Here is a 141,664-nt window from a genome sequence, read left to right on the forward strand (position 1 = left end):
GCAGTGGTCAAGTGATCTATTTCCCCTGGTGGGGAAGGTTACGTGCTGGTAAAGGTTGGGCACTGCACGCTTGAGGTTAGCGCTGTTGAAATCCCCAACCACGATAAGTGCAGCGTCCCGGTGTTGTGCCTGAAGCTGTGTGAGAGCCTCATGAAGTTCCCACAGTGCAGTGTCCATGTTGGCCTGAGGTGGGATGTACACGGTGTTGATGATGACCAAAGTGAACTCCCGGGGAAGGTAGAAAGGACGAAACTTGAAGGCGAGCAGCTCCAGGTTGGGTGAGCAGGAGCGGGCGAGAGTAACAACACTGGCATTGTTGCACCAGCTGTTGTTTACCATCACACACTCCACCGCCTCTCAACTTCCCCGAATCTGCCGTCCTGTCCATGCGGTGAACCGAGAAGAACTTGGCCGGCTGGATGGCGTGATTTGGTACCGCTGGGTTCAGCCACGACTCGGTGAAGCAGAGGAGGTTGCAGTCTCGAATGTCCCTCTGGAACTTTATCCTGGTCGTCGAGCTTGCTGTCCAGAGACTGGACATTGGCTAGCAGGATGCTAGGTAAGGCAGCTCGGTGTGCCTGAGCCGTCAGCCTGTTCCTGATGCTGGCTCGCTTCCCTCGAGGCCTTTTCCTCATGTCACGTCCTTTGTTCTCCCTCAGGATCCCCGTCGGCCATCTTGTGTCCGGGGTTAGAGACGGCTTGAGGTGAGTGCTATGTAGATTAAGAGAAATAAGAGCATCTCTGCTGTAAGAGATTTGTGTCGTGGTGTAAGAAGGGCTGTGGAGAAATCAGGGGTAGCAGAAAGAGCGAAAAGAGCAAAGAAGATAGTGAAAAGAGCGAAAAAAGTGCCAGGTGTGGACGGAGCAGTCGTGACGGCAGCCGACCTCACCGGCACCATCTTGTATATTCCTTTATTCCAGTCCTTGTTTTTGTTCTCCCTGTTCATATGTTCACCTGTGCTTGATTGTCTTGGTTATTTAAGCCCTGTGCTTGGTTTCGCATGTTGTTGGTTATTGTGGTAAGTTACATTCCTTCTGTCAGGTCGTTGGCATTGCTTTTCTGTTTACTCTGGTCATGTATTATTTTACCCTCAGTGTTACCCCTTTGCCTCTGTTTGTTTTGCCGTTTGTGTTTGTATTTCCCTCATTTAATAAACTGCCTCCTGCATTTGCATTCTACCTTTTGCCTCATTCCTACTGGAATTGTAACAAAATCACTGACCGTCAAACGAGAATGCAGCGGGAGGACCTCTCCAAGTCATGTCGTCCGCATCAGCCCAGCCATCCCTACACAATGGTTTACTCCCTAAAGGGGACATGGATTGCCCTGCTCTTTATGCTTAGAGAGGGGAAACCTTTGGCTCTACCCACGCTTATGGCAACACGCAATGAGTGTAATGGGGAGGGTAAGTCTATAGGAGCATGCATCATGCAATACCGTATATACCTTCAGCACCTGGCCTGACCTAATCCCCCAGAGTTTGTGAAAGTATTGTTTCTGAAAACAATTCTCCAGGGTAAAGCACTCGAGTGGGCTCAGGAGGTGGCTCAGGAGGCAAGAACAGTGGAGGGTTTTTTCCAGTTGCTCACCACACGATTTGCTCCACCAAAACGGCCTGTTTTGGCTACCACCCTCCCAGACACCCTGTTGGTTCCTGTCTCTGGTGTGAAGGAAACTACCCAGTCAGTCCCCGCCTCCGGCGCGAGAGATGCCGTCCAAACAGATCCTGTTCCCAGCACGCGAGACGCCGCCCATCCTGATCCAGTTCCAGTCCCCGGCGCGAGAGACACCGCCTGTTCTGTTCCTGGGGCTGAGTACTAGTGAGCGTCAGCGCCACTGTCCGGGATGAAACACCCAAGATCCAGGAGTACACCAAGAAGCTGGCCCCAATTGATGAATTGCATTGCAAGGACCTCAGACAGCAGAAATCCAAGGAGGATGAGAATGGGGAGGATCAGGAACCATCATGGGAAGATAAACCCTGGCATGGTATGTACTACCGGTAAATAGTGAAAGTGGCTGATATTGAGAGAACTTACCAATGACTGTAAAAGGCTGAATTGAAAAGGCTGGATTGAAATATAGCATGGCAGCACAGGAACATGCTCTGAATACAAGATCAATATAGGCTCTACCACGCCAGGCAGGATGCCAGATGTAGGCTGTGCAAAGATGACCCTGAGAAAATCCAGCACATAACAGAGGGATGCAAGATGCTAGCAGGCAGAGCATACATGGAAAGATATTACACTATAACCAAGTGGCACAGTATAAAGAAACATTTGCGGCCAGATACGAGCTGGAAGTTCCGAGGTCAAAGTGGAACACACCTCCGAGGTGGTGGAGAATGACCTACCCATGGTCCTATTTGACTTCCAGCCAGACATAGAAATGATGGACAAAAAACAGAAGAAGGCCATAGTGAATAGATGCAGCAATCCAAGTGATTGCTACATCAGGACCAAGGAACTTGAAGCTTGAAATATACTAAGGGCTGAGAGAAGAGCTGGAAAAGGTGTGAGAGGCAACAGTGGTTCCTGTGGTAATATGACCACTAGGGGCTGTGACTCCCAAACTGTGAGAGTGGCTCCAGCAGATCCCAGGGACAATGGAACAACATCCCAGATCTCTGTCCAGAAGATTGCAGTCCAGGGAACAGCTAAGATTTTACGCAAGACGCTCAAGCTCCCAGACCTCTGGCAAGGTCCCAATTTCTCCTGGCATGATGCAGTAAGCCTACTGCATTTAGCTTTTATGTTATTAATATATGGTACTTGTAAAAGTCCATGAAATAGATAGACCAAAGTTCAGCACAAAGTATTCACTCCACAGTGTACAATGTAAAAAATTGCTTATATAAACCATGTGCTGAAAATGACTCCTAATTCACTTTAACAAAGAACAGGCTGTTTTACTTTAGACCAAGCATCTCATGGTGTCTAAACTGCGTGTATGTGTTTTTGGCTGCAATCAATAATAAAGCACAGTAGTTCTGGCTGGTGAATCACAGGTCAGCATGTTAAAATGATAAAATGAATGCAGGTCACTTCATACCTTTCACATTACAGCAGGCTGCTAAAAAGCTTCTCACAGAAAACCAGCTATTAAAAAGGACATAGGACATAAAATGACTTCTCTAACCTGACCGGTTTACGCTCTTGCTCTCGCTCGCTCTCTCTCTCTCCCTCTCTCTCTCACACACACACATACACATTTTGTTTGGGGGGGGAGTGCTGATCACAACTACATCATGGTAGAAGGTGTCAGACTGACAAAACAGGGAAAACATGGAAAAATGGAAAAATAAAAATGTGTTATTCCTGCTTATCAGTTATTTTTGCTTGAAATAACAGCTCTTTGAGTCAGAATGTGAGTGTGTTTGATTGTGCCAGAGGTCTCATGGTGGAATGCGCTGTGTGTTACCACAGTAGCAAAGCCAGACAATGATCAAACGTCAATCTGGGTTTCTCAAGTGTGACTTGTACAGTAATAAGAGGCAATTTATTCTTACATTTTTATGAAAGGAATGTGCCATTTTGCTGGAAGATGTAATGTAATGGCTAGCAGAGCAGACGCTCAGACTCTCCGGTAAAGACTAAAGCAAAAGGTGTTAAGAAGAACAAACACAGGCAAAAGACAAACACAATGGGTAAAGGAACGCAAGGTAATAGGGAAGGGTAGCCGGACACAAATATATGGAAAAGTATAAGGCTTCACACCAAGCACAACTGTTAATAATAGAGAATCAGACATTAACAAGAACAGCGGTACAGGTGCAGGTAAACGGAGGGCACAGTAGCAGCAATTCACAGCCAAGTCACCAACCTGGAGGAAACCGTCCTGGCATTCAAACTGGTGGCCCAGGTGCAGGCTTGTGTCTCTTTTAAGTGGGAGTATATTTGACAGATGGGGAATTTCATCATCTACTTTTTGAAAGGAATGAGATCTTTTCAGAAATGCAGGACATTGCACCACAGATATAGAATTGAAGAATTTGTTTTTTTAATAGCAGAGCAATACCTGGTACAGAATATAAACCCAAAGCCATGAGCTTGCTTGTCTCAACTTAACTGACAGATCACAATCATATATACCATAAAGACCATAAAGGATGTATTTAAACCTCTACCACAATGGACAGGAATGTTCTCAAAATTTAAAGAAGTCAAATGTATGGGCATCCAGCCTGCAGAGTGTGACGTTCAAAGTCCTTCCATAGTTTTGAATGGGACTCACTCAAACATCTCCTTCTCTCTTTCCTGTTGCTTTGCAATATATGTATTATTTATGCCCAAATTTAGAGAAATGCCACAAACTGGAAGGTTTTGACAATTGTAGCAACAATTATTTTGGGATTATGTTTGATAACCTTAGCTCACCATTGGTGTACAGCCTCTCCTCACTGTGTATTACAGCAGATGTGCCAGTGTTGGCACTCTGTCATGTTTGGCAAGCCTATGAAACGCAATGTCACTTTTAATAATGTTTCACAGCCTGTTTTGAAAGTATTTTTGTTTTTTCCACCAGTTTTTTTTTTTTTTTTTTTTTTACCATTTAGTGACTCTTTTAGTTTTTAAAACATTTTCTATACCATACCAGTGTGTTTTATTGTGCTCCAATAGTCACTAAGATCTAAGCACCTTTTTACTTCTTGCCATCTTAGGCTTGGAGACTTTTCAAGTCTACCATTATGTCCTGTAATGTTACACTTACACACAGATGAGCAAGCAGGGCAAGGGAAGGGGAACAAGGTCCTGGGGGCCTATTTGGTCCAGTACGCCTAATGTTATTTAATATCTAAAGTATACCATTAAGGTCCAGTATATTTTTGCATTTGGGGACTTTTTGTAAAAGACTTTTGAATGTGGCTCTAGAGATTTGCAGTGGGCTAGGATTTGGCAACAAAGATTCGGCAATGCTGTGCTGTGTCTAGGTCTTTGCTGTGGGATCCTGCACCAGCCGTAGCTGATAAAATAAAAAATGTGCATCTTTTTTCTTACCTCTGGCTCAAAAGCCACCTTTTAGGTTCCAAATATCTTCTTTAGTGGAAGTACGTGGTAACCTTTACCAGTATGTTATCCGCTGAACATGTGCACTGTTCTTTCATCTTGTTGTGTTTGCTGTCCATACTGCTGTGACTACCACCCTTAACTCACCCGATGGAAACATGTCACGGAATGTCAGATGTCTTAAAACAGCAAGAGACAAAAAAGTGTGTCTCCTTTGCAAAGAAAAAATCCACAGGACCTCCATTCCTCCACAGGCCTTCACACACCCCTTCACAGTGGAATGCTGGGGAGAATTGCAGTAATGATCAGTTACAAAACAATAAAAGATGGGGCTCATAAACGTGTGTGTATTGGTGGCATATTGAGTTACAATTTTCTTCTTTTCTTCTGTATGCTTACAGTAATAAAAATAATAAAATCTATGCATGCACACACACAAACATAATTTACATGATGGAAAGTGATCATACAGGAAACATACCTGTTTGTGGAGGAATGTTTTGATATTAATAATGCTGTCTGACACCATGAGCCAAACCTCAGGACATCAGCCAATCTCAGTTAAGATGGAGCTCCAGATGGCTGCGATAGATGACTTGACACAAAATGCTTTCTGTGTCAGAGTATGACAGTAACCACACTCCCCAGTGGCAAAACAATTTTCTGCCACTAATAAAATGCACGTGCACACTCACACACACACACACACACACACACACACACACACACACACACACACACACACACACACACACACACACACACACACACACACACACATGCTTCTTTATCTGAAAGAACGAACAGGAGGAGCAGCAGCTACCACATATGAATGCTGAACACGATGTCTATGAAAGCTCTGACAAAACACACACATCTATGGTCACTCCCAGAGGTATTCATTTCACTCATTCACTCACTCCATCCATCCATCCATCCATCCTTCTCTCCCTCTGCTCAGGAACAAACAGTATATCAGCAGAATAACATCTTGTGTAATTCACATCTGATCCATGGACCAAAAATGTATCAGTAATTGTGGAGGAATTAAAGTACCCTGGATTGCCATTACACTTTTCAAAATTAATATCATACAATAATCACACAGAATCTTAAAGCACTGTTTGGCTTTGTTGATTTCACACTATACCAACAGGTAAGCAAAATCTGTACATGACCATAATCATTTAGAAACACTGCCTGGCTAAAAAAATGGTCACACACTCTAATATTTCGTTGGACGCCTTTAGCTTTGATTACAGCACGCATTCCCTGTGCCATCGTTTTCACAAGCTTCTGCAATGTCACAACATTTATCTCTGTCCAGAGTTGCATTAATTTTTCCCCAAGATCTTGTATTGATGAAGGGAGATTTGGACCACTGCGCAAAGTCTTCTCTAGCACATCCCAAAGATTCTCAATGGGGTTCAGGTCTGGACTCTGTGGTAGCCAATCCAGGTGTAAAAATGATGTCTCATGCTCCCTGAACCACTCTTTCACAATTTGAGTCCGAAGAATCCTCGCATTGTCATTTTGGAATATGCCTGAGCCATCAGGGAAGAAAAAATCCATTGATGGAATAACCTGGTCATTCAGTATATTTAGGTAGTCAGCTGACCTCTTTCTTTGGGCACATAAGGTTGCTGAACCTAGACCTGACCAACTGCAGCAACCCCAGATCATAGCACTGCCCCCACAGGCTTGTATGGTAGGCACTAGGCATGATGGGTGCATCACTTCAGCCGCCTCTCTTCTTACTCTGATGCACCCATCACTCTGGAACCGGATAAATCTGAACTCATCAGACCACATGACCCTCACTGACAAGTGGTTTTCTTAAGGCTACACATCTGTTTAGCCCCAATCCCTTGAGTTCCCTTCGCACTGTGCATGTGTAAATGCTCTTACTTTCACTATTAAACATATCCCTAAGTTCTACTGTTGTTTTTCTATGATTTGATTTCAACACGTTTAAGTGCTCGCCAATCACAATCATTCAAGATTTTTTCCCACCACATTCCTTCCTCGAAGATGATGTTTCCCCACTGTCCTTCCACTTTTTAATAATACGTTGGACAGTTTTTAACCCGATTTTAGTAGTTTCAGCAATCTCCTTAGATGTTTTCTCTGCTTGATGCATGCCAATAATTTGACCCTTCTGAAACAGATTAACATCTTTTCCATGATCACAGGATGTGTCTTTCAACATAGTTGTTTAACAAGTGAGAAGCTACTCACTGCATCAATTAGGGTTAAAACTTGGTGCCAGCTGAAACAATCACCCAGGCAGTACTTATCCAATGGGAGGCATCCAGCTTCAGAGCTGACAGTTTCCCTTACCCCAGTTGGGTCATTATGGTTTCCATGCACACTAAAAACAGGAATGGAGATGTTCAGGTTTTCATCCTGGTAGTTCACCCATGGAAACCTGAGATGAGGGAATAAAAAGAGGTCAAGATGTTCTGCACAGCCATGAATTTGTGCACGTGTGTGTGTGTTTACAACATCAGCTCTGGATGAGGGCACGAGACACATTGTCCACTTACGAAAAGCTGAAAGCAGCAGAAAAAATGTCAGTTGGGAATCAGGAGCAAGACTTCATTTCACAGCAATAACTTAGAAACTAAAGGTTTCTTTATTTTAAGCTATGGAAAGTATATTAAGCTAATTACACTTCACTTACAGTTAAAGTATATAGATACATGCATACATAAATCTAGAAAATTGTACAGTTTAACACTGTTAGTCTCAGTGAGCAGGGACTTTATAACATGTCATGCAATAAAGCAGGTGGTTGACAATATAAAGAAAATCATGTGTCTCATAAGCTTGCTATAAGGCCAAATAAAAAAGAAAAATATTAGTAAGCAGATGACGGAGGTAGAATGAATTATAATAGACTGTATAATAGTCATGTCATTCTGTCTTATGTACATATAATACACGCTGGATCTAAATGTTTTTTGTCAATGAACAAAATGAATGAGTTTTTGAAAACTGCCCGTCACACACTGACAGCAAAAATGTCCAGCGCCAATGTTTTTTTTCCCCCCCATTTTTGTTAAATAGGCTATTCAAACTTCAGTTTTGTCAGTTTGCAGCTGTCAAGCTATCTAGAGCTATTTTGAAAGTAAAAATGATTCAGTTAGCTAACCTTCATCTAATACTCACTGACAAAACAGAACTTTCTCTTCTGCATACAGCTCACTCTGACAAGCTCAAAAAGCTGACCAGCACTCAAACTACACTGCACAATGTGATCGCCAGTCAGCCTTGAAAATGGCCAACAAACCAAACCACGAGGGATACGACTAGGGTGGTCAAATTCATAACTCCTTAAAGAAGGACATACCAGGTTTGAGTATATAAAAATATACAATAAGAAACCATAAGTTGTATATTAGAACTGATCAAATGGAGCTAGAAATCTGTAATATATTAGTGTTTTGCTCACCAAAATTGGCACCTACTTGTAATATTCTGGTATGGTATGTACAGAAGACATTATAAGGAAAGGATGCACTGACAACCGAGATCTTTAGTACAACCATAAAATACCAAGCGTCTTATGCTTTAAATGTGCACACTGCCCAATGACGGGAGTTTTAACGAACCACCCGTGATAAAACTCTGTGACAGACTGCCAGTGGCCTAAACACAGGGAGAACCAATGGTAAGAACATGGATATTTTTATGACTGGACGGAGCCAACATGGAGAAACACACTGTGGAACGTTCCAAGTATCACTGGCGAGACTTAATACATTTGCATTTATGTCAATTAGCTGATGCTTTTATCCGAAGCAACTTACAATTATGACTTACAATTATACAATCACAATTAGGACTTACAATTATGAGTACAATTTGAGCGATTGAGGGTTAAGGGCCTTGTCTTAACAGTGGCAACTTGGCGGCAGTGGGGCTTGAACTGGCAACCTTTACTAGTAGAGTACCGTAACCACTGAGCCCTCTACATAATACAACTTAATACAACTGTTACACTGCCAGACTTGCTCAGCTCGAGCTGCATGACACACTCAATCCAAACATGAAAATGAAAAGGAACGGAAGACAGGTGACAACGTCTTTTATGCCACTTGTCACGCAACTTTGTGGACATAAGTCTCGATCCACGCCAGGGAATGGAACCAAATGCCAAGCTGCCCCCTGGTGGTCAGGAGGCATGCAATACAACCATGCAGAGCCACAGTTCCTAATATAGGCATGTCACCTGATGACACCTGACTTAAATTACATTTAGAATTAATGGTCCACTGAATTAGACAGTATGCATTTTCAATGCTCAACACTATCTACAAGTAAATATTATTTTGCTATTATTGCGTTAATGCTGTTATATTCTACTCCATTTCTTCAATGGCAGAAGATGTTGTACCATCAGAAACATGGTAGGTTTTTTTATCATTTATTTGTGGAAAAAAATATTTCTGGATTAGTGTATTCTTACTTTCCATGTGGGCTGATACCTGTAAAACTCCCCGGTCTTAAGAGGCACTGTAGCAAGAGCATTATTGCACTTATAAATCATTTCCAACTATTTCTATTTAAATCCTGTTTTTCCATATCTATGGTAAAATATACCAAAATCAGGATGAATTCATTTTAAAATCACAGGATGACCTCTGCCCTTTTTTGAAAACTGTTTTTATAATCAAGTGATCATTCATTAAACTAACCACCACTAAGATCCAATGCACATTTCACCTTCAGTGCAACAGGGATCAAAAACAAAGGCACAGATAAACGTGTGACACACGCTCACTTGCTGTTGCAGAAGTTGACGGCCTGGTCACTAAGGACCTCGAAGAGGATGGGCTTGTCCCCCATGCAGTACTGCCGCATGGCCTCCATGCAGTTGTGCATGGCTTTGCGTGAGGGCTTGTTGTCATGGAAAAGATCACCACCCAGCAACACGAAATCCACCTGGCAAAGAGGAAAGTGTTTGGGCGAGAAAGACTGAGTTTTGCACCGAATGCCTGTCTCTCACAATGCTCTCTATCTTGATGGTATCCTTAGATTTTAGCATGTTTGCACTAGCATAGGGACAACATACAAGATGAATAAAAATGCAGTTCCATATGTGTCTGTGGACAAATACATCTGCTAAATGTATTGAAATCTATAAATGTAAATGTATTAATTACTGTGTAATAATTCCTGATGCACTAATACTGCCATCAAGCATTTGATGCCATTTGGTACCTATAGCTCTTACCTTGTCACAGCCTATTGTTCAGCCTAGTTTGATGTCAGTGAGTAGTGTGTAGTGACAACAACTCAAACTATAAGGCTAGGGACCCGCTGACCTGACAATCAGCCTCTGGAGGGTGTCAGGCCATTAGAGGGCGTAGGTGACTGACCGTTACCCATACTCAGTGCGCAAGTTCAGCATTTTGTCTCTAGTTGGCCCTCGTCAGAACTATTTTGGCAGATTATGTATTTTTCTAATTGGCTATTCAATCTAAATTTGACTAAAAATGAGAATGTAGACATAAACTGCATAAGGGTTTTCTGTTGCACAGTGGCTTAATCTACCAAGGCAGTGTGTTAATCTAACATTAAATTTGGCTAAACAAAAAGTAGTTTTATTGTGCTAACTATATAGAGAACAGGTGTAACATCTGTCATTACCTTGATGCTAATGTATGCAATTTGATAGAAGGAAGGAACTCAATATACTCATTAAAAGAAGCCTGCACCTTCAGGAAGCAGCGGTTTTCTTTTGAGTTATTTTCTTTTGTAAAGTCACAGAACGTACATACATGTCGCTCATCAGCTGTAGAATGTTTGGTATGTTTGAGTGTAAATACACACAAGGAATGAAGGATGCCAGTGAGCTGACTGAAGGTGATCACCAGTCACACACAGTTGGCGTTAGTTCTTCAATAAAGGTTTCGTGTGTTCCTAACCTAGGCCTAACACTGCTGCTGTTCCCTCTAGAGGCCAGTGGTAATTAATAAATTAACTGTTTTACCATTAATCTAAATGGTGTTTACTGCAAAGTTCCCAAACTAAACACAAGTCATGAGAGTCTGGGGTCTTACAATTTATAAGGCACTTTGAACAACACTTTAAATTACTTAATGAATGACTTTAAAATGAGTTTACTCCTGGAAAAACACATCATTCAGATAATAATGGAAATAATTCTTAAATGTGCACGCAAGTAGGCAAGCACCCTAAACAGATACAAACCATAATGATAACACACTGAAGAACTGTTGAGTGTGTATGTATGTATGTATGTATGTATGTATGTATGTATGTATACACATATCTCACCTCATTTTGCTTTGCACATTTCATGATCTCCTCAAATGTCACAAACGTGTCGTTGCCTCTGACAGCATCCAGGTAACCCAAATGGATGTCGGTAGCAATGAGTATCTTAAATGTATCTTAAATTGCATTGACAGGAAACAGTGATATAACGAATTTTGGCGTTTGGAAATACCATTTATTTATATATTAGGAAACAAGGCCTCTTATGTTACAGTAAAGCTAAATAGGCAAAGACAGACAACATAACGTTGACAAAAAGGTTAACTGCACGTCAATAAAAGCTATTAAGCAAACAAAGGATTGCAAATTTAAATATTGTACACTGAAATGTTTGCAAATAAGAAAATAACATTTTTAAAATACTTTGGGGAAAGATCCGAAAAGGTTTCGGTTTAAAAGATGAAGTCATAATCTTTCACTTTAAAAACAATTTTGCATAAAGGGGTGGCAAACATTCGTCGCTGTTAATTAAATCGTTAAATCGATAACAAAAACGTGCACCTACACTGTATTTCCGGAAGAGGTCAAATTGAGCGGACGTCAGCTAACCGGTCTGAAAATGTTAAATTTGCAAGCAGCAAAAGAACCTAGGTAGAGAAATCAAAACTGGTCAGTGCATATCAAAAACTGTGCTACAACGATTTAAAACTATGGCCATAACTAAAACTTCAAAGCCGTATCTAAATACACACGAGACTAGCTAGGTTTATGTGAAATTGGACAGCAAGGACAGCTATCTAGCGAGCTAGGTTAGCATAGCGAAGTTAGACACTGACGAGTGTCGTATAGCCAGAGTTTCAGAATTATCAAGTCTGCTGAAGGTTCAAGCATCTGTCTTAACATAATGTTGAATGGATATTTGGAAAGTGATCCGGTAACATTATGCCATGTTCAATCAAGTAGTTGTAAAGAAGCCGGGACGTTTGCTAGCTATTATATGCAGAGATTTACAAGAAGCCCATGAAAACGACATGCAGTGATATACAAGACAAACAACAGACTGTGTGCACTTCATGCGTCAACATTTACATATCAAGACATTCATTCTTAATGTTTTCCTGAAAAGCGGCTGTGGTAGCTCAGTGGTTAAGGTACTTAATTAGTAATCATAAGGTCGTAAGTTTAAGGCCCACAGCTGCCAAGTTATTGGGTCTTTTTAGGCAGCTAGTAGAGATAATGTGGACTGTTTCATGTACCTGCATCTCCAGGTAATCAAGTATAATCATGTGTATCTCTCTTCAAACTCAAACACCTACCATCTGGACCACTCAAACTAGTGGAAAATACATCTTTCTTAACTGTTAACCCAAGAGGTATACTTGAGTATACTCTATACAGCATAAAACTGCATAGTTTATATATATATATATATATATATATATATATATATAGATAGATAGATAGATAGATAGATAGATAGATAGATAGATAGATAGATAGATAGCTAGCCACTTTTTTCAAAGAAAGATTTGTCATTTCTATTAATAAAAAGCCATTGAGGTTCTTACCTCACCCCCTTGATGACCAGCCAGCCATGCTGCAGCGAATCAGGTTGACGTTAGCAACATACTTTTCCCACAATGTGAGTTGAAAACAGCTGCACCATGGCAGGCCTGAGTCTCTGCTGCAGCATCATGGTGTAATGGCCAGGCCCATCACCCCCTCTGAGTGCTTCGGGATGCTCCAAGCACTTGATACGACAGAGAGAGAAAAGAGAGCGAGTGAGAGGCCAACTATAATAAGCATTAAAACTTAGTAGAACTGCAATGCCCTAATGGGGGGGGATCAGTTTTCAGTAGAAAAAGACTGAAACTGCCTGTAAATAAAAATATATTTTCAATGTTTTTTTATGTAAACATTTTCGATTTTCAACTCTTTAGATCCCCATCTTTTCCTGTATCTATGAGTGCAATTGTTTACTGAGCTAGTGAGCACTAGGTGTATCTATGTCAGCTATGTCTGGTGCTTTAAGTCATTTACCTGCCACTTTTTCATTACTCACAGTACAGCACCCATGTGAACACTCTCTACTGCCAAGAGCCAAGTGAAAACTCTCCAAGTGAATAGCCAAGTGAACCCTCTCCATTTGAACAGACAAGCAAACACCCTCTTCTACCTTGGTAAAAACATATTTTTGTAAGAAAATATATTCAATGTGTTATGAATTGTTCGCCATTAAAGAAACAGTTTAGTATTAATGTTGATTGATGTATTATTGGCAGTACTAATGAAGTAATGGAGTAATAGTGAAAACATAAGTCATTTTCCTGTCTTTCATTGGTCAGTAATCAAATGTGCATGTGTTTAAGTGTTGAGTTGTTGAATATTTGGAAGCATTGGCTATGCAGAGAAGATGATTTTGTTAATGTCTCTTGCTCACTCCTTCACTCTCACTCCTTCCTTCTGCTAGTCTTAGTTCTTAGTTCCAGCACATTTAAAATGTTGCAATTTTATATATTTAACATTATTTATGTTATAATTTATTGATTATAATATAATTAGTCATGGATGTATAGTGTCATGGAGGAAGTAAAAGAGATCAGAGTCTGTATTTCAGCCTCTTCTTCAAATCCTCTCTCTTTCTCTCAACACCACTTTGTAGCTATTACATGCTCCATCTCTCTCGTTGTGATTCATGTGTCTCTATGTATAGGAAGGCTAAGTCAGTAGCTGCAACGTACTTAATGAGAGACAGAAAGAGAGACTTTTATAGGAAGTTTAATGTAATTCTTTAGCATGAGTGCAATTTGTACTGGCAGTCTGAAAAACAGTAAATCTATCCCCGAAGACAATCCTCCTCACCCCCAATCTGAAAGAACCCTTCACATCCTTGACTTCTGGAGATACAAACATGTACAAAACACTCCATGGTTGGGGCAGCTGTCCAAGATAGTGGATGCTGTACTGTGATGAACTAGTAGGCTCCATGGAGTTATTGCTTTACTTTTAAACTGCAATAATAAATAAATGAAAATTTCTCATTTCCTAGAGACAGAAAATCCTACAGGCCTGTAGCGCCCCCTACTGAAAAGTCTTGGAACATAGGCTACTGCTCAAGGAAACTGAAACATTTATTTAGGTTAATGTCTCAATAACTAAATAAAATACAAGTGACTGTTAAGAGACTGCAGCGCTACAATGACTAAAAAGAATACTGAATTTTATAATCTTCATAATATTCCAGCCATTAAAATTGCCAGTATTTGTTTATTTGCTTGTTTGCATGTTTGTGTGTGTATCTGTTGTATTTGCACTGTAAAAATGAAAATAAATAATAAAAACTGTTTCTCAATTAGTAGTCAGTCTTCAACTCTTTGTATTATAAATTTAAATTCTGTCCTCATGGTGCTGGAGCCAGACTATGGAGAAAGAAACAATGAAATCTGTTCATGTATTTCTGCTGAATGTAGACCTTCCTAAAGCAACCCACCGACCTTCATGTCGTAAAAGCACTTTACCCAGAGCTCAGTTCATTTTTAGCCTCTGTACCTTTTCCTGTTTTCATAATTCAGCCTGCTCTACTTTTTCCCCTTTCACCATTGACGATTTGACTTTAGATCAACAACAGTTTATTTGTCAACATCATGTCAACACAAATGCCCCCTGTCTGCCTGGGGCTATAAACTAAAATGCAGCCAATCAAATGCACATGGAGGCAGAAGTGCCAAAATAATTGGCTAGCTGCTCCCTAACAAATTATGAAGTCAAGACAGTACTGGGGTTCAGCTCTGCTCCAGATAACCATTGACCTGACTCCTAAGAGCATAACCTTAGCAACAGCAAGTTGCTATGTCACAAATGTCACATAAATAACTTGAATAAATGTCTTTAAATGTTCAGCCCTAACTGTTCTCATTGCTTATTAATAAGAGTGGTAATTATGTGGGGAAAAGCTATGCGTACAAGTACAAGCTGGAATTGACATTTAGCCTAGTTTGTATGGAGCAGAACAAAAATTGATCTATTTTGTTGGTGCATTTTCTGTGTTTGTATTATACAAGATAGTCTAATAAATACCACAGCACATTTATGAGTGTCATAGGCTACTGTATGATGCATCAAGCATCTTTTTTATTGTAAGTGATTGCTGTTCATTTATATGTATATGCGAACACACACACACACACACACACACACGTGTGTGTGTGTGTGTGTGCTGAGTACAGGCTGGAAGCTCCCCCAAAGGTGGTGAAGAATGACTGAGCTAGGATCCTGTGGGACTGTGGGGCTTCCAGATACAGATTGAAAAAAAATGGTAATGGCTAACCAACTGGACATAGTAGTGATGGATAAACAGCAGAAGAGGGCCATAGTGATAAATGTAGCAATCCCAAGCATTAGCAACATCTGGAACAAGGAACATGAAAAGGTCAAGAAAGGGCTGAGAGAAGAGCTAGACAAGATGTTGAGAGTGAAAGCAACAGTGGTTCCCATTGTAATTGGAGCATTAGCGGCTGTGACCCCCAGAGTGGGAGAATGACTCCAGCAGATCCCAGAAACAGCATCTAAGATCCTGGGAACTGCTAAGATATGCAGGACTCTCAAGCTTCCAGGCCCCTGGTAGAGGACCTGAGCTTGAAGGAAAAATTACTGCCTGAAGGAGGGTGAGTGGGTAATTTTTATATATATATATATATATATATATATATATATATATATATATATATATATATATATATATATATATATATATATATATATATGCACTTCTGCTTTGAGCTCAGATACTTATTCACAGGTATGAAGAAACTAAATTACAAGAATTGTTCTTTTAAATTATTGTAAAGAGAAATATTACCTCTGCTGCGATATAGTTCGGTGCAATATAGGTCAGAGTAGAATTCTACAAAACAATGGCTGCAGTTGTAAAAATAATATAAAATACTTAGAAATACTAATACTAATAGAAAATAGAAAATAAAAACTGAATAAACAAAATGTACTAATTTAAATAGTTATAAATTAAAAATAATTAAATTATTAACCTAAAAACAGAATGTAATTATCTGCAAATCACTTAACCCCTATATTTAATTGACAATTTTAAACAAAAACTTAAAATGTAGAGACTGAGCTTTTTTATTCTTTTTTTAAAAATATATGCCCATATGCCAACAACACATTTGAAAAAGCTGGAATTGTGTAAAAAAAAAAAACCGCACAAAAAAAAAAACCTATTGAAACATTTCACAACTAATTAGGTTAATTGGCAACAGGTCAATAACATTAAAAATGAGCATCCAAAAGAGGCGGAGTCTTTCAGAATGAAAGATAGGGAGGGGCTCACCACCGCAACAAATTTCAGAACAATGTTCTTCAATGTAACATTGCAAAGAGTTTAGGGATTTCATTATCTATGATCCATAATATCATTAAAAGATTTGGACAAACCGGAGAAATCTATATGTGCAAGGGACAAGGACAAAAACCAGTATTGGATGGCCATGAGCTTTAGATCCTCAGGCAGCACTGTGTTAAAAAAATAGACATGATTCTGTGTTGGCAATCACTGCATGGTCTCAGGAATGGTTCTGAAAACCATTGTGTATGAACACAGTTCATCAAAACTATACCATACAAAGAGGTATCCACATATAAACAACATCCAGAAAGGCAGCTACTTTCTTTGGGCCAAAGTTCTTAAGATTAACTGAGGCAAAGTGGAAAGGTCCAGGCTAATTCCTGTTGTCTGATGACTCAAAATATTGGAAACCATGGACGCCGTGGCTTCCACACTGAAGCGGATAAAGACCATCTGGCTTATCAGTGCACAGTTCAAAAGCTAGCATCTGTGATGGTGCAGGGGGCGCTTTAGTACACAGGGCATGGGTTACCTGCACATCTGGCACTGAATGATACTTTGGAGCATTTTTTGGCGCAACATATGCTGCCATCCAGGCATTACCTTTATCAGGGAAGGCTTTGCTTATTTTAGCAAGGCAATGCCAGACAACCTTCTGCATGCAGTACAACAGCATGGCTCCACAGTAAAAGATTCCGGGTGTTAAACTGGCCTGCTTGCAGTCCAGACCTGTCACCAATTGAAAACATTTGGTGCATTATGAAACAAAAAAAATCGACAAAGGAGATCCAAAACTATTTAGCAGCTGAAAGCCTATATCAAACAAGAATGGGAAAGTGTTCACTTTCAAATTAACAGCAGGTTTCTTCAGTTCCTAAAAGCTTACAAAGTTTTAAAAGAAGATGAAACAGCAGCAGACTTAACCTGTCATAACTATTCTGATACATGTTGCTGGCATCAAATTCAAAATTGGTATATATATTTTTTAAAAAGGAATAACATTTCTCAGTTTTAACATTTCGTTTAATATTTGTACTGATTTCAAATATAGGGGTTAAATTATTTGACACGATTGCATTTTTGTCAAGCCCCCCGGTCAGTACACACCCATCACAACATAGCCACTTACCCAGTCCCTATCACCAATGTATTATTTAAACCCTTTGTCGTATTTAACCCCCACAGGTACCTGAGTCCAGTGCTTCCATTGGGGGTCCCTATCCTGCTGTTAGTGTCTTTGCCCATCGTGTGCCTTCCCAGCATGCTAATAGTATTACTGCTTGTTGTTTTTTGATTTTTTTTTCATTTATTCCTTTTGCTTCTACTCAAAGCTGCTTTGTTTTCTGTGCTTCTTTAATAAAAATCCTGAGTGTCATCACTCATGCCTCACTGCTGACTATGTCAATATTCTATTTTTATTTAGTTTACACAGCATCCAAACTTTTTGGGAAATGGGCTTGAAGGATAATCATGAGTCACATATACCCATTAAAATTATGATTTATTATATTCCAACATTTCTGATGGGCATGATATGCCTAAAGATTTGGATGAACAGCTCCTCCACTGGCTTCTGTGTGGTTCTATTACAGATATGATCAATCAGCTCAGTGCATGCAGTTCCCACCTGCTGGAGGGACATACCTGAGTGTTCCAGGAGGACAGCCCTGCTCAGCCTTCTGCATGGACAACTCCTAACCATGGCTCCACAGAGAACATCTGTCCCAGACAGACAAATGGAGGAGAGGACAATCAGTGTGAGAGATCCTGGAAACTTTGAAGCAAGGCTAGGGAAAATTAAAGAGGCAGAATCTTACAAGCAGGTGGATTTAGGCCATAGAGACAATGATGGACCTAATGTAAAGGACTCCTCAAAAACTGCAGCCTTCAAGAAACAATTCTCTTTCTGATTATTATAAAACACCTATAGAATGTAGGAGGAAGAAGTTTCAAAAAGATGCAAGGAAAAATAAGCATCAAATAAAAGAGAGACACTGAGAATAACAATAAGACAAAGAGAAAGTGGGAGGAAAATGAACAGAACATCTCAAAAACATTCATCGACAAAACCATGGCGATGAGCCAGTTCAGGTCAACACATAAACAAAGTATTAGAGCAAATGATGCACACAATCCAGGTCTTCCACAAACTTGGCCTCAAACCTGCCCAAGTTGCAAAAATCCACAGACATCAAAATCACATAGAACCACATAGAACATATCAAAATCACATAGAATCACATAGAACATATCAAAATCACATAGAATCACATAGAACATATCAAAATCACATAGAACCCTTCAAAAAAAAGGAAAAAGAAAAAGAAAGAGAGCTTCAAACCAGCAGAACGGTCGCTGAGCCACAGAGGCTTGGCGCGACTACACTGCTCCAGCCCATCTGTTCTAGGCTGGCCGAACACTGCCAAGAATCAGAGCTCTGCAAAGAAAGCTAAGGGTTTGCACGAAAAAAATACATCCAAAAACGGATGAGACTCTGAAACACGAGAAACATCCATATGCGGGTCCCCGTAATTTATATAATTCCATACAATTTAATAGCAAAAGGCAATACAAAGGGCAAAAAAAAGCAAAGAGTAAAATTTCAAATGCAGAGCAGGGTCAAAAACAAGAGAAGATAGAGAGCAAAATGGCAACAGTACAAAAGGGCTAGGCATGGATCACAGATGTAAAACACAGGCTACGTTCAGTACACAAGAGACTCAGCAGAGCAAGAAACGTCTTGGTAATTCTGACTACTGAGTTGGCAATACTTCACACAGATTAGCATAACTGGTGGTTTAAGCAGGGAGACTCAACGGATAATGTTAAACAGGTAAGTACAACGTAACTATGGAGACAACACTAGTATTCGGGTGAGGCTCTGGTGGTCAGAAAGGGTAACGCTGACACCCTCGTTTTAGAAAATGACCCTATCCACAGACACACTGGATGTCCATTTCAGCAACTCGATTCTCTGAGGGCACCATCTCTGTTCGAGCCATGCAGGGAAAGGACAGAGAGGCCACAATGACCTCCACCACACTACAGTAAGAGGATGCCAGCAGGGTCCCTCATAAGAACCTTGACCACAGTGCATGCCGTAGAGATGATCTTTGATGAGCTTCCTGAAGCATATGTCTTAAGCCTAAGGAAACAGTAGCAGAAGTTGCTCAGTGTCCCATGCAACGTTGCTATCACTGAGTCTACTTTGATTTTATGCATAATCCATATAAAGTTGTTTGGTGCTTCATCTGTTCAGGCAAAAAGCAAACAGCTGAGTATTATCCAATCATCTTATCATTATGTGATCTCTTTCTTTTGGTTTTTATGAACTGTTTTTTAGGCATTGCACATTTTCCAATCACACTGGATATTGATTTCCACAAGTAGCCTACGAATGTCATGTTCCTCATTGCACGCATTGTTAGGTTATTACTTGCATTCATTCACTCATTATCCCACTCTTGCACATTGTACAAACCACACTCAAAACCTGTCGGCCTATTGATGTAAATAAATATTCGCTTTTATTGATGACATTGCATGTATAGTGTTTATTTTCCTCCTTGTCTCTTTGTAAAATATCACTGATCAACACGTACCAGTTATTTAATCTAGACGTATGCATTTAGGCTATAATTTATTCAATATCATTCTATCTTGAGCATATTTATATTAGCAAACCGAAAGAAGACATGTGTAGTTCACGAAAAACGACTACCAGAGGTATTGGATACGACTCGCTCAGAATGACCCAAGCAAAGATAGCTAGGTTATAAGAGGAGATTTACTCAGTTCTGCATATTTTAGGCAGTATAAAATTGACGTTGTCGGAACTCAATTCAAATATATTTTAATTAAAACATAGGACTAGAAGCTGAAAATGTCCTTTAAACATTTTAAAAACATTAACACATTGCTCATTGGTTTGCCTAAATAACTGTTTCTAAACAATGGAAATGATAGTAAATGTTCTAAGAATATCGAACACTAACATATCGAACGGTACGCATAAACGCATTAATCGTAGAACTTCTGACGTCATATAGTGCGCGACCACACGCGCGCGCCCCAAAGAGTTGGCGGCACCATTTTGGTAACAAAATATTAGCTAGCTGGCTAGTTAGCCTTTGTAGGCGCGTGAAGAAAGTTGCATTTGATTGACCGTCATGTGTCTTGCTCACGATGTATTGATAATATAGCGCGTAAACATACAGATACAGGCGATGGTCATATAAAACTGGTCGAATGTAGCTAGCGGGCTACATGTAATCAGTGCTGGGTAACAATACCAGGAACAGGCCTAGGAAGAAGGAGTCGCCGGCACTGGACAAGGCAACGAGCTAAGCGCTTCGGTTATCGGTGTTTGTTTTTACCATTGCCTGCTGTAGCTAAGTGATATTCGTCATACTCGTTCGTGTTCAGCAGATTCTTTGTAAAGTTGACTAGCCGTTCGTTCGACGCACAAATGGACGGTGGAGATGAATTCTTTTCAGGGAACCACTCAGGTAATATCAGATAACCTTGAATCTGTCGTTTAGCGTCACTCTTTAGCTATTCGGCGTTGTCCTTTTACGTTTTTAGCTCGAAAATGACAGGGCTGAAGGAAAGAGTCTGATTTGAAGGTGATCATGTACGATCATGTTTCTTAACCGTGGACGACACCTGTAATCACTTATTTATAAAGCTTAGGTTAACAACGACGATCCATTTTTTAGATTAGACCGCCAACATGGATTTTTCTAATACTATTCAGCGTTAGCTAGCTAACCATCTAACCCAGTTAGCTGTCTGTCTGCTTCCTGCCACAGACAGGTTGTTTTTCTTACAGTTCAATTGCGCATCATGCTAATCGTCTTTATTTGTTACTTTCACTTCAGTTGAGCAGTTAATAAACTGCTTTTTTCTTTCATTTCCTGTCTGGTAAGAAACGTATTTAGCAACAGGTATGACATTTTGTTTTTATACTGTCGTCTTGAAAAGTATTTTTAGCTGTGCTATGTCATATTTTGTGGCGGAAACTATTCAGCAGACATATCAACTTCAGCATGCTAATTGTGCCTCAAGGATTTAGTAGTGATCCATCTTTGTCACGCTGGTTAACGCACAATGAGAATGTTAGGTTAGCTGTAAGAAGTCTTCAGCATGTGGGCTGTGTTTTACTGGTACTTACATGAGCTTGGATTTGCGCACCTACTGGTGTTTTTGTAGATGACGGCAGTGGCACACCGGTGCAGGACGAAAATGCTGTGGGGTCCGACCTGGAGGAAGAGGAGATGAGGGGGGAGTCGCGCCAGTCCGAGGTTAGAAAGTCTTCTGACCATGACCTTTGATCCCTTAACGTTTGTTTTCTCCAGGGTCCACTGGTCAAATTCCAGACAACTGTAAGTCTTGTTTGTTTGTTGTGAAGGATGAAGGCAGTGACCGGGAGAGTGTGGCCGGCAGTCTGGTGCCCCCTGGTGGTGGTAGCGGTTCAGAACATGAGGATGGCAGAGGAAGACAGGTCAGCGACTCAGAGCCAGAAGCACCCCACCACGCTGACAGTGAAGACGATGGTGAAGACTCCCCAACGAAATGCAGGGGGAGCCCATCAGAGAGAGAGGAGCAGCCAACAGCACGTGCTAGCGAATCAGATTGTGAGGACCCACGCAGGGGAGAGAGCCCTCGCTCGGACTCGAACTCGGACAGCGAATCTGATGGGGAGAAGTCTAGACAGAGGACTCGGGGAGAGTCAGAGGGAGAGGATGGAGATGAGGGAAGGAAAGATGGAGAGGCCGGAGAGTGCGATGCCAAAGCTGCAGTGCACTCCGACAGTGAGGAAGAGGAGAGGAAGCCAAAAGAGGAAGCGGACAGTGAGCAGGATGAAATGCACACTCAGCGTACTATCGCAGACAGCGACGATGAGGAAAAGCCAGGTACGTTAACCTGGTGTGCACAGTGAGAAATGTTCACGCCAGTGTTTCTCAGCACAGGTGTATTGGAAGCTAGGTAAGAGCATAAATGTAGACTGTAGGATCATGCCTGCTGAGCTGAATTTTAGCAATATCTGAATCTTAAATAGTTTTAGAGGTTGTCCTGATTGTACCTTGTACTGAAACAAACTATTTTGGTTTTAAAGAACTGCATAAATCTGTGCTGTTTGCACCGATGCTGAATTATGCTTCTTGGTAGCTCAGGAGCTTAACTCTAAGATGTAGCAAATCTCTTCCTTCAGTGAAGAGGAAGGCGGCCATTCTCTCTGACAGCGAGGATGAGGGGGAAATGAAAGGTACAGTGCTCTCGTTTATCACTTTCAACCCCACCTTATCAGTCGTGTGACAAGGGTCTGACACAGGTGACCTCTCCACAGCCACAAAGAGACGAAGGGCTGTGTCGGATGATGACGAGTCAGCCAGTGAGGAAGGCTCGGAGGCGCCGGATAAGACCGTGGCCGCCAAGCTCCGAGAGCTGGGATCGGACAGTGAGGAGGAAGAGGAGAGCAGGATGGAGACAGACGCTGGGAAAAAGGACGAGAAGACACTATTTGGCAGCGACAGCGACTCAGAAAACAACGAGGAAGAGTGAGTGTACCTGCCCCCTCTGCTTTTTCTCCATCTCTCCTCACTCCATAATTTCTACATTCTTTCTTTCACCACCCATGTATGAATAGTTTTAGCTTTTATTGTGCTGACTGCTGTTGACTGTTGTTGAACTTGATGGCTATGTTGCATGTGCATGTCTTTGTAACGAATGCCATCTGTGCCCCATAGGAAAATGATTGCGGATATCTTTGGGGAGTCAGGAGATGAGGAGGAGTTTACGGTAAAGCACTCCAGTCTGTCCCATAACTTACCTGTTGCCTGTTTTGTTGAGCATATCTGACTGTGTGTGTTTTTGTGCATGAGCAGGGTTTTAATCAGGAGGAGCTGGAGGGAGAGAATCAGCAATCTCACGCTGCAGGTCAAAAAGTGACAGCTGATGACTCTGATTCTGATGATATTGAGAGGGGAGGAAGAGAGTAAGTAACCATCTCTCACTAGTACACCCTAGCAAATTAATTATGCCTAATCTGCAGCTTTAAACTGTTTGTTTACTGCATAACACACTATGAACGGGGTCAGTGTAAAAACAAAACAAAACAATGTGGTAAAAGAGCGATTTCCAAAGCACAAAAACAAGAATAATGATAAACTTGTCTTACCCTTCAAATTTTTGCTTAAAATACAGCTCTGCTGTAACTGCTTAAATGTGAACGCATGTCACCAACCCTCATAAGATAATAAAAATATTTTTCTTTGCTCATTATATAGTTATGCTTAGCTATATTGCAAATGCCCACTTACAATAATAGGAATGTGCTATCTAGCCAATTTAACTGCAATGTTTGTTTTGCTTTAATTATGACGTCACCGTTAGCTGTTGCTCAACCTTGGAAATCTGCGTACGTGTTCATTTTTTCCTTTAAAATTATTGCACATCTGTGCTAACTGCTACTGTACACACAGCTGCTAAACTTTTGTCTTACAAATGACTACATGCCTGTTAACCTACTTGTATGTGCAAACCAGCAATTTTGTAACTTTAGCACACCTGTGTTAACACTGTGTACACCAATGCATCTATTCTAATGCTGTTCGCCGACATACCTGTGCTAACGTTGTGTTCATCTACACACCGGTACTAACCATTGCCAACAATCCTGCACAAATGTGACTTAGTCATTCGTACACCATTTCACAAGTGTACTTTTCTATGATATTAATGTGTGTTTGTATGTGTTTGTATGTGTGTGTATGTGTGTGTGTATCTAGCATGATGTTCATGTCTGATTTTGATATGATGCTGGCACGGAGGAAAGCTCAGAGTGGCAAGCGGAGACGCCACCGCGATGGAGGAACATTCATCAGTGATGCGGACGATGTAGTCAGCGCCATGATCACCAAGATGACTGAAGCTGCAGAGGTGTGCACGTGTGTTTTGTTTAAAGGCCAACTAGTAGAATCTGTGTAAAGGGTCCTGCCACGTCAGTTCTCTAGGGAGGTGTATACATTCCTATTTTACAGTGAGCTTGGGTTTCTTGAAAGGTGCTATATAAATATAACTTCATTCATTTGTTGTTTGACCATGTGAAACCCTGCAGATGCCAGTTGCTGCTTTAGTGTAACCAATTCTTTAGCTTGGGCACCTGGTTTGTGTTTGGCAGTGCTGAAACCTCTCTTCTGGCAACTGGCCTTCAGCACCCAATATAACGGAGAATATTGTTGTACTGTTCATTTTAATTAAATAGCAGATTGGCCTGGACTAGTTTGACCTTTCCTGGATGCATTTGTTTTACTAAATAAGTGCTCTCCGTGAACACGGTGCTGCAGGCAGACTGTCGTATACTTTGTCTGACGAGTTCATTGTGCTTCTTTTAGTTTGCCAATGTTATGTGGAAGAAAGTGATGTGGAGGTATTCTGAAATGTGCCTTTCTCTCTACACTCTGTCCTCAATACTAAGGAATATCCCCCTTGTGGATAATTTCTTGCCTTTAGTGAGAATGTAAATTCGATCAGATGTTTGGAGAGATGATGAAATATTTGTGTGTGTGTTCATATTCATGCTTGCAGGAGGATCGGACTCTAAACAGTCAGAAGAAGCCAGCTCTGAAAAAGTTGATGCTTTTGCCCACAGTTGTGATGCATTTAAAAAAGTAAGAAGCCCTTCAGTCCTCTCTATCTATTGAAGGGTGAACTGTGGCATTGCGTAAGTAAGTCTGTCCGCACCTTGATTTGGGGTTGTGTGTGTGTGTGTGTGTGTGTGTGTGTGTGTGTGTGTGTGTGTGTGTGTGTGTGTGTGTGTGTGTGTGTGTGTGTGTGTGTGTGTGTGTGTGTGTGTGTGTGTGGGGGGCGGGGTGTGTGTGTTCGCACGCTCATTCTTCAGGCAGGATCTGAAGGAGACGTTTATAGACAGTGGTGTGATGACTGCGATTAAGGAATGGATCAGTCCTCTACCAGACAAGAGTCTCCCTGCACTGAAGATCAGGGAGGAGCTGCTCAAGATCCTGCAGGAAGTGAGGCTTCCATCTCCACATATCACCCCACACTGATTTAGTCACAACATTAAACCCACTGACAGGTGACAGGAATAACATTTGATTATTATAACGGCACCTGTCAAGGGGTTGGATGCATTTGGCAGCAAGTGAACACTCAGTTCCTAAAGGTGCTGTGTTGGAAGCAGGAAAATGGGCAAGTGTGAGGATCTGAGCGACTTTGACAAGCGCCAGACTGTGATGGATAGACCACTAAGTCAGAGCAAAAAAATCTCCAAAATGTCAGGTCTTGTGGGGTGTTACCAGTATGGAGTGGTTAATACCTATCAAAGCAGTCCAAGGAAGGACAACCAGTGAACTAGAGACGCCGTCCTTGGCGCTCAGGGTGCGCTGATGTATATGGAGGTGTGAAGGCTAGCCAATCAAAGTGGTCAAACTGGTCAGAGAGCCTATGCTGACCTCTATTCACTGCCTAAAGTGTATACAGTGGGCATCTGAGCATCAAAACTGGACCATGGAGCAGTGGGAAAAGGTGGCTTGGTCTTTTGAATCACATTTTCTTTTACATCACGGGGTAGTGTATGCAGTGCTTAATAGCGGAAGAGATGGCACCAGGATGCACTCTATGAAGAAAGCCAGCAGAAGCAGTGTGATACTCTGGGTAATGTTCTGCTGAGGAATCTTGGTTCCTGGCATGCAGTGGGGGTAGTTATTTCTGTTGGAATGTATACAGTGGGGGTAGTTCTGTCTTGTGGAATACCTACAGTGGGGGTAGTTATTTCTGGCAGAGTGTCATTAGTAGGCTCCTGCTGCTGACTCACTGTAGACTTGGCAAAGCCCTTACTGCTAATGTTTTACTGGACACGCATGACTAAGAGACCGGATCCACCTGCTCAGTTTTCACATGTTCTGCTATAAATGGGACAGTGGCGAATTGGGGAAAAATTCTTTGTTTCAGTATAGCTTTTCTGTGTGTCTACGTCCGTGCATTCTGCAGTTGCCCAGTGTCAGCCAAGAGACTCTGAAGATGAGTGGAATTGGTCGAGCTGTCATGTACCTCTACAAACACCCCAAAGAGTCACGTCCAAACAAAGACCTCGCTCTCAAACTTATCAGTACGTATATACTCCCAACTTCCCATCAAAATTCTATGTATACACACAGACACCCACTTCAGTGCCAAGCATAGAGGACACGTTCACCCAACAAATGTAAGGGTTTGTTTTTACTCTGTTGTTAAGACACAGAACTTTGTGCCAGTTACTGGTCTGAGAAAAACTATGCCCGTTATATGGTTCAGAATAGTGTGGCATGACAACCCACTCCAGAATGTAGCTTGCATTTGTACTCTTCAGCAAACATTTCTATGAATACTGTTTGCTTAACAATTTAGCAAATACTTAATAATGCAGGGTAGGCACGAGCATGTCCAGGAAGTAGTTCTGACACAGTGGAGGAATACAGTCGTTCACTGAAATGCAAAGAAGGGGAAAAAAACATAAACATATTACACACGTCAACATTTTATTTTAGCATGTAATGCAAATGTGGGGGGGTGCAGGTTATTTTAACTGAGTTTTTAATTTACTTTTCTCATAAATACTTGGTGGTCAAAGATGAACTCCCTGTTTAATACATGCACTCAAACACACCTTGCTCATAAAGTTGGTGACAAATACACACATACACACTTGTCTGTGCTTGTGAGTAGCAGTATAAAGTGGATCATTGTTATAGCCATTTCTAATGAATTTGTGTGTTTGTGTAGATGAGTGGTCGCGGCCCATCTTTGGCTTGTCATCTAATTATAAAGGCATGACGAGAGAGGAGAGACAACAGAGAGACCTTGATCAGCAGATTGCCCCCCGCAGACGGCTCAGGTACAGATGCACTCATACAAACACATACGGATCTTGGACAACCAGGTACAGAGGCGCTCATACACAAACAAAGATCCTACACAAGAAGCCTTACTCACACATCGGTATATGGGGTTTTCATACTAATTTTCATGGACATAAACACAGAGCCAAGGGTGAACTATGCTGTGGGTATTGATATATAAATCTTCTGCCTTCATATATCATATTTCATGCTTTCAGTTTTTTCTCCATAGATCTACTCGAGTTTTTCTTTCACAGCTTTTTTAAACCACTCTGTTCTTTTCTCATTCCCTCCCCCTATTGTTACTTCCTCTCTCATCACACACATATACGTTCACACACACACAAAAGTGAGCCTCAGAAGGTAGAGAGGGCAGAGGAAACTGATGTCTTTGGCCCCCACCTCAGGTTTTGTGCGTGTCTGTGTGCGTGCCTGTGGGAGACTGCGCATGACTGCCCTGAATGCTCTGCATCGCAGTGCTTTGTCAGGTTTAATCTGTGTGTGTTTGTGTGTGATTAGAGGGGAAGGTTGTGAGCATTAAGTGTCATGAATATTTGCATGCATCTTTAACTGTAGTTACATTATTACGCACGTGCTAGTTTTCACTACACCACCTGATGTTTTCGTAAAAGTTAGTTGTATTTTCATTTCTGAAGAGGTTTTAGATTAAATTCATCAAAAAAATTCAGTAGGTAGACCAGGTGAATCAGACTGATTGATTTCTCCTGTGGTACTTTAGAATACAGTGACTAGTCTGCACAAGACCTTTTCGGAATAACAGACATCATCCGGGCACTGCTATCTTCCTCACTGTTCATGACAGTCATGGTTATGTGAAAGTATGGCAACCTCTGATATACTCCAGAACCTTTTCAGTGGTTCCTCTTCTTTGACTTGGTATCCTAATCTCCTTCCTCCTTCCTGCATCCACTCAACTGTTACTGCTGTTTCACTGTTCTTCCCACATGTATGTGTAGTGCATCATTCTATACAATAACTGGTTTTCCTTGGATCAAAGTTTTAAAGTAGTAATCATTTTTGTGAATATTAAAACAATCATTATGTGTATTTTCACTATGGTCACATAAAAAAGTCACCAGTGAGTTGACCGTAACAATGTGGTACATGCAGCAAAATCCCAGGAAAATCGTTAGTGGGGTGAACATCGATTTTAAAGCGTTTTGCTCTGAAAATATGTGTGCAATTTTGGAAAGTTTGTCAGTTTGAGTGCCAGTGTGTGGGAGTTCCTGTAGCGGTCAAATCCAACTGTGTACCAAGCACATGTCACACTAAGAACGCAATATGCTTCTGCTGTGGTGGAACACCCGCGGCATGTCTGTGTCTAGTCTGCTGAGCACACTAATCGCATACTAAGTGCTGTCATTTAGGTCTGGCTCTTAGCAGTATGCCTGTGTGTGTGGTCTTTACAGTTCAGGAGGACAGACACCTCGAAGAGATCTGGAGAAGGTGCTGACGGGAGAAGAGAAGTGAGTATTTCACACGCATCCACCCGGTGTATAAGTGTGTTCAGTTATATGCATAGGTATGATGATCAATGTCCTTTGTCATGTCTCTCTCAGAGCATTGAGGCCGGGTGACCCCGGGTTTTGCGCCAGGGCACGGGTGCCCATGCCCTCCAATAAGGACTACGTCGTGCGACCCAAATGGAACGTAGAGACAGACTCCAATCGGGTTAGTGGGAGTGGCTAGATTTTGAGGGGTTATGAATGGGATCTGATGGGAGGGGTTATGAATTGATAATGTGTACTGAAGAGAGTTTGCCAAGGGTGTTTTTAATTTTTTTTCTCCTATTCAGTTTAATTACATTGTATAAGCATAAAAAGGTTTCTGGGTGAAGGTGACTTGTATATTGTATAGGACAGCTGATGGAGGCCCTTTTGTACGATGTTGAGAATGTTGTTTCCTTTTGTGATAGTTTTGAGTTCTCGTTTATTGTAAGACTTTTAGATTTTAGTTTTTGTAGGTGACTGCACCATATGTTTTAGATTTTCAGCAGGTTCTAAGCAAGAAGGTGCCACTGGTTTGTTTAAAATTTCATGGATTCTGTCTTGCTTGCAAGTCAGCTACATGTACATATGAATAGTACACTAGTACATTAAGGTTTTAAGAGCTTGGACACAGTTGGTTGAGCTTTTGACAGTTTTGCTAGAGAAGCTTTTAAACAACTTAATTTTAAGAGGGAACTGCCTGCTTTTGATTAGTAGGAATAGTTATCATAGGAGGGGATTTAAGCCCCTGAAGTCTAACATTGCCATCAACCAAAAAAGGATATTGCAATGTTATAGTAATTACACTAGAGCTACTATATTCAGAGAAGTCTATAATAATTACAACAACAAAGAATAACTCTGGACCCCAGAGGGTTAAAAGAGGCATCAGTCGACTGGAGAAGCACAAGCGGCGCTTTGCCGAGCAGAGGAAACAGCGCCGCCCACAGGGAGCTGTGAAAATCAGCGTGGAGGGGAACCGCATGCCCCTGTAGTTGATGTTGGCAGCCTGCGGTGGTCAGTAAGTGGCAGTGTTCTGCATGCTGCACGGTGTGCAGTATGGTAGAGGAAGAGCTTGTCTCTCTTTCACCCCCCCCCCCCCACACTAGCATAACACAGGGCTTTGGAGTGGGCATGGAGGCCAACAGTAGTGCACCTTTCAGGTTTAAAACACCTAGGACAGTTCACAAGCATAGAGTCCAGTCTTTTATGAGCTTATCCTGTCAGGGAAATCACTAAACAATTCAGTGCTTACACCCAGTTTATTGCAAAGTCATCCAGTTTTTTTTTCTTTAAAATTTTGCACATTTTGGAAATATTAAATATGTTTGCAAGGCTTGTGTGTATGGTTTATGGGAATGGTGATGAGGCTTGTACTGGGTGCCAGCTATGTCCAGTGGACAAGATGATCCAGTGAGCATCAGTGGCCACCAAGCACGACACTGCTTCCTCATTTAAGCAACTTCTATTAAAGTTGTGCGTATCCGTGCGCTTATGTGCATGTGTGTAACTGTGCGAGTGCACGTCTGTGCAGGGGCATGCCTGTGCATGTGACTTAGTATCTGTGCACTCATGCACATGCATGTGTGTATGCATGTCTGCGCGTGAATTCGTATCTGTGTAGTCATGCATGTGCATGTGTGTATACATGTTTGTGCACGTGACTTATCTGTGCCAGTCTGCCAGCGAGTGTCTGTGTGTGCAAGCGGGTGTCTGTGCTCATGTACACGCATGTGTGCGCACACCGGTTCAGGTTTTTAGGAAGAGCAGACCGAAGCGTCTAAGGTCGGCTTCAGGCTGGACGGTAGTGGTTTACTGTAACACAAAATACGTGACCGAATAGTTCCCTGCTGTATTTTTCACCCGCTCTACTCTCCTCCTCCTCAGGGTCCTATGAGGAAGAGCATATCGCGTGTAGATAAACAGATGCGACGCTTTGCTGACATCAGGCGCCTGACGAAGACGGGTCACGCTGTGAAGATCAGTGTCGAGGGCAACCGCATGCCCCTCTGATCCCCTTATGCCCTTCGTGTCTTGTTTATGCTTTTGTTAATTTTATTATTTTTTTCTATGATCCCGTAAGTCTGGATGTATATTATTGTTGTATGGTTGCTGAATTGGGCTTCATGGCAGAAGGAGCTGAAGGACTGTAATATAGCTAACATCTTAAATGGATGCAGGTGGATAATGTGTGTATGTCGATCTGCGTGGAGAATGACAGTGGCCTGCCTTGTGCTGTAACTTTGATAATAAACTGATTCCACATCATCTGTTGTTTTCCCCTCTTGGGTTTTGTGAAGGAAACAAAGGAAGAAAACAGAGTGAAGGAAACAGAATATTAGCATTCATGGTGTATTTTGCTGAGACTTGGTGTGCAAAGAATGTGCAGGTGACGTAAACTGACAGCACTGCCACCTGCTGGGCATTAAGTGCATCTTCTAATCACTTTCTGGAGATTTAGCCTCCTAATCTGCCCTCAAATTCAATCTGAAACTCCTGTGGCTGTAATTTTAAAATGCATCTGAATTCCTTGATCTGAAAATGTCCTAGAGGCGGGTGGTAGTTAACTTCTGCAAGGTGGGCACTCCTGCATTAGTGAATGAACAGAATACCAAGCCCTCATCTGATGCAACTCCAGTACAATCAGAGATAGGGTGAATCCAACTACAACAATTGTCTTATGTTCTCAGATTGCAATGATGTCTAATGCTAATTTAAAGAAGGGGGAGGGGGGCGAACTAGGGTTAGACATGACTACAGACTTCATGAACAATTTCAACAAGTTTTAGTGTTTTTCCTATTCTGACACACAGGGTCTTGCAAAAGTATTCATACCCCTTGAACTTTTTCACATTTCTTCATGTTACTCCTACAAACTTAAATGTATTTTATTGGGATTTTGTGATAAATGAACACAAAGTAGCAAGTCTGTGAACTGAAAAGGAAATGATATATGTTTTTCAAATTTTTTAATAAATAAAAATCTGGAAAGTGTGGCATGTATTTGTATGCATATTATTTGTATTTAGCCCCCTGTACTCTGATACCCCTAAATAGCATCCATTGTGACTTATTGCCTTCAAAGGTCACCAAATTAGGAAATAGAGTCCACCTGTGTGTAATTTATTCTCAGTATAACTACAACTGTTTTGTGAAATCCTCAGAGGTTTGTTAGAGAACATTAGTGATCAAACAGCATCATGAAAACCAAGGAACACACCAGACAGGTCAAGGATAAAACTGCGGAGAAATGTAAAGCAGTTTTAGGCTATAAAAAAAAAAATCCCAAGCTAGGAGTATCCCATAGAGCACTGTTCAATCCATCATCTGAAAATTGAAGGAGTATAGCACAACTGCAAACCTACCAAGACATGGCCGTCCACCTAAACTGATAGCCCAGGCAAGGAGAGCACTACTTAGAGAAGCAGCCAACAGGCCCATGGTCACTCTGGAGGAGCTGCAGTGATCCACAGCTCAGATGGGACAATCTGTCCACAGGACAACTATTAGCCGTGTACTCCACAAATCTGGCCTTTATGGAAGAGTGGCAAGAAGAAAGGCATTTTTAAAAGCAAGCCGTAAGAAGTCTCGTTTTCAGTTTGCCACAAGCCATGTAGGGGAGACAGTAAACGTGGAAGAAGGTGCTCTGGTCAAATGAGACCAAAGTTTAACTTTTTGGCCTAAATGCAAAATACTATGTGTGGTGGAAAACTAACACTGAACATCACCCTGAACACACCATCCCCACCTTTAAACGTGGTGGTAGCATCATTCTTTGGGGATGCTTTTCTTCAGCAGGGACATGGAAGCTGGTCAGAGTTGATGGGAAGATGGATGGAGCTAAATACAGGGTAATCCTGGTGGAAAACCTGTTAGAGGCTGCAAAAGACTTGAGACTGGGGTAGAGATTTACCTTCCAGCAGGACAATGACCCTAAACATACAGCCAGAGCTACAATGGAATGGTTTAGACCAAAGCACATTCATGTGTTAGAATGGCCCAGTCAAGTCCAGACCTAAATCCCATTGAGAATCTGTGGCAAGACTTGAAAATTGCTGTTCAGACACTCTTCATCCAATCTGACTGAGTTTGAGCCATTTTGCAAAGAAAAATGGGCAAATATTTCAGCCTGTAGATGTGTAAAACTGGTAGAGACATACCCCAAACGACTTGCAGCTGTAATTACAGCGAAAGGTGGTCCCACAAAGTATTGAGTCAGGGGGGCTGAATACAAATGCACTTTCCAGATTTTTATTTATTAAAAATTTTGAAAACCATGTATCATTTTCTTTTCACTTCACAATTACTTGCAATTTCACTTTACAATTACTTTGTGTTCATTTATCACATAAAATCCCAATAATACATTTAAGCTTGTAGGTGTAACATGAAAAAATGTGGAAAAGTTCAAGGGGTATGAATACTTTTTCAAGGCCCTGTGCCTGGCTCACCTCCACGAATGCAGTTAGCTCTGTTATAGTACAGGACCAAGACTGGGAATCATTGAGCTATAGCAGTGAAATGAGCTGTGAGAAATTCAAACCAATGTTACTATTGGAGTAGTAACAAATTTTGCTTTAAAGCTTTTCAGGTATATAATGTGTATGTCATAGTTAATACTGTGTAATAATGCACGGCCAGAGCACGCATTTAACCTTTCTGAGTGAGGCATGCTCCCAATAGCCTCACTGCCATACCACTTCTGACAGCATTTGTAACAAAGGCCCAGTTCTGACCACCACACCAAAGAGCCAGTGCTCTGGCATAGCAGCCAGAGCACCCATTTATCCTTCCTAACCGACGGTCTCCATCGCACCTCATAATTTGTCGGCCTTGTAGCAGACACGTCAGTAATATTTCACCGCCACTTGAGGGTGCAGCAACATAGATTATTCCATACATTGACCGCTCCAAGCAATGCAAAAGCGCTCGCGTCTGTGTTGACTGCCATTATAATATGGAATACAGTCGTTACGCTTGTCTGCGTTGATATAGATGTATAGACATAATGTAGTTAGAGCTTGGTTAACCATTTCAATACATTTATTTTACACTTTCTGTTTAAAACTATTTATTTGAATTCACTTTAACCAATTAATATTTTCGATTTATTATTACATGTATGCTAAAATGACAAATCCCTTAAAACACTGAATTGTAAATCTTTTCTAATTCTAATTTCGGTTTGGCAGTTTCGCCATTTTAAGCTTGTCGCCATACCCACTTTTGCATTTTTTGCCACTTAAGATATAATGGGATACTAACAGCAGAAATAAAAAGTCCCAGAGCAAGGAGCGTGCGCAGAACGAGAGAGAGAGAGAGAGAGAGAGAGAGAGAGAGAGAGAGAGAGAGAGAGAGAGAGAGAGAGAGAGAGGACATATAGTTGAGGCAGGTGCTTTTTGCTAATCTCCGAAGGCAGGTCGTTTGCATTTTTGCGCAGAAGAGTCTTTCACCACCACGATGAGAGCGGGCGACTCGGAATCTTCGGCCGTGCTGGTCTCTGTCCTGCTGTGTATATGCGGAGTGGTTTCAATGGGACAGAATGACACGGAACCTGTTGTTTTGGAGGGAAAATGCCTGGTCGTGTGTGATTCGAACCCATCCGCAGAGGGAGGAGTGACTTCGTCGTTTGGAATATCTGTGCGAGCGGCTGGTGCAAAAGTGGCATTCTCTGCCGTCAGGGGAACCAACCACGAACCATCTGAGATGAGTAATAAGTCCATGACCATCTATTTTGATCAGGTCAAACTTCATTTCTATTGTTTGCAAACTTTAGTAGAACTTCACCTTTCTTTGCGCATTTACGCATATGACTCAGGTAGCTTGAATTACTGCTTCTAGCAAACAAAAGGAGTCTGTTGAATGGTCAATTTTTTTCCAGCACTGTTCAGACGCTGAGATATGTTGAAACAATGGATGATGCACATTACTGCTTTCTTAAAGAGATGATTTTCCTCTTGCAGGTACTCGTGAACATCGGCAACCATTTCGATCTAAAGGCGAGCGTATTCCAAGCTCCCAGACGCGGCATTTATAGCTTCAGCTTTCATGTCGTAAAGGTTTACAACCGACAGACAATTCAGGTGAGACATTTGACGAACCAGATGCTTTCACCTTTCTTTAAGATGTGTTCAAGGCTGTAATTCATCGGATCGATTCCGATGAATCGTATCAAATCCGTTTTCACTTACCTATTTTTCATGAACATTAGGTAAATCTGATGCACAATGAGTACCCAATAATATCGGCGTTCGCTGGCGATCAGGACGTCACGCGCGAGGCAGCAAGTAACGGAGTTCTACTTCACCTGGAGCGCGAGGACAGACTCTATTTGAAACTGGAGAGAGGGAATCTTATGGGCGGCTGGAAGTACTCCACATTTTCTGGCTTTCTCGTTTTCCCGCTTTGACTTCCAAACATTACAGAGCACCCCTGTTGATGAATGACGAGCATGGCGTACCATCTGTTGTGAAAAGAAACCGTTACCTGCGGACAAATTCCAAAGGAATTTTTATTGTTTTAACAAGATTATAACTAGTACAGCTGTGTAACGTTTCTCTGCCACTGGATTCGGGAGCGAACCAAACTTTATCGAACAAGGAACCCAAACTGTGTGCGTAAAGTGTTGTATAACGACTGTGTTTAAATAACAACTGCAATGTAGGCATAGGTTATTGTTTCAAATACTTTTTTGTATGCAAAGCATATTTTGCACGGATTGTGAGTTGTTCAGTGCTTGACCTTGACTCTTCCTATAGCCAATACTGGTCCACATAAATTTGTGTTCAGGAACACAATGTAGCATAAAGCATTTCTTTTCATTGCTGTTGCTCTGCCTATTGCAATATCCTACATTTTAAATCACTTGAATGTATATACCAGTATCTTGCCATAAACACAATGAATGTAATCATTTGTTCTTTTGTTAAATTCAACATAAACAAAATTCGTGAGAGTCTTGGCCTATATTTTGTAAAATAAAAACGAATACGTTTAAACACGAAAACATCACTTAAAATGATCTTATTCTGTTATTTTTATTTGGAAAATAAACTTCCGTTGATCAACTCTCTTTCAGTGGTCAGTTACATCCAATAACAAAAGGTGAGAAGAACGGGTGCTGGGTTCTGAAGCGTTCTTGGCGTGTAACGGGAAATGCACATACCCCGGGAGACGCTTGGGTTTAAGCATCTTGCCCGAGGCGCTACAGAACCCACCATCCCCGCCCAGCCTGAAATTGAGTCACTGTATTAAAGGTATTTGCTCAAATCCTTATCCCAGTGAGCCTTAAACGACATTTTAACGTTCTGACAAAATGTATTTAAGGCTCAGATATCCTAAAATGCCTGTTTGGGGGGTGTTTTTTAAATTCCTGTAATATGGTCTATTTATATTTTCATGTGGACTATTATTTGGCATTTTATTGAACTTACAGAACACTATTTAAGGCAATATGAAATGTTCCTAGAGGGCAGCTTACAAAGTATGAATATTACAGATGATCAAAATATATAAAAGTTATATCTAGTTTTACAATCATCATTGTGAACATTTTAGAGGTTAGTCACACCACTGTAACAAAGGCTGAAGGCCTTTAACCTAGAAAGTCTAATACAAATGGCCCAAATGTAACAAAGGCTGAGGGCAGCCACCCTACTCAGGACAGGAGGTAAACACCTTCCTAAGTAATCGTCTCCATCACAACCACCTCTACGTTTGGCTCTTCTGCTGAAGAAGCATACCTAAAGCCAAACCACCTTGTGCCTATATAGAGGACACCTAACAAATGACATCCATACTCAGAGGATTAATTTCAGCTGCCACCTCCTGACCAGGCTGCATACATTATTGGACACACTGAATTAGGTGGGTTAGTTATTACTTCTGTAGACATCTCCTCAGGGTTGTGAAAAGTTTGAGGAAGTAAACTGAGTCTCCACTCAGTTTCCACTCTGAAACAGGGGTGAGAGAGAGAGAGATGAGATGAAAGTGTTCACCACCCACTGAGATGAAGATTGGCATAGCACAGGAAGAACTGGACACTGTGTGGGTCTCCCTAAAGCAGGGGAACAAAACCCTGCTCCTGGAGATCTCCTCAAATACATCGCATCCCCTACCACCTACCACCGACCTACTACCTTGCAGAGTTTAGCTCCAGTGCTAATGATAGTGGATGATTCTATACATTTCCTGACCACCTAGCAGTTAGATTATCTAACTCTCTCAAAGAAGAATAATATGAGCTCAAGGTCTGCTTTACAATAATGTGGATTACATTAACTAATTGGGATGTCACTTCTGGACCAGATGAAGAAGGGCTCATGCGTCTTCTTAAAAACACAACAGGTTGAGCACTTAGGAACCCCTTTCATTTATAAACAACAATCTACAACAATCTTTGGACTTGGATTTGAATTCCAGGGTGCACTTCTGCACTGGTAAGTGGAGCTTTCACCAGCTTCACCAGCATAGGATTTTTTTCAAATACATGTTAATCTTAACCCTAGGTTATCATTTACCAAGGCTGTGAGCTTCTGAGACTTTGAGCCTCTGATTATTTGTAGCTTAATGTTTTTACTGAAGGACAGCTGAATGTCTGCATGAACATGAAGAGAATTATTACCATGGGCACAATTAAAAACTGCCAGAACAGCACTCTTCAAACGAGAGTGGTGGATTCGAAGAGCTGCAGGGTTGGTGTGGGTGTTTAACATCAAAACTGCACAGCAGTATAAATACTCCTTTCAAAAACAACACTCAAAAGGACAATTTTTTTTTCTGTCTTACAACATAAGATTATTTAGCTTGATGTGATTTACCTTTATTTGGAGCTCATTTTGAAAAAACTCAGCTTCTCTCTTTTGTTACTGGTACACAGACAGGCCTGGTAATATGCAAGCAAACTAGTTAAGTTAGAGGCATTTCTTTCTTCAGTCTGGGTGCCAGATGTAGGGTCTGCTGCCTATCTTGCTGTCTGGCTCTGCTCTGGAGGTAAACGTGGCCCAAAGCCCAAAAGATGTAAAAATTCCTCTCCTGACCTTTCTTTTCCTAGAATATGATGAAGAGTGAGCACATAACTCAACAAGACACATTGCTGCTCACTCAATATGACTCACTTTGGGGTGGGGGGGAAAGATGCCTATCTGAGTTTTTTGTCCTTGTTAGAAACAAAGAGTTCACTTAGAATTATCAAGCTATTATCTAATTATAACAAAAAAAAAAAAACAGACAGTAATTTATCGTGTTAATACAGGATACTAACACCAGTATAAATCAATTTTGCGGTATGTTTTTTCTCTTTTTTGTGGTATGAGGGGTACTAACCCAACAGTCATGAACACTCATTACAGCACAGCCTTTTTTTTGTCAGTATGATATACAAAACAACAGTCCTGTGGAAGAACACTGTTCAAAAAGCCATGCAGTGGGAGAAGCAGAGCAGTGACAGATTTACTGCACATCTTTGCCTTGTGACGATGCAATGTCTCTTTAGACGTTATTATAATTCCACAGGCATAGTTCTTTTCGTATGCGTGGGCTGTTATTGCACCTTAGAGTGCAGGTGCATCAAACTGAGATATTTCACAAACATGTTTGAAGTTCTGTATGGTACCAACATGCAGGTTCAGTATGAAGTAAGTGTACATGTACCATTCGAAAATTATTTTGAACAAACTCCTTTTCTGGTAAATGCTGTATTCCATATGAACATCATCTTAATCTTGTTGAAAACATGACATTCACATTCATGCCAATGTTCAAATCTTCAAAATCGATTTATACATATATGTAAAAGTTCAAAGATAAATCACAATAGTCACATAAAATGTATTTATATAGCACTTTTTACAACATTTAGCTGATGCTTTTCATTTACAGCATTTAGCTGTTTTTGTCCAAAGTGACTTACATTTATGACTGAATACAACTTGAGTAATTGAGTTTAAGATCCTTTCTGAAGGACCCACCAGTGGCAACCTGGTGGTGGTTGGACTTGAATTGGCAACCTTCCAATTACAAGTCAAGTACCTTAACCACTGAGCTACCACTGCCCCAACAGATGTTACAACAGATGTTGTCACAAAGCAGCTTTACAAATGTCCAAGTCCAAGCCAGGTAAAATCTCATCCACATGAACATTGGCAAGCGAAATTCAAAGATGTTAGTACTCTCGCTGATAACACTGCTTGAGCCCAATTCATTGAACAAATGACAGAAGCACTCAGCCTCAGCCGTGTGGACAGCAGCAGGGTTCTGAGTCATGAGCATGGCTCCTGTTTGAGGCTGGACATGGGCTGGACCAGTCCTAGTAGCTCCCCTAAATACATGCTGCATTCTCTCCTTTTTTAACTTCCACCTTGCTTTGTCTCCTCTTTGTCGTGTCTTAATGAGCACCTTAATGATCAGTGGCGTAGCACAGTCCTGCGTCCCCAGCAGAGGGAACAGCAGCCAATACTGAGGTAGCAGAAACAGGGGAAAGTGAAAATCTCAAAAACAGCGGTAGGGAAAAGACCTGCTGTGCTAATGAATGTTCCTGAGCTTTGAGAGCTCACTCTCTAGACACACAGACCAGATTCCAGGTTCCAAATCATGATGCCAAACAGGGACTCTGGAAATTAGTCATGGATCACACTTAAAATGTGTTCAGAATCCTGACTTTTTATCATTCTGTTTTATCAAGAGCCAACACCAGGTGAAAACATTTAATTGAGATCCTGTCTCGCTCCCTGACTCATTCTGTCTTTCTCTTTCTCTTCCTCATTACCTCCCTTCCTCCCTGCCCTCCACCCCCGCACTCTCTCTCTTCATACTGATGCCTCTCTTGCTGTGCAAGTAGCCGGCTTGTGCATGTGTCAGGACCTGCCCAACCTCAGTCCCGGCTGCGTTCAGATGGTTGATAGCTGTAGCTGCTCTCCTCTCCAGTGTGCTTGCCATGCAGGGCCCTTTGATGTCTGTCCCCCATGCTGGGACCATGCCGGGTCAGCAGAACTGGCCCGATCTGTGATCCATCCACACATGGCACACAGCACTCCAAATATGGCCCAAGCCCTGTAGACTCACGTCGAGTTGCCCTTTACAGTAGAACAGGACAGCTTTCTCTCTAGACAATCTCATGGTCTGCTACTGGCCAGGGCGTTTAGCTCCCACAGGATGTGGGTCAATCCCACTGCTTCCTGTTGAGCTGTGAACAACGCATCAGTGCAGGGGTTTGGTATAAGAACCTTAAAAAAACAACAACAGCTGTTCTCTTTGCTTTACTTAAGAGATTATTACAAAATGATCAGCAGGTCTGCATCTTCACAGTAAAAGCCATGTAATCATCATCACAGAGATGTAAAGTGGCCCTAGCACTAAGGCGCTGAGGTGTGAGTGCTGACAGAAGACAGAGGGGGCACAACAGAGCAGCACAACAGAGCAGCCACCCAGGACAGGGAATGGTGCAGTGCTTACACTAGGATTATAATTAAGTCATAATTAGTTGCTTGGTTCATCTGTGTCTCTCATGCACCTGGATTCATCTCATCAATCTCTGTTAGTCACAAAACACAGGTTAATTCACCGAAGGAGCCACAATGCTCTAGAGCTTGTGCCTCTAAAGTGCTAGTTTCCCATTTCTCACACTGATATTTATTGGCACGCATTACGAATTGATCCTGGAACTCAAAATGTGAGCTGTCCTGTATGCAGGGCTATGAAGTTATCTTAATGTACTGTATAATGTGAAAGCCAATTGTGCGATGCTGCGGGTGATGCCAAACTTGCACTCTGCATGCTCTCAGAATTCCTTCAAGAGCAGGAGACCAAGACAGCCAGAAGTCTGTGCCCATTCACTACCATCTCTTATTAGAAGCCGTGCACATTGTTCTCTGCACCGCTCCCCAACAGATTAATGAGTGCAGCTTCTGCTCCTCCCTTTTTTGTCTCGTAATGTAATTACGGTTTATGGCCCTTTAAACGGGGTGTTTAAATTCAGCGGTACCATTTGCATACTGGCTCACTGACAGACGATTGTTTTTGTCAAAAAAAAAAAAATTTCTTGGCAGGAACATATTGACTTGACTACTTTACATCCACTCCATCTAGAGCAATTTTACAGACCCCATCTGTCGTGATGTTCAGAGCACTTAATTGTGTATACACAGTACGCTATCATAAAATTTATGTCCAATTTGTAAGAAAAGTCCTTGCTCCACATTTAATGGCATTGCACATTTAAAACACCTTTTTTACAGTGAATTCAAAAAAGCTAGGTGATACAGCATGATACTGTGAGCACAAAGAGAAAAGATCAAAGAGCAGCATTGCAGATCAGTTAGAGAAAGAGAGGTTTGAATTGTAATAAAACAAGCAATCTTAGATTGTCAGTGAACACTGCATATCAGTACTCTGATACTTCAGTAATTTAACTTGGCTGCTTGAGATTTGTGTATCTTTTTGAGACTCTATTGACAGTCCTTTTGATTGGTTGTTTGTTTTTAAATCAGTTACTCTAGCAACCAGTCCGAGTTTTTTCCTTCACATGTATTTCCATTGTGCCTTGTTCTCCCAGCACTCTCATCAGTGACTCCCCTCAGAGAGAGCTCATCTACTAAGCTGTAGACCCTCATGCCAACAGCTCTGAGGATCTCTCACTAAAGGATGACTGTGGTGTAAATAATAAATAAGCGCATCTGCTGGTTCCTGCTTCTTAGCCTTTGCCTCCTTCTCATTAAGTCAGTGAGCCAGAGTTCGGAGGCTTCTTCTCGCTGCCGCTCATTGTCAAGTGTGCAGCACACTCCCAGCTCACAGAAATGATGCTTGCAACGGAGTCTCACAGATGCAGTGCTGAGGAAACATAGCCTAATCAATAATGTATGGCAGCCTGTTCCATGGACGAGCCCAAAGGTTCAAATGCAGAAGAAAACCATGAAATCGTTCTAAAGCACACATGTGATATCTGCCTTGGCTGGGTGCTTGTCTTCCTCTAGTAGAGGATCCACAGGGGATGCATGAAATTAATGAGACCACACATTTATTCTTGCCCGCAAGTGAGAATCTCAAACACCTTCAAAAGTGGAAGCATCTAATGAATGTCTTTTTCATGAAGATGGACTTCAAACTTTTAGTAATCATAACCAGTCATTATGAAGGCTCCTTACATAATAGCAGTAAATATTTTTATACCATTTATGTTGAAGTCCTAATATATTCCTGTACAAGACTTTAATTATCATACACAGCTGTAATTATTGTACTTTTCACACTACACCAGGGATATATATCAACAGCTTTTAATACTTTCATACTTGAATTACATTCTGTATACACCAGAATGGTTACCTAGTTACCAGGCTCGATCATTAGTGTTCATTATTGAGCACTTTCCCCTGGAGTATCCCAGCGTATTAATGGTAGTACTGCTAGTCTTTTCCAGAGGCACTGTGCACCATCAATGTTGCAATGAGGAGGGCTCACATTTTAATTTCATCAACTCCACAGGCAATGCCTTAAAATACAAACTTCAGAGGAAAGACCTGGGCAATGATAGATTGTACATAAAACAACTACTCAGGATACAGTACACATTCCTATTAATTTCTTCTTTTAAGGCACCATACCAGTCACAAACCAGTGTTGTGTAGATGTATTTAAATGTACAAGCAAGGACATTTTAGTTCTTGCATTCACTTATTTAATTTACACGAAATACTACATTTACACTAAAAATGAAAAAAAAAAGAGATATAAATAAAATAAAAATACTTGAAAACTAACTGCATTGGCCACACTTGCTTTGGTCTTAATTATCACCAGGGTAACTGAAAGCCTCTGGGGAATAAAAACCTGCCCAACTGTTTGCTCTTCTTGGAAATTGTGCCTATTAATTTTAAGCCTTAATATCAAAGGATGCCCTGCAATTTGCAAAGCAATGCGAAGGGTAGACCTTCCTTTTCTTTGCAAATTAAAATATAGTACATCTTTTCTTTTAAATTGACAAGACCCTTACTATATACAACATGCTTAGATGGAAAGAAAGAAAAGACAAAAATGTTTCAGAGGAATCTTGGGAGTTATGCTTACAAATTTTAATAACTATTTCTTACTTATTCTTTATAAAGAAACCACATAAAGAGCATGTGCCTTAACGTGCTAACAGCTAAAGGTATGCTTGATTGTCTTGGGAAGTAGAGGGCTCTTCAAGCAGAGCATGAAGTTGCAACTCTTTTAATTGCTAGCATGTTGTTGTTAGTGTAATCTGGGCAATTTCACCTGATGACTGAAATGTCAATTAATTAGGCATGTTCCCTTAAATGAAGTCTTGCTGGCTCAACCACAGTCCAGCCTAGTATGCAAGCATGCACCCTCCTGGAAAGAGCTTGTGTTTGGCTAATTTGACATTCCCAGCGCCAACAGAGCACCTCACCCTGAAAGAAAATGAGCCACTGAAAGTCATGCTTTATATCAGCATTTTCCTTTTTGCTCATTGTCTCATGAAAAAAAGAAAGGTACAAAAATTGATAGTAAAGTGTGACAAGTTAAAAATAACCCCTGCATGCTAGTGGAAACTGTACGGTATCCTCCCAGAAAACTCCAGCTGAATGTCAATGAAACGTAACGTGGAGCCACATCTGGAACGGCCCAGCTGAACTCTTTGAGGTAATCTCTGAGAGCGATGAATCTTCAAGCGGGCGAGGCATGGCGCCTTGCGGTGCTGGCTGCATAAGTCTCCCTTTAATGTGGAGGCATGTGGCGGGCTCAGAAACAGGTCTTCAGGGGCTCCAGGCAGATGGCACGCTTCTCGCATAAAGACAGCGGCAATATGACAGAAAGTGCATCTCCGTGGGCCTCTCCGTAAGACACGCAGCGAGAGCCCGAGTCAACTGAGCAAGCCCATGTGCAATTGCTTACCTCTTGCACACTAGAAAGAGGAAGTGGAGTTCAAACTGCTGGCAATGGCGGGTGGGGGGGGGTGCAGTGTGCTCATAGAAAGGTCTAATAAGACAGGCCAACACCCATTTCTCTCCTTGGCTTAGTTGGGATCACGTCACCATCGTCTTTAGCACAGGCACCAATATCAAAAGAAAAAGAGATCCAAACAGTAATAGCTGGAGAAGCAGCACACAAGCCAGCATAAGACGAACGTGTGCACGTTCCATAAAACTGTAGCTGCGTTTAATATTTAAAGTCAGAAGTATAATGCAGAAAATAGCCTGTTTCTCTCCACCCCTTTCCCCAGGCTAGATTGAGGTATAATGAATATTAATAGGCAGTATTCAGTGTGAACTGCCTTGCGCATTTTCAACATCAAGGGAGGTAGATTTGAGTCTGGGAAGACAGGGGCACCTTATACCTTTACTTGAAGGCCAGAAAAATAAATGGCTCATTTTTAAAAAGAGGAGAGCAGTACTTCATCTGGCACTTTCGTCTCCTCTCCAAATTTTTCAGATGTTGCTTGTAGATGGCACAACACATTTGGCTGTATGTAACGTTGCTTCTTCTCTAGTAGATACTGCCAAGAAATTTCATTTATTTCATTATTTTTCACCTTATTGACCCCAATAAGTTAAACTAAGGCTTATTTTAAAGAAGAGTTTGTCAAAAAACACATAAAATGGAAGTTAAACCACATAGCTTGACCATTTAATTTGTATAACGCCAACTGATCCCTATACGTTTAATTCCTTAATAGCAACATTAGCATTTTTGAGTAGTACTGCCATAAGATTTGAATACAAACTTTTTACAAAGTGAGAACCGACACTTATGTTCCAATTTGCCCTTAAAACTGCAGAAGTACATACCCATCCATGCAACATGAGAAAAAAACTGACTTTTAATGAGCCAGTAAATCAAATACCCTTGCACACATACATCTCACATTTATCTAAACTCTAAGCATCTGCTTTGATTACAGAGCGGGCTTTTTTTATCAGACAAGGAGCAAGACTGTAGAGAACACATTGCAGACATGAGCTTCCACAGAAACCAATTAAAGCAGGCACAGAGGGAGGTAAGTCAGATCCTGATGATGATTCGTCATGTGTAATAAACTGCTCTCCAGTGTCACTGCAGTCTGCTGGGAGGATGTGAAAGCTTACAGCCAACATGCCCAAAATCCTCCTCTGGACCAGCAGCTGCCCACGACCATACTGGATATAAACATAGACTGTATAACTATTCTGACAACTTATTATTTTATGTACGAGTTCAGTAACTGGAGACTTTCAGAACAGGTCATCGCATACATTCTACTTTTATTTTTGACATTTTCAAACATAACACTAAAACAAATTTCAGAATAGGTTTTTATTAACATTTTAGAGTAAGTATAAAAAGAAACATTTAGTTCAAAATGTGCAATAAATCCATACACAGCTTTCCCTTTAAAGATTCAAAATATGCTAGAATGTCCATCAAACTCCCAATGAAAATTTGAAAAAGGTTGCAAAATGAAGGGCATTTTCGCTGCAGCCACACCACGTGGGTGGAATAAAGAGCACAACAAAATCAACTCCCATCTGAAAAACAAACATTCACACCTACACATCCTCCATGACAGCAAATCCAACATTTTTGACCAACTTCTTCGTTTATTAATAAACTAGGCCGATATTCAGCCCTGAAGATTTATTAATGAACTAGAAGGGCAGAATAAAACAGAAGGCCATACATTAAAACAGAAAATAAAAGTACCAACAAAAGAAATCCCAAGAACACTTCAGATGTGGGCATCATTAAATCAATCTTCATTCATAAACACACCACTTATTTTGTCATATGCTCAACATAGCAATTAATTTACCATCTTGAAAACATGTGCATGGAAAAGGATTGCAGCCTAACAAGGATGAGATCGCATCATTCATTCTTGTCAAAACCCTCCATAACATAGCATTATGAGCCATTCTGCCATAATGCAATATGTGGCAGCACAAATTAGTCATTCTGAAACACAGGAAATGTTCCTCCCATCTTTCAAAATACACTTCAAAAATCTTCCACACCACACCTCAAACCCTAATTCATCCACATTACTCAATGCAACCTAATCACAAATAAGTAAATCAGAGAAGCAATTTAGAACCATGCCCCCTCCCAGTAAGCCTGTCAAGAAACGGAGCTCTTACTCAAGGCTACTATATATCCATGTACACAGACAGAAACAGCAATTTAGCAATAACAGTGCTCTTATTCCGAAAGTTCTGAAAGAGGTCAAATTCCATCAAAGGGACTTGTTGCAAGTTTGCTGTAGTGGGCAAACATTTAAAAGGCAAACAATGGTGATGGCCACAAATACTATGACACTGAAAGAAGGAAAGAAACACGACCCAGGACATCAACACACACCCAGACAAGGGACGCACAAGCAGCAATGTGCACCTAGCTAAAGAGAAGTGCCTGCTGGCTTTTTAGTAAGGCTGCATAATAAATGGAATATCAGGCTAACTGTTACTGATATTTAAGCCTTTGCGATCAACTAAATGCAAAGTGCCACAAACAATGCATTTGATTTATTCATAGGCGTACTGTAACAAACCTAATGTCATGTGGGTTTAAGCAGTACAACTATGCACAAGTGTTTTAACAAACCACAGAAATGATTCTGTGTTCTAATGAAACACAAGGTCTTCCCACAGAGTAATGCAGACCTTTGCAATAAAACGAAATCCCTGTTAAATCGCAGTCACAAAATGAAGTAACATGATCACAATCATTTTTGTATAAGCTCTGCAAGCATTCTGGCCGTTAATGTCAAAATAAGACAAGAGACACTGTGCTATAAGAACCAAGACATTGCTGTAAGTGGACTTAAATGTAAACAAAGAACCCTGGAGTCAAGGCTATAAAGAATTCTAGGCCTGATAACACAAACAAAAATTAAGGTAAATAAAAAAGGGATCATGTTTAAAAAACATTGAGAACCACATGTATTGTTCTTGTTTTACAATATGGTGCCTCATAACTCATAAGTCAATTTTGTTCCAACAACCCCCCCACTGAAAACAAAAAAGAGAAAGAGAGAAATAACAGTACCATTAAAAATTATGTACCATTAATTTTGTTTATGCCACCATTAATTTCTTGCACATTTCTAGCAATGATCAAAATTAATCCAGAGCATTATACCTGGAAAGGAATGTAAACAATGGGGACATTTAAATTGTCAAGGATTTCTTTACTTATAAGAAAATAATAAGAAAATAAAGTGGATAAATCCAAAATATAAATTCTGTAACAATAAAAATCAGTTTAAAAGAACTTTACTCTATTCTGTTCTTGGATTCATGTGTGCTATAGAATTTAATGCTAAACAAATAACCAGAAATAAACATTTAAAAAAGTGGAGATAGTAAACTGAAATATGAACAGCTAATATAGCTTATTAGTGTAACTGCCTAAATTCCTATAGTGCAATATGTATCCTGATGAGACCATGGGTAGTTTAATGAACAGTGCCACTTTAAAACCCCCCCCACCCCCCGAAAATATACAAACAAAAAAACCAAACAAAACCAAAACAAGTGATTGCATTTTAAAAAGCCAACACTCATCCCTCAACAAATAAACTGCCATCAATAAGGCAAAAATACCACTGTGCACTGCACACCAAAGACTGGGAATGCCCTAAATACTTGGAGTTTTTTTGTTTTTTTTGCTAATCTCACAATTGGTATAGACAATTAAAATAACATTGTTCTTTAGATTGCTTTGATTCTGAAATTTAAGCAAAAATACTACATAATTCCAAATAAGCATGCAGAAGGTACTCCAATCACACACTCTGATCACTCAAGCCATATTCCTAGCACTTGATCTGCTCAACTGCTGAGCTAGTCTAACACTAAACATCACCCTTCTCTTCTGACAAAAAAATGTAAAACATGTAGTTTAATGACATCGTATGAGCCCAGAAATGTAACACCTTGTGTGTCAACATACCAAAAGTGCAAGAAGAAATAATATTCCATACAGTTGGCTTCCAATAGGTTCAATAGTGTTTTTCTTGCAAGTAATCTTTCATTTTGTTTGGTAAAGGCAATTTCTGGATCAGGTCGATACGTGTGTACTGACGAATAACGAAACGACACAAGTACTGCAGTGATCGCACTTGCATAAATCGTGACACAGGATTGGTCAGTCTAACAGGATAGGTGGCGGAGCCAGGCAGGCGTGACCTAGAGTAGCAGAACGCTCCGTTTTCTGAATCTCTGATAGAGTTATCAATAAGATCCACGATCGACGTGTGGCCTTCCACGTCCGGCTGCTCATAAAAGCTGAAGCTGCCGTTGGAGTGCTCTATCCGCGTGTGGAGTGTCTTTCCCTGCGAGCGAAAGCTCAAGCTTAGGAGATAGCGCTCGTCAGAGCTGTCGCGGACCAAGAAGGAACCATCCGGAAGGTTGACCAGCTTCTCCTCAGCTTCCCACCGTGTGATGGGGCCCCAGTACCAGCCCTGCTTAGCTAGTTTCTTGAGCTCAACTGTGAGACTGGTGACCACCATTGGCCCACTATTCTGCACCGCATCATAGACTCGCCGCACTCCTGGTGCAGAGCTGGGGTCAAAGCTAAGATGGTGTATGACCGACTCTGCAACCTGAGTGTGCGTTCCATTAAACTCAGAAAGGTTCCTGGGGAGGCGACCCCCAGGCAGTGGTGTTAGCAAAGGGGAAAGAGGGGCATCGAGTCTGGAACCATGCAGCAGGGCATTTGCAGTGGTCAGCAGAATCCTGTTGACCGATGGTTCCATGAAGATGTCCGGTGATAGAAGATCATGATCAACAGGTACCTCATCCACAGGAAGGGAACATCCATCAGTCTGTGGCACCACATCCATGGGTGAAGTGCCATCCAAGCAGAAAGAGCGAGGGCCCTCCTCGGGGTAAATTCTGTCATCTAAAGGCATTGTGTACTGTATGTAATCCTGAGCTGAGAGACCAATGACTACAGGCACATGATCATCCATTTCAAGATGCAAATCGTCAACGTGAGGGTCAGGACCTTTCAACGAACTGCTGGTCTCCTCAAACAGGTTATCTTGCTGGAGTTCAAGTAAGTCCTTCCGAATGCCATTGAGAGCTGGGCTGGAGCCTGATGAATTGATCAGTGGCTTCACGTTGCCGCCAATTTTGATGCATGTCTCCTCTGAGTTTGTTGGTCTCAGGGGCCATGGAGTGGGGCTGTAATGATGACTCCGCAGAGAGCGGGAAGAATGCTGGGATTTCAGGTCATTGAAAGTGATGGGTGCAGAGGACGAGGAAAAAGTGTCATCTTCTAAGGAGCAAACAGATGGAGAACTCCCTTTGACTTTTGGCTTCTGTTTTGTCGACAGTCTCCTTTTTAGAGTACCCATGAGGCTCTCACTTTTGGGTCGGCTTTTGGATCCTTTTACTTCTTCACCGTCCAAGTCACATCCAATAAGCTCCTTGCTGTAGCAGCCTCCATAAAGAGACTCTTCCCCAGGGAAATGAGCAGACAGGTCTGGCTGTGATACAGCACACTCATTCTCTTCTTTCCCTTTTATGTTTAAGGACTTTCTAATTGTCTTAAAAGTAATTTTCTTCATCCTGAATATTCCCTCCAATATGCTGGAAGAGGATGACTCACAATGAATGTTCCAGGAAAGAGGAAGGTGACTGTGAACAGTCGCACATAGCTACTCATATCCAGTCAACTGCAACTGCCATCTCTAGACAAGAAAGAAAAAAATGGGTTCCACAACTACTATGAAACATTTACTGCATACTCAACACTTACTACATAAAATATACTTTCATTCAATATTTCTACCTTAAAGCTAAATAAGCCACGCTAATCTAACTATAGTGAAAAAAATTACATCGCTAGACCGATTTCTTATAAAGATTAATTTTCCTTTACAATCGTTAACGTGGTTGATGTATAAAGCGCAAAGCATTATTCAAAAGATAACCCTGAAGGCCTTATAAGCTACAGTAGTAGCTTCCTAGCTTCTAGGTTGGTTTGCCAACTAGCTAGCTAGTCAAGTCAGACTACACAGTACGAACATTTTGCTAGCTAGAATGTTAGCTAACTTGGTAATAAAATACTGTACAAAGAAACGTAAACAACACATTACCTGTCGTTCCCCCAATACTGTCAACTGACGGGAATTCTCATAGTGTTTTCCAAAGGGGCTATCAAATCATGTTAACGTGACTCTAAGCTATCTCAAATGTTATGACGTTGGCTAACATTTAGCTAGTTTGCTAGCCAGCTAAGTTAGCTAGCGTAGCTCGCGAGCACTCCCCACCTTATTCGGTCAGCTCTGACAGGCTTATCAGTTAGCTAGGTAGCTTTGTAGCAGCTTATACTTCTAAAACCCTACGCATATATATTTCGTTGGTAAACGGCCAGTACATATATACCATATTATGACTGCGATTCGACGACAAATTAATATTTCAGCTCTTCGCTGAAAAGCATTCGGAAATCGTTAAGCATGAAAACTTTTTATGACTAGCTAACGTCTTCAGTGTCATTTGTCCTTTTTTCTGCCCCTTTGTTTGCTGTTGCATCATGGGACTGTAAGATGGGCCTTGACATCACTACGGTAGCCGAGAGGTCACTGGTGGCAAAAAAGTTTTCAAGTGTGAGGAATTAGGATATGCGGTAGGCCTAGCGATTAAAAAACAAAAGCATGTAGACCTGAAAACAGCAGTCAACAGATATCAGATGAAGAAATGCCACAATGTCTGCAATCAATAAATGACTAAAATATTGTGGCGTTCTTTCTAAAAGAACAGTGTAATACACGTAATACACACACACACACACACACACACACACACACACACACACACACACACATACATACATACATACATACATACATACATATATATATATATATATATATATATATATATATATTCACACAGTCATGGCAAACACTTTAAAACACTTTAGGCAGCTGATACGCGTTGAAGTTGATACTGTTGATATTCTGGAGCAAATGGAAGCGCACCTTCATTAGCCCTTTTAAAAACTTCCATTAGGCTGTCGCCGGTCTGTGGCAGTCATTACCGTGATTTAAACAGTGTTATCTATATTACTGTACTGAGAAAGAGAGTAGAAGTGCCAACTAACTTTGTGAAAACTCTTGTCATTTTTGTCGCAGACTTCGCGGGACGCTAGCACATATTTAGCGCTGTCCGCACCTGGTGGTGCTGAAAGACAGCGACGCCATCCGGCAAAAAGGAAGGCCCAGTGAGCTAGCAGGAAAGCTGCGACTCGGTCCCATAGGACGCAAACAATAAAAAGGAGCCAGGCACTTCCTCGCAGTGTTAACGCAATTAAAAGAAAGAAAGAGAGAAAAAAAAAACACCTCGGACGTGTTTTTGAAATGGATCTAAAGGCACCCTGAAGCAAAGTCAGGCGAAGACCTCACTTTTTTTTCCCAGTAAAATCAAAACATTCCTTAGATTTTACCTCTACACATATTTACAGCGGCATCATCACTGTTGGTAATTAGTCTTACCTCTGAGACAACAAAAACGACACTTCTACTCCGCTTTAGGTAATTTCTGAAAGAATGCAAAACCACTTAATCGACAGTGCTATTCTGTCATTTCCTTTCTCGTTTAAGTTAAACCCAAAGTGTGATTTACCTAACAACCCAGAGCTACTAAAAAAAACAAATATGCAGTGTTGTTTTTGCACAGGTTTTGAGATGATTAAACAGTGCTTTAATTAGTGTCAAGATAACTTCAAAAATGGAGGCTGCTTTGTGTTGGCCAGGCTAATTGATGTCACGCACTCTGCTTTATTGTTTTTTTTTCCTCCAACTAGTTTAGCTGACAGTTGTGGACTGTTGTGGTTAGATCTGTTGAAGGCTGCAGTGAGAAGACTATGGGAAGGCATAATTACCCTACCATATTAGGGCAAGTGCCATTGCTGCAGGCGATGCAAACCACAGGTTTACAACTTTGAAACTGGCTGCCCTGAGCTAAAAGTGCTGCTGAAAAGTGCAGACAAAAAAAAATGCAGACCCACTACTGGGATTTGTGTTTGATTCCCAGCTGTGTTACATGCAGTTCATAGCTGTGGTCTCACTGGAATGGAAAAGCAGTTGGATCTCCCTGTCTTCCAACACTGCACAAGCAGTTTACCTAAAGCCACACAGGCAAAAGGATCAATTGAAATTAAACATAAACAAACCTAATATTGTTAAACAAATAGCTAAATAAGACATCAGATTTTTTTTAATGTCTTTCGTTATGAAACTCAAATGTGACCGCGAGAGTGTCATTTAAGAGGAAATAGATGAAAGTTTTGATGACAGCTCATCTTAAAGTCCCCTGACTGGCCTCAATGTCATCTGATGTGCTAATGCTCTACCCACAGTGCAGCCAGACGACCCACAGGCACGTGAATCATTGACATGCTTGTGAGAGTCAAAGGTCACAATTAGCAGTCATGACAGGTCATCCTTTAGTGGGGGCGATTAACAGGTGCAGACACGGGGGTTGAGAAGCAGCAGGACAATATGGCTGATTGGGGGCAATGGAGCCCAGCATGGGAGCGCATGTGATGACTTGCCCTACCAGCCACTCTCTCGTTCTCTGCTGATGTCGTACCCGAGTGCCAAAGTAAGGTGAGTGATGGATCACAAATCAATGCTGATTGTCGACATGAACCTTTATTCTTTTCTCCGAGGGAGATGGCTGACCAAGGTCTCCTTTAGTGACTAAGCCCTGCAGATTTATTAGCATAAGCAACTTTGGAGGGGGCAAAAATCATCCACCATGAGAAAGAAGTCCAAGAAAAACATCTTTGCAAAAGATGTGGTTTAAGGCAAAAGCACTAGAGTGCCTAGGGACCTTTGCACTGCGTTTAAGTGTTTTTAATAAAGCTTAAGCATTAAATGATACACATCACTAATAAACAGTCATTAATATTTGTGAGAGAAGGTGGAAGAAAAGAGAGGGATTAAAAATATCACAGAGATATAGGCATTTATCCCCATGTACCAAAGTGCAATTAACCCACAGAATGTAACAGAGCTTGCATCATCCTGCAGTAGTGTGGAGGTGTTGGGGTGTAGCTAGAATTAAGGTGTTATACCCATAAATCAGATAGCTAGAGGTATATGTCAAACAAGAAATGTATAAAAATAATGTAGTGACTGTTTCTGCCTATACAATCACTAAGAGACACATATGCCTTGTATTCTTTAGATGTGTTAAACAATAAAAAAAAAACAATATAATGAATGATCTGTTGTAAACCACCAAAAATCTTTAATTTCTTCACCAATTAACTTTAGAGGCAGATAAATATCCTGTGTTAAAAAATATGTATTAATTTGGCTCAAGTTAATATTATACTGTCTTATGGAGCCTATTGCAATCAATTCATACATAAAATGGATGATCTGCCCCAAGCAAATATTACTAATCAATGAAAATAAGTGTCAGATTTGTTCTGTTTACCAGAATTTATATAATCTGTAATTAAATATAGGGAGGTGAGGAAAGAATGATAGTTCACCTTTTACTAAGAGCATTTTATTTCTATAGTATGAACTGCGTCATATGTAAATCTGATGCAGACAACAGTACATGATCTGAGTTTTCCAAGAAAAATTACGGTGGCTTTTGAAATCAACCGGCCTGTCGCAGAGGCAACAGAACTATCATCATATGAAAAATGGTATCATTTCCAAGGTCCCTAAAAGCAGAATAAATGTATTTTTTTCTCCCCTGTGATCAATATGCTGTAGAGATGCCTCTCATCCTTTATTTCAATCCTGCATTGGTCCCTGTCCAATGGAAAATGTTAACAACCCCTGCCTACCACAAACCCCTTTTGTATTGTCTGCTTCTGGGATGCTTCTAGCTACAGAATGTCACACACCACTCCTACAGTTGGTCAGAGTAAACAGTTTTTCACTCTCTAATCTCAAATCTAATCAGAGTCATGCGTCTGTGGTGGAAAGTAACTACCATTAGCAGGAATGGATGGAGTATGCTTTGCTGGCTTCCTTTATCGTTCTCAGGGTCTATTTGTTGTTTTGCCCCCGTGTGTATCTGCTTCCTCCTTTGTGGCATGTCTACCCCAGGGCCTGGCCACTCCTAATAGCAAGGCATCTTGGGTAGGTGGGCTGCTACTATCAAGAGGTGTGAGAGAATCTGCAAGGATTAAATATTAAAGCAATACCGGAAAACCTGCAGCATGGAAGCTAAGTGTTGATGTATTCTTTTAAAACTGATATAGCCTTCATCCTTCAAAAAGAGGGTTTTTTATCATAAAAACACAGCAGTGAGTACACTACTGTTTTATCAAAAAGATAAGAATGTGAAAGGTTGTAAGATACAGCTCAAGGAGCCAAAGACAGTCTAGCATCAAATTACATTCATATTTCAATCATTGGGTGACAACAGTCCTCATGGACATAAACAAGGTAATAAACAGCTTAGTTCTCTATTTATGATATAGTAAATAATAAAAATAACTGTACTATTTTATCATATATCAATATTTTAAGCACTAGTTTTCTATTCTGTGGAGAACAAAATGAAATGTAGCACAAACCCAGTGCTCCCATATAGCATTGAGAGACACTAATCATACCTTTAAATAAGCATAGCCTCTTCTTAGTCCAGTATTGTAGTGCTGTCAAGATGACAAACACATTGAATTAGTGAGCACATTTTCAGGGCACAACTAACTTAAAGTCGATGTGTAGAGGAAGTGTGTTCGGGTCAGAGCTGCTGCCACTGGCGTTGGTTCAGCTGCTGTCAGAAAGGAAAACATGTCAATCAGTGGGAAGGGCCTCAAGCCAAAGTCTTTGCCTGGGAAGTATGGAGGGTGGGTGGGGATGGGGGTCTGCTATACTGGCATCCTGGAGCAGTTTGAGAGAGGCCCCTGCTTGACTTGACTACTGGCAAAGCATGTGGAATTAATCTGCCTAAGTTTAGCAGAGAGTGCAGGACGATATGTGGTATGCATGACTGTAGTTTTAAAAGAGAGGCAGGCCTGGCAAGACAGAAGCCTCGAGGTTTTGTATATGTGTGCTGGTAGGACTTAAAGAGATATACCTCATGTGACATACTGAGACTGCATAAATAAAGTATAAAAACAGGATAAAAACAGTCACTGTCTCCTCTTGAGAACAGGAAAAGAAGAAAAAACCCAAATCCATATGACTTTTTTACACACACACACACACACACACACACACACACACACACACACACACACACACACACACACACACACACACACACACACAAGTGAAGCATTTGGGAACACACCAGGGAAAGCAAATGCATCAAAAAGGCATGCAAAAATATCACCAGGTTCAGTCTCTGTGCAGAATATTTTCTGGAGTCGTGTGAACAGTGCATGGGGAGATGTGAGGTGGCGCACCTCATGCAGGAGGGCAAGCAGGTCCAGCGAGCTCCGTTTGTCAGTTTATTTTTCCTAATGCTCAGCTGCACTTCGCTGCCTCCCTCAGGTTTGCACACACAGTTGTGCTGCATTTGCGCTTTCTTTGATAATCAGGAAGAAAGCTTTCTGAATTGTGCCAAACTTCCCTGTAGTGAGGAAATTTTTGGCTTCTTCCAGGCAGGTCTGTTTTGGCTGTATCCCTTGTGTCCTGAGTAAAGGGCCCCTTGTTGTCTAGGACTTGATGAAACTACATTTGAAAACAGAAAACTGGGACAAATAAAACATAATGTTTACTCAAGCATATAGCAGGCCTAAAGAAAAAATGCATCCACTTGCTTTTTCCATTGTGTTTATAATAAAAATGATTAAATGAGATGTTGGCTTCTCAGTTTGGTTGTACAATATGAAACTACAGCACAGGGAATATTTATTTAGAAGAACACACTCTTACAAATTTCAAAATGAGCTTTCTTGCAGTCACATTTCTCAAAAATGCTTTGAGTTTAATAATGCAGCATTCTTGGTGCACAGAGCATTAACAAATTAATGATCTGGGCCCCGTTTCTCAAAAGCATCAGAGCATTAAAATGATCTTAAATGTGAGCATGTGTTCAGTGTAATACTCGCTCTCCCATTTAAAGATCATCTTTTTGTTATGATGCTTTTTGAAAACCCAGCCCAGATCATGGGAAATGCTACTTGTTTATAAATATCTTACAGCACTCCTGTGATGTGCATGTCTTGTAGAGCAAGAGCTTTGCCAGAGATATAAAAAATGGCCCTTAGAGCAGTGGACTTAACATGTGAGATCCCTGGTGATGACCAGCCATGTGAAAAGGGATATCACAACATATCCCAGGCTATTGAAAACACCTGCTTCACTTTCTGTTTGCCACAATTAGGGAAGAGCTACAGATGGCCTAGCAGTCACCTGAGATGACTCTGCCAAGCACCCATTGCCATGTTGCAAACAAACAATAGCTGCACCATTTAGCACTTTTGTTCATGGCAGGAGAGTCCACCATCAATCCTGTATGGTCAGCACAGTTTTGGTCATTTTGCTACTAAAACACATCTGAGTTATCTTCAGGGTTAATTACCCAGGTGTCCTGGGAGCTAGGTTAGAGCAAAAATGTGGACTGTTTGATGCGCCCCGAGGACTGGGTTGAAAAACACTGTTACGGGATCGAAAATCACCAAACTGTTCTGGACTCTGTTGTTGTATCTAATTAGTGTGCACTATTAGTATTCATTGTTGATTAGGGAGACCTAGCAAGTAATAATTCCACCATACTAAAAATGCAAATTAACCTTTACATTTAGACATACTATTTAGCATAATATTCATATTCAGGATGCTGAATGATTAGTGGTTGAAAATATATTGCAATGTAATGACGCTGAGCTATTGTATCTTCAAGGATGTTGTGACGCTGTACAGCCAGTCGCCTTTTTACAATATTTCTGTATTAATTAAAGCCCTGGATAGGTTGCGTTCTGCACAAGTCTCCTGAAGGGGGCAGTGTGGCTCATAACTGACAGTATTGGAAACGATGTAAAACTAAGTTCATCTAAACGCTCACAGACGTTCTTTTATTGAGTTCCAGACAGAATTATGGAGGGAGGATCGATAAAACCTAAGTGCACAAGATAAGAAGTTGTATTCAGAACTTAAACATATTGTAGCGTTGGAGCGGAAAAGGAGTCAGAAGGCGTTTCTGCTTGAAGAAAAGCTATTTAAAGCATAAGCAAAACCTTTAACTAGACTCACACGCGACATGGACAAGCAGCGAATAATAGGGTAGGATAATTTAAAAGCAGACTCGAAACGAAGACGACTATTAACACACTAATTAATCACAATACTACAACTCAACTAATTTTATTACATATGTAAATCAATCACATTTAAACTAAATAAATATGTGGAGAGGTGCACGGCGTTATGTGGGTCCTACGGCCGCGGCAACGGCGCAATTTAATGCATTTCTGTATGTAGTGACTGAACCCAACACACCCACACACCACAGAGCTACGAGTTTTACAGCTATATCAGCTCCCCCATTTCGCAGCTACTTTATTTAATCTGACAAGTTTAATGCACGCCAGGTGAGCATGAGGAGCGAACGACGAGCAGCTGCCGTTGGTCTCGCTCTTTTCTTCTACGGCTTGGCCACGCTCCTCGGGTGCCGTCCACCTCCGACCGCTCGAGACAAAGCCACTCTTTTATACCCATCACGCTTTCCACAGCGGCTTGTGTGTGAATATAGCGGGGGGAAGGCGAAATCAAACACCTTTTCCAAACATAAAAAAGGTCAGATGACGTGAGCTGGGAAGGCCAGTCCCCCCGCGCGGCTCTGTCATAAAGTTGCGCGGCGTATAAGTAGTTGCTCGCGCTGTTTACGCGCTACGCAAGGAACCCACTACCCAAATATGAAGACTTGGATTAAATTTGAACACATTACAGTAGTGTATTTGTGTGCGCACTGCAGAGGCAGCACTAATTCAAATTCACAAGGAGTAATATAGTCACATTGAGTAGTAAATGACGAGTTTGTGTTTATCTGTGTGGAGGTTGACTCATATGTAATGACTTCACTGCTTGATACATATAAGTGAACTGCATGCATAACTGTGCAAAACAATGTGTTTATGTATTGTAGTATGCTGAAATAAAGAGAACTGGGGAAATCAAACTGGCATTAATGTGGTGTATAAATTAGATGGGATTTTTGATAAATGCCTAAACATGGTAACAGGAAGCAGTGGACTTCATATGAATGCACATACAAGTGTCCTGCTGGAAAATCCTGTTACAGAATATAATGCTCCAAGATTTCCCCTATTTTAAATATTTGAAAGTCACCCAAATGACTAAATGGCTGCAGGAATAGATACAGCATCATGTGGTCTGTATATGCAAAGGGTTGTGGCCCCTTTAATCTTTAATGTCATTACACCTCCTTTAGCAACTTTATTGGGGCACCCAGTTTCCTCTGGTCTTCTACTCATGCATAAGCCTGGATCTAGTGAAGGGCAGTCTGCCAAGTCATGAATATTTCTCTCACTATACTGCTGTGATTTGCATATGCCAGGATCTGATCACTGCTTGAACTGTGTGGAGAGGATGCTGGTTTAAGAGGCAGCGCACAAAGCTGCGTCGGTTTCTTTCATGCCAACCTGCAACTTCCAATTTTTCTTTTTTTTTTGCCATTTGCCATAGAATGGTGTGCATTCTTAATAAGGCAAATTATATGATTTAATCACCTTTATAAATATGAAACTGAAAATAGTCAGCCGGTGGTGTGTACCCTGCTGGGGTCACAGACAGGTGGGCACCAGGGGTCTGTGCCAGCTTTCCCAATGCCTTTTTTAGCCGTGACGGAAAATTTTGCCCAGGTTCTTTGGGGCCGTGGAGTGGGCGTTATTGGAGCTGTGAGGGGAGTTCAGAGCTGAGATGTGTGGGGTTGTGTAGGGCTGTTTGAGGATCTCAACGATGTGTCCAGAGCTCTACAGCTGAATTTGCACATTTGCAATGTTACTGCATAGGCACCAATGCTGTACATGGATACTGTGAATGGATACAGCCAGTGGGAAGGGAAGGGAGAGAGAAGTAGCAGAGAGCACGAGAGAAATCAAGAGTCAGAGAGAGTGAGAAGGTGTGGAAAAGAGAGGGTGTAAGTGAGAGTGAGAATCCTTTCAGGTGATAAATATTTCCCAAATATTGTTGCCTCAGGTGATAACTTCGTACTTTCCAGATATTTCAAGAAGTATAATGCCTTCGCAAAGTGAAATATGCGTATAATGAAAATGACCCAACTGTCACACCACTTTTGACATCACCTAAAACTGAAACTTCCTCCTTTAAAAAGTCTCATAATATCTAATCTCAGTTTAACAAAGCTTCATTTGGGCTGTTCTACTCATGGGAGCCCTTGTACAGGAGCTCATTTTCATGAACACACTCCTAGGGGCATAGCTTGGGAAGGAAAACATCTTCAAATAGACACACTATTTGTGTGGCGCACAGGTCAGAGTGGACGTGTATGTGTAAGACCGATGGTAGAAAATAACCCATTATCATTATGGAAGCCAGAAATGCAAAGAAAAGCCCCACCGTGCAGCTCAAACCTCCGCCTGTAAGCACGTCAGGATCATACTCATTAAAACCTCCATGCGGTAACGAGAGAAAATAAAGCCCCAGCCGCCTTTGCGCCTGCCTATGTGAAGGCAGTTATTTCTGACCCACATATATATGATATACCTCCAGGCACTGCCCCTGGGACAGGGCCAGAAAGACTTCATATGAATGCACACACAAAGTGGTTTATAGGTATTTCCAGCTGTAGGCAGGAGGCAGATGATGACCAAGATCCTGTAAATTTCAAACATATGTTGGTCAGTGTGTAATCAGAAACTCGTAATTTCTGGGGCGCAACATGCAAAGATCAACAATCCAGAGGAAACTCAGAATAACATCACATCACAATAGATTATCCCAGGACAGAGATGGAATAGTATGCAACTGTAGGAAAAAGAAACTTATTTCAAAGCCTCAATCCATCTAAAATGTGGTATTATACTGCATACAGTGACACTCATTATTTAAAAATGTATTGAATTCCTCCCACAGCATTTGTAGTTCACTGTAATTCATTTGCATGACTGATTTTGCAAAGCGACTTTTTAGGAGTGTGTTTGGCAGATTAACAACAAACAGGCAAAGCGTGAAAGCAACACATGCATGTGAAACTTTCACAGTGTCGCTCGTGCACCTAAACCAGTGCATCCCATATCACCTCCAAGTTGCTGTGAAGCTCTTCGGGACTGTGGGGGGCTTCATTGTTGTGGTCCTGCTGCGATGTGGTTTGAAAACACAGCATGTGTGGAGGGATACCTCTGCACAGTGTCTGCCTCCAAGCACGAGGCCTAGACATTGTCCTCGGCCAGCAGCAGACCACACCAGCCTGTGAATTTTCACAGAGCTATGATGCATGCCTCTTCTCTAGGCAGACCAGCGACCCCCCCCCCCCCCCAACTCACCCTACCTGTGCAGTCCTGGAACCTTCCTCAGTATCACACAAGCAACTGCAGTGAGGTATGACATGGAAGCTCCAGAGCTCTGCTTCTATGACAACAACAGGTAAGCAAACACTCATAAACATTTATATGTTTCTCTGTATATGAAGCTGAATAATACTGGTGGATGGAAGAGCAAATTTAACTGGATTTCCTTTTTTAATCCTTTGCACTCAGACGGCCACTTCAGCAGGTCCCTCAAATATGCATGCACACACAAACACCTACATATGTACACACGCATGCATCATGGAAGAAATTATTATCTTAATTTAATGATTGCCTTCTCAACCTTGGGAGCCTTCAAAAGTCTGCTTAAATAGTAACTAATGAAATAATAAGAAAAAAGCACAGCATTAAGGTCCATGTTGTTAAAAAGTGAAAAATGTACTAAAAAAACTACTAGAAAACAGATACATCTAGACATTTAATGTTTTTACCAATCAAAAAAGTGTGCTATGTTATATTAACATTAGAATCAGATCAGCTCAGAGTGGAGCCCACTGTGGCAGACAGAAATTAGAGGTCAGAGGCCCACTACTGACACACATACCAGGCAAGCAGGAAATGCTGCCCAGATCAAAGGAGTGGAATAATCCCCCCCCCCCCCCCCCCCACACACACACACACACAATGTCGGCCTTTGTCTGTGGGGCCTGCACAGCACCAGCAGGGACCGGATATATTTTTTCTTGCATGAGGTGTGATCAGCTTTCATTCTCTTGCAGATCAGAGCATTTCAGGCCCTGCAATGAAACGAACAGCCAGAAGTCACAGGATGGATGGTTCTGCAGCAGTGTATATTATTCAGGGCTCGATCATAAAGGTGTCAGCTCATTCATTCAGTACAATTTGCATCATATACAGTGTGTGTGTGTGTGTGAGTGTGTGTGTGCGTGAGTTTGTGTGTGTGTGTGTGAGTGTGTGCGCGTGCGTAATTGTGTGTGTGTGAGTGTGCGTGTGTGTGTGTGTGTGTGTGTGTGTGTGTGCGTGCATGTGTGCGTGCGTGCGTGTGTGTGTACATGTATGTATAAAATAGTAACTATTCTCCTTTCAAGTTTTATTTCTCAGAAACAGGTAAAATGACAACCAGCGGCCATCCAACTAAGTGATAGCATACCTTTATTCAGTATGGTAGAATAATAAATACATGCAGAAGAATGTCTCACTGCCATCCTGCTCTCACGCTCCTCTCATGGGAAATTGCATGCATTCTTTCAGAGCGCTAACCACTTTCCTGGCCTGCCAGGTAACTACATGGACAGCCTGAAGGCACGCTGTATTAAGCACAGTCAGCAGCATTACAACACAGACACTGTTCTTATAAAAATACAAAAATAGAAACTTCATAAACATTGTAATGATGTGATCTCTTTCAAAAGCTCTTGGGTATTTAAAATATTGTTTGTGCATGCACAATTAAAATATATTTTTTGTACTCATGACGACAATATAATCAGAATCTTTATGTGTTTGAATTCCCTGTACAGACTGCCCTGCCCGTGACCACCCCCCTAAAAGATGAATAACTGTTGTCAGCAAAACTAGCTAAATCATTTACAACATGGAGTTATACATAAAATATACACAAGAAGACTCGCAGAAATACGACAGCTAAATTTTGAAACCCACTAATACTCCTCTGGGCCTGGCAGGGTCAGTGTCTTTCTTTTTCCTGTTGAGGAGGTTTCTTGGTGGCCATTGACACAGCTCCATGTCAGCCAATGCCGCAATTGCTGGCTGTTGTGAATCAAAGTGTCCTGTTCTGGGTTGCGTGTCCTTGAAGTGGGGCCTCAGATGATGGCGAACACTCGGAATGCACCTCCAGTGGGATTCTGTAGGCTGTGGGAAGGGGAAAATCTCAATCTGGCATCATCAGGTCAGACAGGCTCATATCATTTACATGCTTTATGAATCGTGTAACCATCCCACAGACCACTGCTGGGGTGGTCCTGCCTAATACAGCCATTAAACTGAATAATCGGCCTGTTTGGACCATCGGACGGGGGGTTATTAGTTAATTATCTCATCTGATTTAATGCCCAACTCAAGCCAGCAAAAAGAAGACATCATGACTGGCACATTGAGCTGGTGAGACAACTGCACTCTGTTGCGGTCTCTTCTGTTTAGCTCCAGCCCTGCTGGGCATGCCACAGCAGTGGGTTTTCAATGCCTGACTGTTCCTGATGCTACCCAAACAACTAGTGCTCAGGGCCTTGGAGGGCTGTTTGAGTGTCTGTGTCAGAGCAGGGGACGCCTGAACTGAGATGAGGCAGAGAAGTCACCATACTGTCCTGGAGCTGCACTGGTCTATTAAGTATATACTGAGTTGAATTGAATTGAATTGAAACTATACAATACAATACGATACGATATGATATGAGGTCTCCTTACCCCTCAGTGGTGACACCATTCTGAGAGGAGCCGCTGTGCTGCTTCCTCCTGTCCACAGGCATCACGTCCAGGTATCCCCCCAGCTCGTTCTGAATCACACCAGCATGAATTGCTGCCCGACAGATACTAGACCTCTGATCAAAAGCGGAGAGAAAGGAGAACGCACTGCTTGAATACTGAGCAAGTTTTTAAAATGTATGAAGTTTTTGCAGATACAGGTCACGTCTAACAGAAGATTAAAAGAGCTTTTCATTGGAGAACCTCAAAAAGCAGCACAATTTACTGTAATGTAGACTTGAACCAGGTTTAATCCTGAAGTAAGTGTCTACAGTTGAGAGAGTATAAGCAAACAGAACACTTACGTCTGCGTAGTGACGTGACCCAAACACGTGGGAGTGACTGTCGTACAGGCAATTACGAGGACAAAACATCCTAGAGAAAAAAACACTAGTTAAATTATAGAAAATATGTCATTAATTATAGGCATAAATGATAATCTGGAGCAGTTCAATAACCTTGGACAATGTCTGACAGGCTTTTTGAAAGGACAGTACTGTGCCACAGTGGTGTCACACGTGATTGCTTTTACTGCAAAGGAAAAGATATGGTCCATAATCAGCTCCAAGAAACAATAAATATAGTGCATAAATAAGCCTCTATATATGCCTCTATAGTTGGTCATGTTAGCACTTAACCATTTCTTTAAGCGTGAGCAGCTGTTTTATAGCCTATACTCACCTGGCACGTTCGATACTGTGAAGGCATTTGCGCTTTGGTTTTTCCTGCAGGGGAAACGAAGGGAAAATAAACGTGCGAGCCGTGCTGCATTCCTCAAAGTCAGCACGACCTGGAGTGCGACAGGGCTCAGCCGCTGTAACTTACGCCAGTGTCTGAACTCCGTTTTTGTAGGACTTGGCGAAGCGCGGGCGTCTGCCAACCCTCGTGATGTCCAGCCAGCCTCCGTCATTGTCTATAATCCTGGCATGTAATCCTGCTCCACAAATGCTGGATTGCTGGAAAAACAGCACCGTGGCACCAATATATAATTAAAAAAACTCTTGTGGCAATTTATCTATTTTACAAAGAACAAATATCTATATAATGACTATATAATGTAGTCATGTATACTCCGGAACAGGCAGAGGCTCCCACAGGGACACAGCACTCCAAGTTCAGTGTCTTTAGATAATCTACTTATGTTTTTTGTGTTGTGGTCTTCCAGGACTGGAATTCAACTCTCCTGCTCTTTTTCTATTTAGTCCTAACTAAAATTGTATGTACGCCATGATGGTAGTAGTATTAATATTTTAGTAATAATCATGTGGTATGTATTACCTACCATATCATAATGTCCTGTTCCAATTACCTTTCCATAGTTGTTTAAACATCCTGGTGGGCATTCATATCTGTAAATAAAAAATATTCAGTGGCTAATAAAACAAAAGATGATGTCATATAATCAGGATATAGTCAACATTATTGACCTATTTACCTAAGCCTATAATTTACCTATTGCAGGTTGTTCCTTTACACTGATCTCGTAACTTTGTATCACATTCCACTTGCTGAGCTGCAAAAAGGACAAAAGTACAGTAAATCAGATTGCATAACTGAGCTATTCAGCGGGGCTGGTGGACTGCTTCGTCCATGCACCTGACACGGAGCTAGTCAATATAGAAATGGCCTTTGTTAAAATTCCCAATAAAGTGTTAACAGCTACATTCAGTAGCTTTTAATTAAAAATGATGAGCCTGTCATAGAACCAAAGCCCTGAGCTTTTATGACAGGAAATGTTTCAAGAAATTAAAAATTTGTTGTAGAAACACTCAAAAAAGGGATGTCTTCCAAAGAGGATGAACCTATCTGTCTGTTTGCATACCTAAATTCGAGCAATTTATAGTGAGTTCATATGAAAAACCCAGAGGTTGTGAAACATGAACAACGCAGCTGGCAGTCCTCTCTTAGCATGGCTAAGCTCTACATGCTGAGGGGGGCCCTCACAAAGAAAGAAGCCATTTCTAACCAACTGCCTCCCACAGTTAAACACATGCTGAGTGAACTAGTGAAATAAGAGTCACCAGGATCCTGCCATAGGTCACTGACATCATCCAGCAGAGCCTCATTGTGTATTGCTGTCACACACACAAGTCCTACACCTCCTGTATCTACATCATGCTGAGGTTGAATAAACGAGTGCTTCCCAATTGCGTCCATGTTTTTTTTTTTGTTTTTTTTTGTATTCTAGCTCCAGGTACGCCTGTAGCAAGTATTTAGTTCTTAATGTGCGTCAGAAGCTGAGATAGAGAAATATATGTGTGTTATCTTGGGGTCCCCATGGACTAAACAGGGTAACACTGGAATACAAAGAGACTGGACCAATCCTGTTGGGTATGGCCGTTAATGGGTTGTGTTTTATAATCCAAGCCTCATCTTAGATATCAAAAAGGGATTGTAGAGACAAGCAGAAAGCCTCTTACACATTTGTGCAGTGCTAATGACTTCATTCCTCTCCAGGCTGTGACTTGGAGCTGGTGTTGACTCTGCAGGGGGGGAGTCTTGGCTCCGAGCTGGCTCCGCTTCAGGCTCTATGTAGTTGTTCTCCTCCGGCTCTGGAGCGTAATACCTGTAACTGCCATCCTCTGAAAAAAAGGCATTCATCAGCTCTCACTGGGGTTAAAGGGATTAAATTTGGGGTTAAATTGGTGCAAATCTGACCATGATGCGTGTCTGTGTCAAACAAGCCAGCCAATGTTTCTCCATCCCATTTAATGTGAACTGAAATACCTTTGTAGCAGAGGTTGTCTTTGCAGCCACCCCCATAGCTGGCTGGACAGGCAGAACAGGGTCGTCCGTGTTTATACGGAGCATGGCCATACCAGTTCCCCCTGCCAAAGCAGTACACAGCACATGGCCATCATTACAACCGCACTTGCAGAAATTGCAGTGATGCACAATTCTGAAAAGCGACTAGACAACTGAGTGTTATCCTGCCTCTGACACCTACGATTCCACTCCTTGTGATTCAGCTTATTTTCCTACCCCTTCGTGAGCCCAATTAAGCGTGTTGGAGAAGGGAGGCCGCTGAAGCATGCCCTGCTCTCCACAGCTGCGGTTAGTGAGTCCCGAGAAAGTAAAACCCACAGTGAGTTTACTTACGGTGGAGAGTAATTGCAGACTAGATAGACAGCCTTGGTCCATATCATTCCCCATACATTCATGTTGTAACAGATGTTGATGGCACACCCGATTCTATTGCTGGTGGCCCAGACTAGCTGAAAGCAGAGAATAATACAGAGAGTAGATTTTCAAAACTCATGCAGAACAATAGGCAAGTAGCATTTTTGATTGATTTCTCTGTATAACAGTTTCAACAGTTTTTTGCACATTTTATAGCAGCAAGATTATTTTTTGAATTCTTTAACTACTGTATTACAATAGCTGTTAAGCTTTTTGGAAATATTGTTCAGGTCAATTATATTTAGTGTTGAAGCATTTTACATTATAATTTTGTCACATGGAATTGCTGTACTGTGATTAAAACACCTGTGTGTATAGTAAATTAATCATGCTTGTATGTGTTTTTGTCCGTGTGCATTTGCATGCGTGTATGTATGTATGTATGTGTGCACATGCGTGCATGTAATTATTTGTCTGTGTGTGTGCGTGTGTTTAATTGTATAAGTGCATGTACCTGTGTATAGTGAGTGCATACGGGCCCTGAACACCTGTAGGGACAGTATGGGTCACACTCCTGGGGATAGGGGTAGCTGAAGTCTCGAACCTCGTCGTACCATGCCTGGACATGAAACGTTGGTGGCCTGTCTCTGAACAGAATGAAACAATATCTATCACCACCTTGTACGGAAGCGGCCCATAAATAAACAAACAAAAAAAAAACAGGTGAAAAGTGGTACTTGAACACATAGCAGCAACTCTCCTTGATGAAGCATGTCTATACTGCAGTCCATACAACTCACAAGCATTAAACTCTTAAACATCTGGGGAATACCCCACTCCAATAATGCTGATGTAGATGATGGATAATGAAGCTAGTGGGTGTTGATTAGCATACTGCTACTTGGATCAAGCCATTTTACCCCAACTTTTGTCCCCATCATTTACCCCCTCGGCATCCTCAATAATCTGTTCCTATAAGGCAGTGGATTGCAGTCCTAGTCTTGTGAACCCACGGCTCTGCAGAGTTTGGCCTTTATCCCACTTTTACACTAAATGCAACTCAGCAGCTCCTTCCCAGGTTAAATCAGATGTGTTGCAGGAATTAAAATGTGAACTGAGTAGTTAGGAAAGTGGATGCCAAAACCTTTCCTTTAACATAAGGCATGTTAGCTCTGTAAGCCTTTCGGTTCACTGAGAGCAGATGCCCAAGAGCATCTGGCCAGCAAGCCCCTGGTCCCCTGCTGCGCGGCACTCCGGCAGCTTACTGCCCCCTCACCTGCCCCAGTGTGCCCCCAAGTTCTGCCCGATCTGGGTGAGCAGGTGAGGGGGGCCATGTTGCCACAGACAGGTCTGAGCCCAGTCCTCAGCACTCCGTTCCAGGTCTGTATCCCACACCTGACATAACACACACACACACACATTCATGAATGTACATGCATACAAACACATACACACATAAAAAAACACAAAAGCATGCATACTGAAACACATAAGCACACCTACACAAGCAGGCACAAATGTGCACACACACACAATAAAAGGGTGTTTTTTGAATTAGCACCTGTTTTGGAGGCTGGAAAACAATGTCGCTACACTGACCTCAAAGGTTTCAAAAGTACACTGAAGGCTGCAGTTTGTGACATATTTTACGGTGGGAGTATCACCAACATTTGTTTACTTCATACTGCAGTACCTTTTGTGTTGGACTTTACTGTATGTAATAAACCATGAAACATGCCAGAACACTTTTCAAAGACAAAAAGTCCTTGTACAGTGGCCAACATTTTTACCAGCATTTTTGCTGAATTGTTTCAATTTCTTCAGTCTTGTTTTCTACGTCAGATCATGCCTGTTTGGTCACTATAACTCTCCGATAGAAATCAGAACGTGGCTCAGTGGCACTTTAAAACTATAATGTGTTTGTGCATCACTAGGCTTGGACAAAGAGCTCAGTAAAGGCTGCTCGGAGGAGCTCTAAAGCCCTACCTGACCTGCTGTTGATTAGTGTATAGACTTTAACTACAGTGTACTATCAAACCTCTGGGTCCTGTGCTTAATTCAGATTAAGTGTAATTGAGAATTATTAACATGCACTTAAAGCTGCCCATAGCTGCTAATATGTTCCATCTGTGGGTGCATGGTATACCCTTCTAGCACAAAACAAACTCCCCCAGTGCTAATTTGTGTCCAGTGGGGCTGAATGTAAATGAATGCTGTATATATTGACTCAACACTAATGTGTATCTCTTAAAAGACCATTTTTATCCCTGATTCTGATATAGTTTGAATAATTTCAGTTACATTGAACAAGTCTAGCTCACATAACCAAGTAACAATGTCAAAGGTCAAGAACTGTTTAGGCATAATAGTCAAGTGTTTAGTTGAGCAAAAATAGGTGAAAGCATTTGCTGAAGAATGAAACAAATTGGAATGTAACAAATGTATCAAACATGTAGTACACTACCTGTAAAAGGTTATAAAATTATGGCAAATTTGGTGGGTGGCCTGTCATCACCACAAGGCATCACCAACATGCTGTTTTTTAAACATGAAGTAAAACACTGTGATCCATATGTGCTACAACACTGCCCAAGCACTCAAGGCATGCATAGCACAATGCCCCCACTGTATCTTTTGAGACCTGCTTTTTGTTCATGAGACCTGTTTTTTCACAGTATTTACTTGCCGCAAAACACCTCATTAGCAGTTCTGCCAGGCTTTTGGGTGCTCTCCAGCTTAAATGCAAATCCTCCGTGACCCGCTCGGCTTCCACTTCGGAGCAATTACCCAGAGCTCTCATGGGGGGCAGGAGCTATTGTCCCCTTCTCTTTAGGGGGCCCACACACAGGCACATGCCTTCCACCTTGGCAGTGTCACACAGGGTTCCAGAGAAGGACAGATTAAACACGGAATGCTTATGAGACCCAGCAGACCACAGATGGCGTTGCCTTTAAAAGTCATTCCTCTGAACAGGCAAGGGTGGGCCTTCTTCATTATGACAAAGTAGCTCTGTTCCTGGTTTCCATGCTGTGCTGCTGTGCTGTTGTATGCCCTTATTGGAGTGACCCTAAGTAGTGTACTAACACTAGGGGATTAATAGGGGAAATGCAGTTCTAAATAGTTGTACACGCTAGATCTGATAGATGCAAATGAGTTTTTGCTGAGATTCCATACAGTGGACAGTCATTTGTCCCATAACAAATAATGAACGAATTGGTTCACCAATGTATTGTTGTTTCGAAGCAATTGTAAGCATTAAACTTAAAACAGTTAACTGTTAACAGTTAAGTTAAATTAAAACTAAGCTAAGTAGAATGAACTTAAAATAGTTTTAAGCCATTGCAGTGTAGTTTTAGAGTATGAAGAGGAGTCTCATTTTTGCTGTGATGCAATTGTTTTCTAAAGAAGCATATACTTTCTCCCCCATGTGTGAAGGCTAGTACTTACATCTTTTTACGTGCCACCTAAGCTACACAGACCATGGTCACATGCACATCTGTGACAGCAAAACAGTATTTTCAGTAGCAGGTGAAAAACAGCGGTTTATAGAAAAGCCCCTTGTCAAAGCCATGGTTTCATAGGTGTGCTACCACCTGTGTGATGTTTCTTAACCTCTCATTAAATGCACTTCAATCAAGCTTCAACACTCATGTAAACACTCATTTAAAACCTTTAAGATCCTATATAGCCATCTCTTTAAAACAAAGGGTAGCTTGGTTGCATTTAGTGTTTTGCAAGCCTTTCTTGTGTGCTTTTGAGTAGGTGATATAATTGTCAAATACTTCTATGCAGTAATCTGGATTTACAGACAAACTGAGTTTTGGTCACCAATTTTGGTGACTGCATACAGCGTTTTGACTTTCCCAGCTGGGTAATGCAAAAAATGTCTTTCAGCGCTGACCATCACTACCATTACAATACTGTACAAATTTGATTTTATTCAAAAAAATCCCAAAGCAATGTAATACAGAAAATTCCGAGAACTCGCGTATGATATTTGGTGTGGGGCCCCAGCGCTCTGGATAGGGGCCAGTGACAACAGGCGAGGGGGGGGGGGGGGGGGGTTCTGCTTTCCAGCTGGGCTAAACTGTTTGCAGTAGACCACAAACTTGTCTGTAGTTCAGTTTTTTTCACCTCCGCTATCTTAGTGTGAAACTCAAAACTCAAGCAGTGATTTAAACAGGTGTAGGCTGTATGGGGACGCTGAGGAATGATTAATCCAATATTGCTGTCATTGACCAATACCAAATTGTTTTAGATAACAACAGAATGAACAATACTCACATATGTTTAACATTACTCCCGAATATGGTTGTATAAAAACATAATAATTGATTAAATAATATAGTATTAAATCAGACTAGGGAAATTCTGATAATCACAGAATTGTTCATAGAGCTGTTATTTGGATGATCTCTGCACTCTCACCATGTACTCCATGTTGGAGGCTGGGGGATATACTTGGCCCCTCAACTTGTTGTGAAGGTCGAGGATGAGCTGCATATCGCTGTGGGAAATCGCCCTCTTGCCCCTCGGCCTGCCTTCCCACCACGAGTCTTCCTTATCCATGTACCGTTCCAGCATAGCCTCCAAGTGCGTGGCGTTAGGGATCACCATGGCGACCGCAGTTTGGACAGCTAGTAGCAACGCCGTGCTGCTGAGCCAGCATGGAGTCGTGCGCTTCATGTCGAGCGATGTATCCCAAAGCGTCAGTGAAACCCTGCGCCAAATTTCTTCTTAGCCCGAGAAAGCATAATAATAATAATAATAATAATAATAATAATAATAATAACAGGTATCGACTTTAGCTTTACACGAGGCTTTGTATGCAACCAAGTTCAGGCTTTCTCTGGATCTGATTTCATGCGATTTACACATTTCCAAATCTCGCCGAAAACTGGTGAAAGGCAGCAGTTTGCGACGTTGGTCGCACAATTGCAATATTTCATGAGTTTGTGCCTTGGGTAAAAAAGATAAACTATAACCTCAAACTAAAAGCAAGAGTGGGCTAAACACTTTAGAATGAATTCTAATACGTCATACAACAGTTTCACTAAACTTAAAATAAGTTATACAACAACTGCACTAATCTTAAATACACTTGGTGGATATATTATAGTTATAGTGGCCAAACTGAAGATCTCGCATATCTGCACCTCAGTAAACGCACTGGTGTTTCCCTTTAGCTCTCCGATTACAACTAATACTTCAGTAATATAATGTAAATTCATCTGATATGACCTCATTCAACTACAACTGACCTTCTGTGTCCGGTCGGCAAATTCCGTTACCTTTTCTGCGTCCGGTAGGTGGCTTGCAAACCGAGCAGATCTCAGCACCGTGATTCACTTTTATCTAATTGTGCTCCTCTATTTGATTGTGTTATTCCTCAAAGGGCAAATATTGTAAGAATATTTGCCCTTGAACTCTGGTCATCCGTACACGGCGTAAGCGAACACATATGCAGGAAAATAATGTGGAGGTGCCGCGCTCGTCTTTATAGCCTATCCTAAATTTGGGATCAGTTAGGCGTGACTTTAAGCCACTCCCCAAGCCGAAAACCACACAGACCTGTTCGGGTTTACATCGAACACGTTTTGGACTTGACCGTCTTCTCTGCAAGTAATGACCAAGAACTCTGTTTTATTGCTTTCGCCACTAAACCAGCCCCACAGCGGTTTCAATAAGTATTATGTGTATTCGGCTGTTAAAACTCTACACAGTGTTGCGTTCATTAGGAGCTCAGGTGGGCAAAGTCCTTATATTGCCTGGACCTGTCATGTGCAAACGTCCCGTGTCTGTTTTCTGTGTGATAACATTGAGATTTAATATGACTGAAAACCTCTTCAGCACCTCTTCAATCTGTTGCTAGTGCTGTGCATCTGTAACAGCTGTAACCAGTGACTCTCTGTGAGGGGAATTCGCAAAAACTCCATCACACTGTTCTAATTCACGATTCAACCACCCGGGTGCCCTTGCGTCATGAACAATAAAGATAAAGATGGGCAACTGTCAAACGTCACACGCATACATTATATTTTATAACCTTTTATCAATAGCGACTTGCACTTTTATCCGTATGTGTGCTCCCTTGAAAACAAACCCATAACCTCGGCGTTGCGAGCACCTTGCGCTACCAGATTTACCAGGGGAGCTAGAAAAAGCTCTCAAATGAGCCACTCAAATAACCAAGAAAATAGCCAATGTCAACTGGTCTTGAGAGTGAGAGAGACATGTTCAATACAACTCGGAGCCCTCGCGGTATGAGTAATAGCGACAGTAGTACCCACAGTAGTAAATACTGTTACATGCTGAACTCTGAAATATCTCGTCTGGAATAAATAAATAAAATGTATTTCAAATTGATATTCTAGCACTAAAATCCCTATTGCAGAATTAACACCCACAGTGTACATTTGTGTCTAGCTGAATTTAAACAAACATGTAGGTGTTAATTCCACAGTCGGAGTTTCGCCCTTTACTGATTAGTAATTGAGACACCAGATGGCAGTGTTGGAAGTTTTACAAACCACAGCACGGCGCCCACCAGAAGCCACCGAAGACAATGGCATGACCTGCGCTGTGCTGTTTCATTCACACAAAGCATCTTCTCCTTTTACAGTCAGAGAAGATTCAATGGCACATTAAATGGCGCTTTAATGGCATATAATTATTTAGATCTCTCACATTTGTAACAGTAGCGAGAAAAGACGTGCATAGTTCAGGCAGTCACTTAAAAATGTCTGATCGTCAAGTTTGGTACTTCTTCAATGATCGCTAAATTACATTCTCTTGTATGATGGATTTTCCAGATCTTCAGTGCAGATACATGATTGATTTTCTACTGCAGCAAGAGCTAATGTATGCAACATTTTGACCCATATTTTACTGCAAAAGCTGAACTAATATACATTTGTTATTTGAAGGGGGTTATTTTTCAATTTCCGATACCTTCAGATACAGTGCCAGCACCGGAGGTCCATAAAGTTAAACAAATAAAAGGAACGCAAGCTCTTGCCAGAACAAACAGATGGTTGATTTGCTGTTTCTCAAAGTTCGGCTCAGTCAACATAGGGAAGTGCTGAAGTCTTATTCACCCAATCAGTCTTCCTCAGAGGACATTTATCCTATGTGAACCTTTATGAGCCATACACAGTTCATCTGAGAACTATAAGGCCTTTAGTGAGCCCAGCTGGACTGAGGTGGATAGCATACTCACAGTAACAATAACACACTCACATTCATACTCGCAGCACAAACATAAAGATGGAGTCCTATTAACATTACATTCTTAATTACACAAGCGCGCTCTCTATATAATACAGAACCACATTATTTATGTTTTCAGTACAAAATATGAACAATTTACTTTGGGCCAAATAATATAATAAAACAAACAAATTAAGCATAAACCAGACAACTTTCGTTGTGAGCTTTTCGGTGGGGTTACATAAGAAAACTTCACGCACTTCAAGTCACACTGCCACTGCAACAGCCTTACAAAGCGGCGTAGTGGAGTTCCTGTCCAGGAGATGGCGCTGTACTTCGTACTTCGCGAGACAACAGGCTACTATTGTTCTTTCTAATGAATTTGTAATAATGACATTTCCATGTTTCAGCAGAGCATGCTATCAGTCTACTGAGGTCCATTATAAATTGTATTTAGCAAATGTTTTAAAGTAACATGGTACAAAAATATCTTAGTTGTGATAAAAGTAATTACTTTTAACATTAAGAAAATTAAATAAAACTGTTAAAATTACTGATAAAAAGAACTTACTATTAGTTAAGATATCTCATCCGAATTACCATACATAAAAAATTATAGAGTACACTAAATACCAAAAGCCTAAAACATCCAAAATGCTTAGCTTCTAAGTGTTTTAAATAGCATACAATAACTGAAGGGTGTAATGGGTCCAAAAGTTTTCCTCAGGGGTTTTCAACTCAAAGTTTTTTTCACTCTCTAGCACACCTGTACTGACTGTTGAAGGCTTTTAGCTGATGTGCTGGATCAGGTGAACTGGAGAAAGTAAGATGTCAGACTCTGCAGCGTAGTTGGGCTGGGAGCAGGAAACTCCTGATCTAGCCCCTGCTTCTGGAACTCTACTACCTCTTATACAGATGCTTTAAAATACTAAATGCATACACATACCAACAGCACATTAAAGCCAGCTATAACCTTCAAAAAGCACCATGTCCCATGTGAATTAACTACAATGCTTATAATGTCTCAGCATGGATTCTCATGTGTGTGGGACATACAACTGGAAGACAGTGAAAGGTATTGACTGCAGAACCTCAAACGTCTGCATGGTTTGGCTAATCCAAAATGGACATGCACTCACACACACACACACACACACACACACACACACAGGCCAGTACTATGAAATAATTGAGTGTAGCTATTGGTATATGACCATGAAACAGTAATAGGATGCACTCACCATACACTTTATTAGAAATGTTTATTTACTAGAAACACATTTTAGGTGTATAACTAGTGATGACAGCACATCTGCTTCCAAACACAATTTGTTAGTTATCCTGTAGCTTTTCATCAATAGTCAGTTTCTGACTATGACACATATAATGATATTGACACATTGAAAAACATCTGTGCCTGATACAGGCATGTCAGCAAGACCTCCCCACTGTGTTCAGAACGGTCTCCCACCTAAAGAATACCCAGTCAGCAGTAGTCCTGTGGCAAGAAAACCACTGTGATAAATAGGTAGAGGCTGGCTGTGCCAACAGATATGTCTGTACTTGTATACCAATAAAATGCACCTATAAGAACAGTGTACCAAATGTGGTGCACACTCAATATCAGAGCAAGGTAAGTGTGTCTAATAAAGTAGCTGGTGAGTGTAAAAAATGCTTAGCTTTGACCAACATATAGCATGAGTTATCTCTTAGCACCCTGACAGTTATAACAGTGATTAGTTTTTATCAACCAATAAAGAAAGGCATAGTCAAACCATAAATGTACATTAAGTAGGGAACAATATAAGATTATTACAGGCCTTAACTGTGTATCAGTACAAAACTCTGGCTAACCACATTTAAGAGCATCAATATGATGATCCACAGTATAAGAGCCCTACAAAGAATACTTAACATTAGCACCATTTCTAGTAATTTAAGTATAGCTCATACAAGATCATATGAAAAAATGCAACAAACAAACAAAAACCACACCTTTCTGTATATCAGATGACATCACATATTATCATTTACCAAGACAAAACTGTTATCAGACAACACTGAAAACAAATAGCTTACTTAAACCAGTACATGAAGTTGGAGTTAAGGGCAGGGAGACACATGTTATTGCTGCAGGAGGCTCCGTAGATTGGTGGGCACGTGGAGCATGGCACCCCAACCTGGTATGGTGCCTCTCCTATCCAGTTACCCCTGGAAATCAGAATTATAAACATTTAACAGACTTGAGCCATACACATTCAAAGGGTAATCACTAAGTTCAAATTTTTGTGAATATTGGTTCTTGGTCCCAGCTCTCCCATGCACCTTATACACCTGACCCATCTCATCAGCTCATGACCAAGCCCTTTGTAACAAGAATCATATGTGCTTGACTGGAGAAAAGTACAATGATAAAACACTTCTGTAGCTCTCCATAGCTAGACCAAAGACTGCTAGTAAAATGGTATAATTAATTTGGTACAGTCAAATTCAGATTTATCTAAAAGATATTTGAAATTGAGTTTTGTGTATACACTCACTTTGGAGAGTAATTGCAGACCAGGTATGTTGCCTGCCTCCATACCGTTCCCCACACCACCATGTTGTAGCACAACTGAACCGCACACCCGACTCTGTTTGAAGTGGCCCAGACCATCTGCATGGAGCAGGGAGTGACATATATAGGGAAGCTTAACTCGATGTCTGCTGAGCTCACCAGAAACTGCAGCTCTCTGTCACACTTACTTGTGTGTAATGTGTACACATAGGTCCGTAACAGCGCATAGGGCACCTGGGGTTACAGTCACGGGGGTATGGGAATACGTAATCCCTCACCTCGTCATACCAGGGCTTAACCAACTGGAGGATGGACCGGTAGCTGGGAACAGATGAAAGACACAGTGAGTGTTGTCCAGACAACAGGTACATTTTGCTGGATGCAGTGTACTGGAGCCCAGTGGAATAGCCTAAAGAGCCAACTGCCATTAGCTCTGATGTATCCATGGCAGAGCCACAGGCATTGATGTTTTGATTCCCTTCTTGTAAAAAAAATTAAGAAAACAACTTCATATATCTTGACTGAAAAATGACTGAAAAATATTTTCATGTTTTGTCCCTTTCCAGGAGCCTGTCCATGGTGCTGAAACAGACAAACACACAGTGCATAGCTAGAAGCTAAATTTCAAAAGAGTTGCTTTTTAAAGATTTGTTAAAGTCTTTAATATATATATATTTCTGATTTAGCTTTAAAAAAAAAGGCCTGTCATCTGAGTTAGCTTGTTATGATGCAGCTCCTTGTTTAAGGTTATCACAGTATCACACTTTGTCCTCTCACTTATAAAGAGTTTGCCAGCCTTACTTGCCAGTTCGGACGGAGAGATTTTGGCCCAGGTATCGAAGCAGGTATGGTGGCCCGTGGTCCCAGATACAGGTGGCAGCCCAGGCCTCTGCTGACCTTGCCAGATTGTCATCCCACACCTGCTCATATAGAGAGAACACTGAATAACAGCTCTTATGCTGAGAGGGTTTGCATGAGAACCAACTGAAGGGATGTGTCAATCAAAAAAGAAAACCTCACTAACAGCAAATTTAAGGACGTGGCTAGCTACACAAACTAATGCACCAACTAAAGACTATAGAACTTCAGTATTCATAAAAATCACTGATCACGACATAAAATATGTGCATGTGTGTGCAGTATGTGTGTGCAGTATAATCAAAACCAGCACTAGCTGGTTACATCCTTAAGGCTTTCATCCTTAAAGCATGAGCATACAGTGTAATGGCAGATAACTGATGCCTATTTTATCTGATGTTTTCCCCTATTTCTCTCATCTCTGAAAGAAATCTTCATTGTAGTTGTATCTATTTGGGTATTATAGAACACTACCAATCTGAAAAGGCAAAGACCAGCTCAAGCCTTCTTAATTGGGGAGCACTTTTTCAAACTATCATCACTGAATTCTTCAGCACGTTTGGACGAGAACTGTGCACTCTTACAGCTAAATAACAAATGAACTGAGATGAAAACATTCCATATCCGTGATCTCATTCATTCAGTATTCTATATCAGGTGACAGGCGTCTTTATGGCTCATAATAAGTCACTCAAACAAAAGCAGTGCAAATCGTTCAGTAGTCGCATAGTAATTGCAACAGATGAAAACGACACGTCTTTCATGCTAAAGGGGCTGCAGCACGTGCTACACGTGAACGTAACATTAAAACACGAGCGCTATTTCCATTAAGAGCAGCGGGTCTCTTTAAACATTCCCCGTCTTGCCTTCTAAGGCGATATTTCAGTAATCTAAAGTCAATGCAATGGTTCAAATAATCCAGAAGGGGGAGCGCACCCATGTCCCTTTCTATCTAATCGTAATGCCATACGTCCAACAGGGGTGCGCGAATTCTTTTGTGCGCTTCAGTCTGTTTACCCGTCGCCTGAGTTTCAGAATTTCCATTTTAATTCAGAGGGAAAACAATCAATTATTCAAACGTATACGAAATAAACCAACACAACAAATATCCTTCGCTTTCTAAGTTTTCGACCTCCAATAGGTGTTGTATTCTAGTTGCTTTTTAGAAATGTTAGGTGTTAGAAATGTTAGAAATCTTAGCTGTAGATAGTTTAAAATTAAATGCAACGTGCAATTGCTCATAAACAGAACAATGCAGAACAATGCAGTTACCATTTTGGTATTTACGATTTGCAGTGAACTGAAAGAATGGAACACTGCTTGTACTTTTAGACACTTACCATGTATTCCATGTTGGCAGCAGGTGGAAAGACACTGGCTCGCACCTTATTGTGATAGTCCAGGATGGCTATCATGTCGCTTTGTGAAATGTAACGCTTTCGCCTTGATTTTGCTATGGATGCCGACACCTGGTCTTCAACGTTGTTGCTGACGGTAATGTTGACTCTTGTGGGTAAATCAGTTGCATTTTTTACGATCAATGCACTTGCATCGCTGGCGGCACATAATAGAATCAGGTCGATAAAAAAGTTGATGTTCCCCATCCTTTTCAGTTCACCGACCCTAAATTAACCAACATAATGTGTGAGAGAAATCTGCATAGTAGGAACTAACAATGTGATTTTGGACCTAAAATGACGATAAATGAATCACAATAAGAGCTATGTAAATAAACACACAAACCATAAATGAATTTGGGCAAACGTATCGCTGACAAAGAGCTTACCTTTTTGATAATCAGCTTAATGACTATAGTTGATAAGACAGCTATTTACTACCTGCGATTTCTCTCGCACTTGGCACGTTGCAAATCTCCCACTGCAGTTTTTGCACGGTTCGGTTTATATACCGTACCGTGGCACGGGAGGCACGAGGAAGGTGCACTCAGTCCCTCCCTGTCACCTGGATCAATACATCGAGTCAGTGCGCTCAATCCGGCGTTCTCTTCTTAGGAAGTAAAAAAAAATGGTCAGCCCACTCTGATAACTGTTACTACTTCAGATTTAGTTAAAGTAGCTATTTTTGTAATAAACATGTGGCCTGGAGTTAAAAACCATGTAACTGGGTAAAAACAAAACCACGCTTATAGCCCTTGAACTCGTACAAATCGTTCGCCACAAAGCTTTTCCCATTGTTATTTTCTCTGTCAAGGTAAGGACAGAAAATTTAATCAAGTGCAGATGGTATGAAGTCAGTTAATATCTTTCCCGAAAAGCATAAGCCTACTCAAGCATTATAATAAATCTAGATAGAAAAGATTGTATTTAGATGATTTTAGTGTGCCTGTCTCGGATGTTTAAACTGCCATATTCGTTACACAGTTACACTTGTACCGTGTTTGGATCTAACCCTGGTTTTCTAGCAGGGCAAGTGGAGAGCCAAGTTAAGAAGTCCTTCTCATGCGTATTATTTTCATTGGCAAATGAAATCTGGCAAAGAGGCAACATGACGCAGATACAGTATGACCCCACTCCACTCCTAAATCTGCCTCTCTCCCCGTTTCCCTTCAACGGTAAATAGCCCGGGTTTCTTAGAAATTATACTGATATGCCTATTCCTCTGTAATCTTAATAATTTTCTTAAAATCATTGTTTAATTTTTGCACTAAGTTTAATTCAGACATTGCCTTAAGATAATTATACTCTGAATATAATTAGTTTTTAACAAAGTAATTTATATTAATATTATCTACAGTAGGTATTCATTGTTTTAATATACTATATGATATTCAGCTGCTGCACCCAGTAAACATATTCTATCAGTTGTTGATTTTCCAGCCCTGATGTTTTGCTGTGCATTAGTGAAATTGGGATATGGGGTCACTGATCATGGATCTCATGAAGAGAGAAACTACTTTAAATAGTTTGGCTAACAGTGGCATACAATGCATTAAAAATTCACAATATGAAATTATGTTTAGAGAATAGTAACATAATAAAATACAAACAGATCTCGAATGCAAAGTAATATAGCACAAAATATTGAATAAAAGGCCAATATAATCTGAAGTATCCCATGAGGAAATATTTCATTTAATCTCTGTACATTATTATGACTAACTTAATGGTAGTACAATTTTCAACAGAAATGTGTTTAATAGCTAAGTCACAGGAAGAAGATGAGATGACTCAACATGAATCGTGGCCCATTCCTTGCTGCATTACTGTACCACTGTTTGAGTCTCTACATGGATCAGTCAGTGCACCCCTTTATTCTCTGATCAGAGATTATTTGATGAGAAATTGTTGTCCAGCAGTAAAACGACTGTCTGTGTGTGTGTGTCAGTATGCGAGTAAGTATGACTGATTTTGTGTCCATGTGTGTAAGTATTTTGGGGTAAGATGGAAAAAGAGAAATACCTACCACTGCACACTGCTCATCCTATTGGCAAATTCAAGTCAGTGACTCCAGCTTCAGGTCTCTGCACTGCTGCACTGAGTGTTGGATGTAAACACTATCCAAGCAAAACTACCAAAGGATAAACCTGTAATCAAGGCACCGGTTCACTGAAACTAGTAACTTCTATGTATAACTATTGCATTTATATGCTTAAAAAGGGAAAATAAACACAGTAGCCTTTTAATCTTTGAATTCTGAAGTAATAAAAGAAGCAGCTTCTGTTTAGAATACACCTTTCAGTTTCTGTGCAGCTGTATCCATATTTTTATCTCTTAAAGTTGATATTTCACTTTCTTGAATGGATGTATTCTTTATTAGGTTTTCATTTCCAGTGAAAGCTACCATAACCTTATTGCTGTTACACCAAGTGTAGAAATGAAGTATCTGGTAACATGCCAAAAAGCTAAATAAAGGTCATGGTCCATCTGCACCAGAACAATTGCTTTTCAGATTTTAATGTCAGGGGGAGGACTTTTACTGTGTATACTCCAGTAACCAGTATACCTGCGTCCTGTAACTTCATACTTTTCATATTGGTTTCCATGTAGCTACTGAATATTAATAATAAGCCTTATGATTATTAAGTAAATATGAAGCCTATAGTTTAGAAGTAAATGCTCAAAAGGACATTAAAAGGTCATAACAAATAGTCCAATGTCATACCATCTTTGTCATTAACCTCCAAGGGGTATTCTTGGAGTTTTTCTGTTTCTAAAGCAGCCCTAAAAAATGTTTCTCTTCACCCGCCTTTCAAATTTACAAAAACTAAGACAAGCGTATATATATATAAAGAAAGTATATATATCAGTGTATATTTACAATTGCTGTTAAGGACTGGTGCTAGATTCTGAATATCTGTCAGTTGTGGAGCAAATGCTCACAGCAAGAACAGATGTTTGGCACCTATTATTGCATGTAAACAAACCTATCATTGCGTATAAACACTCATGCACACATTCAAAGAAACACACATAAACACACAAACACACACACACACACACACACACACACACACACACACACACACACACACACACACACACACAGTAACTCACTTGTGCTCTTCAGTAAGTGCACACACCAACCTCATGCTTCATTGAGAGTGTTCACTTGACTCTCCTCTATCGACAGCCAACCGAAACAAGCCTAATAAATCCATTATATTATTAGAAGGCATATTTGACAGAGCTCTTTTGACAGAACTATGTTTTTGGTAAACAGCAATATGGCAAAAATGGAGATGGTTGCTTAAGTTCAGCTATGTAAGTTCAATGTTGTAGCATAATTAAATTAGGAAGTTACTCAATAATACCTCAATACATGTGTGGTATGCTTTCCCAGTATATATGTTGACATAGACCACCAAAGAATAATGTTCATGCAATTTAATTCAGTAGATGTTAAAGGATTTAAATTTACATGTACATTCCATGTGGTGCATGTTTGCTCTGTAATGATTTGTAGACAACCACAGGCTCCATTTTTTCATTAGACATTTCTGGCCACAGCTCAGGGTTTTCAGGATTTGGCAGTGAGGGATGTGGAGCTGGCCAGCCCAGCAGAGGCGATAACCATGAGAATGTTGTTCCAGTGTTTGGCCTGGTCTTGTGTAAGACCCCATGTCCTCGAGGCCAGCAGATGACTCAGAGAAGCCATGACACTTAATTATGTGGTCTAAACAACAGTTGGAGAAATACAGTACACAGTTATTCATATTCATGCAGACGTGGCAAGAGGGCAGGATGGAGAACTAAACAGAAGAACGACATGATTCTGTATAGGTAACAGTGCAGTTATATAGGTGAAACTACTTCCTTATGGATCACTTAATTCCTTATTTGTAAACTTCATTTAAATATTGGTAAACAGTGTTTTGGTAAACAAAGTGTCTTATTTTCTAATGGAAGAGATTCTACCCAGACTCAGAAAGAAAAGCATCTTAGGATTCCTTTGTCCTTTATCTCTCATGCATAGAGGGAACCTCCATTTTACATTCAGGGAACCATATTTATTTTCAGAATATTTACATAATTTGCAGTAGTTGTAAGCTTGGCCATGAGAACGAAAGACAAAGAGACAAAGAGACAAAGAGCTCCAATAAGTATCATTTAATTATTGCAAAATGTAATAATAGTTGAAAAACTAGTATGCAGTTATATTACTTTCAATCTGCTGCATTAAATATCCACACATTGACTAATAAGTCCATCTTGAAAATTGTGAATTTTGCTTTCTTTCATTCAAACAGAAATTAGAATGTAATATTTGCTTTCATTCATGTTGAGATGACATGCAGCTGTGTTCTTAGTATCTGTTGCACAGGTTCATTAGCAGGTTGCTTGACTGCACATTTAACGTTATCATGTGAATGTCTCAGAATTTTCTACAATTAAACAAAGATAAAACAAAAAAAAATAATACACTGCTGTATTTATACTCCTAGCCCTCTGAAAGGCAAAAACTACTTGAGGAATTTGGGAGACATTTTAATAGTTATCTCTGGTTCAAGAACCACAGCATACTATTAATATCTCTAAGCCTGTTCTGCCACTGCTGATACAAAGAAACATACTTCTGGGTCCATTAGTCTGGACTAGAGCAGAGCTTTCTTCTCTGGCCTACCCAAGAACTCTATTACAAATTTGCAATGAAGAACTTCTCATTTTTTAAATATGGGTTTTACCCAGGCATAGACCATCAGACAGAAGTGACTCCCCTTAACATGCCAGGCAAACCACTGTCTTCATAACATTTGTTCAGGGACAGTTTCTGTCCAGTTCAGGATCTGATCTCTGATCTCGACTTCTCCCAAACACTCAATACTCTTGTAACTGGAATCAGTAGAGCAGGTGGAATGAGAGTCACTGATTTGTATACATAAGATGTTCTTACATCATTTTTCCATATAAAAAAAGAAACAACTGAACAATGGAGATAAATTTGATGTGGGCACATTACTATTACGCATAATTAAATAGGATTTTGGTTCATATGCTGATCTCTGACAATGGTGGATTTCACTAGGGCATTAGTAGTTGATATAACAGGAAAAACAAGCTGATTAAAGGCCTTCTTCCCTCTGACTCATTTTCATGCACAGTTCCCTTGGCCTTCAGCTTGCCCAGATTGATGACATAACTAACTGTTTACACCATTTCAGCACTTTCTGTAGTGTAGCATAGTTATTATTGTTGGCATCTTTATAAGCAGAAATCAGGTCCAGATTTGTGGATGCACACTGTTGCAATCGTTAATGCTGTAGGTAGCATTTTTTATTGTCATCCTAAAATTCTAACGAGAGTTGCTCAAAAACCCTGAAGTATTTCCATAAAATGTTATTAACACAAATGTCCTGCCTCATAAACTACACAGATTGGGGTGATGTGGTTATTTCTTCCTTCCATAACCTTTTGTCACTCTCTTGATAATACTGGCTTACCTCACCTTCAGCAACTGCCTTGTGGACACCAAAAAACAATACAACAGTCAAGTATTCATTTTATCGTCCATAACTCACATGGTGATTTATATACAGTAGACAACCTCATAACTCATAAATCCCACCAAAGATGAGTCGATGAAACACCATTCAGAAGTCATAACACTATGTGTAGGAATCCATAATATTACTAAGAATCCTAAGTATAGGTTCTGCTATTATGGTTAATGTGGCGGTAAGCCATCGACTTGAGGCTTGGGAATCTGAAGTCTGCCAAGGCCAAGACAGTGGAGCTGTAATGTGGTCTGTGTAGAGTGCAGGGGAGGATCTCACTTTTCAAATTTATTTACTGCAAAATCCCTGCAAACTCAGTGGCCCCAGTGTAATCCACAGCCCACATATAAAGAGAATAGAAAGGTCTTGTTGCTAATGTTTTTTGTGGATACACTGAGACTGGCTGGTGACATATATCAAATTATTTCATCTGTGATAGTAATCTTCATATTAAAATTGTGCATTTCTATTAGGGATGATCAAAAGTATTGGAGTTAAGATACCCAAATCTTTCTAACCCCATAAAAATGAATGAAAACTGAAAAAGTTACAGTATTTGTGTCCTTGGCTTTGTGCCATTCTATTTTTGTCTCACTACAATAACAATTCAAAGGGTTTCTAGGTTTAGCACTAAAAAGGCTTTTCACACTGTACTGTCAAATCACCTCTGTTGATGATCCAGTTATTTAGAATCAGCATTGCTGGAGTACAAAAATCACTAACATGTGCTGTGTCGCAGTTCTCCACCCCTGGATTTGGTCACCTCATGGTCAGTGATGTATGTGGTCCATGGCAGAATGATCCAAGTGCAGCTTTGGAAATCCCCAGAACTAGAATGACGTCACTTGGGTCACAGGGTTCTACCAGGCAACACTGTCTGTATGGAGGCAGAAACCAAGGCCAAAGGGCATTTGTCAGAAGCTAAGTAGCATTGGATCAGCAATATTAAACAACAGAACCCTTGATGTGGGCTAAGACACACTGACTCGTGAACTCCAGCAGGTGGCTGGTGAACTAAAGAACTGGAACTGTTCTGGACAACCCAAATCCAGGCCTTTTAAATAGATCTGAATTATAGTGTCTGATGTGGGGTAGTGTGCTGGTTAATACTGTAAGCTGCAAAACGTGATGTTTGCCTCCATTGTGAACGTTAATGTGGTTGGGGCAGAAGGGAACAGTCGCTGTGTTTTCTGCTAGGATCTGGGTGACGGGCAGCCATGTCTTGGCCGTCTTGTCTGGGCAGGAAGTGGAAACGTCCACGCTAGCATTGCGGACAGGCTAAACGTGCCAGCCGGGAGTAGGTCATTGGCCCTGAAGTTATGCCGAAGGCAAGAGTCAGACGCCGTGCTAGTTATACGAATGCTATGCCAAATTGTTCCAGTATCACATTTTTTTCTGAATTAAATGAAATGTGAGAGAGCATGTTACTATTTTCATGGGCCTGGCATTGCCCTATGGTTGCTATTCTGAGAAGCTCATATAAATTACATCATTAAGAAAGTATGGGTCCCTTTGTATGCATATTCACAGTGAACTAGGGAGTTGTGTGTGTGGTATACTTCACATTATACAAATATGTCCATCAACTCAGAGGCACAAGTCATTCCTGTGCTTTTTTCTTAATCATATGTATGCCAGTTCTGTATGCCAAGTGCTTAGATTGCCATATATAGCGTTTCACAACAAAATTAGGCTCCACAGACAGGCATTAGAAACCTGCTAACCATAAAGACAGATTCTGATTCTTTGGTTTATGGCAAGATGACTGCTAAAGGTAACAGCATCCCACTTCGAACCTGAATATTGGTCTGTCATTAGCAGACTGCACACAGTTGCTTTATGTCTATGGACATTTAGTAAATACATGGCGAGTTACTAAAATGGTGCATAAACGTGAGTTAGAAATTCTGTTACTTCAGAGAAAAGTAGATAGAAGCATAATTAGTGAACGAAGTAAAATTTAGTATACCTGGGTTTTAAATTCACACCTTACACACAGTTCAAACATTCTAACAAAATTGAAATTAAGAAACTAATTTGGGAAGATATGAAGGGGTGGATGATGACCAGTATGAACTGACCAATGCATAGAGAATTATCTTTAGGCCACAGTGATATATAACTGTTGCGAGACATTGCCAGATGTCACTCAAAAACTCATCAAATTCAAGTAATCGAATTGCAGTTTAACAGTAACATAACAGAGGTCTAATTGAAAATTAAACGGACAACCCTGATATTTAAAAAAAATGGTAATCATGAATTAATGTGTAGAATTACATTAATATATATATATGTAATACTACACCCTTCATCTATTAGGAGGAAATGCTGAGATGAGAGTCCATCTAATCTGGCTTTAAGAACAGTTGCCTTAAACAATAACATCTGACATAATGGCAAGAACTCACTGGCTGAAATCACTGTTTCTAAAACTGGTACTGATGTAATCTAGCTGTGTTTGTTCCTGCTGATACAAGAGGGATAATAAAGAGTGTGTTGGAGTTCCTCTTTAATCAGAACATTACATTAAATCAGCACAAATGAATTTAATTATTACCCTGGATAACAAGACGTGGTAGTCCTTAGTGCATTATTTTAGTTGCAGTTTGCAAGGGTTTGTCCTGTGCCTTATATTGCATACATTGCAGTGTATGCAATATACAGTGGATACAGATATAGCCAACACCATGTTCAAATATATGGCTGATATTGTAATGCAATATACAACTCTACTTATGCACATACATGTGTGTGTGTGTGTGTGTGTGTGTGTGTGTGTGTGTGTGTGTGTGTGTGTGTGTGTGTGTGAGAGAGAGAGAGAGAGAGAGAGAGAGAGAGAGAGAGAGTGCATGTGTTTATCAAAAAAAAAATCACCTATTTTTTTTAACAAACACATTATGCTAAGCTTACAGGACACATGTGGCAAAGATTGGTATTGTTACTCCAAGTGTTTGGCTGGTGGTGGTGTGGGTTCATTAACCTGTTTGGTCCCATGTGAGCAGAGTGTTTCTCTGCAGACCGGGACCCCCCACAAACAGACCCAGGAGACTCATGGTTTAAGTTGGTACCTCCAGAAAGTCTCACCACCGTCCCATTAAAAACTGCTTCACCTAGAAGCCCCATGATCTCTCAAGGAGAAGACCAAGAAGGCAAGGAGAAGACCTCCAAAATGACCATCCAACTTCTGACACACTCCAAGTACCCTCATTTATCATTTCAGAGTGGAACTGATTTCACAATGTTGTACGTTTGGCCATGGCAGCTGGACTTACTGGCACATTCAATTAGATCTTTGTCTACTGAAGTCCAATGAGTTGGCATCTGATTTAGATATCCCTGCCGGCAGATATAATTAGTTTGGAGGTCTCAGTGGAATGGACTGTACAGCATGTTTGTTCCCTGACTCAAGCCAATTGCAGCCACCCGACTCCTGCACTGTGATCATAAGGATGACAGCCTCAAGCCATAAACTTCAGCGGAGCCATGATATGATTTGGAGGAATGCTCCGTTGCGTTTACATCTGCTGTGGGTTATGTTTGTCTTCCCTCTTGGGTTAAACCATCAGGGTGAGCACAGACGACATTGCTGTGTTTGGGAGTGGCTCATCTTCTGGTTAGTTATTTAAACACAGCTGTAGAGTAGGAAACTTCACCCTGACATCATTACCACACTCACCCAAACTGCCTGCTACATGTCATTCAGGTGCCCCTGCTCAATGCTTATAATACAGTAAATGTTTTCCAGAGTAATAGAGATAAAAGCAGCAGGTGTTAGAGACATACAGGTAAATGTGATGTAGGACGACTAATAGCCTGCTAGCTTGACCCTCAGTAGACACTTGGCAAGGGGCCACACAGTACCATAGAGCAGCTCAGTAAAATAATAAAAGCTTATCCTGCCACCTTGTGGTGAACTGTGGGAAACAACATCTCTGAGCTTCACTAAGTCACTCAACAGAGAATAAACAGCAGGTATCTGTTCAGAATAAGGCTCTATTTGTTTGTTTATGTTTTTTTCTGTTCTGCATCAATTCTGCATAAACGATAATCATTTATGATGCCACCTAACAAGCCCTATTTCACCCATGCATGTTAGATGCGTGATTGTATATATTGATAAATGCAGTACATGTTAATAATATTGGGCTTTGTTTTCCCTCTCTGTCTCTCTTACTCTCACTCTCGGTCTTTCTCTCTCTCTCTCTTTCTCTCTCTCTCTCTCTCTCTCTCTCTCTCTCTCTCACTGAAACACAACATAAACACTAGGTGTCACTGTTATTGTTCAGTTTTTCACTGAAATACATTATTTGATTTAAAAGTAGACTCATTCCCACTTTATAAACAAATGCTAAAACAAATGTTAATTTGTCTCAAAATTATGTACTACCCTTACAGAGGGTAGCACATCATACTGAAAGGCAATGAAAGATTGTTGACTAACCAGATACATGGACCATTAAAGCATATATATTCGAAACCTATTTACACATATCAAAATACACACTGAATTATCATATGCAATTATCACATAGAATTATCAAATGTAATGATGCTAACAGTCAAGCCAGCTATCACAGAAAGCAGATTCCAATCTGTAGTTTGATTAGGTGAGTGGTGAGAAGTCTGTGGTCCCTCTTTGTCTGCAGGTATAGTGTTGTGGAACGTACAGTTCCTCATGGATCTCATTTTCTATTCTGAGAACTGATGACGTTCTTTGTCACCTTTGGAACAGTACAAGTTCATTTGTCTTTCAACAGCTCACTGCAGTGGCTCTGTAAAAGCAACTGCAAATTACTTATCAGCATACCAATGACTGTGCAAGAAATCCCTGGATCCCAGTGTTAATGATACGTAGCAATGCATCTGAGTGGCAGTTCAGAGTGGCAGAGTTAAGTGCCTAGACTAGCATCATCTAAATGATTTTATTGCTGGTTATTAATTTCTTTCTACTAGTTGTAAAAATTTTTATTTACATTATATTTGCATATGTGTCCTATACCTTATATATCTTTGCCTATAGATTATAGTCCCCTTCAGAATTACTGCCATGCTTGGCAAAGATGAGCAGAAAAGGTTATTAAAATTGTCTTGCTTTGTATCAGCTTGATCTGAAAATGTGAGCTAAATCTTTCCATCCAGTAAAATTATTCAAAGTTCTGGTTAATCAAAGTTCATATTCTAATATTTGTAGTTTTACAACCGTAGAGACATTTTTTATGGCATTTAGGTGGCATTTTCTTGGTGGCTTCAAGACAAAAACTGCCCAACTATAATCCTTAAAGAAGGTTTTACCTTTTGAGCAATGCATCTTGCTGTGTAGGATGAAAATACACTTGCACCCCTATTCTTCCAGGCAGATTCATCCTGATGAGTTGTTTTAATAGCAATAGCTATTTTACTGATGATTCTCTGATAACATTCACAGTCTTCTTTGCTTCTCCTTTTCCTCTCAGATCTTTCCTATGACACCTTAGAAGAACACCGAAGAACCACAAGACTTACTGAATGCATTAATATTGTAGCTTAATATTGTAGCCCCACTGACAAAAAAAGACTGTCTAGACATTGTAATGCCCTATGGAGAACCTCAAATACCATTTTAAAATTAAAAAGCGACTGGAGGAAAGTACAGCTTACAATCCAATATGACATTTAAGAAATTACTTGTACAATTACCTGATTAATTATTAATTATCAAATTAAAAAACCTAGGAAGGCTGACTTTTCAAGCCCCATTGACAGTCATAAGCACAACCCTAAATTAATCCTTATCACATCCCCATCAGAGCTCATGATAAATATGATGAAGTTACTTTTTTTTCTTTTTTTTTTTGATAGTAGAATACTTTCCATTATGGACAGTCCACAGTGAGGCAACATGCAAAAGTTCAACAATCCTTTCAATTAATCATGAAACACTCAATAAAGTGTTGCAATTATTCATTTTCAGGCCTCACCTGAAAAATGTAATCTTGACCCTTCTATTCTCAACAACTATATACCAACTTCAAATATTACCTACCTAGGCAAAATCATTGAAAAGCAGGTTTTTATTCAACTCTATTACTTTAAATGAAGTATTAAAGTTAGTATTTTGGTCAACCATAGCACAGAAACAGCATTTCTTAAATTTCTCAATAATCTTAAGTGAACCAAGATGAAGATAATTAAACTATACTGGCTCTTTTAGCACTTAGTACACTTCTGATACATTTGACCACAAGATACTTATTTCTCAAGTACAAACAGGTTGGCCTCTCTAGCTCTGGTTTTAAATTGTAAAATTGAATTCCTTGTTATTAAGAATTGGAATCTGAGAAATGTACAGACTCAGTTAAGTCTCTATCTGTAAAGGCTAAAAAAACCTGCAGGTTACTTTGGAAAGTCATAGCTTTAAGAATCATCCAAGTAATGTTTGCAAAAATGCCTTGTTTCAGTATATTCTGAGAGATATATCCAAGGTCCCTGAAATTTTCTCAACAGCTGAAAGTGAAAAAATCCACATGCAGTGTCAATTCATCTGGACTACTGAGATGCACTTTTAGTTGTACCGAAGGACTCCACCTCCGCACTGAGAGTGCTAAGAATTTGGACGTGAAGGAGAACATGGGAGGATATTTCACCAGTTCACAGACAGCTGCACTGTGTCTTTCAAAAATTATTTGAAGATCAGCTTAATGATCTTCAAATCTCTTCAAGGCTTTGACCTGTTGTACCTTAGTGAATTGATTATTAAGTATCTTGAGCACTCAGATCTACCAACAAGAACAAGCTGGTTATACACACTATCAAACTAAAAGTGGCGAACCAGCCATTTCTTATTATGGCCATAAGACTTTATAAGAATTCCCTTCCAATAATGTTCTATGGGCTCTTGATGATTTAAACTCATTTAAGAGGTGAGTTAATAACTATCTATTCAGGTTTGCTCTTAATTAACCTGTAATTAATGTTATATGTGACCTTTGTAATTTATTTTCTGCTGTTGTATTTTATTCTTCGTTTTATACTTTATCTTTAAAAATTGCTTTCACGCATATCTTAATTTATTGTTTGTTTTTCTGCTCTTTTATTTTGTTCTCAAATTTATATTTTATCTTTTGTTTGTACCTTAGTTTATACCATTCCATTTTATTTTTATTCAGTTCAATGTTTAGCAACTTGTAGGCTACCACTTCTTCATCTTATGAGCTTCAGCTGCTCAATACAGAACAAAAAAACAAACAAAAAAACAAAAACCCCAAAACGAGATACTGCTCCCTGTAAAAATGATGAAAGGCTTTCACCCTCCCCTTTAACAGCTAAGAGGGGGCGGGTGGTGCTATAGTATTGACGTCAGCAATTAGGTGTCTCTAACCCGGCTTTGGGCTCTTCTCCCTTCTCCCTCCCTGTGAAGCGAACACGGGGGGGGGGGGAGAGAGAATCATAAAACAAGTCAGGAACAGCGACAGTGACAGCGTGCGGCTCCGGCGCCTGTCCGCTATCCACCCTCTCACTCACCGCCAACACCGACACCAATGCACGCAGGCACTCAGCTCCCCGCGACACCAGCGCATCGCGTAACGCCGCTCTCCCGGCGTCTATTCTAACCACAATTTCTCTTAAAAGAAAAACAACCTGCTTCTGAACAGCTGAACTACGACATAACACCGAGCCACAACCACTTTATAAAAAAAAAAAAAAAAAAAAAAATTTAACCGTATAAGCTGAATGACGGGTGGACGGTTTGACTTCGACGATGGCGGCACTTACTGCGGTGGATGGGAGGACGGCAAAGCACACGGGCACGGCATCTGCACGGGTCCGAAGGGCCAGGGCGAATACTCCGGGTCCTGGTCCAACGGTTTCGAGGTAGTCGGGGTATACACCTGGCCCAGCGGAAATACATATCAGGGCTACTGGGCTCAGGGTAAACGGCACGGTCTAGGCGTTGAATCTAAAGGGAGGTGGCTGTATCGTGGGGAATGGACCCATGGATTTAAAGGGCGATATGGGGTTCGGCAGAGTCTCAATACACCTGCTAGATACGAGGGAACTTGGAGTAACGGGCTGCAAGACGGATATGGGGTCGAGACATATGGCGATGGGGGTAAGTTTTGTTTAACATTACTCGTCCTATTTAAATCTCTACAAAAGTCTTTTTTACTGACATATGTGACATAAATAGTTTTATTTAAAATCACCGGATTTTGTCTGAAATAGACTCATGGTTCGTGCAATAAGAATATGTGGTTGTATATAAAGAATTGTCATAAGACTGCACAATCGCAGTCACGTTTTTTTTTTTTCGCAATCCAGTCTAGTTGGCTCATTATTTGTTGATCCGTTATCCAGTTCCTCAGTATTTACCACATAAACATTTAACAGCAAACAGTTCAACTGTTAGACCGGGTAGTTGTATTGATATATAGCATTGGATCGGATTGGTCAGTCATAGAGGTCATCGCTAATAATAGCAACATCTGCAACACTTCAAATCAAAGTCCCTTTCAATCGGCACCAACATAAAGACAAGTATTGATCTTTGTTTAATGTTTTTTTTTCTTGATTGTTGGTTTTGTTCTATATAAAAAAAATAGTTAACTGAAGCTAATGTGTTACAATCGGTACACTGGGCTAGATAGGCCCACACTGAGTTCGCATGTAGGCCTATGAGGACACAGAAATGCACTGTAGTACATTTTATTTGAGAGAACAGACTCCTATCTTTGCTTGTTGGAGGATGAGGTTCAGCTGTTGCTCTAAGCAACAGTAGTCTGTCAGTTGGACAGAACGCTACATGCGAAATGGCTAAAACCTTCACTTAAAAGAACTCGTAGAAAGCTGACTACTTATCTTAAATATTGAGAAATAACATAACTATATTCTATGCATTTTCAAGTTTTTGAAATGTTACCTCAAACCCCTACTTAGAGAATCTGAGCTGAGGATCAAAAATTAATAATCGTTTGTGGTTTTACAGTTTAATTTTCATACTGTAATATGTAACCTGAATATGTATCATAATAAAGTTAAAGCTCTATTTCAAGTTTAATATATAAAAATATGGTTTGTCTTTCTCATTAACAGTGATTAACTATCTGATTAAAAGTCCCTTTTTGTAAACTTTCACCTTGAGCATGTCCAAATTATTGCGATTGGGAGAAAACTGGGAAGATGAAACAGATCTTAGACAAATTAGATAAATAATTGATAGTTATGGCTGGTATAAGCTACAAATTTCACAATGTCTCAGGTTACTTCCATGTTTTAAAATAGATCTGGGTGTTCTGTGGAGGCTGTCAGGACTGACCCACTGGTGGTTGAGATATAGGAGGGACAGCCATCCAGCCTGTCACACTGGCATCATTCCACAGCTAGAGTTACAGAGTTACACATGGTACATAGTAAATGGTGTATTACTGGCCCACCACTGCATGTCTAGTATAAGATATTTTTTTCAACAATAATATGAATTATATAAAAACGTGCTTTGAACACATTGGCAAAAATTATACTTCAACTAAACGTTTTATTAAGTTTCAAAGCTAGATAATAGAAATGGCATGGCTTAAATTTATTTACAAAGAAATTGATTTTCTAGATTTAAACAAAATGACATGAAATTCATTAATGGTTGTCTTTCTTTAGAAGAAAATTATTAAATTTTCACCCCAAATCGTTTTTTATTTACTCTATAGTTGTCAGTGGTATACCAAATACCCCAGTGCCAAAAACATCCTGGTTTTGTCAGTGGGATTGAATTTTGGACTCACTGGGTGACGTATTCTGATAAGTTTAAAAATATATATTTTGGTAAACATGTAACAGTTGGATTAAGTTAACACATCTTGAATGTGACATTATATTTCTTGTGGAATATTTCTTTTTAAAAAGATCCAGAAAAGAACATTATCTCTGGCACATGGAGTTAAATTATCATGCGTCTGAAACATTATTTATGCTATCCCTGTGTCCTGTGGCATTGCCATCCTAACTAACCATATGCCTGCGTGCACTGTTTTTTTCCAGGTACGTACCAGGGCCAGTGGATGGGTGGCATGCGTCATGGCTATGGTGTGCGCCAGAGTGTCCCATACGGCATGGCAACAGTGATCCGCTCGCCACTGCGCACCTCATTGGCCTCGCTGCGCAGTGAGCAGAGCAATGGCTCCGTGCTGCATGAATCAGCGGCGGCAGCAGATAGCCCAGCGGGCACACGCGGCGGATTTGTCCTCAACTTCCACAGTGACAGCGAGCTGGGCTCGGGCAAGCGCAAGGGACTATTCCGCCGTGGTTCACTCTTTGGCAGCCTCAAGCAGCTGCGCAAATCCGACTCACGCTCATCCATCTCGAGCAAGCGCAGCTCGGCACGCAGCGACGCAGCCATGAGCCGCATCAGCTCCAGCGACGCCAACTCCACGGTGAGCTTCGGCGACGGCGATGGGCCCGATGAGTACGCGCCGACCGAGGACAATGTGGACGCTACCACCACTGAGGCCTACATGGGTGAGTGGAAGAATGACAAGCGGAGTGGCTTCGGCATCAGCGAGCGTTCAAATGGCATGAAGTATGAGGGCGAGTGGACCAACAACAAGCGCCATGGCTACGGTTGCACCATGTTCCCCGATGGCACCCGGGAGGAGGGCAAGTACAAGAACAACGTACTGGTGCGGGGCATCAAGAAGCAGCTCATTCCGCTGAAGAATACCAAGACGAAGCAGAAGGTGGACCGCGCCGTGGAGGGAGCCATCCGGGCAGCTGCCATAGCAAAGACGAAAGTGGAGATAGCAACCTCTAGGTAAAGCCCACCACTACATCCCCAATACCACATGCCCACACTAAATGGGCTCCTAAAAAACTTCTAATTGGTAGCTGATATACCAATATAAGTAATATTTTCAAATACTTAAAAAAAAACATTTTCTCAGAGTTGTGGTGTTTACTTTCCTTTAATAAGGAAGTTATGGGTTCAGATTCATTGATGGCACAGAATAAATATTTGAAACAGATTCCATTAAGATTCTCACCACACTTCTGAGTGATATGAAAATCATGATAGTTTGTTTCAAAAAGTCAGATGTGTTGGTTCAGAGAGCCTTGCAGGTAGAACCATGACTTTAGGAAAAACCTCCATAAAGGTACTACCTGACACCTGCAAGGATGTATTGAAGAAGTCTAAAACAATCCGAGTTCAACCTGAGTCACTGGTTCCAATCTCATCGCTTTGGCTCTTTTTCCTATGGCCATGACAAGACTAGATATGTCAGAGTGAGAGAAAAAGACAGACAGACAGACAGACAGACAGACAGACAGACAGACAGACAGACAGACAGACAGACAGACAGACAGACAGATAGATAGATAGATAGATAGATAGATAGATAGATAGATAGATAGATAGATAGATAGATAGATAGATAGATAGAGTGAGCAGGCGGAGGGGTAGTTGTTGAATGGTGTGATGGCATGTTGAACAATGCTATACCATCACATGCCTGCACCCCCAGCCACCACTGAACAGCTAATCAATGCAGGGCCAGCAGGAAGTGATGGCGATGAAGCCACAGAAGCATCAGGAGGGTGGAGGTGGGGGTGGGGGTACATGCAGTTCCAAGCAAGTCTCAGAGCGGGAGTACTGGAGAAGCAGTTGACATGTAATGGCATCGACCGCAACGGATTTCTGGTTGTACCCAAGGCAAATAGAGAGTCTACTGAGAAGAAATCAAGCACAGATGTGTCTGGGGATGAGGTGTTGCTCAGAGAGAAGCTTCTTATGTAATTGCGGGATATGGCGTATGTACAGGATCCGTCCATATGGGAGAAGAAAACAAAAATAAGGATTTATGCAGTATAAATGCAGAGCTCTGGGGGCTGTTTGCGCTGAGATGTCACAGTTGCCGTAGCTGTGGCCATGGAACATATCATTACTATTACAGAATACACAAACCTGAGGGCTTTACCATTCAGCACGCACACAAAATGCAAGCGTTTTCTTTTCTAAAAATACACTAAGCCCCTTCTCACCTCTTGGAAATGACATAGCTGGGACGTTATTCCTCTTGTGTTTCACCCTATAAGTAGCTTCAGGGCATGAATTAGAATGGCGTGCTTAGTCAGGGGGTGTAAATGAATACTTTATTCAAAAATGCAAATGTGGCTAATGAATGAATAGTAACTAGTAAAGGACAGTTGCAAATGAAATGATAATTGGCCCTCAGAAGTTTCCTTCCTGTGTTGGCCATTTTTGCATGTTTATGTGAAGCACTCCTTTATATGCACTGAGGCTTGTAAGGAAGAAGAATGAGGGGGACAGCCTCCCTGATGTCTTGTTAGTGAAGTACATTTTAAGTGAGAGATAACTGCTCCACAAAATTCCATTCGCTGCTAATCTTTTTTTTTTTTTTTTTTTTTGAGTGTAGTAATCCTATAAAGATATCTCAACTGTGTGATACATGAGCTTTGGGCTCGTGTCAGGGTGTGGAAGAAGTGCTTAAACACACTCTGACGCAGTGGTGTGGCTGACATTAAAAGACTGGATTTTGTAAGATTCCTCTCCCAACAAATGAAGTGGAATTTCACTTGGATTACTTACCTAATTTTTTACTTGGACTATTGCAGTTCTCTGCTCTCGTTGCTAAATTCGATCTCATGTGTATGACAAAGACTTGCCCACGCTTTTAAAATTATGTGTGCTTTCTTTGTATTATGTCATATGGTGGTGTGTTCTAATTTGCATGTGCGGATGTCTGTCTCTAAATAATGTTTTAGCTGTGTTAATTTAGTGAGAATTGTTACATAAATCCAGCTGCATTGTGTACACAGGGCCTTTCTGTCGCCAGTACCATGTACACACAGTGCCGTGGTCTTGCACAGACCACTCATTACCATGTGCATCATTCTGATGGCCTGGAATATGAATTTTAATGAAAGCTTCAATAGCAAGGCTTACACAATCCGCGCAGCTAATGAAATAGTAATATGTCCCCAAGCAGTGGCATGAATTAAATATCTCTCCGTGCCTTTGAAGACTGTTATGAGGAGAAGTGATAAGCGCTAAGAGGACTCTCGGAATGTGTGGAGAGGCTGAGAGAGCTGAGGCCAGGGAGAGAGAGAGAGAGAGAGAGAGAGAGAGAGAGAGAGAGAGAGAGAGAGAGAGAGAGTGAGAGAGAGAGAGAGAGAGAGTGAAAGTGGCAGAGGGAGAATGAAGGAGAAAATAGAGTTCACACTTCTAGAGAGCTGTTCTCTCTCTCTCACTCTCTTTTTCACTCTCTTTCTCACTCTCTCTCTTTCTCACTCTCTCTCACTCTCTCTCCCTCTTTCTCGCTCTCTCTCTCACTGCCTACAGAGTGGTGTCTCTGAGGCCTGACTAAAAAAGGCAAGACCGGAGTTGGCTCCTCAACCGCTGACAAGAATATAGCCCTGCGACTGATACAGTAGTCAATCTGTGTGCTCCTATCATCTGTTAAACCACTCAGCAGAGTGAGCATGTTTGGGATATGTGTATGTGTGTGTGCGTGTGTGTGTGTGTTTTTGTATGTCATTTACATTGCCACCAAGATATCTCACAACCTAGCCTCCGCACAAAAACAGCTATTAGTATAGCTATTGCTAGCATTTCCTGGTAAGTATTTCAGAGTGTTTCTGCATAATTACTCTTAAACTCATCAACCAGGATATGTCATGAGGACCATTTGTCTCTACTGCGCATGGCTGCAGTATGGATTCCTAATCGACTGCTTGAGCTCAGAAAGAAGATTCCCATTTTTATGACAAGATCAGAAACTCTCGTAGATCTCTTCGTGATCATGAAACCTTTCAGGGGGAAGATGGAAGGTGAGAGAAAGAACCAGTAAGGCTACCGAGAGAGGGAGAATAGGAGAGATATAAGTGTGTTGAAAAAGGAAGTCATTTTGTACTTTCAATCACCTGATTTTTCACTAAGATATATGTGGACCAGGACAGTCTAATAGCATTGCCTTTATCATCCCATAATACTTGATTTAATTTTGTAATTACACCAGCTTCAGTTCCATGCTGTTACCAATACTTTTCATCTGTTTAAAGATTTTGTGCTGTGTCTTCTAGATGGGATTACCCACCTACGCAGATTAACTACCTTTTCAAATCCCCTACGAGTTCGTAGTGTTGGTCTGATAGTAGTTGTTTGTATAAATTAGCACAACTCGTGATCACATGGAAAATGTGGGGCATCTATTTCCTGCTTAACACAATCCAATGCAAACATTGTGGTGTGGTCAGCCCTTCGCCCACATCCTCATAGTCACCATCCACTGTCTCTGCAGTGAAATCCTGACTTCTGGTGCACATGCATTTAGATTTCCCTCCTTTACTATAATGTACCCATAGTTGTCTATCACATTATGCTTAGGCTTTCAAAGGTCTGTGTGCTCACTGATGCAGATCAGGACAATTTGGATGTCTCCAGAACTAGTGGTGAACACATACGATGTGATAATGGTGTATGACAGGGGTCTCTCTGTTTCCAGGCGCTGAGTGTAGGGCTAGGCAGCAGTATCCCAGCAGGCTACAGGGGAAGGGAGGACGTGTGCCTCTTGACATCTTTATCTGCACTCTTATGTGTCTGATAGAAAGAGAGTAGGTGGATATGTGTGTTTGTCTGTGCATGGGGGGGTGACTGCTGCCAAATTAAAAAGCTCAGAATTTCAACTGCTGCATCTGTCACCAAGGAGATGTTCTCCACTCCACTGTGTAACGCATTAGATACAGCCTATTGAAGAATAAGAACTGGAATACTGCCAACATTGCTTAGAAGAAATAAAGGATCTCGTTTATTTTCCTGGTATGAACTTGGTGGAGCCTGTATGCTTTTCTCAAGACTTATCAAGACTTCTTCATTTTTATATCTACTAACCTGGGTGGTAATTATTAACACAGTGATGATAATGATTAACTGTTAAGATGGTGATGATGCTGATGCTGATAATGATGATGACAACTGTGATTAGGATGGTGAAATACCAGGTGCAGAGTAGCTTGGCTTAAGCACGCAGCCAGCATCCTGCTTCTGATGTAAACAAGCTGGCTGGCCGAGAGAGAGCGAGAGAGAGCGAGAGAAAGCGCTCTATCAGGAAGGATCCAGGTTCGCGCCATTTATCAAGAGCTTTAATGGAGCTCTAATCCCGCTGGATATGAGCTCCATGGCAGCTCCTGTGCCCACTGAGCTGAGTTCCATGTCGTCAGAGTCACCATTCTAGCCTCGCAATCCAGGCCTGTTTCCCTTCCTGGGTCCTTCTGCCAGTCTATTCTCATTCACATCAGTTATATTCTTGGCGGCTCACCAGTGCCACTGATATCTTCCTCTGTTCGATCTGTGGTCTGCCATAGGAGTGTCCGCATGACGCAGGTCTCATTGCATGCGGCCTCCTGTTCTGGAAAGATGAGGAGGGTCCGAGCGGTGTGTGGATTCGTCCAACTGAAGGATTCAGCATTTCAGGCTTATTACATAACTCCTCCGCGCCGGCTCACAAGTCATCGTCTGGGTCAAAAATGTTCTGCTGAGACACTGTTCTGAAGCCATGCAGAGGGAGAAAACTGATTGTCAGTAAATTATTAAAATGGCTACGTGGGAGATTGTGGATTCAGGACAGGCCTGCATGGTTGACACTTTAATCAATAGCAATAGGTTTTATGGTTTGCGACCTGAGTTTGACACTGTGTGCGTGTGCGTGTGTGTGTGTGTGTGTGTGAATGTGTGTGTGTGAATGTGTGTGTGTGAATGTGTGTGAGGAGCACTGGTGACTGAAGCTGCTGGGTGCGAGTGTGAAAGGTTTGCACTTGATTCCACTTTTTGTGTGTGTGTGTGTGTGCGTGTGTATTTATGCATTGATCCATCTTCCTCTCTTGTCTTCTTTCCACTTATCTCTTTCTGTTTTCTGTCAGAACGGCTCATGCCAGAGCCAAGGGTGAAGCAGCAGACCAGGCAGCCCTGACTGCCTGCCACGACTCAGACATCGCCCGGGCTGTAGCCAGAGAGCTGTCCCCTAACTTCCATCAGCCAGGTATCTCCCTCAAACATTGTTCACACAAACATTGTTCCATACACAAACTTGCACCCACCCTCTATGCACAGCCTGTTACATGTGTCTGTGTCTTTTTCCGGGTTGAGTGCATAATTATTAGGTGAGAGAAACTTGCAAATGAGTGAAGGCAAATGACTTTTAAAGGGGAGGCATTTCATTTGCATAGCTTATCTGCTGTTTGTTGCAGCCAGTCACTTCACATTGCTTTTAGGTGTGGGGAGATTATTTTCAGAAAACAAAAAGGTGTGGACAGGCATGTGTTTTAAGATGGTGTATGATTATGTAGTGAGTTTTCTACTCACCCAGCACCTTTTGGTATTGGTATATTATAGATTTTTGTTTACAAATGTTAAACACATTTTCAGAACTATTTCCCATTTTTTTGAAAACCTTAAAAACAAACCCTTAAATTTAAATCAATTCATCAAAATGCATCTCTGTCTGGCAAAAGCAAACTGTTGACCCAAAAACATGCTAACTTTGGTCATAATGAACCTTTGCCTTAATGGAACAAGTGCATAGTGACCATCACCTACACACAAGATGTTACTAAATAATAACTAAGGTGAAAAGGAGAGTAAAATATAAATATGAATGAAATTATGTAAAAATTGAGTGCAGAACGATCATTGTAGTACAAAAAATATATCCAAAAATGTATGGACATGCAAATGATTTGCGTTTGGTACAAATTAAACAAGTTCCAGAGGAAAGATCTTTTAGGCAGAAAGAAAAATGTAGATTTATTTGATCACAGTATTCCACAAGTTATATATCTTTCAATGTCTTCCCTGGCCAGTGAGGCCACTTCCCTTATAGGGAGATAATATGAAAGGAAGACAGTTGCGATCTGTGGATTGCCATTGGACTATTCATGAGCCAGAATACCATGATGCCATCTGATGCTATCCCAAATGAAAATGTAAACAAAATCCTCAGACTGTTCTCTATGCTCTTGTTCAATCAGAGCAAACCAAAGATCACTGAGAAAGGTCATTAGAAGCAGTAAAATACAGTTTTATTAACTACATAGTTGCTTAAACATTGGTTTCCATTTTACCAAAGACAAGAAGGAGCACACCTGTGGTATGGGTGTTAATGGAAATAACAAACATAAAGTGTCCTAGTTAAAGAGTTGGTCTACCACTAGCCATAAGAAAGAGCTTCATTACTCCTTGTGCAAGTGTCTGGAACAGAACTGAGGTCAACTGGGCCTGTATATTTTATATATTCCTATATTGATTATATCATACAGTACACTTGTCTACAGGCATCTGCATGACATGTTTTTCCACTCATTTATTCTGTTTTTGTCTTCATTCAAACCTCATTATTGTTTGCATGTTGATTGATAACACCTTTAGAACTGTGTTAACAATTAAGCTTGTTAGTGTTTAAACTATGGCCTCTGTGTTATGTGTTTGATTGGGAGTTTGGTCTTTGTCTTTGGAATGGCAGTTTTCTTAGTGATAGCATAAGGTTATAATTATGCTTTTAAGAAAAAAGAGTTTAGGGGATCTGCAGCAAGGAGGGAGCGAGAGGCATGTGCGGATGCAGGGAGTCTACATTTTCCACAGCAATGAGCGAAAAAGGAGGAGGGGAGAAAAAAAAGCAGCTGTAGCTCTCATAGTGCAGAGCGGCTAGCAATGCACTACACTGGAGAAGAGAACCGGCGGGCTTAAATAGAGAGGCAGATAAACGGGGAACAGGTGCACAGGATCAGTAATCAGGTGATTGGGAGTAGGGCAGATGCTGTGTGTGTGTGTGTGTGTGTGTGAGAGAGAGAGAGAGAGAGAGAGAGAGAGAGAGAGAGAGAGAGAGAGAGAGAGAGAGAGAGAGAGAGAGAGAGAGAGAGAGAGAGAGAGAGAGAGAGAGTGAGTATGAGAGTGTGAGTGAGTGGGTGTGTGCTTCCTACTGTGTGCCGAGTGCACCATGACAGTCTAATGTTTTGCCAAAATAGTTTTCCTTCTGGGAACTCAAAGCATTTGTTGAATTGTGCTCAGTGCTTCAGAATTTTATGTAAAAATTAAAAAAGCAATTGTTTAAAAATATTCTCAATATAGAATATTTGCATAAATATAACAACATTAACACATATTTCATTTCTTAAAAAACATTACACATTAATGTTATACACTTAACAGGGCCAAACTCAGATTCAAATCATAAACCTTTAGCCTGACAGTACATTACAGATCATTCCCTTCTTTCTTCTAGACACAAAGTAGAACCCTAAAACCCACCCAATAGCTGGATTTAAACCCTCAAAACCATTCAGTAATTTCAAATCCCCCAATCCACCAAATGTCCAGCCAGATTGAGTTAAAACAATTCTAAGGGCCCATGACTGGTGAGATGGTGGGCTGAGTACGATACGTTTTCATGGGGCCCAAAATTGCTGGCAGTGCCAATGTTCCCAGATGCAAATCAAATACCTTTTTCCATAAAACCTCATTCCATCAAAGCCATTGAACTACTACAGGCCCTTAGAAAAATGCTAGTTTTGCATATGAGATCTGAAATTTGAATGCGTGGAGAAGTCAACGCTCCATGGCAGGTGTTGCCTGTATAATGCAAGAAGTGGAACTACTGCACTAATGGGCAAGTTGTATGATTGGTTATCTGTTAGGAGGGGGCAATGTGATGATACAATACACTGAATAACAAAACGTTAACTTATCTTTGTCCCACAATCTAAAATATGTGGACCGTATTGTATTTTTGTACACCACATTCAAATTTGTTTAGAATTTTTCTAAAAGCAGGTTTTTAAGTTACTGTTTTTTGTTTTTTTGTCTGAGCAATTAATTTTTGCATTAAGTATATAACACTTATTCATAAGTAAGCCTCTTATTACAAACTTATTTTAAAATGTAATTTTTCTTTTTTTAACCAGTGATAAATACATAGATAACTACATCACAATATGTTTTTCTGAGTGCAGTGTCAAAGTCACAGTTATTTATATAGTGCTTTTTACAACACACATTGTCACAAAGCAGCTTTACAGATGTATGGGTCCAGATCTCTGATGAGCAGATACCTGTACCTGAAGTGTCGACAGTACTTTAGAAACAATGGCACGAATCATACAGAATAGATATTTTGGCCAGTTTCAGTCTGTAAGCAACAGTCACAATATCAGATTAAAAACCTTTATTTCATCTATTTATTTTAATAAGAAATTCTTGTGCTCAGTTTTTCAGTCTTTTTGAAGTGTCACTATGATGCATTTTGTCTAGCAACTAAAACCTAAAGACCATGATACATATGTATTGTAAATATGTTTTTAAGTAACATGATAATAAATTTGTATTGTATCACTCACCCCTATTATATGTTCAAACTAGGGAATACAAGGATAAAAACAAATCTGTCAGTTTGCTACTTTTCTTATTGACCAACATAACAGTCCCAGCATCTGTGAAGCGTCCCTTTGTATTGGAGACATCTCTGCGAGCTCTGCTCCCTCCCTGGTTGAGCCTCACAGCTGTCTTTGTGTTCTCCAGAATCCGGCACTGTGCTGCTGCATAGGTGCTCCTGCCAAGAGTCAGCGGAGACCTCAGCACATTCTCCACAATGCAGCCTGTGTTTCTGGAGACAAAACAACCACCCCATACCAGCCTTGTCTCGGAGAGCCCATCTGTTTAGCACAATGGTCCCCTAAAGAAGCCTCTGAAGGACCAGCGTGGGGCCACACTTTGGTTCTAGCCCATCACTGATATACAGCCAATCAGTAATATTCCACTAATTAAGGTCTTTGTTGAGTGCAGTTATTTCATGATTGGTTGAGTCAGGCCTGGAATCCAAACCTTGGATCTACACTCAAACTGGGTACTTTTGATTTGGGATTTTCCTCTCACTGATCTAGTAATCCTGATCAATTTGTTTAGGATATTGCATGTGACAGATGACCAGGACGTCAAAAGGATTGGGTCATTTATTTTAATAAGCTTCACAAACAGGCTTAGCCTCTGGTATGTCAGGAGGGACCAACAGATGTACTGGGCCTACAGATCTACTGGGTCCATTGCACTTGGCTGTGATATTTAGATTCTGCTGAGGGTGTTCATAAACTGGGTTAGGTGTGTTAGACTGTTTACAATGTGTGAAATATTGGGGAAAAACATGGTAAATCATCAGGAAAAACATGGTAAAACATGGTAAGTTAAGAGCCTGTTAAGACTCTTAAAGTTTGCTTTATAGATAAAGCCCTAACTAGTCTTATGACTAAAAGGCATTTTAATAGAGATAGGTGAAAATATAAATCAAAACTTTTATTTTATGCCCTTTCACTGTCTCTATAAGAGTATCGTTTCAGATCTGTGGTTAATTATGGGCAATCATCTGATAAACAGCGTGAGTTAAATGTCCATCTATGGCTAGAGCTGGACATATGCCAGTAAAAGTTCTAGAAAGCCTTTCCATGTCAGCTGTGAGATCGCTTTCGTTACGCCTTTGCCGAGGAGAATCTGGAGAATGCCTGGAAGCTCACACTCTGATCATAAAGCAGCAGGCCAGAGTCTGATTCTCTAGCCCTTTAGAAACTGAGAAGCCCTCTGTTTATGCAGGGTTTTATCTAGAACTCTCCAGACACTGCAGGAGAGAAAGAGTGGAAGAGGGATGCTCATACCAATACCAAAGTGCTTATCACAAGAAATTCTATTTTTCATCGTGGTTCTAGAACCTTCTAAGAATAGAAGTTCTATTATGGCAAATGTGCAATATAATTTACACACAGTCAAGGTATTTGTGTTTCTGATGCTCTTTTTTAAAGGACCTGATTATATCAAGCAGAGGTTTTCCAGTGAGCCAATAGAAATCAAAGAAGTCATTGAAGAGAAAAAGGAGAAATCACCCTCAGGAAGCCCCCATTTCTATCGCAAGGGCACAACACCCACCCAAACACCAAACCAGAGCCCAGGTCCCACTCCTCCTCCCTCACCCCCACTTAGCAAGAAGAAGCCCTTCTTCAACCGAAGCACCCCCAAAGCCACCAAAGAGAGCAAGGCTCCCACAACTGAGAGTATGGCGGCAGGCGTACCAACCCCCAGGCAGTCAGCCAAAGCGGAAGTGAAGCAGGAAGTGGTCTCTGCCTACAAGCCGTCGGCGCTGGTCGCCAAACCCTTGAACCCAGGTAACGGTGAGCTCCACTCACAGTACCACAGCTACTACGTGAAAGCAGAGGTGATGATCCCACCCGAGGAATCAGAGGAGGAGGAGCAGAAGGTGACTCAGGCCACCCTCACCAGGATGCCGCCGCCCACCAAGCAATACTATGTCCTCCCTGCCCCAGCCAGAGAGAGCAAGGTAGAGCCCAAGCTGAAGAAACAGGATTCACTGAAGCCAAAGAGTCTAGCAGAAACCAAGAAAGCCAGCATGGAGATTACCACTGACCCAGCTGAAGAATCAGTAAGTGACCTCACATGCATAATTGTCTGAATGTGGCGTTGAATTCAGTTTTAAATTTTGCATATATATCAGTGTTGCAAAGAGAATTTATGCTGTGAATATGCAGTTTTTCAGCTTCCATCTTTTGTTTTAACAAGGATAGATTCAGTAGTTTCTCAAAAAAATATTCTTCGACCTAGACCATACATGTCAGACTAACAAACAAAAAATGGAATAAATAAACAATAACAATCTTTGTATTTTTCATTCCACTACAGGGTCCCAACTCAATCCTGGTGGCACTAGTGATGCTGATTAATATTGGACTAGCGATAATTTTTGTCCATTTCCTGACTTGATGCTTCATTAAACTCAGGTAGGAAGATGCTTCACTCACAAAATGCCCCCACCCCCACCCTAGCACAAATACCTTATCTGGTGTTAAGAAAGCGTCTGAGTTCAGGAGGACTCTGTCTGGAACACCTTCTTATGACTAATGAACAGGGTAGGAATCTGATACTGGATCAGATCTTCTGCTCTGAGACGCTTTGAGAACACCAGCCAGTTGTGACTCCAACCTCAGCTAGTGTATGTGTTTATTCCACCTTTTAAATGTATAATTGCTGTTGAGGTTGTGCCTGAATGTGACTGGACGATAATTATTGACCCCTCTAACTGTTTTGACCCTTCAGCGAGTTCTTCAGAACACACGGCGTAGGCCCCATAATTCTCTGCAGTTGCGTCGACGGCCTTTAAAACCTGCCGCTCAGACTCAGACACAGGCAAAAGGACTGGACGACTGGAATTAGAGCGAAAACACGGGAGCAAAGCCGAGGCCCCCGAGCTGAGCCCAGCCAGGTCCTCTCACCATGATTTGTGACTTGCTTGGGCTCTGTGAAAGCTGAAACAACGTCGTTGGGAGAAGGAAAAAAATCTGCTGACCCAAGCCGTATCCAGTCAAGTGCACGTGCACCTCACTGCTGTGGGAGGAGCTAAGCATGGGGTCGGGGGGGATCTTAACTGGATATGTTCGGAGATGCACTTTTAGTTGACGGAAGCGAACAGCTGCCTTACTATTTTGCCGTCTGACGTTGCCAAGGGGAGATGTGCAGAGCAGAGCTGCCAGTGTGCTTGGACGTCGGGAGTGTGATGGCGGTGTTCACTCACTGCCCCCATCGACACTCCACGCACATTTGCAAAAAGGGTCACCTGCCAGTCTTATTGCATCGCCCTCTGTCTCTGAAGTTTCTAACACCTCTTGCTCATGTCTTTAGGAGGTTAATCTTTAGGAGGTTAAACTTTGTCTTGAGTACTTGTTTGTTTCTCTGTCTCTGTGTGTGTATGTGTATATGTATGTGGGTGTGGGTGTGGGGGTGTAGGTGTGTTTAAATCTATTGTATTATAAATGTATTTTTGTTTTGTTTTTTTCTTTTTCTGTATTTCCATCCTTGGCTATAAAACCATAAGTTGTAGTTTTGTCCCCTTTCTCTACAACATCAATTACAGGAGACTGGCAGATATGAGCATCTTTTTTTTTAGTGTGTTTAGATGTATTCATCACACTACCTAAAGACATTTAATTTTATTGGCTCCAACTGAAAATGATCAAAGTGGGCTGTTTAAATTTGAAACTATAAAAACTTTTGTTGTAAAACTAGAACCATCATGAGGCGGCTATCCTGCAGAACAAATATTGTAAAATAGCTGTAGCATATTTTGCATGGTGTTTATTTGTTTATTTATTTGATTCATTTAGAATTTTATAAAGGAATGGCTGGTGCACTCAGCTGTGCACATGTAGTGATCAGAGACTGTGCTGGTTAAGATCTTCTCACCCCTGCTAGTGCTGGACCCATGACCCCCCAACCCGCTGAGCTGCTGTGTCCGAATAACACCCCAAGGAGTTGTGTTGAATGCATTCAGGTTGAGCCATTGGTTCTGCAAGTGAATGTAGAGAGATGCCTTAAAAGACTTTTATAACAGTGATATAGTTTACCTCAGAAGATTAGTGCTTTTGAATTTTTGTCTTAATTCATTGGAGATTTTACTGAAATCTGCTGTTATCCAGTAGTATATTTATTTGTCTGGTGGTGCATGAAGATGTGGTTTTACTTTAGATTAAACTGTATGTGGCACCTTTGCGCCAGTATTTAAATTTGAGAAATATATAAATACATATATTTTATATACATAGTATGAATATATTTAGTGAGTTGTTGCATACCTAAATTATATTGTTACAAAGCACATGTATTTGCTGATTGAGTTGATTATTTCGTGTGCATGGTATATTTTGAAGTTGGATACTGCTTCAGGTTCATTATGTAGAAGAGATGGGCTGTGTGTGTGTGTGTGTGTGTGTGTGTGTGTGTGTGTGTTTGTGTGTGTGTATGTGTGTGTGTATATGTGCGTGCATGCGTGCGTGTCTGTGTGTATGTGTGTATGTGTATGTGTGTATATGTGCGTGCGTGCGTGTGTGTGTATGTGTATGTATGTGTGTGTATGTGTGTGTATGTGTGTGCGTGCGTGTGTGTGTGTATATATGTGCGTGCGTGCGTGCGTGCATGCATGCGTGTGTATGTGTATGTGTGTATATGTGCGTGCGTGCATGCGTGCATAATGGGAGGGACCTGTGGGTTTCAGAGCAATAACAGGGCAACTGTTTTTGCAAAGGATGGTCAGACTGCAAGAGCATGTGAGAAGGCGAGAAGACAGGATGAAAGTGTCACATGGGAAAGGGTGATCCATTTTCAAATGTAGATTTGGTTTATTTTTCAGACTGAACAGGTTAAAGGTTTTTTTGTTGTTTTTTGCTTTTTTAAAGATGGGGGAACAACCCCCATCCATATTTTATTTGTATACAGTGGCTATGTACATGGCTGTTTTTTCTATGGTTTTATTCAGTCCCAAATTGAACCAAAACATTATCTAAAATAAGAGCCCCATGTTGGTCTGAATTACATCATTTTTAAGCATTTATACAAAGTACAGCTAAATTTGTCTGTATTTTTCTAAACAATATTTAACTTATTTGAGTAACAATATGTTTTAATGATAAAGCATATAATTGTAATGCATTTGAGAGTAATGGGTATTAGTCAATTTGATATTTTAAGATTTTTAACTGTTTTCATTATAAAAGTCAATTTGACAATTGTGAACATTTTGGTACTGACTGTCCCTCAAACCTTTTTTTGAAAGTTATATTAAGTAAAAAATTTTTTTTAAAAGACTACATTTTACTGTACACACACACACACACACACACACATATATATATATATATATATATATATATATATATATATATATATATATATATATATATATATATATATATATATGTATTTTAAATGGTTTATTACATAACATTGCTATTCACATTACTGAAGAAGGAATGGAAGAGAAAATTAAAGAGTGGAGGGTGCAGAATGAGAGTTCACCATGATATTGAGTTGATTATTCACCTATAGTTACAGGGCTGTTTATTTTAGAGTGCCCCTACCTCCCCAGGCCTCAGTGTGAAAACAGGCTCTTGTCTGGGGTATAGCTGTGGTGATCCTATGGCAAAAATAGTGCCCAACAGCTGCGGCCAGCCAGCCGAGGCTCACGGTCGAATGGCTAGAGCATCAGCCGCCTGCCATGTCTCTCTCTCCCACCGTCTCTCTCTCTCTCTCTCTGTCCCCCTAACCCCCCCCCCCCACACACACACACACACACCCTTCTGGCCAGGGAAGGAACGGAAGGTCATGTCACAGCTGCTTCGTCGCGCTCTTTCTGCATGCGGACATAGACTCTGCTGCGCTCTGACATTACTATAGAAAGAAACTAGAGTGACTGACTGCTACTTAGAGGCCTGTAGATGGGCAGAAACACACAAGATCAACTTCTGCCTTAAGAATGCTAACGTGGCTAAAAACAAAAATAAGCAAGTGGGAGCAACTTATGCAAATCATTCTATCAACTACCATTAGCCCATCACTGACTGGGAATTATACTATTTTACCACTGGTAGCCATGCATTTTCAGGTGGCATATTCCTTTAAGAGCAGAGGTGGGATAACTCATAGAAGCCATGTTACATGAGGACTGCTGAGTCATACAGACTCTGCCAAGAGACAAGGCACAGCAGGTTCACTTCCTCACAAAGATACCGACTTTGGATCTCCAGGCCCAAGGAGGCTGGCGTTTGTTTATCGCATGCACAAGTCCGAACAAGAACAAGGCTTTCGAGCCAAGGTGTGACTTCAAGGGAAGATATATTCCTGAGATAACATATTCCTGGTTTTATGTAGAATATAGTGAGATAATGAGATTAACTTTCACAAGTTTTCCACAGAATTTTAAACATACCTCCCATGCGCTCACACACATTCACGCGCACACACACAATCACAGTGCAGTGAGGACAGGATTTAGAATACCACTCAAGTTGCCTGGGCCTTTCTGTCATGAGAAAAGCTTATCATTACTGGCAAGAGAAATTTAAAAATATATTTAATGTGTTTAAATGTATACTTATATTATTCAGTCCTCAAAGTTCTACAATAAGCAATGTCATCAAGCTTTCATCATTTGAATTTGAACAGATTAGATTCCATAAGGGAACTGTCCTTTTATAAGATGTCCTTGTACACACTCTGAGATGCCAGTGCAGTTTATGAACTATTTAGCTGGAAGAGTGAAGGCAAGCAGCATCAGTTACAGAGAATGCGCAGCATGCAAATGAGAGGCGGCGACAAACCTCGAACATCTCGGACTACACACAGAGACTTGTGTAGCACGGGACCTCCCTTTTTTCGTGCCGTCTGAAACGCTTCTGCACGCTGACCTAAAGGAATGACTCCCAAAGGGGAACAGAGGCCTACATAGATACTTCTCATTCACCCTTCAGTTGCGTGCCATTATTAGCAACACTGTAAGTACTGTATTCTGTCAACGGAACATGCTTTACTACATGACAGTGACATCGGGCTGTATTTTTGGGTGCAGCCTGTGAAAAATAATATAGAGTATATTCATAGAGCATATTTCTGGATATCAGTGGTAGTCATTTTTCAAATTACATAAAAGCAACATTTAAAGTTTACAGAAATGAACTTGTCAAAGTTGTCTGGTTTATCTGTGTGGAAGTGGGGAGAGGACACAGACCGGGACCCCTCACAATTAAGTCCACTCCACTGTGTGCATAGTTCATGCTGTTAAGCACATTTATTTGTTTGGTGTTTATTTGTTTGTTTATCCCTAAACTTTATTCCTTTGTGCCTTAATGGGCCGAGGTATATATGGAGACTCCTTAATCGTCCCCTGTTCTCCCCTCCCACCCCTCCCACTATTAGAACCAGATGGATAGGCCCCGTGGGTCAATGCCGTGAGGTCGAGCCGTCCGAACACACCTGCTGCGACCCATCAGGTCCGCAGCGCGACGGGCAGTACCAGAATGGCTTGTCAGACCCTTCGCCTTCTCCTGTGATGGCAGACCAAGCCTGGCTCTGTATCTCCCCCTGTGGGAGCGCAGAACAGAGCACTGGAGCATGCACCTGCAACCTCAGGCCCAAGATCAGCTTACCACCACTGTCGCTTACCAAATCGCTAATTGGGCATGTCTTGAAAATGTTACTTTTTTCCATGTTGCTAATCTTACTTAAACATTTTTGGACCTAAAATGTTAATATTATGCAGAAATAATTAAATATGTGAAATCAGCAGATGTAATTTGGCATTTCAGTTCATCTGAGGAATTTTTACTTAGATCTTAGTTTTCCAACTGTAGTCCAGGAGTGCCCCTGCAGTATTTGGTTTTAATGTTCTAATGCTCTAATGTTCTAATGTTTTAATGCTCTAATTCACCTGTTGGACAATTCTCAAGCTTTCTTTTTGGAGTGTGTCAGAGCAGGGAAAATATGTGACTGGAGCATTGGAGTCAGCAAACATTTACTGACAGGAAAATTTGCTCTTTCATTTCAATAAAATGAATGGCATGAGACAAATATCTTTATTTACTGCTCATCTGTGTGTCATGTATTGAATTGCATGAATTTCTTTCATACACTAAAACAATGATTCACAGTGATTAATCAAGTGTCAGACACTGACTCACAAATCACACAATGACTGAGGTTGTGTGAAATCTCCTTGGGAACACCCCAGACATACAACAGCATGCTGATTCCCACAGATAAATCTGAGCCTGCCCAAGAACTATTTTAAATGATTTCATTTTATTCCAGGTTACAGTACTTTACCCTGAAAATGGTGACAGTGGAATGCCATGTAGACCAATTTGTACCATGCTAGAGTTAATTAACATTTAACTGGAACCTAGGATTTTAGTCATGCTTAGTAATGTTATTTTTTACAGCAACTAGGCAGACAGTTCTTTCATTTTAAAAAAATAAATAAATAAAATATTTTAAAAAGTTATTTACATAATTTATTCACAGTTCACTGAACTTTAAGGTTAGCACTAACTGTAGGCAGCCTTGTCTTACCATTTCAGAAATTACTGCTTATTTAAGAGGCAGCCCTAGAGCACACCCAAATGGTGAAAGAGATCCTTTTTGCTGTGATAATTATCTGATATTCTCCCTAGACATAAAAGAAAAACTATTGTAAAAATAATTTTAACCATGAGGAGATACATCTGATTTACATTTCTAGAGTTGTGTACCATTTATGTGTATAACTTACACGAGGTGCATAGTGTAGCTTTATCCAGAATAGAAATGTCTCATGAATCATTTCTGTAACATAGAAGAGAAAACAGTATAATCTCACAGATGTAGAAAATAGAAAGAATTAAGACAGTATTTTCTGATGATGTGGCATACCTTAAGATCCTCACAAGGATCTTCAGGTATGAAAAATTCCCAAAACAGCTTAAAATTATACAGGATCACAACTTTGACTTCAACTTGCACACGTGTGTACACTGAAAGATTAAATGCAGAACAAACATTAATCAGACAGTTTGACTGAAACGATGACAGTAAAAACTGGCCTCATGACTTCATTACTACTATCCACACAAAGGGCTATGTGCAGCATTTCACCTGAAAAGCTACACCAACTGTACTGTGTTTCCATAGATCATTACCAGGTTTGCTTTTATAAAAATTGAATAGATGCCTCATTCTCTTCTGATTTCAAGGGTTGCACTAAATATACTGCTAATTTGCATAACCATCAAAACATGCCACTAGACTTGACCACTGAATTATCTTTCAAAGTACTCAAACATGGTAATGCTCATTTTTCTTATTTCAGTTACATCATACCCTCAAAGAGGAAATTTTGTGGAATAGCAGATCTTCAGAGATTTCTAAGGCTAAGAGAAAGAAATCACCATGTCAGAGTGTTAATGTTTTTATTTCCACATACATTGTAACTAATTAAGTCCTGCTAGCTAATCTCTTGTATGTCCAGATACTCCACCTACAGCAATTGTAAACTCTTTTCACCTCCATATATTTTTCTAGAGGTGAACTATCATAGTTCAGTTTACATTCTGGCTATTGTTGCCCAGGATACCTAAAATACCAAATATTGTCACTAATTCACTAAAGTCACTAAAGTTTGCAATGGCAAAATAAATAAAACGTCCCTTTCAGTGAAAGCATCATTATGTGCTTGTTAAGACTTACTTGGAATTGCAGTCTAGGTAATATTAAACAGCTTGATTTCTTTGTTGCACTGTGACATGTTTACTGATGTGTAGTATATCGGTCCTGAAAAGTTATTTTTAAAGAAACTGGATTACAACAGATTACAACTGAATTACAGTTCTAAAAATCACAGAAATTACTTTCAAATTTGTGCAGATAAATTCAAGTTCTCTCATTTACTGAAACGAAAATAAGGGTAATACTGAATCAATACAGCAGAGGTGAACTTTAAACCATTTGCTCCAGGATGTTTTATTCAGGACCAAAATTACTTCATAGAACATATTTTCCAATCACAGCACTCAATGTTCAGGACACTAATAAAAATGTAAGGTTTGGGTTTGAACATCTCTGAAATAAAGAATCAAAATATTAACTTTATGTTCAACTTATGCAATAACTAATGTTTGGTTTTGTTATTACCATCATAATTTTACTATAGGGCAGACGGGGAGCCATGCATTAAACATTTAATCTTAGAAACTGGTTGTAAAAGCAAAGTCAACATAATCAACAGACTTAATCAACAAACAACATTTTATATTCATGCTTAACAGATTATTTATATTTGCAGAAAATGTGAGAGCTGATGTTCATTAAGAGTGATCCAAGACATTTGTGGTAATCAAAAGAGCTCTTGCACATCTAATAGTGGGCTTATAGAGACTGACTCAAAGACTAAAGGAAGCCAAATTGATTGTCTATTAATGTTTACATAATCACAAATAGAAGCATAGATTTAGTTACCAGTCACTGGTAAAAAATCATCACAGGCATCACAGATTTCAGTCATGACAATCCAAAATATGTGTCATACATCATATAAACTATGAAAACCTTTTACTCTGTACTTACCATCATACTCATACCAAATGGTCAAGGATTCTGAAGAACATACTAGTTGTTTTTTTTTTTTTTGCAAAACCCCTTATGGTAAAAAGACACTACTACAACTAGCATAACTCTGGTAAAATCATAAAGTAGCACCATGATCTCACAAGTTCAAAGGCATTTTCAAATCCTAACCAATTGTAAAAGATATTTGACAACATCTAATCTAAGCCCTGGGGTTTTCCTCAGAAAATATAGTAAGAAATGTAAATAGAGAAACAACTGTCAAAAAGGGGAAGTCTTAGGACACTCTTCTATGCCACAAGAGAAGTGAAGAATTCAAATGGACAGCCTGACATGTTATACAGTCGATGCTGTTATTATTCTGACACAGACCATTTACTCGTGTGAGCATTTGGTGTTGGATTGATACACATTACACAAATCACATGTACTGGGTGATAATTTTATGAGAGGTGCATGCCTTTTCTTCTAACTCCTATTCTGACTTAGTACTAGGTTTTCACGTCAGCCTTCCAGACCACAAATTTCAGTGGCTGCTGAAGAAAATGTTCAGGTAGGACAGGGGAGGTGTGTTCCAACGCAAATGCATTCAGTTTAGACTAAACCAACCAGTAAGACAAGTTAAAAGGGCTGCAAAACCTTCAGATACATTGCTTTCTTTCACTGAAAAAACATACATCACTAGACCAAAAAAAGAAACATTGCTTTTTGTCTGTGATCCTCAAGAAAGAAGTCAAGTCAACTATATTTCTATAGCCCTTTTTACAATTATCACAAAGCAATTTTACAGCTGTTTGGGACAAATCCCCAATGAGCAAGCCAAAGGCGACAGCGTGGAGAAAAAACTCCCTATGAGCAGGAGGAAGAAACCTTGAAAGGAACCAAGACTCAAAGAGGAAGTCCATCCTCCTCTGGATGACATCAGGTAGTACAACACAAACAATATAAAAAAAATAAAGAAAAAAAATGAAAACAAAGCAAAAATGCATGGCAGTATTAAGATAATTAAATGGATAAATGTATTAACATTTTTACAAGGTTTACTAATATATTCAGTTTATTGGGATTTCATTCCCAAGTCCTGTTTCAATGTCTCAGTAAACGCATATGTTGCTGACAGAAGAGCACAGTGCGAGTTGTGGGGACAAGCGGGTTTATCGAAAAGCAAAAGCAGCTGTCTCAAGCAAGCAAAAGTGAGCTACGAATTATTCTAGAGAAGGGAATTATTCTAGAGAAGGCTGATGAGAAGTGCTGCGAAACATCTCCTGTGGGGTGAGATAGGGAAGGTGGGAGGGAGGAACAGATATGGAGAATAATCAATAAGTAGGGAATGGAGAAGTGATAGGGAGATATAATTGGTGCTAGTATGAGTGAGGTCTTGACTGGAAGCTGAATGGGGTGACAGAACAGAAATATTGGGGCGATAGAACGGAAACCATGTCCCCAAATGTGGCTGGCTCTTAAAGGTGATGTGGGCTTTCCTATTTCAAATTTTTACTTACCATACCTTCTGGTTCATGAAGCAAAATTCACTGGTTAATCAGGCAGAGGTTTGTAAAGTATTTTATGCTTACATAACAATTGTGGCATACTAACGCTATACCTCCTACTAATTCTTGAAGGTTACTGTATATGTCATTATCCAAATACTATTTTCCCCCACTGAAGTGTGAAAGATTTGTTAAGGTTGCATAACCTATGTTGAGAATCCTTTTGCTATATCAAGTGAGGATATGAAATATGGCTCATCATTGATAATTCCTGATGGAAATCTGTCAGCTTGTTACTTTGGACAAAAAGGCACAGGTATTCCTTTTTAAACGATTAAATGTCTGTATAACAGAAGCAGAAAGAAGTACTGATGTAACCTTTCAAAATAGCATCTGAACGAAGAGCAGTACTACAGCCCTCCCAAATGGTGATGGAGATTGTGCAATCAATTCTAATGATTAGATTTATGAGAAAGTTAATGTTTAACTAATGTTTAGATTTATGCAAAGTATGTATTATCCCTAGAGATTAAAGAGAAAGAATACATAAAACCAAAATTTTAGCTGTGACAATGCATGCCTTATTTGAATTTAAAAAACAAAACAAAACTGTAGTTATATGAAGAACCTACCACATTATCTTAATATGTTTTCAAAGGCAATGGAAAGGACTTGTGAATGGTTTTTGTATCAGAGAAGCCAACATACCTGTTTAACAATATGTGCCAAGAAAACGGATCCACATTCCAATAGATCATACCTCCTTTTATGGCATTGCATATTTTGAATTTTGCAAAAGTCTTGATAGTTTCATACAAATCTAACCATGGTCAATTTTTGTACCGAGTAGCTATATAGATTCCAGCATGTGCAATTGTGTTAAAAAATGCAGGGTAAATATCAGCTCAGTTGTAATCTGATTATTCTTATCTTAAGAGTTAAAACAATAAAGGTATAAATAGTATTTTCACACTATGCACATGAATGCAAATCTAAAACATTTACCAGCAATTGTGTATTGGAGAGAAAAAAATCTTACTTGTAATCATAGTGTAGTTTATATTTATTATGTCCATTCCATTGTAACACGGTGATCCCCTCACTGACAGATAATACACTGGTCCTGAACACAAACACCACAGTATTAGCAAGTAACAGCCTAAAATATCAATGAAGAACACTATATTTGGCAATATATGTATTAAAAAATAAATATATATATGTTTTAAAGTATATCTCTTGAGGCAAAACATTTTTACACACCAGTTTTATCCAAATTTAGGTGGTAAAATGCATATTTCCAAATATCAATTACTCCAGAAATATATTTCTTTCAAAACAGCATCTAGTGAAAATCCTGGTTCATGATGTTATCCACATTTCATAAATTTTCATAGGCTACAAACAGAATAAAAAAAACAGATGGCACTGATTTCAGTCATGACTTTTTTTAAGCCAAACTTTTTGCTGGTCTTACTTCAAAAAAACATATTCCATACAGTATAACACCACAACTGGTTCCATGTTAAATATACATACTGTATGTTATTTTTTACTTACCATCATATTCATACCGCAGTTATAGATTCTGAGGAACATAGGAGTTGCATTTCTGCAAAATCCCACTCAGCTCAACATATGGCCAAAATTCACATAAGATTGAGAACAATATAGGTGCATGGTTGTACAATGGTCGAATCCTAGCTGCAAGAAGCTGCTATACAAAATTTATATCAAAGGAATCAAAACCTCTAATGAAAATGGCAAGGTTTTTTTTTCTCTAAAATAGAAATGTTAAATAAGGAAACAACTACTGGAAAAAGAAGTCTTGGGCATATGCATCACATTTATTTTCAGAGAGCATAAAGTGGCTAGTGAGTTGTAGGAAAAAGGTAAGTGTTTCTAAAAAAAAAAGCAGGTGGTGACTGTTCATGTGAAAAACCTTGCTCATGATAGCTTGTAAGGTTTTACAAATACATGAAACATCTTGTGATAAAATATATTGAACTATTTCCAAGAAAAAAATCATATTCTAGAGAGGTAAATCTTTTGTCAAAAATATCAATAAATATAACATAGAAATATGCTATATTTATATATAAAAACTAAATAAAACAAACTAGTTTTCTTATACAAAACTAGATTCACTAAAACTTTCACTTTTAAATGCACTGACCATAAATAAAATTCAAGTATCATGGGCAGAAAATATAACACGCTTACTTTTATTTATAGTTTCAAATTTACACAAGTTACACAATTATAACTGAACATAATTCAATATTCAGGATACTGTTCATAACAGACCCATCTGAAGAGTTACAGTAACCCTGTCTGCAACCACTGATGAGTGAAAACCTGTTAATTTTTGTCAGGTTTGTTTACTTCTTCCATGTCAAATGAGAAGGGCTTATCATAACCCATGAGGTGATTGTAGTCATGTGGCAAGTCAAAGTGCATTGGGTTCACGAGCATTGACTGCTTCTTCACATAGAAACTAGTGAACAACCTGCTCATGTCTGGGATTCTGACATCACTCTGGTGAAACACTGTCTTTTTCTCCACCAGGAGCACATTGTAAGTGACAGCTGTGTACACGTCCGTTTGCTTGTTATAATAGAGGCGCACCACATAGCCTTTAGTGATGAGGTGGAGGAGTACTGGTGTTAGAAATGTGAAGAACCCAAGTAAGCCACAGAAGGCCACCTTCAGCACCAAACTGGAAATCCCAATGCCAGTCTTCATGAGGACATAGGGCATCACACACACACTGAACACAGTGGTAGAGTAGGAGAAAAACTTCACTCCTGCAATTCAAACAAAAATGTGTTAGGCTCATGAGAGAGCAACACAACTATGATGAATTCTTGGTTGTTTTCCCAACTGGAAATATTGACAAAAGCTAAATGTGAAATTACTTTAAAATCTGAGAACAAAGAATAAAAGGAGAAATACCAAGCACAGCCTTCCCCAGACTCCCTGTATAGATCAAAACTCCCTCCTCAGGGCTGGCCGATTGGGAGGAATAGCATCTTCCATAAACGTATGAATGAACCTTCCAAGGTAAGAATATACACTCAGAGGTGACGCTTTGAACTATACACAAATAACAACTATACACTTAAACATCTTCTTCGTCCCAGGTCTTTACATTATAGACAAGAGTTGGATAGACAAAAGTATTACTCATACCGAGTAATACGCTCGTAAGCACACCAAATAAACGATCATTGCAGTTCATTGCATATATGCAAACACCCTGCTATTGTTTATTTGACACTAATAACGGTGAAAATATAAAGGAGAGTGACAGTTATATTATTGGCTCGCGACGGTTGAAAGCGCTTGCTTGTACATTGACGTTAATGGAAAACAATGGCGTCAGAGTAAACCTTTAGGCAAGGAGAAATATGCCATGCTTAGTTATGTTACAGACAGCTTGAAGTTTTACGATGCATCAGTAACGGTTTTATCGTTGTCTGAACATTACATATACATTTATGACATTTAACAGACGCTCTTATCCAGACTTACAAAAGGTTCTTAGTCTAGTAAAGATATAAATTACTGTTTTGTAGCTTGCTAACGCTAGCTCTAAATGGCTAACTAATGTTTATGCAACGGATTATTGCTTACTCATTTGATATGACAAAGCATAAAATGTAGAATTATTAAATGTTTACCTTATTCGTTTCGGCTTTTAATAATGCCCTTTGTAATGGATAGTGTAAATTAACCTTTCTTGTCAAAGTTGCAGCATAGGTGTCAAAATCTTTACATTGCTTGTGAGTGTTGGTGGAAAGGTGAACACTGCCACGAAGGACGTTTCTTGAGCTATACTGCAACCCTGATAAAACACGTATCTGGTACATTATCGAAACGTTTTCAAACAACCGCATAACCAGCGGTAGCGAATGTGATCCAGAGCCACCTCGCAAACCCACCCGGAACAAATTTAATTCCGCTATGACAAATCCAACTCACGCAGTAATTTTGGAAGCACGCCACCATCAGTGTGGAGGACAACGGTAAATGGGTTGTAAAAAATACGTTAAACGAATTCCTTTGTCTATCCATATTTATACTTTCCCCACGATACATGAGACATGGTAGTAACGCTAATATTTATGTCTAAAATAAAGTTACATGGTCGTTGTACCGAAGACTTATAATTTGAAGGGTTTTTAACGGAACTGACTGTCTTGAAAGACTCCTGTTTCCTGTTGTGGACACAAGACAACAGGCATTCGCTAGCTATACACTTGAAATTATAGTTTGTCGTGGAAAATACGACGAATTATACAGTCCCAAGGTAAATACAGATGGTGTACAGTACACGGAACACATGTTGTCTAAGGTTTTTTTTCTCCCAGTCTGGTGATGCGTGTTCTAGTGCGTTCATCTTGGTAAGCTTACGTGAGTCAGCTAGCTAACTTAGCTAGCTACCTACTGTGCTAGGTAAGATATTAGTAGCTAACATTAGCTAAAAGGTTCCTGGGTAACGTACAGAATAGCCAGCAGAGATAGTATAATCAGTAATAATAGGACATCGTTGTATTACATTTACATTCATAGACGCGTTTATGCGGAACGATTTCCAAAAGTGTTTTGTTGTCTTTACAGAAAATTGATGGTAGCTTACTAGGAATATAAATTCCATATACATTGGGATATTAACAGTATTCTAAACCCGTTTGAACCCGTTTAAAATTTTGAATTAACCAGAATCGTTTTGTACTTATTAATATTGTTTATATTCTCAGATATAGAGAGGAACACAAAATATGGGTAAGCAATATTACTCTTCTTCTGTACTTTAGAGATTAGCTAGTGTAATCGAGTTGTGATCGCGAGGTCTGCTAACAGTACAATATTTTGCTTACTGTAGAACACTGACAAATTTGACGTTTGCAATCAATATAGATAATACGTTCTCCATTGTTTATATGCTATACATGTATGTCTTTTCTCAGCCCTCTCAGTTTGATGATGTTTTTCTAGTGTGTCAGAAGGCTAAATTAAAACAAAGCTTTCTGAAAGTACTGCAATTAAAAGACAATTCACAACGATCAATCAGTCATTAAGATGTCTAATGAAAACCTTTGAAAGTCTGTGAAGCATTTGCAACATTTTCTTCTATAGCGTGGTCATAAAATCCTAGTAGTATAGCATTCAGGTAAGATTTAAGGCAGTAAGTAAAAGGTGCACTGCAGAATGGATGTTGAAGCCCAGATTATTTACCATTACTAATTGGTGGACAAGTGGTCTAGCGCTACTGGAATAGAAATATGGTTTGAATACTCAAGTAAATCAGGTGTTTCTGAAGCACTTGGTTGTGTGTTTGTTTGTTTTTGTTTGTTTTGTTTTGTTTTTTCATTTTTATTTTGTTTGTAATTTTATTTTTTAAAAATAATTGGGGTAAATGGGTTGTTTTTATAGGAGAGTTTAGTTTAAGTAATGGACGTGATAAAAATATGTTAACAATAAAAAAACTTGTTTTGTGGTGGAAGCTTCTGTTTAATTAATTTTGTGTAGTAGTATTCAATACCTTGTGCATCACTATCAAGCATTTGTAATTACAAATAGTGCTTCTCATCAAATGTAAGTTGACTTACCTTATATTGTGGGCATGATGGCAATAATATGACAAATCTTAAGTGTTTCTACAGATCCCATAAAGTACAAATAACTGTTAATCATAGTAGTCACAATATTCACATTGTCACATATTGCTTAACAAGTGCTCATTTTTGTCTTGTACGTTTCATTACATGTATTTTGTTGTATAGAACTATTAAATAAAATAAATGAAGTCAGATGTTAAAAACTTCATAAAGTGACTCATTTTTCAGACTGTGAAGAGAAGACATATGGGGGCTGTGAAGGGCCAGATGCCATGTATGTGAAATTAATCTCTTCTGATGGCCATGAGTTCATTGTGAAGAGAGAACATGCGCTGACATCTGGAACAATTAAAGCAATGCTGAGTGGCCCTGGTGGGTAGTGTTTGATGTAATGCTGATAATACAAAATACATTTGCTTGTTAATGTTTAGCTATCACTTTTTTGCCATATGCTGTTTGCCACCAGCTATAGCTATGTTATTTGCTTCGTGAATAACATTTCAATATTTTTTCTTGTGTTATTGTGATGATTTTTAATGATGAATAATCATTAATAATAATGACTTTGCTTGACTTGATGTGTTCCTCTTTTTTAGTGTTTGAAAAAACATACATTGTCAATTTCTTACATGATTTTTTCTTTTCACAACAGGCCAGTTTGCTGAAAATGAAACCAATGAAGTTAATTTCAGAGAGATACCCTCCCATGTTCTCTCTAAAGTCTGCATGTATTTCACATACAAAGTACGGTACACAAACAGCTCCACAGAAATCCCAGAATTCCCCATTGCTCCAGAGATAGCCCTGGAACTTCTGATGGCAGCGAACTTCTTGGATTGTTAAACATGTGCATGCTCTTACATATGTAGAAAACACACAATCTCAGAAATGTATTTATTTGGTTTCCCCACAATATGGAATATTTGTGAGCAAAGTAGGTGAAGAAACATTAAAATGAGTGACGGCAGTGTTTTCCTATGTTACTTTTTAAAAAATCATAGTTATCAGTACATGTCAAAATTGGATCCATTTTCTTTCTATATAGCCGAATTAATAAAATATGCTTGCAAAATATGCTTACAGAAATTAATAACAATGCCATGATCTCTTCATGTGCTCAATGTGATAACTTCATTTGAACATTTTTGCCACATAAAAATTACACGAAAAAATATTTGGGACTTGTGTATTTTGTTTGTATCTTTCCACTATTCATCTTTTTGTCCGTTGTCCCTTGTTAATCCACATGCATTGCTCACCAGCTGTCGGGGCTGTTCGTGATGGTTGCTTAAACGTGGATATTTGTACTACTAGGAAAAAGACATCATTTTCTTCCATGAATGGTTAATTTCACCCCTGGCTATATTTTGTTTATTTTTTACTTGGTCTATTGCACATACTGCGGGTACCCCAGTAAAGCCCATTTACACCAAGTGGCAATGCGGTAATAGCGATACGCCCCTGGGTTAATCAGCGTAACCTTGTACACCAGTCGGGTGCGTGATCATGACCGCACTTATGTTCACGACAAACGGGGAAAATATGCTTTCGGGCCTATTTTGACTGTTATGGCGCGCAACAAACCAGTTGTTTCTATCTAGAAATTGTTTTCTAGCTATATCATGCAATCTAGGCTTATAATAAAAATAGACAATAATGAGGCTAATGCAAACATTTTTTTTCTGTTTGGTGTTTGAAGTTTTCGTAGTAAAATTACGGCAAAATTCCTTAGAAAGAAATCTGTCTTAGATTAACAGTTGCCGTTACCGAGCTGTTAACTCAATTTAATTATTGTTCCCAAGGGAGTAAGATATTTACGGTATCATCCCCAGTGCCGTTGTCACTGGGGGAATATTTTCCATTGTGCCCTTACACACTCGGATTACCGCGGTGAGTCGTGTCCGAGAAATGACAAGGGTCGCGGAGTACCGCATCTGCTGTAAAAACACGGAGCAGTTGGAGCTCTGCAGACAATTCTTGCTTTTAAAAGCGGTGGCGTTTCATACAACGAATCCTGACGGGGGCTAAACACTGAGATTAAAACGCATTGCGAGAACACCATTAAGAAGACAGTTACAAGTGTTTTAATCTTAACTACATTCATTGTATAAAGCGGTTGATCGAATTGTATCTTATTTCCTATCTAAAATTCATCAGTCAAGCTTGCAATGCACCCAAAAGGTTTCAATTGAATTCACAGAAAGGATCTGCGCAAACGTCATCTATCCACGCGCCTATCCAGTTAGGGGGGTTCCATCATGGCGTCAATGCAGGTGAGTGGCAACCTACAGTAAACAGTCGAGGAAATCCAAAAACCATTACAGATTTATTTTATTTCCTGAGCTAGTATTTGTACCCGTCCTCATTATGTTCGTGGTTATTAAAGTGCTATTCATTAATCGAGTTCTAGAATCGCAAATATTTAACAAGCCTGTCGTTAGCCAGCTATTACGTTAGCTAGCTTGTTTGCTAGCTCGGGTAGCTATATTATAACTAGCTACCCGGTCATCTATCTTAACAACATCCTCATAGTAACGGCTTTTGCAAATTTTAGCCAAAGGTCTGTAATCCCTGATAAGGAAAATAAATAGTTCTAATAATTCGTGTCGTCCAAAAATACTGTTGCCAGGCGTTAAGGATTTAAGATGACTATAGAAAGGAAGTTACGATAGTGGAGGTCAGGTGATAAGTGGTAACAGCTAATCTAGCTAGACATTTCAGGCATTTGAATAGCTAACTAGATAGCTAGCTGTTTGTATACTGAATGCAACTTTGCTAGTATTTCCTGTGATAGTTGTCTGAGGTGTATTTTCGTGATTCTTTGTTTAGGTTATATTTATGCTTTCTCTTGCAATGTTTTTAACCTATAGAAAAGGCTGCAAAAAGAACTGTTGGCTTTGCAAAGTGATCCACCCCCTGGGATGACACTGAATGAAAGGAGTGTGCAAAATACAATCACAGAGTAAGTGTCCCAATTTAAAATAATGTATTTACCAGAGCAATTACTAAAAAAAAAAAAAAGAATAATGGTAACGAGTCAAAAAAGCAAAAGATTTAATCTGCAGATAGATGTAAATACCTACAGGTATCCACAGTGCTTTTGACCCAGTGTTTTATCACATTCTCAATTTGTATGCAAGCTGTTCTGTTATATTATTCATACATGCAGGCATTAAAAAGTTGGATTGATTTTCTTGTCTATATTGTCTTTGTGTAGGTGGTTTATAGATATGGAGGGTGCTCCTGGTACTCTATACGAGGGTGAAAAATTCCAGCTGCTCTTCAAATTCAGCAGTCGTTATCCTTTTGACTCACCTCAGGTAAATTTTGTGTCTGGAGAATCGCATTAAATTGTTCAATCTGTTGTTAATCTATTGTTAATCCTCTCTTGCTCTTTCTTACTCAGGTAATGTTTACTGGAGAGAATATTCCTGTCCATCCACATGTGTACAGCAATGGACATATCTGTCTGTCCATTTTAACAGAGGACTGGTCCCCAGCACTCTCGGTTCAGTCTGTGTGTCTTAGCATTATCAGCATGCTCTCAAGTTGCAAAGAGAAGGTAAATGTTGTGGCTGTTATTAAACTCTGGTGGATTATTTGTTCAGATTATATAATAGGAAGCATGTGATGACTTAAATTTTTTGTTTGATTTTTGGTTTTTATTTTGTTTGGTGAACTCCGTGTAGCGACGCCCACCGGATAACTCATTTTATGTACGGACATGTAACAAAAACCCAAAGAAAACAAAGTGGTGGTATCATGGTAAGTCCATTGTTCTTGAACAGAACTTTCATGTATAGGGATTTATGGATTTAGCATCTTAAAACAAAAATACAAAGGGTTAACACACATTATTGCCTAATTATTTTAAATGAAATGATCATTTCAAAGCATGATTATGTTGCTGTTTTTCCTCCCTTTTCTCATTCATATTCTATTTCTCTTTGCAGATGATACATGCTAGTAGTGCTAGGACTTTTAGTATACTGTAATGGAAAACAGACTCACTGGTGGTACATCTGCACTTTTTTTGATATTCAGTCTTTGGCACTAGACTGAGCAAACAGACCTCTGTGGCTACTTGGGAAATGACCTTGGGGTCATGCACTTCAGCGGGCTGAAAACTACAGGAATGTAAACCTCCATATGTGCATATTATGAAGCAAAGCAGTCGTTGCAGTGTATGGGAGTCCAGTCCCTCAAACACCTCACTTCCTCCTTTTATTTTTTTTATTATTTTTTTTTATCATTTGGGGAATGACACATGATTCTCTCTCTCTCAAGCCTTGCCAGGTTGATGCCTTTTGTGCAATAATCATTTAAGCATGCTTAGGGTATCAAAGATAGACAGTCCAATGTGTAATCAGAAAACTGGGATCAAGCATTATAAGCAAAGACAACTTCTGGTTTTGTCTCACTGTAATATGCACTGTGAAATTTAAGAAGTGCACACTATTCTGTTTTGTCAATGTAGAGTAATGAAACCTTTGTTTGGCCAGAACCCAAATTCAAGGTAATAATGAATTTGTACTAGATTAGCAGAAGAACTATTCCAGCAGATGGTTGGTTATTGATGTACTGATACATAATGATATGAAAGAAAGGAATTGGCATCGGCCAAGGTCCATGCATTCTTTATGCACACACCTCTTCCCCACTGCCTGCAAAGAATTGATTTTAGAAAAAGAAACAGCCACTTAATCTTTCATGTAATGCTGTTACTTCAGGTTCTTTATGGATTTTATGTTTCTTGTTTAGTAGGTGAATGCTCTTAAATATTGCAGTGCTGGGAAAGACTTTTTTTTTTTTTCCCCCCCCCCTTTGCTAGTTGTTCTCTGCCATTTAAAACCCCAGTTGTTAATTGGTGAAAGAACTCTGCAACTGCCTGGAAACGGATCTGAGTCTATTAACAGAGCGTTTTAAACATGAAAATGTTAATCAAAGGCTGTTATTGCAGGACTAAGAATGATGTATGGCTGGGGCTTTAAGGCTAGCAACTTTCATTTGAATTTGTGTGATATAGGTTATGTTTTTGTTATTTAACTTTATTTAAACAAAAAGTTCTAATTAAAAAAAATAATATATTTTGAAATGAGTGCAGGTTTCTAGCATTTAATTTATGCACTGATGTAGTCTCAGCATATGTCAGCTGATGACCTTTAAATTGAAAACCATTTTGATAATGGAGCACACTTTTGATCTGAGGCAATGGAGTCATCGGCCAACTTCAGTCAAAAAGCACACTAGCTGTACTACAGTGGACCTCGGAAGTCCTATCTGCGCATTTAATTTAGACTCTTTTCTTAGAACTTGCTCTTATCCCTAGGGGGCAGTATAATCATTGGTATTAGGCATGCTGTATTCTTTGAAAAAATTCTGCCCAGTAAAATGACAGAACTGCAGGTGGTAGATGCAGGAATTTTACCTCGTAATAGGTTTCATGATGCTTTATCACTTACAAGTAAGCAAAAAGGCATTTTTGTCTCACTTCATATAGTGAATAAAAAAAGTAACAATTTGGTAAGGACAGCCGTATACATACATTTATTAAATTTGTCAATGGACAGACATCATTCCACTATGCTTTGTAATGTCTCCTCCTCCCTTCAGTTTGTTTATGTGCATGGACTATGACTTAGTTCAGTTTCACTTGTTGAAGTAGCATTATCAGAACAGGGATCCAATTTACCAAAACCAGAAATATCTAGCTCTGATATAGGAACCATTAAAGTTTCACCCTGCTGAAGCAAAAAATCTTGAAGAGCTAAAATACACTTAACAGTTGGTAGATCACTAGTAAGTTGTTGAAATAGTATTGCATTTTAATTATTAAATAAATTAGTTGGACTAAATCAATAATCATGCAGTAAAATGGGTTCAAATTCTATTAAACATTATATATTTTGTCATGGTTTGAAATATTAAGTGAGAACACTATGGTAGTGATTTTCTAAGGTTTGTGAGCCAACTATGGTCAGGAGCACTCTCAGCTTGAGATAAGGATCTAGTTGGGGATTATAGTGATTGCATGAACTCTTGTCACAGCGGATTTTGTTAATTTAGGTTAAATTCAATTTCATATTGGTCCTGGACACTGACCTGATGAAAGCCTAATGGCTATTAAAGCTGAATGATGGCAAGTTACCTTTTGCTGGTGAGTGAATCCAGCACACTTATGAATTTTGTATTCAAATAGCTCAAATGTCATGCCTTTTGTCTGAGCTCCTACTGACTCCAGTCCACAGGTTAACTTGGTAATGTTAAAGACCATTTGAAGCAACAATATGGGAATAATTTATTTGAGAAGGTCCTTCTGCAGCTTTCAGTTCTCTTTGATACATAGAGCAGAACTGTGTGTAAGTCAATTAATTTGATCATTCATCCTTCTTTTCAGTCACTTGTACAATGCAGGCAATAACCCCAAACATTGGAATGTATGCTAGACTCAAAAAATCTTGGGCAGACTAATAAATATCTGTACTTGTTCTTGAGAAACATAATTTCCTTGTTGTCATTTGTACAGAAAATGCAGTTTACATAATCCAATACCAACAAATCCAGATATGCAGCTCACAGCCCTTTCCTTTGCATTAGTGTTTCAGTTTTAGGAACCGCCTTGCGCAACACTTTTTTGTGCTTTTCCTGTTCCAGCACACCTGAATCATATTCTTCAGAACTCTGTGTTAAGGGAAAAAGAATAGATAGGTCAGCTGAAGAAGGTGAGGTTTTTTTTGGCATAAAACAATGTCAGTTGGGACTATTTAATGTATAAAACTACTGAATGCATGCATGTATGGTATCAAATATGAGTTTGTCACAATATAAAATCAGTATGCTTTAGCCATACATGTATATACAGTACATGTACTGAAAGAGAACACTCTCTTTAAGTGTTCATAATGTAAGTGAATAGGCACTTCTCTCTAAATGTGCAACTTCCATTTTTTTCTTATACTTGTACATCCTGTGGAAAAGCTCCATGGAACTTAGCCAATGGCAAGATGAGCTCAACCTGCAGCGAAACATCTGCTCTTCTCCTGCTTTGCATATGGTTCATTACCATGGGGCAATGGATTCCCTGACTCCCGCCCCGGGAACCAGATTAAAATGCAGTCAGTCTGACCTTTGTCTCTTATCATAGCAATGGAACTAGTGTGACTACCAGTCTGATGCTGTGACAAAAACATTCCCCGACACTGTGATTTCCAGTGATGGCATGGGTCATATTCCATATAGCAAATAAGTTCTTTTGTAAAATAGATAAGCATTAGTAGTCTGAGCCTGGTTTCCCTGAAGTTTACTCAGCCATTGCATTGTAGAGTAACTCACTCATAATGTTTTAGAAACGTAATAATTAAACTGGAACCTTTCACTGTACCTCTAAGTCAACATTAGAAGTGTAGCTATGTCTATTTTATTTATCCACAGTTAAAATGTTGCTGGGTCGCATACACTTTCATTCACTATTAGAGCTTTTGTACTTTATCAGAAGTAAAGTATAATTTTCCACCCGTTGCTGATAGTGAAAGGTAATATGCACATCAGGGAGCAGGGAAACAGGAACTTGTCCTAATGCAGTGAATTTTTTTTCCATCTGGCCATGTGTGTGGGTCACCCTGCTTTCCTGATAATAGGATGTCCATACACATACTGCATCTAATCTCCCTGGTGCATACGTTTAAAAGACTATTTTAAGACCTTTATGTTTGCATGTTTATTCATGCACTATTCGTTAAAAAAAATGTTCTACAGAACTGTTCTACAGTTCTATATTTTTTTAGGTAAGAGGGATTGTATATATTCACTCCTCACCCCTCTCACTTTATTAGAAAGTAACATTTCGTGGCTAATTATAGCCCAATTAATTATGCTAATTATGTTTCTATATCTAATTTGGATTTGGCAGTTCTTCATCAGTGGTCAATTTTGGCTGATGGCTGGTCTTTTGGGTGGCAGACTATTCGAAGCAAAGGAGGGAGCAAAAACGATGCTGTGCCTAATATACCAGCACAACCATGCTGTGGACTTGCCAGTGTCAATGCTATGTTGAGAAAGTTCCACTAACCCCAAGATGTTAAAGATGTGTGCTGAGCAGCTGACAGCTCCTCTACAGCACCTCTTCAATCTCTCTCTGAGGCTGAAGAAGGTGCCTACACTATGGAAGACTTCGTCTATCTTTCCAATGCCAAAGAACAGTCATCCAAGTGGCCTTCACGACTACAGACCGGTGGCGCTGACCTCACATGTTATGAAAACACTCGAGAGGCTTGTTCTGTGGCACCTGAGGTCTCAGCTGATGGACTATCTGGACCTATTGTAGTTTCCTTACTGGCCACGCATCGAAGCAGCAAAGCATTGTGAGTTATGTTCATCGACTTCTAGTGCCTTCAACACCATCCAGCCCTGCCTACTGAGAGAGAAACTGCTGGAGATGCACCTGCATCCTGCACCACATCCTTGATCACAGATTACCTTACAGGTTGGCCACAATACATCACATTGGATGGCTGTATCTCTAAGTCTGTGATCAGTAACACTGGTGCACCCCCAGGAACTGTGCTAGCACCGTTCCTCTTCACTGTCTACACATCAGACCTCCACATCAGCTGCCATCTCCAGAGGTTTTCTGATGACTCCTCCATTGTTTAATGCATCAACAAGGACAATGAGGAGTAGAGGTTTGATTGAGAGCTTCATGACATGGTGCTGTAAACATCATCTGAAACTCTACATCAGTAAAACCAAATAGATTATAGTGGATTATCAGAGGAGCAGAAGACCCCCTGCCCCTCTTTTCATTCAGGGGGCAGAAGTGGAGAGGGTGGTCTCCTACAAGTACCTTGGGGTACAGATAAATAACAAACTAAACTGATCACATAACACTGATGTCCTCTACAGGAATGGACAGAGTAGGCTGTTCTGGCAGAGGAGGCTGAGGTCTTTCAATGTGTGCAATTAACTGCTGAAGGTAATCTACCAGTCCATGGTAGCCAGTGTCCTCTTTTTTGCAGTGGTGTGGTGAAATGAAGGCTGGTGAGGCTGACAGACTGAATAAGATGGTGGGGAAAGCCAACTGTGTTGGGTCTGGAACTGGACAGTCTGGAGACAGTGAAGGAGAGGAGGATGAAGAACAAAATCAGGGCAATTATAGACAATCCCTCAGTGAAGGAAAGGAGGATGAAGAACAAAATCAGGGCAATTATAGACAATCCCTCTCACCCTCTCAATGAGGAACTGTGGCAGATGGGCAGTTCATTTAATCATAGACTCATTCCATCACAGTGTAGGATGGAAAGCTTCAGATGTTCTTTTGTACCCACTTCAATCAGACTATATAACAATAGCTGAGGAGACAGTCTGTCCTCATGCTGACCATCACCCTCCTTATACAATAACTCAAGAGCCTCTTTCTCCCACTTTCTACTGCACTAAACGTCTTGTTAATCATTACATTGTACGTACAGGTGTATATATATAGTTAATTCTAAATATATATATTTTCTTGTAGCTACATATATTACTGTTATAACTGCACACTGTTTACTATTGTTATTATTATTGTTGTGTGTGTGTATGTATATATATATATATATATATATATATATATATATATATATATATATATATATATATATACATACACACACACATGCATACACAAATTATTACTGATATTGTCTATAGTCCTATTAGACCTCCATGTTGTATACCTCACTAGTCACTGTGTATCACTAGGGGATGAGGTAGCAATTTGGCAGTTTTGTATAATTTAGTAATTGTCCCCATCGTTTTTATTTTTACTTTATTTCATTGTAATTCTACCTTTAACTCTATTTAGTCTGTGCTAGAGCTGCTATATCACCCAAATTTACCCCTTGGGATCAATAAAAGGAATCTTATCTTAGATGTGAGTTTGTAATAACAATGTAAGATAATATTATTGCTCATAAGATACATAATAAAGTGAGTGAGTGTAGGTAGGTCTTTCTGCTAAAATCAGTAGTGCCTATACTTGCTAGCTAAGGAGTTATAAGAAATACAGTTGTGTATGGTAAGGGTTTATGCAGATGCACATTTACTTTTGAAACAAGCCTGACTTTTTGTTTTTAGTCAATATTATATAGAAAAACAGTGTAGAATTTTTAGAAATATAAAAACCTAGCCTCTTGGACACTTATAAGATGTTGCTAGACACAGTGGGACAAACATGCACTGACATGTCAGTTAGAAACAATTTTAACAAAGATTTTATTGTAACATTCTTATATAATTCACCTCTAAATAAACAATGTTTTGTGTTTTCAGGATAATACACCCAATGAAGTGACAAGACATCAGCTAGAAGGAACAGTCTCGTCAACTCATCATGTTAAGTAGAAAGCAGTGGAAAAAAAGATCTATATACAAGACCCTATTGCACATTCTTACAGTAACATACTGCATAATTCATAATCAAATAGGCTGATCAGCGTACATATCACTGATTCTGAAATTACCTTGGTTAAAAACAAATGTAGGCAGCTACACAAGTAGAAATACATATATATTTACATTATGTTCTTACTGAAATGTATAGTTTGTGTGTGCTACCAAGGAACCTGATTGCACTGAGCATATCGAAGAACCAGTGGCAGAGTGTCCATTCATGCTGTGGGGATGGGAAGTGGGAATCTACATCCCAGGTTTCATCCCATTGTTGTTTGTGGACTCTTTTCGCTGAGCCAGGAAGGGATACATGCATTTATCAGCACCAAGAAAACGGTACATGCACACGATGGCATCAAATGGCAAAACCCTGAAATGCGTGCGCGCACACACACACACACACACACACACACACACACACACACACACACCTTTAATAAATGGTGACTTAAAAAAAAAAAGAAAATAGCAAAGAATAAAGTAAGCCTTGCAACAGAAGGCAACATAAATGAAATGCAGACTGGCTGACATACGTTTTCATGAAGGTGACCACGTACATTGTTCGTGGTGTGCAGACCATCGGCTGGTCTGTGAGGATGGCTCTCATGGCTCGTTCCACACAGTACTCTGCCTTCAGTGGAGGGAAAAACGGTGCCATCTCCTTCCTGTGTATCAGGTGATGCATTAAAACCTACTTCAAGCACTTTGAATTGCCACTACATATGAAAAGGGTTATATAAATAAATTTGCCTTGCCATCAAAGTCTACAGTAAAACAGATATTATTAAGCCATTTTATGAGTGCTACCAGACTGAAGGGTTACAAGCTTACCTGATTTTGCAACCTTTGAACATGCCTGTGTCCACCAGAAACGGACAGACCAGAGTCATCTTAATCCCGTCTTTACTGGCTGCCTTCAACTCATGACTCAGGGACTCATGGAAACCTATGGCACCAAATTTGCTCGCACAATAATCCTGTAAATATGACAAGTGATGCAGTTTAATAAAACCACCATTAACATTTTTGAGAAGATCTAATCTTATGCGACTGTGTTAAACATTGACTGCATGTATGACATGATACCTCCACACCAGCAGTACTAAATAGACCCAAAGAGCTGGCCACAGTCACAATGTGTCCTTGATTTAACTCCAGCATCTTGGGAAGAAATGCCTTGGTAGTCTGTAAAGAACACAACTACATTAACACAAGATCCATGTATATAGTGCACTGACCAGTAATTTATAAAATGCCTCACTCTATGTTAACGATCCTCCTGACTATATTTTTATACACTTAAACGTTGACCAGCATACTCACCCAGAAATGTGCATGGCAGTTCACCATCATAGTCTTTTCAATTAATTCATCCGGACATTCAAGTAGATGGTGTCCTGAAACTACTCCGGCGTTGTTGATGAGAAAAGTGACATTTCCCACTTCTCGTCGAACCTTCTCTGCTGTTGAATACACACTTTCGCGCTTGCTAACATCACACACATAGGTGTAAACTTGGGGCTGAAATAACTGCAACTCTCCAACGCTGTTTCTAAATCCTACGAACAGAACCATTGACAGGTCACGTTAACGTTCAACTGTAGCAGCTTCCGACATGTAATCATCCTGGGTCCTATAAAATGGTTAATTTGGATTTCTGCATTTACCCTTTGGAGGGACCATCTCTCGGTAAATGTCCCGCACAAGCTCTGCCGTCTCCTCATTTGCTCGTCGATTGACGTCCCAGAGCACGAGGGTCGCGCGACGTCGGGCGAACTCCGCAGCAAATAACCGTCCCAGTCCACTACCGCCTCCGGTTATTACACACACCTGACCCTCCACACTCTTCTCCTCGGGCTTAATTAACCACTTCGCTCCGGCCAAAACAAAAGACCACATTACTTTGAAAGATACAACGAAAAATTCAACGACGATATTCATCGTAAAACGTAGCTATAGAGTTAGCTAGTGGTACCAGGTACGAGCAATGTGCACCGAAGAAATAAAGCGTGTCTAAAATCGTAAATAGCTGACCTAGCTATCTATCTAAGTGTAGACAAGCGAGAAATTAAACGAGAAATCAAGTGGTCGAGAATAATCAGTAGCTAGCTACTATCAATGTTTGTAGTCGGAGAAACTTCTGCACCAGCAAAGAAGTTTGTATCCAACTTTTAACACATGTCTGCTTTGCATTGACGTAAACAGCTAACTGCGAATCATATTTGATTTACATGACATCTCCACCCACACTTTGTGACAAATATGACATGAAGATTAGATGTCCTTGGCTACTCGAAAGCATTTGTGATGCCAGAGACAGATGACAACAAAAGCCAAAATGCTTTTTTGCGAACCGTTTAAAACGTTTTAATAAATTTAAACCGCGTTTAGTCCGTGTAAAATACCACAAACCATATTTGTGATTTTTCTCTCCTGAGTAATCACATCTAGATCGTTTGCTTATATAAGTCAGGCAATATAAATGTATACCTAATCCTTACCGGAAGTTTAAGGACGCATAAGACTTCTCTGCGCATGCGTAAAGGTCTCTTTTACTGTGGGGATAATGGCGGGTGAAACGTAAGTTGGAAACCTTGTCATTTAAATCGTCTGCCATCAGCTTGAGTATAACCTTTTACCAGACGTTTGCAAACCATAAGTACTGTTAAAACACTCATATATACCGTGACGTAGAAATTGCGAACTGGTGGAATATTAAAAGTATAAAGTTGATCATGGGTTAAAACCGGTTGAGTTCAAGCAACGTGTATTAAAATGGCCTATATCATTATATTGCGTTAGCTAGTGTTGGCTTTGAGAAATGTTTGTATATGGGTAACTATCGGTTAATGGGGCATATTTTAATAAATATGTGTTAAAGTTTACCAACGGTTGGGTAAAATACTTGCTAGCTAACGTGTCTGGCGTAATGTTAACAGTTTTACATTTCAGTCAAATGAAAACAAGTTGCTTGCAGTGAGGCAAACACGCAGAAACCTTTGTTGAGTTAAACTGTTTGCAAATGTTCATGTTGCAGTTGTAACCGCTTAGGTTTTGCCACATTGTGGACAGTTGTATATAGCTAGCTAGCTATGCTAGCAGCATGAGGTTGACGAGTAACGTTATGGGGACGTTCTTATTTTATTTATTGCATGGAAACCGTACAACTAGTGTACAGTTCCCAAAACATAGTGTGTCGTGGCCCGTTTACCTAACTTCAAAGCAGCAGCTAACACGCTGTGCACACCAATAGCAGTTTCATTCTTAATTATTTAGGGAAAAGAAGAAGGTTCCATCAGTCCCCGAAAGCCTCTTGAAGAAGAGGAAACGCTATGCCACGGTTAAGGCAATGCGCCTGAAGGCCCACAAGGCTGAGAAGAAGGTTGGTGGCTCCGAGATGTGCAAACATCTGTTTTATTTTTTTTTTTTTGTGTGTGTGTGTATATATGCAACATATGTATGCTGTTTTGTTGAGAGATACTCTTACCTGACTTGCTTATTTCCCCAGGCACGCAGAGTCACCCGGAAACTCATCTACAAGCGAGCTGAGTGCTACCACAAGGAGTACCGGGAGATGTACAGGCGCGAGATCCGCATGCACAGAATGGCTCGCAAAGCAGGCAATTTCTATGTCCCTGCTGAGCCCAAACTGGCATTCGTGATCAGGATAAGAGGGTAAGAACACCAGCAACAAGGTTCCCTAATTTTAAGGAATTTTCACCCCAAAAGGCTGCCTTGGCTAGCTGTGAATAACAGCAGTCTTTGGGGGCATCCTGGGGCGAAGTGTTCCTTTAACTCCTCTGTAGTGTTTGCGGTTGTCGCACAGTGGTTAATGATGTTGCTCTTTTTTCCCCGTCTTAACGACCATGGTGATTCCTCTGAAAATAAGCCAATTTCTCTGAAACCACAAATTCTTAGTGAATGGTAACGTAACGTCTCTGTTGAAAGATGATAATGTGGCTTGCGCTGTCTCTTTCCCTCCCTCCCAGCATCAATGGCGTCAGCCCCAAAGTGCGCAAGGTGCTGCAGCTGCTGCGGCTCCGTCAGATCTTCAACGGCGTCTTTGTCAAGCTCAACAAGGCTTCCATTAACATGCTCAGAATCGCCGAGCCCTACATTGCTTGGGGGTATGGAATCTTCAATTTTGATTTTTAGCTTTGTTAGAGTAATGAACTGCAAATCATTTAGATGCGTCTGGACATTTGGAAAAGTTGCATATTTGTTTATGCATTTGGCACATGCCCTTACCCAGAGCAACGTGCAACTTCAATCATGTTAGAGTTAGGCGGATATAGTGTTAGGAGTCTTGGACAAGGACTTAATGGTATGGTGTCGTGCACCTGCCCAGATATGGAATTGAACCCCCATTCCCCCAGGGAAAAGCAGTATTGTTACCCACTACAGCTTAATGGCAGTGCTTAACTGTCTCATGTAGGTATCCCAACCTGAAATCTGTGCGTGAGCTGATCTACAAGCGTGGATACGGCAAGATCAATAAGCAGCGTATCCCCCTGACAGACAACTCGCTCATTGAGAAGAACCTTGGTAAGTATGCTGATTGTAAAGTATGTTAATATGATGCTTCCAAGTGGCATTTAACAGTGGATGATGAAGAAAATGAACATTTGAGCCTGCAAAATTTTCACATGTGCTGATGCCAGTTATTTTAACTGGAGCTCTGGCCAGGCTTAAACATTTTAATGTATATGCCAGTGGCATACGGTTGTTCAAATTTTTAGGATGGGTGTTGCCTCCCCTATCTTTACACGCCAATGCATATGTACTTCCCAGGCAGGACCGGAATCATCTGTGTTGAAGATCTCATCCATGAGATCTACACTGTTGGGAAGAACTTTAAATCTGCCAACAACTTCCTGTGGCCATTCAAGCTCTCATCTCCTCGTGGTGGCATGAACAAGAAGACCACTCACTTTGTTGAGGGAGGAGATGCTGGAAACCGGGAGGACCAGATCAACCGACTCATAAGGAGGATGAACTAACAGCAAATGGTGGGCAGGCGCGCACACTGCATATACCCAAAACTACGCTTCTTGGGCATGTGTGGCTTATAGTGAATGCCCTTTGTTGTATTCATCTACTGTTTTAGGTCATATACTTTAAATAGTATGTTTATAATGTATAGCACTATAGTAGTATAAAGTACTATAACATGGTATAAGTCGTGGTTCTGGGGAAGTCAATGAAGACTTGCATGAGAACTTGGTGGTTTCTGTATTGGTGAATTTAGGAATTTGTCATTTAGTCATCAAGGTCTAAGACCCAGCTCCCCTTTACTGAATGCATACATGCATGAGACCTTTTTGGCCTAATTGAATGCCCGTTGTTTGTATTTAACGCATCACAACTTGCTCAGTTGTTTTGAAAGGTTTATTATGCATGCTGTCGAAGTCAAGCTTGCACTATAATTCCACTTTTAAGATATTTGACCCAAAAACACAGGGAGTGGTGGTTAAGCTTTGTGCAGCACTGAACATATTTTGAAGTATTAACTGGCGGAGACGGTGTTCTATAGATCGGCAGTGCTCTAGTGAGTCCTTGCAGTCATGTCTTTGTAGCAAATGGGCATGCCTCATCTCAGCGGTTCTGAGCTATTTAGGTGTTCTATAGATGCATCTAATTTGTTTATGCATGAATGGTAGTGTTGCTTTCAGTGTGAAAGGATGTCATCCAGGGAGTGAAGCTATTGTGCAATGCCTTAGAGCTGACCATCGTTCTTTGCAGATGCGTGTTGCAGTACAGTGCTAGAGTCTAGATCTGCCTTGTAAAGATTGTTTTGGGAGGGAGGGGGTTTATACTGATGTATTTTTTCCATTTTCTAATTCTAAACCTTCTTTTTCTTGGCAGGTGTACTTGGGACATTTTTTTTTGTCTGACAATAAATATCTTCTGAAATTCAAGCTCTGTGTGTGTGTGTGTATAACCGTGTTCCTCCAGTCATAAGTGAGAAGCAGTTGCAAGGCATGCAAATTTGATGCTTAATGCAAGGAGTATAATTGTTACTTATCTTGTTCTCTTACTGCATGGGTAAAAGATGCCTCTTGGAGGAGCAAGTAGTTCTAGACAACCTACTTGGCTTTGGCAGGTTTTACAGGACTACTATGTGGCTTGTAGATAGACTGATTGAACTGGTGCAATAATTTGTCTTTTGATTTGGAATGAGATCAATATAACCTAGTCTCACATTTGGCTGTAATGTTCATCCTGAAAACATCACCTAGGTAACATGGGATTGGATATATCCCTAAAAGAGGGTTCTATTAGAACAGAATGTTCTAGTGAGCATTAGGGGGTTAATGAGGACTGAATATTTGGGGGGGGGGGCACCTGGTGGGGGTCCATGCTGCCTAACATTCCCCATGGTATACAGTGTTGACAGAAACTTTCATTTGTGGTGTACTTATGAATAATGCATGTACACTCCTGTACAAATTCATTTATTTGATCTTTTATGGATGTGTACCATTTTGAACAATCCACTCACCATTTTCAAGGTAATTATACAATCAAAATACTGTTCCACTGGCACAAACTACCAATCTGAGGAAAAGATGTAACTGAGTAAATGCAGAAATGACTGGATTGTCATACACTGTGCAGGTTATATATCTGTTATGGGAAGTTGCACTTCTTACTGTGGGTAATTCAATGAGACATGCATTGTGAATATGAGTACTAAGGTACATTTATGAGTTGATCACTGCATTTTTTTTTTTTTTTTCCCCTGGTGATGAAACTTAATATAGGTGATTAGTTCTATATATATATATATATAGGTGTTCCAAAATGAGACTTGACAAGGAATTCTAACAAAAGAAGCCATAAAAGTGCTTTTAAGTTATACAAAACCTGAGAACTCCCTTGTACTTGCATATTTCTCTATAAAAAAATATGGTTTGTTGTACAGAACGATGCAAATGAAGCCGAATTCCATAACCTTATAAATGCATACGAAAAGGCACGAATGATGGCATAGTTGAAGCAGGAAATAGGGTCCTGCCTAAATTGTCCAAAAAAAAAAGTTACATGAGATGACCCATGCAATCTGTACTTAGGTTTTTGCAGATTATAGGCTATATGCAATTAAAAGTAACAACCTTTTTATGTACCACACAAAATATTTTATAGCTTATTTTGAAGTTTGTACTATATGGCAGTTATTCCACACACCCAGAAAACGAGTAACCCACACATTCATCCCACCAACTCGAGGGGTATTTTAATATAAAGTGCCGTTGTCTTCATCCAGCAGAGGGCGCTGCTGTGTCAATCACTGGAACTAGGTTTCTGTAGAGGTTTATGAATAAAATGCAACGCAAATTGCGGCAATGTTCTTTTCTAACAGGTATAGTAGTTTTATTGTCCATAGTGTTGAAAATGAGCGGAACAAATGATAACTTGTATGTATATTATTTCCTCTAATTAAATCAACATCTGTAATGCATGCTTAACAGTAATGTGCAGTTTTCTGCATGATAGTTTGTATTGTGGGAGATTCATTTTGATATTGTGATGTGCCTTGGGGATTTTGTGTAAATGACAGGAATGTGTGTAACATCACAGCAAGGAGAAAATTATCTGCTGCCTTGAATACTGCCACTGAAGCAAAGTAATCATCAAGAAACCACGAAAGGAATGCGGGTAGGCATATTTTGTAAGAGCATTTTGCTGCTCATATTCAAGTCCTCTGGGCTCATTTGAATACTTTGTCAGAGAATGGATTACTAGTCAACTCAACATAAACAACAGACTGGCTAGTGTTTGCATCCAGTCTTCACAAAAGCCATTTATGGATGCCTGCCTCAGCCAGTCTGTTGTGTGGAGACCTAATATGATTTTGTCATGGGCAATAAATCTGCTTTGTCTTTGTCATATTTGATTAATCTGGAGTGCAACCACAGGTTTCAGATTCATTGATTCAAACAATCCTATCTCTCTCTCTCGCACACACACTAATATATATATATATATATATATATACACACACACACACACACACAATCGTCCACCTTGTCTTTAATAATGCGGGAGCATATCCTATGTCTAGGGTGTAGCCTAAGTGTCCTCCTTTGCATAAAAGCATTTCCATCAGTGTTAAGTATCAAATGCTGTCACAGACAAACATTTCCTGTCATGCAAGCTAAAGAACACCCTGTACATTATACCAGAGCATTAACGTGCCTTTTCCAGTCCCTGTATCTCTAGGTCAGTCTGGGTGTATCTATGCATGTGCCTGCCTTTGTAAGCATTACATGGTGGTGTCACATGGCGGTGAAAGGTTCCCATCCCCTGAGGATTTGAGAAAATCCGGTGAGAGGAGATGATTGACAACCATCTGTCCACTTTGACTGCCTTCAGTAGCTTCTTCCTCCATGTCACTGGAACCAGTTGTGCCAGGGGACCTATTTAGCACAGGTTTGGGTGAAGCAGGAGAGAGCGTTGGCTTATCAACATGATTCTTTCTCTTCTGGCTGTTACAGGAGGAAGGACCAGGACTTGGAGAGCCTAAAGCTGCCTCCCCTTTGAAACCTCTCCCTGGGGACTTGAGGGGGTGCAGGAGACGTGGGGTCAGTGTCACTGTGTCGTCGGTCATGATTAGTTGCAGCCTGGGACAGTCTTCTTCTCCAGATTCTGTAAAAGCGTCCTTGAGCCCCGTCTCAGCTGGAATGTTTCCCCTTGGAGAGCTCATGTTTTCGCCACTCATGTCGAAGCTTTTGTTCTCCTCCCCATGGGACAGGGTGCTGCTCTCTGGCTTGCACTGAATGAATTCATAGAGACCTTCCATGATGTTGGCAGGCTGCTTTGCCTTGTCACATCCCCGTATGTCCAGGGAGGTGATCTGGCTGAGGTCTAGAGGAGGTGGGGCACGAGGGTGTCTTGAGTGGGTCCCCGTCACATTAGGAAGCAGAGCAGTTTTCTCCACTTCAATGATGTCTGTGGAGCAGCTCATGAAGCTGTCGACACTCGACAGACTCTTCATATCAGTGATAAGACGGTCCCTCTGCACTGGCTCAGACTGAACCACCTTCATCTCTAGCCTTTCCTCCCGGGCCATCCTTCTGACCTCTTTTGGTGCCAAGGCACCAGATATTCCAGAGGCAGGAGTTGTCATCTGGTTGTACGTCTGTTCCAGGGATTTTACATTCAGCCGCTGAGGACTCGAGGCTGGCTTGATTACTCGCTCTGGAGATCCCAGCTGGACCACTTCCTGATATTTTGAATCACAGGATTTGGTAGCAGAGTCTGTACTCTTTTGATAGGCCCATCTACTTGGGAAAAGGTTGTTATCAGAGCTTTTCTCTTGGCTCTTATCTATCACAATGTCCATGTGCTCCATGTTGCGAGAAAAAGAATCCTTCAGGTTCATTGATACTATACTACCATTCCTCCTGGCCCTCTCAAGTGCTTCTCTGCGTTTGATGGCTTTCTCCTGCCTCTTTTGCTCTTTATAGAACTCAGAGAAGTTATTGACAATGATAGGGATGGGCAAGGCAATCACCAGAACACCGGCAATACAGCAAAGTCCGCCGACTATTTTACCAAGAAGGGTTTGGGGGTAGATGTCACCATAACCCACTGTCGTCATTGTAATTGTGGCCCACCAAAATGATGCTGGAATGCTGGTGAATTTTGTTTCAATTTCATCTTTCTCAGCGAAAAACACCAAACTGGAGAAGATCATGATTCCCATGGCTAAGAAGAGTATGAGCAGGCCCAGTTCATTGTAGCTCCTCCTGAGAGTAAAGCCCAAGGACTGAAGACCTGTGGAGTGTCTGGCCAATTTTAGAATCCTGAGTATTCTCATGATCCGGAATATCTGGACAACCCTTCGTACATTTTGGAACTGGAGCACACTCTTATTGGACTCTGTTAGGAATATAGTGACATAGAAGGGGAGTATGGCCAATAGGTCAATGACATTTAAGGGACCTTTGAAGAACTTCCACTTATTGGGAGAAGACAGAAACCGCAGAAGATACTCCATTGTGAACCAGGCTATACAAACAGCTTCTACATGCGCAAGGTTGGGATTGTCATTTGACTGTCCAAACTCATCGATGACTTGTAAGTCAGGTAAGGTGTTCAGCGATAGGGCAATGGTGGACAGAATGATGAACAGGATGGATATTATGGCCAGAATCTAAAAAAGAAAAAGAAGGACAGAAGTTCAATAATGTTAATAGTATAAAATTAGATTTCTCACACCTGCATTGTTAAACACATAACACAAGGTACAAATGAGATTAAATGCTTAAAAGCTACCATGTGTGTAGGGTAGGTGCATCTAAGTTTTAGACACATTTTATAACAGCATAAGGAATTACAGGCTGTGATTATACATATATATGAATATGCAAACTCACATATACATAAAAAGGTAACCATATAAGCAGGATGATTTGGATACATGTCCTTCATAATTGTGGAAGCAAAATATTTCATATATATTTCAGATGTGTTGGAATATGCAAATGTAAAAAATAAAATAAAATAAATTGACTTTGTACAAT

The 141,664-nt window shown here is 40.3% G+C and overlaps 12 protein-coding genes, 2 long non-coding RNA genes and 1 other non-coding gene across 25 annotated transcripts in view; 7 read left to right on the plus strand and 8 right to left on the minus strand.

Annotated features, from left to right (window-relative positions):
• Positions 1-7,298: 7,298 nt before the first annotated feature.
• LOC113578080 lies at positions 7,299-11,387 on the minus strand. Its single transcript, XR_004776311.1, has 3 exons — positions 11,316-11,387; positions 9,796-9,956; positions 7,299-7,437 (listed from the first exon to the last, which is right to left on the minus strand). It is a non-coding gene; the product is annotated as an uncharacterized LOC113578080 (long non-coding RNA).
• Positions 11,388-11,519: 132 nt separating this feature from the next.
• Positions 11,520-21,876, minus strand: LOC113578054. Its single transcript, XR_003410699.2, has 4 exons — positions 21,791-21,876; positions 18,262-18,336; positions 12,824-13,005; positions 11,520-11,902 (listed from the first exon to the last, which is right to left on the minus strand). It is a non-coding gene; the product is annotated as an uncharacterized LOC113578054 (long non-coding RNA).
• On the plus strand, positions 20,686-31,291 carry LOC113578051 (interacts with SUPT6H, CTD assembly factor 1). 5 transcript variants are annotated; one of them, XM_027011040.2, is made up of 17 exons: positions 20,686-21,125; positions 21,829-21,920; positions 22,028-22,532; positions 22,832-22,885; positions 22,967-23,177; positions 23,367-23,418; positions 23,505-23,614; positions 24,408-24,558; positions 25,207-25,289; positions 25,520-25,649; positions 26,629-26,746; positions 27,400-27,511; positions 27,866-27,922; positions 28,946-29,002; positions 29,096-29,207; positions 29,896-30,040; positions 30,911-30,996. In XM_027011040.2, exons 1-16 carry the CDS (start codon positions 21,086-21,088, stop codon positions 30,016-30,018), a joined length of 2,007 nt encoding a protein of 668 aa, XP_026866841.2. In that variant the 5' UTR covers positions 20,686-21,085; the 3' UTR covers positions 30,019-30,040; positions 30,911-30,996. The 5 variants fall into 5 exon arrangements, with proteins under 5 accessions (XP_026866841.2, XP_026866840.2, XP_026866839.2 ...); XM_027011039.2 differs by having other exon boundaries at positions 29,896-30,044; positions 30,911-30,995; XM_027011038.2 differs by lacking the exon at positions 29,896-30,040 and having other exon boundaries at positions 30,911-31,291.
• A 3,126-nt stretch (positions 31,292-34,417) lies between these two features.
• On the plus strand, positions 34,418-36,024 carry cbln2a (cerebellin 2a precursor). Its single transcript, XM_027011043.1, has 3 exons — positions 34,418-34,765; positions 34,987-35,106; positions 35,235-36,024. The coding sequence occupies exons 1-3, from the start codon at positions 34,484-34,486 to the stop codon at positions 35,430-35,432; spliced, it is 600 nt and encodes a 199-aa protein (XP_026866844.1). The 5' UTR covers positions 34,418-34,483; the 3' UTR covers positions 35,433-36,024.
• Positions 36,025-45,241: 9,217 nt separating this feature from the next.
• On the minus strand, positions 45,242-50,506 carry socs6b (suppressor of cytokine signaling 6b). The gene is made up of 2 exons (XM_027011062.2): positions 50,097-50,506; positions 45,242-49,688 (listed from the first exon to the last, which is right to left on the minus strand). The coding sequence occupies exon 2, from the start codon at positions 49,563-49,565 to the stop codon at positions 47,994-47,996; it is 1,572 nt and encodes a 523-aa protein (XP_026866863.2). The 5' UTR covers positions 49,566-49,688; positions 50,097-50,506; the 3' UTR covers positions 45,242-47,993.
• Positions 50,507-61,638: 11,132 nt separating this feature from the next.
• Positions 61,639-71,486, minus strand: crispld1b (cysteine-rich secretory protein LCCL domain containing 1b). The gene is made up of 15 exons (XM_027011059.2): positions 71,323-71,486; positions 70,490-70,781; positions 67,338-67,456; positions 66,576-66,708; positions 66,041-66,156; positions 65,669-65,769; positions 65,362-65,523; positions 64,394-64,454; positions 64,224-64,290; positions 63,767-63,897; positions 63,623-63,666; positions 63,400-63,472; positions 63,247-63,316; positions 62,885-63,018; positions 61,639-62,332 (listed from the first exon to the last, which is right to left on the minus strand). Exons 2-15 carry the CDS (start codon positions 70,745-70,747, stop codon positions 62,284-62,286), a joined length of 1,518 nt encoding a protein of 505 aa, XP_026866860.2. The 5' UTR covers positions 70,748-70,781; positions 71,323-71,486; the 3' UTR covers positions 61,639-62,283.
• Positions 71,487-74,564: 3,078 nt separating this feature from the next.
• pi15b (peptidase inhibitor 15b) lies at positions 74,565-78,551 on the minus strand. Its single transcript, XM_027011061.2, has 6 exons — positions 78,472-78,551; positions 78,026-78,308; positions 76,629-76,747; positions 76,016-76,148; positions 75,811-75,926; positions 74,565-75,481 (listed from the first exon to the last, which is right to left on the minus strand). Exons 2-6 carry the CDS (start codon positions 78,287-78,289, stop codon positions 75,346-75,348), a joined length of 768 nt encoding a protein of 255 aa, XP_026866862.1. The 5' UTR covers positions 78,290-78,308; positions 78,472-78,551; the 3' UTR covers positions 74,565-75,345.
• A 12,523-nt stretch (positions 78,552-91,074) lies between these two features.
• Positions 91,075-111,076, plus strand: jph1b (junctophilin 1b). 4 transcript variants are annotated; one of them, XM_027011045.2, is made up of 6 exons: positions 91,076-91,729; positions 93,652-94,420; positions 99,544-99,662; positions 104,461-105,095; positions 105,353-105,450; positions 110,414-111,076. In XM_027011045.2, the coding sequence occupies exons 1-5, from the start codon at positions 91,351-91,353 to the stop codon at positions 105,431-105,433; spliced, it is 1,983 nt and encodes a 660-aa protein (XP_026866846.1). In that variant the 5' UTR covers positions 91,076-91,350; the 3' UTR covers positions 105,434-105,450; positions 110,414-111,076. The 4 variants fall into 4 exon arrangements, 2 of the variants coding, with proteins under 2 accessions (XP_026866846.1, XP_026866845.1); XM_027011044.2 differs by lacking the exon at positions 110,414-111,076 and adding an exon at positions 105,767-107,481 and having other exon boundaries at positions 91,077-91,729; XR_003410700.2 differs by lacking the exons at positions 105,353-105,450; positions 110,414-111,076 and adding an exon at positions 103,193-103,517 and having other exon boundaries at positions 91,075-91,729; positions 104,461-104,548.
• Positions 111,077-117,287: 6,211 nt separating this feature from the next.
• tmem70 (transmembrane protein 70) lies at positions 117,288-119,032 on the minus strand. Its single transcript, XM_027011056.2, has 3 exons — positions 118,767-119,032; positions 118,039-118,138; positions 117,288-117,890 (listed from the first exon to the last, which is right to left on the minus strand). Exons 1-3 carry the CDS (start codon positions 118,980-118,982, stop codon positions 117,445-117,447), a joined length of 762 nt encoding a protein of 253 aa, XP_026866857.2. The 5' UTR covers positions 118,983-119,032; the 3' UTR covers positions 117,288-117,444.
• A 254-nt stretch (positions 119,033-119,286) lies between these two features.
• Positions 119,287-121,881, plus strand: elocb (elongin C paralog b). 3 transcript variants are annotated; one of them, XM_027011067.2, is made up of 4 exons: positions 119,287-119,395; positions 119,847-119,871; positions 120,936-121,079; positions 121,360-121,881. In XM_027011067.2, the coding sequence occupies exons 2-4, from the start codon at positions 119,868-119,870 to the stop codon at positions 121,548-121,550; spliced, it is 339 nt and encodes a 112-aa protein (XP_026866868.1). In that variant the 5' UTR covers positions 119,287-119,395; positions 119,847-119,867; the 3' UTR covers positions 121,551-121,881. The 3 variants fall into 3 exon arrangements, with proteins under 3 accessions (XP_026866868.1, XP_026866869.1, XP_026866870.1); XM_027011068.2 differs by lacking the exon at positions 119,287-119,395 and adding an exon at positions 119,406-119,489; XM_027011069.2 differs by lacking the exon at positions 119,287-119,395 and adding an exon at positions 119,462-119,541.
• An 837-nt stretch (positions 121,882-122,718) lies between these two features.
• On the plus strand, positions 122,719-127,298 carry ube2w (ubiquitin-conjugating enzyme E2W (putative)). The gene is made up of 6 exons (XM_027011066.2): positions 122,719-122,980; positions 123,578-123,669; positions 123,925-124,027; positions 124,114-124,269; positions 124,397-124,472; positions 124,661-127,298. The coding sequence occupies exons 1-6, from the start codon at positions 122,966-122,968 to the stop codon at positions 124,672-124,674; spliced, it is 456 nt and encodes a 151-aa protein (XP_026866867.1). The 5' UTR covers positions 122,719-122,965; the 3' UTR covers positions 124,675-127,298.
• Positions 127,299-130,934: 3,636 nt separating this feature from the next.
• On the minus strand, positions 130,935-133,374 carry rdh10b (retinol dehydrogenase 10b). 2 transcript variants are annotated; one of them, XM_027011064.2, is made up of 6 exons: positions 132,803-133,374; positions 132,459-132,694; positions 132,222-132,320; positions 131,967-132,112; positions 131,693-131,800; positions 130,935-131,505 (listed from the first exon to the last, which is right to left on the minus strand). In XM_027011064.2, exons 1-6 carry the CDS (start codon positions 133,074-133,076, stop codon positions 131,382-131,384), a joined length of 987 nt encoding a protein of 328 aa, XP_026866865.1. In that variant the 5' UTR covers positions 133,077-133,374; the 3' UTR covers positions 130,935-131,381. The 2 variants fall into 2 exon arrangements, with proteins under 2 accessions (XP_026866865.1, XP_026866864.1); XM_027011063.2 differs by having other exon boundaries at positions 131,669-131,800; positions 132,803-133,373.
• A 244-nt stretch (positions 133,375-133,618) lies between these two features.
• On the plus strand, positions 133,619-137,053 carry rpl7 (ribosomal protein L7). The gene is made up of 7 exons (XM_027011065.2): positions 133,619-133,715; positions 134,412-134,517; positions 134,644-134,810; positions 135,125-135,262; positions 135,571-135,680; positions 135,927-136,144; positions 137,001-137,053. Exons 1-6 carry the CDS (start codon positions 133,702-133,704, stop codon positions 136,133-136,135), a joined length of 744 nt encoding a protein of 247 aa, XP_026866866.1. The 5' UTR covers positions 133,619-133,701; the 3' UTR covers positions 136,136-136,144; positions 137,001-137,053.
• Positions 134,961-135,043, plus strand: LOC113578082. The gene has a single exon (XR_003410703.1). It is a non-coding gene; the product is annotated as a small nucleolar SNORD12/SNORD106 (small nucleolar RNA).
• Positions 137,054-139,292: 2,239 nt separating the features above from the next.
• The window catches only part of kcnb2 (potassium voltage-gated channel, Shab-related subfamily, member 2), a 23,532-nt gene continuing 21,160 nt past the window's right edge, over positions 139,293-141,664 (minus strand). Inside the window, exon 3 of the mRNA XM_027011052.2 lies at positions 139,293-141,294. Coding sequence (XP_026866853.2) covers positions 139,402-141,294 — 1,893 coding nt within the window. The 3' untranslated portion in view covers positions 139,293-139,401. The remainder of the gene's footprint in view (positions 141,295-141,664) is intronic.

The sequence above is a fragment of the Electrophorus electricus genome, chromosome 7 (assembly GCF_013358815.1).
Source record: "Electrophorus electricus isolate fEleEle1 chromosome 7, fEleEle1.pri, whole genome shotgun sequence".
NCBI lineage: Eukaryota > Metazoa > Chordata > Actinopteri > Gymnotiformes > Gymnotidae > Electrophorus > Electrophorus electricus.

What these genes read in the sequence shown, in the direction of transcription:
- elocb (XM_027011067.2), top strand. An exon ending in AGCAATGCTGAGTGGCCCTG is followed by an intron (nt 121,080 to 121,359) that starts GTGGGTAGTGTT and finishes TTTTCACAACAG; the next exon opens with GCCAGTTTGCTGAAAATGAA.
- socs6b (XM_027011062.2), bottom strand. Translation starts at nt 49,565, where the DNA reads ATGAAGAAAATTACTTTTAAGACAATTAGAAAGTCCTTAAACATAAAA.
- rdh10b (XM_027011063.2), bottom strand. Translation starts at nt 133,076, where the DNA reads ATGAATATCGTCGTTGAATTTTTCGTTGTATCTTTCAAAGTAATGTGG. An exon ending in TTAGTACTGCTGGTGTGGAG is followed by an intron (nt 132,113 to 132,221) that starts GTATCATGTCAT and finishes TCATATTTACAG; the next exon opens with GATTATTGTGCGAGCAAATT. An exon ending in TTCAAAGGTTGCAAAATCAG is followed by an intron (nt 131,801 to 131,966) that starts GTAAGCTTGTAA and finishes CCTGATACACAG; the next exon opens with GAAGGAGATGGCACCGTTTT.
- jph1b (XM_027011045.2), top strand. Translation starts at nt 91,351, where the DNA reads ATGACGGGTGGACGGTTTGACTTCGACGATGGCGGCACTTACTGCGGT. An exon ending in GTGGAGATAGCAACCTCTAG is followed by an intron (nt 94,421 to 99,543) that starts GTAAAGCCCACC and finishes GTTTTCTGTCAG; the next exon opens with AACGGCTCATGCCAGAGCCA. An exon ending in CCCTAACTTCCATCAGCCAG is followed by an intron (nt 99,663 to 104,460) that starts GTATCTCCCTCA and finishes TCTTTTTTAAAG; the next exon opens with GACCTGATTATATCAAGCAG.
- ube2w (XM_027011066.2), top strand. An exon ending in GTGCAAAATACAATCACAGA is followed by an intron (nt 123,670 to 123,924) that starts GTAAGTGTCCCA and finishes GTCTTTGTGTAG; the next exon opens with GTGGTTTATAGATATGGAGG. An exon ending in TCTCAAGTTGCAAAGAGAAG is followed by an intron (nt 124,270 to 124,396) that starts GTAAATGTTGTG and finishes AACTCCGTGTAG; the next exon opens with CGACGCCCACCGGATAACTC.
- rpl7 (XM_027011065.2), top strand. An exon ending in TTCGTGATCAGGATAAGAGG is followed by an intron (nt 134,811 to 135,124) that starts GTAAGAACACCA and finishes CCTCCCTCCCAG; the next exon opens with CATCAATGGCGTCAGCCCCA. An exon ending in GCTCATTGAGAAGAACCTTG is followed by an intron (nt 135,681 to 135,926) that starts GTAAGTATGCTG and finishes TGTACTTCCCAG; the next exon opens with GCAGGACCGGAATCATCTGT.
- pi15b (XM_027011061.2), bottom strand. Translation starts at nt 78,289, where the DNA reads ATGGGGAACATCAACTTTTTTATCGACCTGATTCTATTATGTGCCGCC. An exon ending in CTGCCAACATGGAATACATG is followed by an intron (nt 76,748 to 78,025) that starts GTAAGTGTCTAA and finishes CTATATGAGCAG; the next exon opens with GTGTGGGATGACAATCTGGC. An exon ending in CTCTCCGTCCGAACTGGCAA is followed by an intron (nt 76,149 to 76,628) that starts GTAAGGCTGGCA and finishes ATCTGTTCCCAG; the next exon opens with CTACCGGTCCATCCTCCAGT.
- cbln2a (XM_027011043.1), top strand. Translation starts at nt 34,484, where the DNA reads ATGAGAGCGGGCGACTCGGAATCTTCGGCCGTGCTGGTCTCTGTCCTG. An exon ending in TGACCATCTATTTTGATCAG is followed by an intron (nt 34,766 to 34,986) that starts GTCAAACTTCAT and finishes TTCCTCTTGCAG; the next exon opens with GTACTCGTGAACATCGGCAA. An exon ending in ACAACCGACAGACAATTCAG is followed by an intron (nt 35,107 to 35,234) that starts GTGAGACATTTG and finishes CATGAACATTAG; the next exon opens with GTAAATCTGATGCACAATGA.
- tmem70 (XM_027011056.2), bottom strand. Translation starts at nt 118,982, where the DNA reads ATGCGGTTGTTTGAAAACGTTTCGATAATGTACCAGATACGTGTTTTA. An exon ending in TAAAAGCCGAAACGAATAAG is followed by an intron (nt 118,139 to 118,766) that starts GTAAACATTTAA and finishes TTACCTTGGAAG; the next exon opens with GTTCATTCATACGTTTATGG. An exon ending in TCTGGGGAAGGCTGTGCTTG is followed by an intron (nt 117,891 to 118,038) that starts GTATTTCTCCTT and finishes TTTGAATTGCAG; the next exon opens with GAGTGAAGTTTTTCTCCTAC.
- LOC113578051 (XM_027011038.2), top strand. Translation starts at nt 21,086, where the DNA reads ATGGACGGTGGAGATGAATTCTTTTCAGGGAACCACTCAG. An exon ending in CGACGATGAGGAAAAGCCAG is followed by an intron (nt 22,533 to 22,831) that starts GTACGTTAACCT and finishes CTCTTCCTTCAG; the next exon opens with TGAAGAGGAAGGCGGCCATT. An exon ending in GAGATGAGGAGGAGTTTACG is followed by an intron (nt 23,419 to 23,504) that starts GTAAAGCACTCC and finishes GTGCATGAGCAG; the next exon opens with GGTTTTAATCAGGAGGAGCT.
- crispld1b (XM_027011059.2), bottom strand. Translation starts at nt 70,747, where the DNA reads ATGAAGCGCACGACTCCATGCTGGCTCAGCAGCACGGCGTTGCTACTA. An exon ending in TTGGGGGCACACTGGGGCAG is followed by an intron (nt 66,709 to 67,337) that starts GTGAGGGGGCAG and finishes CATTCTGTTCAG; the next exon opens with AGACAGGCCACCAACGTTTC. An exon ending in CATTAGCACTGCACAAATGT is followed by an intron (nt 64,455 to 65,361) that starts GTAAGAGGCTTT and finishes TCCTTTTTGCAG; the next exon opens with CTCAGCAAGTGGAATGTGAT.